Genomic DNA, 121896 nt, shown 5'->3' on the forward strand with positions numbered 1-121896 from the left:
TATCTCTCAGGCTCTCTGTCCCCATCTTTCTATCCCTCAGGCTCGCTGTCCCCATCTTTCTATCTCTCAGGCTCGCTGTCCCCATCTTTCTATCTCTCTGGCTCTCTGTCCCCATCTTTCTATCCCTCAGGCTCGTTGTCCCCATCTTTCTATCCCTCAGGCTCGCTGTCCCCATCTTTTATCTCTCTGGCTCGCTGTCCCCATCTTTTATCCCTCTGGCTCTCTGTCCCCATCTTTCTATCCCTCTGGCTCTCTGTCCCCATCTTTCTATCCCTCTGGCTCTCTGTCCCCATCTTTCTATCCCTCTGGCTCTCTGTCCCCATCTTTCTATCCCTCAGGCTCTCTGTCCCCATCTTTCTATCCCTCTGGCTCTCTGTCCCCATCTTTCTATCCCTCTGGCTCTCTGTCCCCATCTTTCTATCCCTCTGGCTCTCTGTCCCCATCTTTCTATCTCTCTGGCTCTCTGTCCCCATCTTTCTATCCCTCTGGCTCTCTGTCCCCATCTTTCTATCTCTCAGGCTCGCTGTCCCCATCTTTCTATCTCTCAGGCTCGCTGTCCCCATCTTTCTATCTCTCAGGCTCGCTGTCCCCATCTTTCTATCTCTCAGGCTCGCTGTCCCCATCTTTCTATCTCTCTGGCTCTCTGTCCCCATCTTTCTATCCCTCTGGCTCTCTGTCCCCATCTTTCTATCTCTCTGGCTCTCTGTCCCCATCTTTCTATCCCTCTGGCTCTCTGTCCCCATCTTTCTATCCCTCTGGCTCTCTGTCCCCATCTTTCTATCCCTCTGGCTCTCTGTCCCCATCTTTCTATCCCTCAGGCTCTCTGTCCCCATCTTTCTATCTCTCAGGCTCGCTGTCCCCATCTTTCTATCTCTCTGGCTCTCTGTCCCCATCTTTCTATCCCTCAGGCTCTCTGTCCCCATCTTTCTATCCCTCAGGCTCGCTGTCCCCATCTTTTATCTCTCTGGCTCGCTGTCCCCATCTTTTATCCCTCTGGCTCTCTGTCCCCATCTTTCTATCCCTCTGGCTCTCTGTCCCCATCTTTCTATCCCTCAGGCTCTCTGTCCCCATCTTTCTATCCCTCAGGCTCTCTGTCCCCATCTTTCTATCCCTCAGGCTCGCTGTCCCCATCTTTCTATCTCTCAGGCTCGCTGTCCCCATCTTTCTATCCCTCAGGCTCGCTGTCCCCATCTTTCTATCCCTCAGGCTCTCTGTCCCCATCTTTCTATCCCTCAGGCTCTCTGTCCCCATCTTTCTATCCCTCTGGCTCTCTGTCCCCATCTTTCTATCCCTCTGGCTCTCTGTCCCCATCTTTCTATCCCTCAGGCTCTCTGTCCCCATCTTTCTATCCCTCAGGCTCTCTGTCCCCATCTTTCTATCCCTCAGGCTCGCTGTCCCCATCTTTCTATCCCTCAGGCTCGCTGTCCCCATCTTTCTATCTCTCTGGCTCTCTGTCCCCATCTTTCTATCTCTCAGGCTCGCTGTCCCCATCTTTCTATCTCTCTGGCTCTCTGTCCCCATCTTTCTATCTCTCTGGCTCTCTGTCCCCATCTTTCTATCCCTCAGGCTCGCTGTCCCCATCTTTCTATCCCTCAGGCTCGCTGTCCCCATCTTTCTATCTCTCTGGCTCTCTGTCCCCATCTTTCTATCCCTCAGGCTCTCTGTCCCCATCTTTCTATCCCTCAGGCTCGCTGTCCCCATCTTTCTATCCCTCAGGCTCGCTGTCCCCATCTTTCTATCCCTCAGGCTCGCTGTCCCCATCTTTCTATCTCTCAGGCTCTCTGTCCCCATCTTTCTATCCCTCTGGCTCTCTGTCCCCATCTTTCTATCTCTCTGGCTCTCTGTCCCCATCTTTCTATCCCTCTGGCTCTCTGTCCCCATCTTTCTATCTCTCTGGCTCTCTGTCCCCATCTTTCTATCCCTCAGGCTCTCTGTCCCCATCTTTCTATCTCTCAGGCTCGCTGTCCCCATCTTTCTATCTCTCTGGCTCTCTGTCCCCATCTTTCTATCCCTCTGGCTCTCTGTCCCCATCTTTCTATCTCTCTGGCTCTCTGTCCCCATCTTTCTATCCCTCTGGCTCTCTGTCCCCATCTTTCTATCTCTCTGGCTCGCTGTCCCCATCTTTCTATCTCTCTGGCTCTCTGTCCCCATCTTTCTATCCCTCAGGCTCTCTGTCCCCATCTTTCTATCCCTCTGGCTCTCTGTCCCCATCTTTCTATCCCTCTGGCTCTCTGTCCCCATCTTTCTATCCCTCAGGCTCTCTGTCCCCATCTTTCTATCCCTCTGGCTCTCTGTCCCCATCTTTCTATCTCTCTGGCTCTCTGTCCCCATCTTTCTATCCCTCAGGCTCTCTGTCCCCATCTTTCTATCCCTCTGGCTCTCTGTCCCCATCTTTCTATCCCTCTGGCTCTCTGTCCCCATCTTTCTATCTCTCAGGCTCTCTGTCCCCATCTTTCTATCCCTCAGGCTCGCTGTCCCCATCTTTCTATCTCTCAGGCTCGCTGTCCCCATCTTTCTATCTCTCTGGCTCTCTGTCCCCATCTTTCTATCCCTCAGGCTCGTTGTCCCCATCTTTCTATCCCTCTGGCTCTCTGTCCCCATCTTTCTATCCCTCAGGCTCTCTGTCCCCATCTTTCTATCCCTCAGGCTCTCTGTCCCCATCTTTCTATCCCTCAGGCTCTCTGTCCCCATCTTTCTATCCCTCAGGCTCGCTGTCCCCATCTTTCTATCCCTCAGGCTTGTTGTCCCCATCTTTCTATCTCTCAGGCTCTCTGTCCCCATCTTTCTATCTCTCAGGCTCTCTGTCCCCATCTTTCTATCTCTCAGGCTCTCTGTCCCCATCTTTCTATCCCTCAGGCTCTCTGTCCCCATCTTTCTATCCCTCAGGCTCGCTGTCCCCATCTTTCTATCCCTCAGGCTTGTTGTCCCCATCTTTCTATCTCTCAGGCTCTCTGTCCCCATCTTTCTATCTCTCAGGCTCTCTGTCCCCATCTTTCTATCTCTCAGGCTCTCTGTCCCCATCTTTCTATCCCTCAGGCTCTCTGTCCCCATCTTTCTATCTCTCAGGCTCTCTGTCCCCATCTTTCTATCTCTCAGGCTCTCTGTCCCCATCTTTCTATCTCTCAGGCTCTCTGTCCCCATCTTTCTATCCCTCAGGCTCGCTGTCCCCATCTTTCTATCCCTCAGGCTCGCTGTCCCCATCTTTCTATCCCTCAGGCTCGCTGTCCCCATCTTTCTATCTCTCTGGCTCGCTGTCCCCATCTTTTATCTCTCTGGCTCTCTGTCCCCATCTTTCTATCTCTCTGGCTCTCTGTCCCCATCTTTCTATCTCTCTGGCTCTCTGTCCCCATCTTTCTATCTCTCAGGCTCGCTGTCCCCATCTTTCTATCCCTCAGGCTCTCTGTCCCCATCTTTCTATCCCTCAGGCTCTCTGTCCCCATCTTTCTATCCCTCAGGCTCTCTGTCCCCATCTTTCTATCCCTCAGGCTCTCTGTCCCCATCTTTCTATCCCTCAGGCTCTCTGTCCCCATCTTTCTATCCCTCAGGCTCTCTGTCCCCATCTTTCTATCTCTCAGGCTCGCTGTCCCCATCTTTCTATCTCTCTGGCTCTCTGTCCCCATCTTTCTATCTCTCTGGCTCTCTGTCCCCATCTTTCTATCTCTCTGGCTCTCTGTCCCCATCTTTCTATCTCTCAGGCTCGCTGTCCCCATCTTTCTATCCCTCAGGCTCGCTGTCCCCGTCTTTCTATCTCTCTGGCTCGCTGTCCCCATCTTTCTATCCCTCAGGCTCTCTGTCCCCATCTTTCTATCTCTCTGGCTCTCTGTCCCCATCTTTCTATCTCTCTGGCTCTCTGTCCCCATCTTTCTATCCCTCAGGCTCTCTGTCCCCATCTTTCTATCTCTCTGGCTCTCTGTCCCCATCTTTCTATCTCTCAGGCTCTCTGTCCCCATCTTTCTATCCCTCAGGCTCTCTGTCCCCATCTTTCTATCTCTCAGGCTCGCTGTCCCCATCTTTCTATCTCTCTGGCTCTCTGTCCCCATCTTTCTATCTCTCTGGCTCTCTGTCCCCATCTTTCTATCTCTCAGGCTCGCTGTCCCCATCTTTCTATCCCTCAGGCTCGCTGTCCCCATCTTTCTATCCCTCAGGCTCGCTGTCCCCATCTTTCTATCCCTCAGGCTCGCTGTCCCCATCTTTCTATCTCTCTGGCTCGCTGTCCCCATCTTTTATCTCTCTGGCTCTCTGTCCCCATCTTTCTATCTCTCTGGCTCTCTGTCCCCATCTTTCTATCTCTCAGGCTCGCTGTCCCCATCTTTCTATCCCTCAGGCTCTCTGTCCCCATCTTTCTATCCCTCAGGCTCTCTGTCCCCATCTTTCTATCTCTCAGGCTCGCTGTCCCCATCTTTCTATCTCTCTGGCTCTCTGTCCCCATCTTTCTATCTCTCTGGCTCTCTGTCCCCATCTTTCTATCTCTCTGGCTCTCTGTCCCCATCTTTCTATCTCTCAGGCTCGCTGTCCCCATCTTTCTATCCCTCAGGCTCGCTGTCCCCATCTTTCTATCCCTCAGGCTCGCTGTCCCCATCTTTCTATCCCTCAGGCTCGCTGTCCCCATCTTTCTATCTCTCTGGCTCGCTGTCCCCATCTTTTATCTCTCTGGCTCTCTGTCCCCATCTTTCTATCTCTCAGGCTCGCTGTCCCCATCTTTCTATCCCTCAGGCTCTCTGTCCCCATCTTTCTATCCCTCAGGCTCTCTGTCCCCATCTTTCTATCTCTCTGGCTCTCTGTCCCCATCTTTCTATCTCTCTGGCTCTCTGTCCCCATCTTTCTATCCCTCAGGCTCTCTGTCCCCATCTTTCTATCCCTCAGGCTCTCTGTCCCCATCTTTCTATCCCTCAGGCTCGCTGTCCCCATCTTTCTATCCCTCAGGCTCTCTGTCCCCATCTTTCTATCTCTCTGGCTCTCTGTCCCCATCTTTCTATCCCTCAGGCTCGCTGTCCCCATCTTTCTATCTCTCTGGCTCTCTGTCCCCATCTTTCTATCCCTCAGGCTCGCTGTCCCCATCTTTCTATCTCTCAGGCTCTCTGTCCCCATCTTTCTATCTCTCTGGCTCTCTGTCCCCATCTTTCTATCTCTCAGGCTCTCTGTCCCCATCTTTCTATCCCTCAGGCTCGCTGTCCCCATCTTTCTATCCCTCAGGCTCTCTGTCCCCATCTTTCTATCCCTCAGGCTCGCTGTCCCCATCTTTCTATCTCTCTGGCTCTCTGTCCCCATCTTTCTATCCCTCAGGCTCTCTGTCCCCATCTTTCTATCCCTCAGGCTCTCTGTCCCCATCTTTCTATCCCTCAGGCTCTCTGTCCCCATCTTTCTATCCCTCAGGCTCTCTGTCCCCATCTTTCTATCTCTCAGGCTCGCTGTCCCCATCTTTCTATCCCTCAGGCTCGCTGTCCCCATCTTTCTATCCCTCAGGCTCGCTGTCCCCATCTTTCTATCCCTCAGGCTCTCTGTCCCCATCTTTCTATCCCTCAGGCTCTCTGTCCCCATCTTTCTATCCCTCAGGCTCGCTGTCCCCATCTTTCTATCCCTCAGGCTCTCTGTCCCCATCTTTCTATCCCTCAGGCTCGCTGTCCCCATCTTTCTATCCCTCAGGCTCTCTGTCCCCATCTTTCTATCCCTCAGGCTCGCTGTCCCCATCTTTCTATCCCTCAGGCTCTCTGTCCCCATCTTTCTATCCCTCAGGCTCGCTGTCCCCATCTTTCTATCCCTCAGGCTCGCTGTCCCCATCTTTCTATCCCTCAGGCTCTCTGTCCCCATCTTTCTATCCCTCAGGCTCGCTGTCCCCATCTTTCTATCCCTCAGGCTCTCTGTCCCCATCTTTCTATCCCTCAGGCTCGCTGTCCCCATCTTTCTATCCCTCAGGCTCTCTGTCCCCATCTTTCTATCCCTCAGGCTCGTTGTCCCCATCTTTCTATCCCTCAGGCTCGCTGTCCCCATCTTTCTATCTCTCAGGCTCTCTGTCCCCATCTTTCTATCTCTCTGGCTCTCTGTCCCCATCTTTCTATCTCTCTGGCTCTCTGTCCCCATCTTTCTATCTCTCTGGCTCTCTGTCCCCATCTTTCTATCTCTGTGGCTCTCTGTCCCCATCTTTCTATCTCTCTGGCTCTCTGTCCCCATCTTTCTATCTCTCAGGCTCTCTGTCCCCATCTTTCTATCTCTGTGGCTCTCTGTCCCCATCTTTCTATCTCTCTGGCTCTCTGTCCCCATCTTTCTATCTCTCTGGCTCTCTGTCCCCATCTTTCTATCTCTCAGGCTCTCTGTCCCCATCTTTCTATCTCTCTGGCTCTCTGTCCCCATCTTTCTATCCCTCAGGCTCTCTGTCCCCATCTTTCTATCCCTCAGGCTCTCTGTCCCCATCTTTCTATCTCTCTGGCTCGCTGTCCCCATCTTTCTATCTCTCTGGCTCGCTGTCCCCATCTTTCTATCCCTCAGGCTCGCTGTCCCCATCTTTCTATCCCTCTGGCTCTCTGTCCCCATCTTTCTATCCCTCAGGCTCGCTGTCCCCATCTTTCTATCCCTCAGGCTCTCTGTCCCCATCTTTCTATCTCTCTGGCTCTCTGTCCCCATCTTTCTATCTCTCTGGCTCTCTGTCCCCATCTTTCTATCCCTCAGGCTCTCTGTCCCCATCTTTCTATCTCTGTGGCTCTCTGTCCCCATTTTTCTATCCCTCAGGCTCTCTGTCCCCATCTTTCTATCCCTCAGGCTCGCTGTCCCCATCTTTCTATCTCTCTGGCTCGCTGTCCCCATCTTTTATCTCTCTGGCTCTCTGTCCCCATCTTTCTATCTCTCTGGCTCTCTGTCCCCATCTTTCTATCCCTCAGGCTCGCTGTCCCCATCTTTCTATCCCTCAGGCTCGCTGTCCCCATCTTTCTATCCCTCAGGCTCTCTGTCCCCATCTTTCTATCTCTCAGGCTCTCTGTCCCCATCTTTCTATCTCTCTGGCTCTCTGTCCCCATCTTTCTATCCCTCAGGCTCTCTGTCCCCATCTTTCTATCCCTCAGGCTCGCTGTCCCCATCTTTCTATCCCTCAGGCTCTCTGTCCCCATCTTTCTATCTCTCAGGCTCGCTGTCCCCATCTTTCTATCCCTCAGGCTCTCTGTCCCCATCTTTCTATCTCTCAGGCTCGCTGTCCCCATCTTTCTATCTCTCAGGCTCTCTGTCCCCATCTTTCTATCCCTCAGGCTCTCTGTCCCCATCTTTCTATCCCTCAGGCTCTCTGTCCCCATCTTTCTATCCCTCAGGCTCGCTGTCCCCATCTTTCTATCCCTCAGGCTCTCTGTCCCCATCTTTCTATCTCTCAGGCTCTCTGTCCCCATCTTTCTATCTCTCAGGCTCTCTGTCCCCATCTTTCTATCTCTCAGGCTCGCTGTCCCCATCTTTCTATCTCTCAGGCTCGCTGTCCCCATCTTTCTATCCCTCAGGCTCGCTGTCCCCATCTTTCTATCCCTCAGGCTCGCTGTCCCCATCTTTCTATCCCTCAGGCTCTCTGTCCCCATCTTTCTATCCCTCAGGCTCTCTGTCCCCATCTTTCTATCTCTCAGGCTCTCTGTCCCCATCTTTCTATCTCTCTGGCTCTCTGTCCCCATCTTTCTATCTCTCTGGCTCGCTGTCCCCATCTTTCTATCCCTCAGGCTCGCTGTCCCCATCTTTCTATCCCTCAGGCTCTCTGTCCCCATCTTTCTATCTCTCTGGCTCTCTGTCCCCATCTTTCTATCCCTCAGGCTCTCTGTCCCCATCTTTCTATCCCTCAGGCTCTCTGTCCCCATCTTTCTATCCCTCAGGCTCGCTGTCCCCATCTTTCTATCCCTCAGGCTCGCTGTCCCCATCTTTCTATCTCTCTGGCTCGCTGTCCCCATCTTTTATCTCTCTGGCTCTCTGTCCCCATCTTTCTATCTCTCTGGCTCTCTGTCCCCATCTTTCTATCTCTCTGGCTCTCTGTCCCCATCTTTCTATCTCTCTGGCTTGTTGTCCCCATCTTTCTATCTCTCTGGCTCGCTGTCCCCATCTTTTATCTCTCTGGCTCTCTGTCCCCATCTTTCTATCTCTCTGGCTCGCTGTCCCCATCTTTTATCTCTCTGGCTCTCTGTCCCCATCTTTCTATCTCTCAGGCTCTCTGTCCCCATCTTTCTATCTCTCAGGCTCGCTGTCCCCATCTTTCTATCTCTCAGGCTCGCTGTCCCCATCTTTCTATCCCTCAGGCTCGCTGTCCCCATCTTTCTATCCCTCAGGCTCGCTGTCCCCATCTTTCTATCCCTCAGGCTCTCTGTCCCCATCTTTCTATCCCTCAGGCTCTCTGTCCCCATCTTTCTATCTCTCAGGCTCTCTGTCCCCATCTTTCTATCTCTCTGGCTCTCTGTCCCCATCTTTCTATCTCTCTGGCTCGCTGTCCCCATCTTTCTATCCCTCAGGCTCGCTGTCCCCATCTTTCTATCCCTCAGGCTCTCTGTCCCCATCTTTCTATCTCTCTGGCTCTCTGTCCCCATCTTTCTATCCCTCAGGCTCTCTGTCCCCATCTTTCTATCCCTCAGGCTCTCTGTCCCCATCTTTCTATCCCTCAGGCTCGCTGTCCCCATCTTTCTATCCCTCAGGCTCGCTGTCCCCATCTTTCTATCTCTCTGGCTCGCTGTCCCCATCTTTTATCTCTCTGGCTCTCTGTCCCCATCTTTCTATCTCTCTGGCTCTCTGTCCCCATCTTTCTATCTCTCTGGCTCTCTGTCCCCATCTTTCTATCTCTCTGGCTTGTTGTCCCCATCTTTCTATCTCTCTGGCTCGCTGTCCCCATCTTTTATCTCTCTGGCTCTCTGTCCCCATCTTTCTATCTCTCTGGCTTGTTGTCCCCATCTTTCTATCTCTCTGGCTCTCTGTCCCCATCTTTCTATCTCTCTGGCTCTCTGTCCCCATCTTTCTATCTCTCTGGCTCTCTGTCCCCATCGTTCTATCTCTCTGGCTTGTTGTCCCCATCTTTCTATCTCTCTGGCTCGCTGTCCCCATCTTTTATCTCTCTGGCTCACTGTTTCCATCTCACTCTAGCTTACTCTCTCATGTTTGTTACTTGCTTGCCGGTTCTCCTTGGGCCAACCCCAGTATTTTATTGAAATGAAGTTCCATTTCTTTTAGTACAGATTTCAATATGTTTTTTTTTTCTTTTACAATCATTAGGGCAATAAAAAATTAACAGAGTAACAAGGAAATACAAAAAAGTTCTGTAACTTATAACAAAGCGTACAACAAAGATTAATCAAATTTCAAGCAATGGTCAGCATAACCTGATGGTTATTTTTTAAACAATACCTGGGAAAGCTTATTTATAAATTTCCCCAGGCTAAAGCCAATGTGTTTACAAAATTGTCGTAGCAACATAGCTTGAGCTAAATATTCTCTAAAGAAAAAACTTGACCTACTTCCAGTCCCAGACCAACAGGTGTACTACCCCAGCCTAGGCTAACTGCCAAGAGGTCCTCTATTGTGAACTATCTGTGAAGCATGACCTGCCAAGCCCACCTTCTATTGCCCTCAAAGCAGATTCTAAAGAAATTTCTACAGGTAGCAGTATCTAGCCGGGTATTGTTATGTCCAGGTCTTAACTTTCTTTCATTCAGTTTCTGCTTGGGTGCTCACAGTCAGAGCAAAAAACTCTATCATTGTCTCAAGCCTTTGGCTAGATGCATTCTATCAACAGTCTCTGTGGGAAAAAGTTTTCCCTGTATGAATTTTCTTAGGACTGAGAAGTAGAGAAAAAAAATAGTTTTAGGAGACATAGCAGATTTCTAGACAACATTACACCTGGACCATACATAATATTTAAGGGCAGTGGTGATCAGCCAGAGATCTTTGGAACTTTGTCAAGCAAAGCCTCCACAGCTGTTCTGGATGACCAGTGATCATGCTGGACAGTCGGAAGTCTCTGGAACTTTGTCTAGCAAAGCCTCTGCGACTTATCCTCGTGTCTGCAACAATAGGTGGTCTTCAAAAACCTCAGAGTTCTGTGGAATATGGCATTTAAGATGATCTATTAATTTAAGATGTTTCTGACAATTAGACATGTCAGCTCCTAGCAGCACCCCCTTTGGTTTTTCAAGACAGGGTTTCTCTGTGTAGCCCTGGCTCTGCTGGAACTCTCTTTGTAGACCAGGCTGGCCTTGAACTTACAGAGATCTGCCTGTCTCTGCCTTTGGAGTGTTGGCCTTTAAGGCATGTGCCACCGTGCCTACACTTATTTTATCATTTAAAGGAAGGCGCTGGAGTGATGACTCATCAGTGACAAACACATTTTCCAAGAGGATCTAGGTTCAATTCCCAACATAGACACAGTGACTCACAACAATCCAAAACTCCAGTTTTATGGGCTCCAACACTTCTGACCTCCACGGGGCCAGGCACACATGTGAAGCCCAGATACACATACAGGCCAAACACTCATGATCATGAATAGTCCATGATTGTAAATATTTTATTCCCTCAGATGAGGGGATGAGAGGCGTTCTTAAGCTTCTTTCTGAATTTTTTCTTTTATTTTGTTGAGACAGGGTTTCTCTGTGTACCCTTGGCTGTCCTGGAACTCTCTCCTTGAACTCACAAAGATCTGCCCACCTCTGCCTCCCAAGTGTGAGCATTAAAGGAGCATTGGGCTCCACCACCACCCTGTTTCTTCCTGAATTCTTGCTGGCTGGTTCAACTCAGGTATTTTGGCCCAAACTCCTCTGCAAGCTGACTGATTCAAACCGGCTTCTCTTGACTTCTGACTGAATTGATCTGCCTGGCTTCAAACTAATTCTGGTAATATAAATTTTTTTTTAAATCTTCTGGGTTTTTCTCTGGGTTGTTCTGTCTTTACCCGTGTCTACCTTGTTTTTCTATGTAACCTGTCTGTGTAAAAACTGTCCCAATACAAAACTCTCTTCTCTATCCCTGCCCTGCTCTTTGTTTTTTTTTTTTTTTTGTTTTTTTTTTTGTTTTTTGGTTTTTCGAGACAGGGTTTCTCTGTGTAGCCTTGGCCGTCCTGGACTCACTTTGTAGACCAGGCTGGCCTCGAACTCACAGCGATCCGCCTGCCTCTGCCTCCCGAGTGCTGGGATTAAAGGCGTGCGCCACCACCGCCCGGCCCTGCCCTGCTCTTAAGTAGCCTCTCTTTCCTGTCCTGTTCTCAGGCCAGTTTGGGAGTCACCATACCCTATCTCTGACTCATTCTGTCAACTCCGTCTCAGATTTGTCACTTTGTCTGTCCTTCAAGTAGACATCACTTTTAGAACGTGGCTGCTTCCTTCTATAAAGTAACCTGACCTTCATTGTTTGGGATTAAAGGTGTGTGCTAAGCGCCTTTAATCCCAGCACTCGGGAGGCAGAGGCAGGCGAATCGCTGTGAGTTCGAGGCCAGTCTGGTCTACAAAGCGAGTCCAGGACAGCCAAGGCTACACAGAGAAACCCTGTCTCAAAAAAAAAAAAAAAAAGGTGTGTGCTAAGGCCATGTCTGCCTTCCAGATCACATAGACCTAGAAGGTCTTTGGAGATGATCTCTTGCCAGGGCAGGCGTATTGCTGAATTAGAATTCCTCTACACATGATAGTTATTCTGAGAGGTAGAAACACAGCCCAGGCTAAAAAAACAAAAAGATTTAGCTTCAGTCGGAATAGGAGAGTTTGACAGAGAAACCTGAGCTCAGTTTTCCTCCAAGTTCCATAATGAGCTTAGGGAGATGGGACCAGTTCTGGTCTGAAATGCTGTCAAGAAATAGGGCAAGACCAAGGATGCAAGTCAGAGGAGCGTGCTTACGTTACATGTGGCTCTCCAGGCATGGTCACTGCTGTCTTGTGATTACCCACAGGAGGCTCAGGAGGCAGGGCCCAAGGGGCACACAAGCGCTCACAAGTGGTTCAGAGGTGACACATGGATCTGTGTACAAGCTCCATGAAGCCATTCTCCTCCCAGGATAATTGGTCTTAGGTGCATCTGTTTCTTTGAGTTGCTGTGGGTGCCATTTCTGGGTGACTAGACATTTGTTTACTTTTCACCAGGGAAAGTAAACATGACTGTCACCGGTATAGTGTTTAATCTCCAACATAGCAAGGACAAAGGTGACCAGCTCAGAAACTGGCACCTTCATTATCTGGGAGACAGGATTAATAAAAGGGGAAATGGACTTCGGAAAAGAAGTAGCTAAGCAATCACTTGACACTGTTTTTGCCCTGATCTAAACATCGCCATTTAGACAACACTCTGCCTGTCACAGGCATCTGGAAGTCACTCAAAGGGCTTCTCTTCACTTTTTGTTTGGTTTGCTTTTTTTCTTTTTTTCTTTTTAAGCTTTGTTTATTTATTAAAGATACAATGTTCTGCCTGCACATCAGAGGAAGGCACCAGATCCCATTATAAATGGTTGTGAGCCACCATGTGGCTGCTGGGGTACCTCTCGAAGAATGGCCAGAGCTCTCAACCTCTGAGCCATCTCTCCAGCCCTTCTTAATGATTTATTTTATGTGCATTTGTGTTTTACCCACATACATGTCTATGTGAGGGTGTTGGATCCCCTAGAACTGGAGCTACAGATGGGTATGAGCTGCCATGTGAGTGCTGGGAATTGAACTTGGGTCCTCTGGAAGAGCAGCCAGTGCTCTTAACCATGGAGCCTTCTCTCCAGCCCCTTGGTTTGCTTCTTTCTTTTCTTCTCTCTCTTTTATTTTATTTTTTAATTTATTCTTGTTACATCTCAATGGTTATCCCATCCCTTGTATCCTCCCATTGTTCCCTCCCTCCCACTTTCCCCTTACTCCCCTCCCCTATGACTGTGACTGAGGGGGACCTCCTCCCCCTTTATATGCTCATAGGGTATCAAGTCTTTTCTTGGTAGAATTTTTATTTATTTATTTAGTTAGTTAGTTTCTCGAGACAGGGTTTCTCTTTATAGCCTTGGCTGTCCTAGACTCACTTTGTAGGCCAGGCTGGCCTTGAGCTCACAGTGATCCACCTGCCTTTGCCCTCTGCCTCCCTGAATGCTGGGTTTAAAGGCATGTGTCACCAAGTCCAGTTGACTTTCTGCTTTTTTGTTTGTTTTTTATTTTATGTTCATTGGCGTTTGCCTGCATGTATGTTTGTGTGAAGGTGTCAGATCTTGGCGTTACAGAGAGTTGTGAGCTGCCATATGGGTGCTGGGACTTGAACTCAGATCCTTTGGAAGAGCAGTCAGTCGACTCAGCCGCTAAGCCATCTCTCCAGTCCCTGTCTGCTTTTTAAAGATATATTTTATTACATTTTATTTGTCCAATATATCCTCCTGTTAAAGATGTGTGGTGGCCAAAGAACTAATTTCTATTTAGTATGTGGTAATGTAAGGCACTTACTGTTAACCCTGACTTCAATCCTCAGGACTCACACAAAGGGGAGAACCAACTCCCCAAGTGTGGCTCTAACCTTCGTAAAGGTACTGTGGTACACATCTCCACAAGCAAACAAATACATGTAACTAAAAGGACCTCTGGTACAATACCAGGGCTATCGGTCACTTAGCTTTCAAACAAGAAATAGGAACCACCAGGTGTGGTGGCGCACGCCTTTAACCCCAGCACTCGGGAGGTAGAGGCAGCCGGATCTCTGTGAGTTTGAGGCCAGCCTGGTCTACAAAAAACGAGTCCAGGTCAGCCAAGGCTACACAGAGAGACCTCTGCCTCCCGAGTGCACTACCGGTATGTGGTGGCAGGGCACACCTTTAGTCCTAGAACTTGGGAAACGGAGGAGGAAGAGTCCCATGGCAACCAGGGCTACACTGCTTTTCTCTTCTGTTCCCTAGCCTCCTAGATCACCCCGAATTATTGTTTCTTGGCTGATTTAGTGGCACTTTAAATCGGAATTTTTAGTTCCAGACATTTTTGCTGTTTCTCTGCTGAAACAGTGTGTATATGGTGGGGGAAGGAGTAGTGAGGGTGTTCCCTATTAGTGTAAGCGCCCATTGTGACAGCCTCCACTGGCACCACGAATGCTAGGCAGCAGCGCCATGGTAACCGCATCCTGGTCTTGGAGGTTCTCAGGGGATCTGCTGTGTCCTAGGAAAAGGCCACGTTCTCTGGACTCAAGTTTTTTAAAAACGGAAATTATATTCACCGGGAAGCGGTTTACACACGCTCACACACCACCCGTCCTTTTCATCTTCTAGAATCTTTGTTTAGGAGGCTCCGAAGCGACTTCCCCACCCCACCCCACTCCAGAGCGTCTGAGCTACTAGAAAGGAACGCGGCGCAAAATAAATAAATAAATAAATAAAATAAAAATTAAAAATACAAGAGATGTTGTCCCCATCTGAGCCTAGGTAACTTTCCTACACCCCTGCCGCTCTTTTCTTCGTCTGCGATGCCTTCCAGGAGGCTATTCAAGGGAAAGCCAAAAAAAAAAAAAAAAGATGCGGAGCAGCCCCGCAGTACCCTCTCCGCCCGCGGCTGGCGGGGGCTGCCCTGGCAGGTCTCCAAAGCTGCGGACGCCCCTAGCAGGTTAACACTAAGATTCTCCGCCGCGCAAAGGATCCCGCGATTCCGCGCTGCCCAGGGTTCCAGCCGAGACGCGTGCCTGGGGCGGAGCTTGGGGCGTGCCCTCGCGTGATTGGTCAGTCTGGTCAGGAGGCGGGGCTGCCGGACGGACGCTGACAATGAGCCTCCATAAAAGGGAGCGGCGGGGTCGGGGGCCCCGGATCGAACCTTCTCAGCCCGGGGTCGTGACGAGCCGGAGCTCGTTGTTGGCGGGGCGGCCGGGCGGGCGAGCGGGTCAACTGTAGGTGGGCCGCGCGGGCCCGGCGTGGCCCGGGACGGGTGGTGGCGCGCGGAGGCCTGCGAGCCGGTCCTCTGCTTTCCGGTCGCCCTTATCCGCCTCCTCGCCATGGCCCTGAGGGCCGAGGGCGCCGCGGCCCTGGACTGCTTCGAGGTGACGCTCAAGTGTGAGGAAGCAGAGGACGACGAGGAGGCCGTGGTGGTGGCCGTGATCCCGCGGCCGGAGCCGATGCTCCGAGGTGAGGGGGGGGTGGCAACCTCACTTCCGCATGGCGGCCGGGGGCTCGGCCTCGGGTTCCCGGTCCCCAGGCGCGTCCCCCCCCCCCCCCGCCCCCCGCCGGCGTCTGCAGCCCCGGCGGGCCCTTCCCGGTCAGGTCCGCGTCCGGCGCGCGCCCTAGCTCCTCCCCCACCGAGGTTTGGAATCCCAGGCCTCTCAGAGCGCCCCTTCCTCCGTCGCCCCTCCCCCGCTCAGAGTCTAGAGACTTCCATCCATACTGAACAAGCACTTGGGGTCTTCCGGTTCCCTGCGCCCCCCTCGGGCCCAGCGTAGAGGCCGGATTCCCAGGACTGGTTTGTGCGCGGCCACTGTCTCCCTGTTCCGGCCTGACTGTGTCCTAGGCCGAGGGGCGACCAGGCCTCTAGGCCCCAGGCTAGCCGCCGAAGGGATAACAGAGGTGCTGTCGCGTCTGGCGACTTCCAGAGAGAGGAATTTTAAGAGACCAGCAAATAGAACCCGTTCTCCCCTCCTTTCCCCATCCCCAGGCCTTGTCTCTCAGGAGCCACAGGTGTCAGTTCTAGAACCCGGCAATTGAATGGAGCACCAAGCAGCACCCAGTTTAAGAAAAGGGGGACTTGCTTGGGGTGGGTACTAAGCCGTGTACATGGAGATTAGTCACCAAAGGAGGTATTTGAGGGACCACCTGGGAATAACTCGCTCTCCCCTTCCCTTCCCCCTTCTTCCTCTTTCCCAGCTTTTGTCCAAAGGAGAAAACAAAGGGCTACCTTTATGAAAGACAATTAGTCATGAAAATGCAAATATTTCCTTATGGTGGAATAACTGTCTCCCTTAAACGAGACAGAACCCAAAAGAGATTGGACTCGTCGTTGATTGTGTTTCTGGAATTTAAGGATTTCCTTCTCCTTTTTGGAGATGGGAGGAAGGGTTAGAAAATTCGAGATATAAAGGCCACATTCCTCTCGGTGTTTGGTGCATCACACAGGTTCTTTTCTGCTTCTGTAAAGCACTTTATGGAGCGCTTTCTTTGCTGTTGTCAAAGGTTCCCAGTTAATTGTTGTTAACTCAACAACCCTGCCAGGGTGGCCTCATCCCTGTTAGAAAGAAATAGACTTCTACAGAGGTTCATTCCTCAACTGTATTTATTGGCCAGGTATATGCCAAACTGTTTCAGGCGGAGGTAGAGGTGGTAACAGTGCTGAAACCTTGCTCTTGAATGTACATCCCAGTGGCAGCCAACAGGTAAGTTGAACTTAGTGTGTTAGGTGGCAATAAGTTCTTTTTTTATTCTCTCCCTCTTTGTGTGGTGGTGGGGCCCGGGGAGTGCCAGCATGCATGAAGAGGTCAGGCCACCTTTCAGAAGTTAATTCTTCCCACCATGTGGGATAGAATTTGACTCATAAGGCAGCAAGAGCTTTTACTGGCCCAGCAATCAGTTTTTTAGAGAATACAAAAGTAATGAAGAGGAGTGGGGAGTGTTAGGAATGGTAGGATAGAAAGATCCCAGAGCCTCTTGGCCTAGGCACAAGGTTCTAGGAAAATCTGGGCTTTGCCAAATGGATGAGTTCAAAGCTTTGTTCTTTGTGCTCAGTGTGATGGTCCAAGCTAATTCTTTTACTCAGAAGGCAGAGGCAGGTCGACTTCTTAGCTTTAGGTCATCCTGGTGCACACAGTGAGTTGCAGGCCAACATGAGCTATAGTGGGACAGTGTTTTTTAAAATGAAAAATAAAAAAGTTTTTGTTTTTTAATCATAGTTCCCTCCCACACCGCCCTTTTTCCCCCTGGTTTTTGTTTTTTGTTTTTTCTTAGAGATAGGGTTTCTCTATGCTTTGCAGACCAGGCTGGCCACAAACTCAGGGATCTGCCGGGATTACAGGTGTGCTCCACCACACCCAGCTTAGTTTCTTTCCTCTTGTTGTGACAAAACACCATGACCAAGGCAAAGTATAAACAAATGGCATTTGGAGGACCTGTTGGCGTGCACCTTTAAATCCCAGCACCTGGGAGGCAGAGGGCAAGGCTAGCAGATCTGAGTTCAAGGCTAGCCTCAAAAAAATTGTGGGGGTGTGGATGGCGGGGGTTTGCTTAGGGTTAGAAGCCATGATCTGTCATGACTAAACGCATGGCGACAGGCAGGCATGGTGCTGGGGCAGTAGTAGCTGAGAGTTTACACTTGGTCCACAAGCACAAGGCAGAGAGTATAGGAGCTAACTGGGAATAGTGTGGGGCATTTGAAATTTTATTTATTTATTTAATGTATATGAGTGCTTTACCTGAAGAGGGCATCAGATCATATTTATAGATGGTTGTGAGCCACCGCGTGCTTGCTGCGGATTGAACTCAGGACGTCTGGAAGAGCAAGGGGCACTCTTAACCGCTGAGCCATCTCTCCAGCCCGGCCACCATGGGACATTTCGAACCTGACAGCCTTGTTACCCACCACCTCTAATCCTTCCCAAGCTGTTCCAGTGGCAGTTCTAAGCATTGATGAAGATGAGCCTTTGAGGAGCCATTCACATTCAAACCACCACAATTTTGTCTCTGAAAGTGAAAGGATTATCTGCCAGTTTACTGAGAAAGACAGGGCTTTGGTGTAGACCTGTTGGAAGGATTGGAAATAGGCTTTGAACTTGGTTAAATTTGGTGTCTCTTACAGGCAGAGTGATTAGCTAAACAGTTGGACATCTACATTTAGAAATCTCTCTAATGCCTTGTCAGGGTATTAATATGGGTTGCCAGGCTTGTGGTCTGAGTTACTTAGGCTGATTCAGGAGGATCACAAATTCTCAGCCAACCTGGTTAGTAGGTCTTGTCTCAAAAAGTAAAAAAAAATAACTGGAGATAGAGTTCACTGATAGCATACTTGTGAGATAACAAGTAAAAGTATGTGGCCCTTCAGTCAGTCCCACTGCTCCCGAAATAAAATACTGACGTTGTCAGCGGGCAACAGGTGAGATTTACCCAAAGGAGGGGACCAAATGGAGTCAAAGGGCTGATCAGGGTCAGTCGCTTGTCATTGATGTTAGCACTGTTGGTGCTTGAGAGTTAAACACCAAACTGATCTCCTGAGGGCCTGTGCAGTGCTGTGGAGGGAACATGCCACAGGGGAGTGGGGTGGTCAGTGGGGCAGGGTGCAGCTCCTGCAGGGAGTTGAGAAGATAGTGTCAGGGTGATCTTCAGGAGGAGGAACGGGAGCCTATGTGGGTGACAGGAACAGGCAAGTAGTTTCCTGAGTGCTTTTGAGTAGTAAAAGTCAAGATGGAAAAGGGGATGAGTGGGAGACTTGGGTTGGTTGACTGTTGCAAGACCTGGTTTAGGGGAATTGAGGGTAAGAAGGCCAATTAAAACTAGGGGCCCTAGGCCAGATATAGTGGCCCACATCCTAGCACTGGGGAGGCATGTGAATCTTGGTGAGTTCCAGGCCAGCCTGGTGTGCAAAGCAAGTCCAGGACAGCCAGGACTCTTACACAGAGAAACCCTGTCTCAAAATACCCCTCGCAAAAAAAGAAAGAAACTAGGGGTCCTGTTAACGTGGAAAAAGGTTCTAGGACCTATACTGTTCCAGTAGCTACCTCTTCCTAAAGCGCCAGTGTGTGACGCAGTTGCTGCTGTTGGTAGAGAGGGATACAGTACCCAGGCTTGTAGGCACTTGGCAGGAGAGTGCCAGGCTGTGCTGAACTGAGGGTTTGAGAGCTTTTCTCATATAAGCAGAGAACTAGTAACAAACCAAGGAGGGGAGGGCCATCGTTGCAAATATTCAAGAGCACCCTAGAAAAGGAAGGCTGGTTGTGAGAGACAGGTTGACTTCTGGGAGAGGCATTAACCTGTAGAGGAACAAACAGGACAGCCATTCCCTGTGTGCCAGTTCAAATTTAGTATTTTTTACTCTTCTAAGAGTATATACTATTGTGGTTAATCTTGGTTGAGGAGTTGCTTCCATCAGATTAGTCTGTGGGCCTATCTGTGGAGCTTTTTTTGTTTTTTGTTTTTATTGCTAATTGGTTGATTTAAGTGGGCCTGAGCTTTATAAGAATTGTAGCTCAAGGAGCCTGGGAGAAAAGCAGTGAGCCCCTCTCCCTGGTTGCTGCTGTAAGCTCTGCTTTAACATCCCTAGATGACTGACTATAACCTTTAAGTAAACCCTTTCTCCTGCCCCACCTCCCACTTTCTTAGTTAGGGTTACTGTTGCTGTGATGACTGTGACCAAAACCAACTTGGGTAGGGTAGGGTTTATTTCATGCACAGTTCATTGAACAGTTCATTTTCAGAAGCAGTGAGGGCAAGAACTCGTGCAGGAACCTGGAGGCTGGAGCTGACACAGAGGCCATGGAGGGTGCTGCTTCCTGGCTTGCTCTCTTGGCTTGTGCAGCCTGCCTTCTTACTGAACCCAGGACCACTAACCCAGGCATGGCCCCACCCACAGTGGGCAGGGCCTTTCCACATCAATCACTGAATAAGTAAATAATCTGCAGGCTTGGGTACAGCCTGGTTTTTTATGGAAGCATTTTCTCTGTTGAGGCTCTGATAACTCCAGCAGTGTCAAGTTGACATTAACTAGTCAGTATACTCCCCTAGTTGCTTTTGGCTGTGTTTATCACAGCATTAGAAACCAAATTTGGAGAGAAATTAGTACCATGAAGGTGTGGTGCTGCTGTGGTGGACCTGACAATTTTGGTTTGGTGGGAGGATTGTGAAAGCATTTGGAACTTGGCCAGTAAGTGCTCAGAGTTCGATGAGCTATAGTAGGAGCTTAAAAGATAAGAGTGTTAGCAGGGCGTGATGCCGCACACCTGTAATCCCAGTTTGCAGGGAGGGGGAGGCAGGTGAACTCTGAGTTCAGGCCAGCCTTGGTTTACAAAGCGAGTCCAGGACAGGCAGGGCTACCCAGACAGAAAAACTGTCTCACAAAACAAAAAAAGGTGAGAATGTTAAGAGCAGCTAGGTATGGAGGTGCAGGACTTTGGGAGGAAGAGGCAAGAGGATTTCTGAATTCTAGGGCAAGGGCTACACAGGAAAACCCTGTCTCTGTGGGAGAAAGGAGGGAAGTAAAGACTCTTATTAGGGCTGTCTGTGTGATATAGTTACATTTTAAGGATCTGTGAGTGAGCCAGGCATGGTGGGGCATGCCTTTAATTCCAGCCTTGGCTGTCTGTACTCATTTTGTAGACCAGGCTGGCCTCGAACTCACAGCAATCCACCTGCCTTCCCCACCCCCACCCCCGAGTGCTGGGATTATAGGAGAGTGCCAGCACTTCTCGCATGCTTTCAAGCAGCATTCTTCTGTGGCTCCTGTTCAAGCTCCTACCTTGAGTCCTTCCTACTTTGGCTTTGTTGAGTGATAGATTGTACCCTTAACCCCTTTTCTCTCCAAGTTGCTTTGATTTTGATGTTTTATCACAACAACATAAAACAGAAAGCAAACTAGAACAACTAAAAAGCAGAGTCTGGTGGCAGAACCCTATAATCCTGTCTATACAGGAGGCTGAGGCAGTCGAGTTGCATTTTAAGGCCAGCCTGGGTAGCAAAGCATGACCCTGAGTTCGATCCTCAGGACCCTCCATGTAAAGGTGGATGAACAGAGCTTCATCCCACAGCATTGTCACCTGGCCTCCTTGGCACGTGTGCGCCACTCCACCCCACCCCGTTATACACTGCTGTGGGGGGAAAGCTAGGTTTTATCCCTGGGTTGAGTACTTGCCTTGCATACATGAACCCCTAGGTTTGATTCCTGTCACCTCAAATACCAGGCATGGTGGCACTTGCTGCACTCAGAAGGTAGAAGCAAGAGGATTAGGAGTTAAAAATTGTCTTTAGTTGCATAGTAAAGTTGAGGCTAGCCTGGACTGAGACTGAACTATGCATTGTGGCCTACAAGTCAGATAAGGATACAGTTGATTATTAAGTGAGGAAACCTAGAAGCCTCACAGGAATGATACCTGCCAGGTGATCAGAGCAGGCATATGGTGCCTGGTAGCCCTGGAAACATCTATAGAAAGGCATCTGTGACGAGATAAGAGGTCGTATAAGGGTGAAAATGTAATCCTAGGCATCTTGGCTGTGTGCCTTGTGCTGGTCTGTTAGGGAGCTGGAACATCGCACAAGAATCCTCTCACCCACCCCACACAGGTGTGTTCTGAGCATCACCAGCCCTGGCATCTTCACAACACACTCCCCTTTCTTCAGTAACCCAACAGGAAAAGACGCCGCTACTTAGGCCTCACCTTCTGGAAGCAGGTGGCGAAGGCTGTGAGGAGCCGAAGCAGCAAGTGTCATGGGAGCAGGAGTTCCTGGTGGGGAACAGCCCAGGAGGCAGTGGACGGGCGCTGTGCATGGTGTGTGGGGCTGAGATCCGGTCCCCGTCAGCAGACACTGCTCGCACACACATCCTGGAGCAGCATCCCCATACTCTGGACCTGAGCCCCTCTGAGAAGAGCAACATTTTGGAAGCCTGGAGCGAAGGGGTGGCCCTTCTGCAAGACATTCAAGATGACCAGCCATCCCTGCCCAGCCTAGGTAGTGAGGGTGGGGGCTGAGGGAGAAGTGGGGCCTATGGGTGCCCTCGAGCTCAGTGGGCTTTTGCCCCCTCAGAGTCAGGCCAGGATGGCCAGCCAGACCCCATCTCCAATCCGGACCCTGCCAGGATGCCAGCAGAGATTGTGGTCCTCTTGGACTCCGAGGACAACCCATCCCTCCCTAAGAGGCTCCGGCCCAGAGGACTCCGCCCCCTTGAGCTGCCTGGTCAGTGAGTGGGGAGATGAGGCTTAGTGGGAGACCTGTGCATGGGCTGGGGCAGGCAGGTGTCCTCAGGAGCCTGAAGTTAAAGAGCTCAGGCAGAGTGGCCTTAAAGTGCTAAAGTTTTTTCCTTTTGCAGTTGCCCCTGTCACAGAGCCAGGAAATAAAAGGCCTCGTGGTCAGAGATGGAAAGAGTCACCTGAGGAGGAGCCTGCTAGAAAGAAGAGAAGCAAACATATGACCAAAAACCTGGACCCTGACCCAGGTGAGGGGACTTAGGGGTGCTGAGCCTGGCTCTAACACTGGAGCAGGAAGTCCATAAGGAAGTGGACAGGCAGAGGGCACCTGCATGCAGCTTAGCTGAAGCTTAGGGCTTTACATTTGGGTTCTGGCCTCCTCTTCTCACAGTTCTACATGGCCTTCTTCTAGACCCCCCATCTCCTGAGTCACCCACAGAGGCGTTCGCAGCACCAGCTGAAGTCCGACACTTCACAGATGGCAGCTTCCCTCCTGGCTTCGTCCTCCAGCTCTTCTCCCACACTCAGCTCAGGACCACAGACAGTAAAGACTCTTCTAAAGACAGCAAAGCAGCAGCAGAAGGCCTGCCCCTGCCACAAAGTCCCTCTTCAGGTGAGCCCTCCTGGGAGGGGCTGGTGAGGAAAGCTGAGTCCCTGGATCACAGCCAGAGCCCAGGGGGGAGGTGCATGGTGGTTAGGACCCCAAGGAAATGCCAAGGACAAAGGGGTTTGAACGCTGAGGAAGCTGGCCTCTGAGCTGAGCATCTCTGGAGGCGGTCATTGCATTGTGCTAGGCCCCCCAAAGCTTAGTGCCCAACTTCAGACCATGAGGCTGGTTCCACATGGAGCCCTGGAAGAACTTTTCTCACACTAGTGATACAGGGGCCCAAGTGAGGTAGGTACCCAGCCATTTAAACAGTGTGGGGACCAGGACCCCAGGTGATGAGCATCAAAATGATGCTCCATAGTCCAACAGCTCAGTGAACTTCTATTGACAGCTAGTGCTTGTGTTTATAGCCTGTTCCACTAATGGAGAAACTTCTGTATGTAATTCATTTGGTTCTTAGAAAAATACCTTATAAGCCAAGAGTAATACAACACTTGAAAGTCCAAGATTCAGGTGGGCAGTGATGGTGCACACCTTTAATCCCAGCACTTGGGAAGCAAAGGCAGGTGGATCGCTGTGAGTTTGAGGCCAGCCTGGTCTACAAAGCGAGTCTAGGACAGCCAAGGCTTCACAGAGAAACCCTGTCTTGGAAAAAAAAGAAAAAAATGTAAGTCTGAGACTGGAGGTCAGCCTAGGTTATAGGATGAGAACCAATCTTAAAAATCCAAAACCCAAAAAGTACCTTACATGAGCTGGCCCTGGGGCCTCATCAGGTGAAGATACTTGTTGCCAAGGCTGATGACTTGAGTTACGTGCCCAGAGCTCACTTGGTAGAAAGAGAAAACAGGTCTCTGACCTCCACAGGTGGACCGTGGCCCACATGGCTTCCCCTCCCCAAAGTTTAAAAAAAAAAAAACAACTGGGTATGATGCAGGGGGATCACCAAAAAGACAAACTTAAGAAGGGTAAACTCTTATTCCAGGTGGAAAAACCAAGTCTTCCAAGAGATGCCTCCTTTCCCATGGTCTTATTATGAGTTTTCTGTTTGCTGCTGTAACAGATTATACAATTAATTTAGTAGCTTAAAATAGCACACATTTGCATTTTAGTATTGGAGGTTGTCAGTAGTGGGTCTTCCTGGATAAAACTCAAGGTATTAGCTGAACTGTATTCCTTCTCTGGCAATTCTGGGAACAGTCTTGTTTTTTGCCTTTGCTTCTCTAGGGTTTTGTTTTGTTTTCTTGTTTTTTCGAGACAGGGTTTCTCTATGTAGCCCTGCCTGTCCTGGACTCATTTTGTAGACCAGCCTGGCCTCGAACTCACAGAGATCTGCCTGCTTCTGCCTCCCGAGTGCTAGGATAAAAGGCGTGCGTCACCACGCCCAACTCTTGGTTCTATACCGTTCCCTGGTTTGTGATCTCACATTCTCAAAACCAGCAGTGGGTTGTAGAGGTTCTCAAATCTGTCTTTTGGTTCTAACTCACCAACCCCTTTCTCCCACGTATTTCAAACAGAAACTATCTTGAGTGGGGTTGGCTTTAATACTTCAGTGAGAGCCAGGCACGTAATCCCAGCCCTTGAGAAGCAGAGGCAGGCTAATCAATGTGAGGCCAGCGTGGTTTACAAAGTGAGTCCAGGCCAGCCAAGGCTACAACAGAGAAACCCTGTCTTGAAAAAACAAAAAACAAAATTCTGTGAGTTCAAAGCCAGCCTGGTCTACATAGTAAGTTCCAGGATAGCCAGAGAAAATAGTGAGACCCTGTTTCAAAAAAAAAACAGAACACACCTTTAATCCCAGCTCTTGGGAGGCAGAGTCAGGTGGATTGCTGTGAGTTCAAGAACAGCCAAGGCTACACAGAGAAACCCTGTCTCGAAAAAACAAAACAGAACAACAAAAGACCCTTGTGATTTTCTTTCTTTCTTTCTTTCTTTCTTTCTTTCTTTCTTTCTTTCTTTCATTCATTCATTTTTGAGACAGGGTCTCTTCTACATAACACTGGCTGTCCTGGAATTGAATATGTAGGCCAGGCTGGCCTCCAACACACAACCAGGTGTCACTATACCCAGCTATCCTTGTGAATATCTCTATTTTATTATTTATGCAGTGCCAGGGTGGAACCGAGTGTGTCTCCCAAATACTAGCCACAATTCAGTCTGTCTGGGTTTTTTGTTTGTTTTGTTTTGAGAAGGGTTTCTCTGCGTAGCTTTAGCTGTCTTGGACTCCCTTTGTAGATCACTCAAACTCACAGTGATCTGCCCGCCTCTGCCTCCTGAGTGCTGGGATTAAAGATGTGCGCCACCACGCCCAGCCTGTGTTCCCTTTTTGTTGTTATTTTAATTTTTTGGTGTTTTGAGACAGGGTCTCAGTATGTAACTCTGCCTGTCCTGGAACTCACTATGTAGACTAAGCTGGCCTTGATCCACTTGCGATCTTCCTGTCTCTGTTTCCTGAGTGCTGAAATTAAAGGCATTTACTACCATGTCTATCTTTTTAATTAAATTTTGTTTGTGTGTTTGTTTTTTTCTGAAGACAGGGTTTCTCTATCTAGCCTTGGCTTTCCTGTACTTCTTTGTAAACCAGGATGGCCTTGAACTCAGAGATCCTCCTGTCTTTGCCTCCCCAAGTGCTGGGAGTATAGGTGTGCTCCACTACGCCCAGCCTTTAATCCCAACACTTGGGAGGCAGAGGCAGGTGGATCACTGTGAGTTTGAGGCCAGCCTGGTCTACAAAGTGAGTCCAGGACAGCCAAGGCTAACACAGAGAAAACCCTGTCTCAAAAACAAAAAAACAAACGACAAAAAAAGATTTAGTTTATGGCTGAGTGGTGGCAACCACAGCATTCTGTGAGTCCAAGGCTAGCCTGGTCTACAGCGCTAGTTCTGGGACAGTCAAAGCTATACAAAGAAAACTGTCTCAAAATAATTTGTGTTTAGCCGGGCGTGGTGGCGCACGCCTTTAATCCCAGCACTCGGGAGGCAGAGGCAGGGGGATCGCTGTGAGTTCGAGGCCAGCCTGTTCTACAAAGTGAGTCCAGGACAGCCATGGCTAACACAGAGACCCTGTCTCAAAAAACAAACAAACAAATAAATAAATAAATAATAATAATAATTTGTGTTTGTGTGTGGATACGTGCATGAGAGTGCAGGTACCCATGAGGGTGTTGGATTCCTCTGGAGCTAGAATTACCGATGTTTGTGAGCCACCCAATGCGCATACTGAGAATCAAACTCATGTCTTCTAGAGCAGTATGGGCCTTTAAACACTGCGGTGATTGCCATGCCCTCTAGAGAGCAGCGGCTGAGTGAGCCTGCTTCCTCCTCTCCTCCTCTCATCTTGGGATACGGTGCTGCTTGTGAATGAGGGGTTGTATCCCCCAGGAGTGCTTAGGCCCTTGCCCCACTAGATTGGAAATGTGCCATTAATGTGCTTTTGGAGCTGGGGCAAATAAGACAGCTAGTAGGCAGCTGCCAGTCCCTGGCATGGGTCTTGCAAAAAGGAGGTGAGCTTTTAGTGTAGAGGCAAGCAGGTCCCCGGTAGTACCCACTTTTAATAGTTTGGTTCCTCATCAGAGCTCTGTAGAGGAGCACACCATTTGCCTCTGTTTACCAAAATGCTCTCCTTCACTCCTACATTTGGATCAGTTCTAGTGTTCACATGCTGCAGCTTGAGTCACATTCCAGGGCCACTCGCTGGGCTAAAATGCCCTGCTTGGACTTGCAGGGTTCTGGGCCTCCTTGGTCCACCTCAGATCTTCTGCCTTCATGCATGAAAGGCTCCTTCACTTTGAGTCTTGGGGCATCCTGTGCCCAAATTACCTGTCTGTGGTGGTAAGTTGAGAAGCAAAATGGAAGGGAGGGCACCATAGGTGATAGGAAAGAGAGAGAATGGGACAGAGGAGGTGGCGCTGTGATCATGGAGCCCTGCCATGATCCTGGTGGATTCCTGGTTTTGGAACCCAGAGCTTTGACAGTCCTGGGGCTTTCAAGGATCCTGCTGGAGGTTTAATTAAGACTCAGAGACATCTGTATAGTGTAAGGCTGTTGGCCTTCTGCTGGGCAGTGTCTCAGCTAGCATCTAACTGAACTGGTCTCCTGCTTCCCAGCTCTGTCTTGTCTCTGTTCTGCTTTCTTCAGCATCTCTGCCTTCCAACTCTTTATTATGCAAGAAGCCACATTTTTTACTCAACTGATTGGCTTTGGGGGTCTAGTGGGGGAATTCCACAGCAACCTGTCTTTTTAAAGGTGGATGAGCACATGACATTTACATATCCTGCACCCAGGTGCTGCCAGCTGCAGTTAACAATTGAAAACACTTTCATAGCCAGAAAATAGATCTGTGGGTCCTCCCAACAGTACAGCTTCCATTTAAGTAAAGTTCCTACTGTGCTGCAAAGAGGAAAAGAGTAAAAATCATGGATATAGAAACTAGGAAAGCTCACTGTTTGTTGTCAGCTTAGCTGAACTAATGGATATGCCTATGTGGCTATCTGGAAAAACTTTTGGAACTTTCCAAGAGCCTTGCTTGCAGTATAGGGGTAAAGTTTCCAAACCAGTGGAGTGTAAGTTCAGTTTTCTTATCCAATATATTTTATTACGAACTTATTAACCAAGCGTACGTCCCTTATAGCCCTACTAACCGAAACAATAGGAAAAGAGGATTAAAGAAAAACAAAACTGTAAGGATATCAGTTCTGAGGAATGATTCTCCTGGCGTTGTCAGCAGGATTTCTTCTGCTGGAACCTGAAGTAACCAGAACCCGGCTGCTCAGCAGGATCCCGGAGGCCCACAGCTTTCCCTCAAGTGTCTCGAAGTGGACCGATAAACAGCCAAAAATATCCCAAGTCTCCCCAGGCCCCGCCTCCAGTTTTGGGCTCATTTATATATCTCCTCCCAGAGTCTGTTCACGGGATCTTTTCAGCTGGCAACAATCAAGCTCCCACATGAGGTGGTTTGCCTTCTAGTGGATTAACCTCACCTGTTCTCACAAGACTGTTCCGATCCCACAGTTGGGATCATAACAAAAACATGTTTCTCTCTCCTTCAGTAGAGAGCATAAACCGTGAAGATAATCCCATTCACAAGTCACTGGAGGTGGGAGGGCCTGCTTTTAGGGAGAGAGGTTAGAACAGGTTTTACTGTGATAGCTTGGTCTGTTTAGACTTGGTGATGGGTGACTTTTCTGGCCTCAGCCTCCCAAGTGTTAGAGTACAATCATGTGCCACTGTACAATGCCTGGCTTTTGCTTTTTTTTTTTGAAACACGGTCTTCTATAGCCCAGGCTGGCATTGAAGCACTGATCCTCCTGTCTCCACTTTCCAAGTGCTGACCCAAGAAACTAGTCACCACAGCCATGGGCAAGAAGATATTTCCAATAACCATTGAGATGTAACAAGAATAAATTAATAAAGGAGAAAAAAATGGAAAAAAAGAAAAAAGAAAAAGAAAGATCCCGGGGGGGGGGGGGGAGAAGATATTTCCAGACGGAGCTGATCGGGGAATGCAGTGAGAGAAAGTAAAGCACCTACATATACAAATGTGAGCCTCAGAAAGTTCTTGGTTTTGGGTCACTTTTTGTGTCCTTGGCAGCTAGAGCAGTACCTGTGTTATTCCAGTACCCTGCTTCTGGGTTGTCTAGCAATCTCTGACATGTCATCACCTGCTGCAGCCAGTGGGGGCGGGTGTAATAAACCATCTGTCACTCTGCAGTCTCTCTCCCCCTGTCTTCCAGTTTCTCTTCCTCTGTCTGTCTCTGTCTCCCACCCCCCATCTGCACAAAGTTGCTGTCTCTCCTTTCTTGGCCCCTTTATCCTCTGGCTACTGTCTCGTGTATTCCCAAGATGGAATCTTTACTCTGTCAGCTGCCTTTTACCTTTCTCAGGAGTCCATCAGACTCAGACTTTATCCACAGCATTCCACACTAATGGTTCTTCTTTGCCAGTGTCCATTGACATAAAGTTAAAGCCAGTATTCAGGCTTCTGTGTTCTCTCACCCTGTTTCCATCCTCTAGTTATCTTGGAACAGGCTATCTATACCCTTGTAGAGTAGAGCCCTTGTCCTTTCTTCCCAGGTGCTGGGGTTACAGGTGTACACCACCACACCCAGCACTTCCCGTGTCCCTTGTGTAGGCATATTTTTAAAATGTATTTTGATTTTTTATTTCTTCTCTTTCTCCCTTCTCCACCCCAATCCTTTCTAACACCTCAACACCATAGTTTTCCTTAGTTACTTCCTGCTGTTTAGGGGCAAGTCCAGTCCTCATTTGAGGATATCTCTAACTTCTTGTCAAACTATCAACACCAAGAGCAGCAGTGAAGTAAAGCGCCAGCAGCCTTCTTCTTCCTTGGAACCCCCAGTTTCTCTCTGGGTCTGGCTTTTATTCCCACTGGCAAAGACCACAGCCCCACACAAGTTAGTTACCAGTTGACAAACATCACATGCCCTCTTTTTTTTTTTTTAATAAAATATTTAATTTTAATATATGTGCATTGGTGTTAGGATGTCAGATCTTGGAGTTACAGACAGTTGTGAGCTGCCATGTGTTTGCTGGGATGAGGTCTTTTGGAAGAGCATGGCAGTACTCTTTAACCACTGAGCCATCTCTCCAGCCCACCACGTGCCCTCTTATGAGGCAGTACCAGCTGTGGACAAACTGGAGCAGCCCCCGTATCCCACACCTGGGATTAAAACAAAAACATGTTTACATATGATAACCCAAAACTTCCATAATAAAACCCTTGCTTCTTTTTTTCAAGACAGGGTTTCTCTGTGTAGCCTTAGCTGTCCTGGACTAACTTTGTAGACCAGGCTGGCCTCAAACTCACAGAGATCTGCCTGCCTCTGCCTCCCAAGTGCTGGGATTAAAGGCGTGCCCACCACTGGCCGGCTCCCCTGCTTATTTATTTTTATTTTTGGTTCCTACAGTTGATAGCACATCATCTTGTCTGTCATCCCCGTTCTAGACTATAAGCTTATGATTAGCCCTGTGAGAGTCCCAGTGGTCATAACACTTCCAGGTTCAGCATAGACAAGGTTTATGTATATCTAGGAGATGACATCTGGGCCCATAGCTCTAGACTCCATCTGTGGGCTTGTAGCTTGGCCCTCTCTCCCTTTGCTTACAATTTCTTTATTAGTATTCGGGTATCACCTCTATTTGGTTGATTAAAGATGTCAGCAGAGGATAGCAACAACTGGTTTTAATCTCACCACTAGTGGGGCTGAGGCAAAGGGGTAGTAGTTTAAAGCCCTCCTGGGCTATATAATGAGCTCCTGTCTCAAAAAAACAAAAAAACCCTAATATTCTCTACTAATTTTTTTTTTCAAGACAGGGTTTCTCTGTGTAGCCTTGGCTGTCCTGGACTCACTTTATAGACCAGGCTGGCCTCGAACTCACAGCGATCCTCCTGCCTCTGCCTCCCAAGTGCTGGGATTAAAGGCGTGCGCCACACCTAGCTATTCTCTACTGAATCTTATATTTTATCTGGGCTGTGGTGATGCATGCCTTTAATCCCAGCTCTTGAGAGGCAGAGGCAGGTCAATCTATCTCCCTTTGAGGCCAATCTAGTCTATAGAGCAAGTTCAGGACAGCCAGAGCTACACAGAGAAACATTGTCTCAATCAATCAATCAATAAAAATCTAGTGTTCTGCTCTGAGCTACTGCCCCAGCTCCCTTTACTTTTTATTTTAAGACAGGGTTTCATTCAGTTACCCACACAGGCCTCAAACTTTGTGTTATGATCTTCCTACTCTACCTTCCCATGGGAGTGTGTATGTGGTCCACGCCTGGTTCCACGAATTGAACCCAGAGCTTAGACTTGTCTAGGCAAGTTCTCTACCACCGAGTTGCTGTATTCTCAGCTCCTCGTGTATGAGATGGGGTCTTTACATAGACTTGGCTGTCGTGAAACTCACTGTGTAGACAGTGTAGACAGGCTGGCCTCACGCTCAGAGGTCTACCTGTCTCCAGCTTCTAAACGCTGGGACTAGTTCAAGAGCAGCCTGGTCTACAGAGTGAGTCCAGGACAGCCAAGGCTACACAGTATGTAGCACTATTTGATTGCCATTTCCTGCTTGGCTCTACCTCTTTTTTAAAGAAATTATTTCTTAGCCAGGGGGTTGTGGCGCACACCTTTAGTCCCAGTACTTGGGAAGCAGAGGCAGGCAGATCTCCATGAGTTTGAGGCCAGCCTGGTCTACAAAGAAAGTCCAGGATAGTCAAGGCTACATAGAGAAACCCTGTCCTGGAAAAAAGAGAGAGAAAGAAAAAAATTACTTAGTTTTTTATGTGCCTTGGTGTTTTTCCTGCATGCACTGTTTGTGTGAGGGTGTTGTATCCCCTGGAACTGGAGTTGGAGTTACTGACGGTTGTGAGCTGCCGTGTAGGTAATGGAATTGAGCTGTTATCCCCTGGAAGAACAGCCAGTGCTCTTAACTGTTGAGCCATCTCTCTAGCCCTCCCTCCGCCCTTTTGTTTGTATTTCAAGACAGGGTTTCTTCTTATAACCTTGGCTGTCCTGACACACCCTCTGTAAACTAGGCTGGCCTCAAACTCACAGAGATCCACCTGCCTCTGCCTCCTGAGTGCTAGGATTACAGGTGTGCACCACTAGGCCTGGCATTTGACAATCTTATTGCAGTAGTTGGTCTTGAAGCTTTTGGTATTTTATATCAGGCTCTTTTCTATCATTTATTGTTTCTATTTTATATTCATTGGTATTGTCCCTGCATGTATGTCTGTGTGACGCCCTGGAGTTATAGTTTATAGAAAGGTATGGGCTGCCATGTGGGTGCTGGGAATTGAATCATGGTCCTCTGAAAGAGTAGCCAGTGCCCTAAACCACTGAGCCATCTCTAGCCCCCAAGTCCAGACCTGAAAATGACCTTGAACTCCTGGTTGGCCTGCCTCTGACTCCCAAGTGCTATGATTGCTTTGACATAGCATTTGCATGGGCCCAAGTCAAGGACATGTTTGTGTTTCTACCTGCCCTGTTTGGAGTCCTGGCTTTGCCATTCTCAGTACCTTCCCAGTGATGCTAAGACACCAGTCTATGTGGAGCCTGCATGAAGGCTGCAGAGCAAAGCTGGGGCACTAACCCAGGGTGTCTTGTCACTCCCATGCCATGGGGCGAAAGCCATGTGTAGACTTAATGGGTGTTCCCTATCATATCACTTCTAAGTGTAGTCTTTTTTTTTTTCTTTTTTTTCCTCCTTCCAAAACAGGGTTTGTCTGTGTAACTAACCTTGGTTGTCCTAGACTCTCTTTGTAGATCAGGCTGGCTTCCAACTCACAGCGATCTGCCTGCCTCTCCTCCCAAGTGCTGGGATTAAAGGTGTGCGCCACCACACCTGGCTCCTATGTGTAATCTTAAAGGTGGAAGCTGGAGAGCAAGGTCATGGCACTGTGAACCCACATGCTGAGTACACGGGGAGGGAGCTACATTTAATGCTTGGTCTGTGCCTCAGAGCTGTGAGGTCCTCCATTCCTGTTGAATCAGGAGTGGGCTGTTGGCTCTGTTTTTTAACAATTAAACTTTATTATACAACCCAACTAGCTTACACAAGAAGGAAAAAAGGTTAAAGGGACAAAAGAGTGAACCTTCCGGTATCCGTTCCACAGGACGGGTCCTTAGGTGTCTTTCTGGCCCACGTGCTGGTCCGGCCTGATCTCTGCTCCCCATGCGCTCTTGCCTGGGCTGAACTTGTCGTTCTCTCCTCCCCACCTGCCTGAGTCACATGGAAAGGGCGGTCTCCTTCTTCCGTTGAGGGTCAATTAGGAAAACAATAGCCAAGGTGGGGTCCCCAGGTCTGCTTTCTGAATTCCAAGCCCAGGAAGGCTCCACTCAGTCTATCACAAGGTATTCATGGGGTGTCCCAAGGGTAAAGTCCGCCAAGACTGCTTCCACCTGTGACAAAGCTTAATCTTTCCCACAGTGGGCCTTGTGCTTTCCTTGGTCTTCTCCTCGGACAGATGCTGGGCTATGGAAATGGGAAAAGCCCTGGTAGTCTGGTATGGTTTGCAGGTTTGGGGACCCATGGGAACGCCCTGACTGTGCTTTCTGCTCCCATCCCTTCCCAGCTCCCCCTCCGGGGCTCCGTGGGACACTGGATCTCCAGGTTATCCGTGTTCGGATGGAGGAGCCACCAGCCGTCAGCCTCTTACAGGACTGGTCCAAGCACCCCCAGGGCACCAAGGGGGTGGGAACAGGTGACAACCCAGACTGGCCCAAGGTTCTGTCAGAATCCAATGCCACTGTAAAAGGACAACCAGAGGCAGGAAATGGGGTATAAGTTTTCATTTCCCGGGGAGGGGGGTGGGAAGAAGGAAGGGGGGGGAGGTAGTATCCCCCTTTGGCTTAACTCTCAGATCTGCCCAGCTTGGCTACCTGATGAACAGCTTAAAACTAGGTGCCGGGACAGTGTGGAGGAGAAGGACAGCACTGTCTGTTGGGGTACTAAAAAATGCTAGCCCCTGGCCAAGGCTGAGGTAGACCAGGTAGCTTAGGCTGTTGGGTGATAAGGCATTGGGCCTGTGGAGAACACCTTCCCCAATCCTTTGCTGACCCATTCTCTGACCCCACACCTCCTCCTTCCTCTCAGCTCCTACCATTCTCCCCTGGCACAGTGCCTTATGCAGAGGTGGTCATGATGAGGTTCGAACTGAGTCCCACTACCTCGGGGGACACCTCCTCCCCCACTTCTGGCTCCTCCAGCAGGAGGCCTCCATTACCTCTCACCACCTCATCCCTGCTGAGGGCTCCCTTACACCCCTTCACCTTACGTCCTGTTGCATCTGTTGTCCTGTTGTATATATTGCCTTTGTTGACAATAAATTATTTTTTTTTTATTAAAAGATCTGTCTGGGCTGTCATTGGGGAGAGGGAGGATTCTTAGAGCAGCTTGAAGGACAGGAAAGGGAGTGTCCTGGGTGGGAGCCAGAGACCGTCCCCCCCCCCCCCATTAGAGCCTACTTGAACCTCTGGACCTACTTAACTTGGTGTCAGTCAACTGAGAGAAACATATTTATTTGACCTACTGACCCACCTGGTAGGCCTCTGTCCAAGCAAAGCTTCTATGGAGCTGGGACTATTCACACCCAAGGAGCTAAGAGTTATTGGGGCCTGATGGCTGGGCAGCCCACACAAGCACCTCCCCTTTGATGAAAAGATGGCACCCCCCTGCTTTCTTGCAGGTCTGTAGATTCCACTACACAGTTCGTTTTTGTTCCCAAGTCCACCTCAGGTCTGCAGATTTTGGACTTCCTGAGCTAACCCTGCACAGACCTAGTCAGTAGGTTTTGCATTTGGGGTGAAATGACCCTCCCAGGTTGTTTACTATCAAACCCTAGGTTTCTCTAGCGGATCACTGCAAAGTTTGAGGCCAGCCTGGTCTACAAAGCAAGTCTAGGATAGCCAAGGATACACAGAGAAAGCCTGGGGGGAGTGGGCAGCAATCCCCAAGAAGTATGCAGGGGTGGGGCCACCACACACTGCTGGCTGTTTTGCTGTTCCTGGTAGGGTATGAAGACTGAGGGAGAGGTGAAGAAGGCGGCTCATCTCTTAGCAGGAAGAGTCAGGGGTGTGCTGTGTGCTGGCTTAAGCTATATCACACTGGATTACTGGGGATTGGCCCTTGGAAGCCATTTGATGTTCTCAGGAGGAACCCTAGAATGTAGAGGGTCCTTGGCCAAGGGTAGGTGTGGAGTAGAGGCTCGGGGTACCCTTGTCCAGTGTCCCCAGCCTTTGTGTGAAGTAAGGTGGGCCACAGGGCTCCTGGGTCTACACCTGTCTCTGGAGGTCGGCACAGTTTGTACACTCCCTAACCCTGATATGCACTGTCTCTGGAAGTACTGTGTTGGAGTGCGAGGTGGTTTCTGTCCCTGCAATTGCCTGTTTACTGTATGCCAACTTGTTTATAAAACATCCTGTCTATCACAAAGTATTGAGGAAACTTACTGAACCTTGTGTTGTAAAATGGTGACCCAAATGCCCCTCTGTGGTTGTGTGAACCTGGCTTGTCGTAGACTGTGAACTCTGTGGTCCAGGGACCACATTATGTTGACTTGGTGTTTCTGGCACCCTGCGTAGGACGTGGCACGTAAGTGCTCAATAAATGTCTGTCAAATGCCATCTTGGTGTCTAGGTGTTTGTTTTGTGTTAACTTTTTCTCATAAAGCTAACAACTCAAAAATTTGGCTTTTTTTTTTTTTCATTTTGATACATTCTGTGGCCGTTTCAAGCGCATGATCCTCCTCCTAGGTGTTCTCTATGCACAGCCTAAAACAATTCAGATAAAACTGTAAGAAACAACACACACCCCTCAGGGGGAGGGGCTCAGTGTCTCTGAGCTGGTTCTGTACCTATAACCAACTGGCTTCAATTTGAGAGTTCCTACAGCCCCCTCCTGGTTGGTTAATTTGTTATCAGAGGGCTGGTAAGATGGCACATGCCATGTAAATCTGATGACCAGAGTTTCCTTCTCAGAATTTAGATGGTGGAAGAAGTTGCCCTCTGAGCTCTGTGTACCTGGCACTTGGGTACCTGTACTCAGACACCAGTTGTTGTGGCACACACCTTTAATTCCAGCACTCAGGGCAGAGAGACATGCTGATCACTGAGTTCAGAGACCAGTCTGCTCTATGCTCTATGCAGCAAGCCACTGTCTCACCAAAAAAAAAAAAAAAAAAAAAAGACACTGTCTCACAAAACAAAAATTGGGGAAAGGACGCTTAAAGAGAGTGCTTGGCTCATGGGTAAGAGTGCTTGCAGCTGGGCGTGTGGCGCACACCTTTAATCTCAGCATTTGGGAGGCAGAGGATCTCTGAGTTTGAGGCCAGCCTGGTCTACAGAGGGAGTTTCAGGATGTCCAGGGGTACATAAAAAGAGAAACCCTGTCTCGAAGAAATACAAAACAAAAAGAATGCTTGCTGCTCTTTAATCTCAGCATCCACCTGTAATCCCAGCACTGGGGAGGCAGAGGCGGGTAGATCTCTTGAGTTCAAGGCCAACCTGGTCTACAAATCCAGGACAGCCAGGGCTACACAGAGAAACTGTCTCAAAAAAAAAAAAAACAAAAAACCCATCAGCACCCACATCCAGTGATGTCCTATGCCTGTAACTCCAGCTCTTGGGAATCTGACACTCTTGGCCTCTGTACATACACATTAGACACATAAATAAAAGTAATTTTATACTTTTGTTTGTTTTGTTTTTGTTTTTCGAGACAGGGATTCTCTGTGTAGCCCTAACTATCTTGAACTCACTTTATAGACTAGGCTGGCCTCGAACTCAAGTGCTGGGATTTAAGGCTTGAGCCACCACTGCCCAGCTAATTTTTATACATTTTTAATGTGTGTTTATGTTTTGCCTTCATACATGTCTGTGTGATGGTGTCAGATCATTTGGAGTTGGATTACAGACAGTTATGAGCTGCCATGTGAGTGCTGGGAATTGAACTCGGGTCCTCTACAAGTAGGAGTGGAGAGATGGCTCTGGTTTAAAGCATTTGCTGCTCTTCCAGAAGACCCGAGTGTCGTTCCCAGTACCCACATCCGGTGGCTCACAATGGCCTGGGCCTCCAGCTCTAAGGGTACCTCACAACCCCCTGGCCTCTGTGGGCTCCTGCATGCATGGCATACGTACACAAATTTTGGGGATGTCTGTGGTCTCACATAAGGCAAGGAAATTTGTACTTAGTTTGCTGAGTTTATTATGGAATACACTACCAAGACTGAATAGTATGAGGGTGTCTGTCCTATCAGACATCAGGTGTGTTGCACTGCTGAAGTGGGCTTCCAGGGAAAATGGAGAGAGTGGTGCTGAGGGCCTAATCAGCCTCTGGAGCTCCAGCCTGTGTGATTTACAATTCTAGTGCCCTGAGAGCCCCGGCTGCCCTAGCTAAGCTACTTTGAACTCTGCCATTACTCAAACTAGCCTGGCCTGGCCTCAAACTTGTGCCGTCAGTTCTCCTGCCTTCACTGCTGAGATTGCAGTATGAGCCACCACACCTGGCCCTTAAATTCTAAACAGCCACACCTAAAAGATGTTAACTGCTGAATAATCTTGGGTTTTTGTTTTGTTGTTCTGTTCTTCGAGACACAGTTTCTCTGTGTAGCCTGGGCTGACCTGGACTCGCTTTGTAGACCAGGCTGGCCTCTGCTTCCTGAGTGCTGGGATTAAAGGTGTGCGATACCACACGCGGTGTTAACTGCTAAATAATCCTGTTTAATTTTTTTTTTGTAAAGAATTTTTAAGAGTGTTTTGTTTCCATGTATTTTTATTTATTTATTTTGGTTTTTGAGAGGGTTTCTCTGTGTAGCCCTGGCTGTCCTGGTCTTTCTTTGTAGACAACGCTGGCCTTGAACTCAGAGATCTGCCTGCCTCTGCCTCCCTGAGTGCTAGGATTAAAGGCATGCACCACCACACACGGATCTTTGTATGTTTCTGTACCATGTGCATGGTGCCTGAGGAAGCCAGAAGAGGCCATCAGATCTGGAGTTTAAAAAGGGTTGTGAGCTGGGTGTGGTGGCGCACACCTTTAATCCCAGCTCTCAGGAGGCAGAAGCAGGTGGATCTTTGTGAGTTTGAGGCCAGCCTGGTCTACAAAGCAAGTCCAGGACAGCCAGGCCTATAAGAGAAACCCTGTGTCAGAAAAAAAGAAAAGAAAAGGAAAAAAAAGGTTGTGAGCTGACTTGTGGATGCTAAAGAGATTGAACCCGGGAACTCTGGAAGACCCAGTGAGTCCTCTTACCCAGTGAGCTCTCTCTCCAGCTCCTAAACAATATTTCTTTAGCGTCACGGAGCCTGGAGTCTAATGAAAGTGAGTGATGCTCCTCTCTGTGCATCAAGGACACAACTGCATAGAGCAGCTGGGCGGTGGTGGTGCACGCCTTTAATCCCAGCACTCCAGAAGCAGAGGCAGGCGGATCTCTGAGTTCGAGGCCAGCCTGGTCTACAAAGCGAGTCTAGAACAGCCAAGGCTACACAGAGAAACCCTGTCTTGAAAAACCAAACCAAACCAAAAAACAAACAAACCAACAACAACAACAAAAACCAACTACACAGAGTAAATGGCAGAAGGAAGGTTTAGCTTGCAGAAGAATCAGGCTTATAATTAGCACAGGAGGCGATGGAGGGGGAAAGAAGACGCGCAGCTTGAATGGAGAAGATGAAACCACTCAGCAAGAGACTTTGCTGCCCTTTGTCCACTGCAGCCCTGCCTTTCCCTCCCGGCCAACTCCCCAGCGTGGCGTTTGAGGGAGACAGGGTTCACCTGCATCAGTTGGGAGCTCTGCTTCACAGTCTGATGTGACTGGCTAGTAAGTGCAAAGGGAAAGAGGAAGTGCTGGCCTAGTTTTCATAAGGAAACAAAACAAAAGAAAAACAAAAAGGAACAGACACTGCCAGAATCCTTGGATCAAAGGCAGAACACCTACCCTGGTTGTGCCATGAGTCACCCTATATTGTGCCCATTGCACAGGTAAGGCAATCGAGGCATGGGGGGAGGAACATGGTGACCTGTCTTCCAGGGCTAGTAAAAGCATCAGAACCCCAAGCCTAGACCATCTCCATCTCCAGTGTCTGGGCTGTTGTCTACCAGTCCTGGCATTGAATCATATTCTGCCTGGCAGGGCCCCTGGAGGGGCTCACTATAGGTATAAAAAGGTCATCATGCCAGGCTGGAGAGATGCTTAGAGGCTTACAGCACTGGCTGCTCTTCCAAAGGTTCTGAGTTCAATTCCCAGCAACCAACCACATGGTGGCTCATAACCATCTATAATGAGATCTGGTGCTCTCAGCCGGGCGTGGTGGCGCACGCCTTTAATCCCAGCACTCGGGAGGCAGAGGCAGGCGGATCGCTTTGAGTTCGAGGCCAGCCTGGTATACAAAGTGAGTCCGGGACAGCCAAGGCTACACAGAGAAACCCTGTCTCGAAAAACCGAAAAAAAAAAAAAAAAAAAAAAAAAAGAGATCTGGTGCTCTCTTCTGGAGTGCAGGTGTACATGCAGGCAGAGCACTATAAACATAATAAAAAAAGGCTGGGTGTCGTGGCAAAAGAAATTTTAAAAAGTTTTAAAAGAGAGTGATCGCCGGGCGATGGTAGCAGACGCCTTTAACCCCAGCACTTGGGAGGCAGAGGCAGGTAGATCTCTGTGAGTTCGAGGCCAGCCTGGTCTACAAAGTGAGTCCAGGACAGCCAAGGCTACACAGAGATACCCTGTCTCAAAAAAAAAAAGAAAGAAAAGAAAAGAAAAAAAAAGCGATCATCTTGGCTAGGTGACAGTGGCTTGCAGCCAACCCCAGGGCTTTAGCAGAGGGGATCCCATTACCCCATTACCCCATCCCCTTTCTCTAGAAGGTAACTCCTAGGGCCTGGGTGGCCTTGCCCCCCCCAGCTCTGGCCTCCCTCTGCCATCTCTGCCCCTGGTTCAGTCTGGCTTTCTGGAAGGTTCAAAACAATGACTAATTGGTATACTCACATCACACAGGGCAAGACATAGTGGTAGGGTCTCCCATCTCAGACTCTTGACCTGTACCCCTCCATACTTTCTTGCTGCTATTTACCATGACACCCACATTTTCCTGGGTGAACAATTTTGCCTCTGAGAAAAGTACCCACAGACTTGCTCCCAGCACCTCACCAAGGCAGGACAGTTGGTAGGAATAGCTGGTACTCCCAGTTTACACTGAACAGCTTCACTCACTGGGGTCAATCTGAGCTACCTGAAATTTAAGTGCTCTAGGGCCACCGTGGAGTGACTCCTCTATGCCACAGGATTCTAGACATTGAGAGTAGGGGGGGCAAAAATCCATATAGTGGTATGCCCATCCTGAGGGAGACCAGGTAAACAGAAATGCATGCTGGGATGGCGGGGGTGGGGGGTGGGGAGTGGTGCAGGTGGGACCAGCTTGAAGTAACAGCACTTTATCATAGGTCTTGTTTCCTGAGACAAGGTCTGTTATGTAGCTCTGGCTAGCCTAGAACTCACTGTGTAACCCAAGCTGACCTCAGGCTCACAGAGATGCACCTGCCTCTGCTTCCCGATGTTTACTCTTTTTTTTTCTTTTTCTTTTTCTTTTTCTTTTGTTTTTTTGAGACAGGATTTCTCTGTGTAGCCTTGGCTGTCCTGGACTCGATTTGTAGACCAGGCTGGCCTTGAACTCAGCAATCCACCAGCCTCTGCCTCCCAAGTGCTGGGATTAAAGGCATGTGCCACCACTGCCCGGTTCATAAAGATTTTTAATCTAAAGTTTGTGTGTATATGTGCACATGCCACACATATATGTGCAAGTTAGAGGACAACTTGTGGGAGTCAGCTCTCTCTTTCCACCCTCTGGCTTAAATTCAGGTTATCAAGCGTGGCAGGAAGTACCCTAGCTCACTAAGCAATCACAATAGCCCTTTTTTTTTTTTTTTTGTAGCCTTGGCTGTCCTAGACTCACTTTGTAGACCAGGCTGGCCTCGAACTCACATCGATCTGTCTGCCTCTGCCTCCCAAGTGCTGGGATTAAAGGCGTGCGCCACCAAGCCCAGCTCACAATAGCCCTCTTAAAGAAGTATTTTGTAGAGCCAGGTAAGGTGGCACATGCCTTTAATTCGAGCACTCAGGAAGCAGAGGCAGGAGGATCACTGTGAGCCAGTCTGGCCTACAAAGTGAGTCCAGGACAGCCAAGGCTATACAAAGAGACTCTGTCTCAAAAAACAAACAAACAAAAAAAGTATTTTTTTTTGCCAGCACTTGGGAGGCAGAGGCAGAGGCAGGTGGATCCCTGTGAGTTTGAGGCCAGCCTGGTCTACAAAGTGAGTCCAGGATAGCCAAGGCTACACAGAGAAACCCTGTCTCGAAAACAAAACAAAACAAAAATTATGAGATAGGTGATGTATTCATTGGATAAGGCCAACACTTTTTCCTTCTAAAATTATGGTGGAAAAGATCTCCCCGTTTTTGTTTTGTTTTGTTTTGTTTTTAAGATTTATTGGCCAAGTGGTGGTAGCTCCAGGCCTTTAATCCTAGTACTTTGGAGGCAGAGGCAAGTGGATCTCCATGAGTTCAAGGTGAGCCTGGTCTATAGAGGGAGTTCCAGGACAGTCAAAGCGGTTACACAGAGAAACCCTGTCTTGAAAAACCAAAAAAAAAAGATTTATTTTTATTATGTATACAGTGCTTTTCCTGCATGTACACCTGCAGGCCAGGCCAGAAGAGGGCATCAGATCACATCATAGATGGTTTGAGCCACCATGTGGTTGCTGGGAATTTAATTCAAGGTCTCTGGAAGGGCAGTCAGTGCTCTTAACCTCTGAGTCATCTCTCCAGCGCCCCCAGATCTCCTTTTTAATATATATTTTTTAATGGTCCTCTAGAAAAATGTATAAAAGGGATGTGGGGGTCAAAGCCATAACAGAAATGATGTCTTTTTGTTTGTTTGTCTGTTTTTGTTTTTCCAGACAGGGTTTCTCTGTGTAGCCTTGGCTGTCCTAGACTCGCTTTGTAAACCAGGCTGGCCTCAAACTCACAGTGATCTGTTTGTCTCTGCCTCCTGAGTCCTGGGATTACAGGTGTGCGCTACCTCAACTGGCTTGAAAGAGGATCTTAAGTAGCCCAGGATGATATCTGATTCTCTATGTAGACAAAAGTGGCATTGAACTCCTGATCCTCCTGCCTCTACCTCCCAAGTACTGAAAAACAAAAACAAACAAACAACAACAACAACAAAAGAAAACTATAACATCTATAATATGATACCCATAGCATCAGTCCCAGGAGATCTAATACCATCTTTTGAACTCAGAGGGCACCAGGCTTGCACATAGTGATCAGACATATATGCAAACATGCAGGTGAAACATTCATATACAGATTTTATTTTTAAAAAGGAAGGAAGGAAGAAGAAAAGAAGCTGGATGTGTTGGCACACGCCTTTAATCCCAGCACTCAAGGGGCAGAGGCAGACAGATCCCTGAGTTCAAGGTCAGCCTGGTCTACAAAGCAAGTCTAGGACAGCCAAGGCTACACAGAGAAACTCTGTTTCAAAAAACAAACAAACAAACAAAGAAGAAAGAAAGAAAGAAAGAAAAAGAAAAAAGGAAAAACAAGATGGTTGGTTATTCATAGCCTTCAATCCAAGCATCCAAGCACGTATAAGGCAGGCAAATAGTTGTGAGTTCGAGGGCAGCCTGTGATCTATATAGTGAGTTCCATGAGAGCCAGGACTTCATAGTGATATGCTGTCTCAAAACCAGAAAACAAACAAAGAAAGGAACAAAATGAAGTTAGGAAACCAGGGAGATGGTTTAATGGCTAAGGCATTTGCCCCCAGGCCTGAAGACTTGAGTTTCCACTCCAGTGCGAGGGAGAGCCAACTCCCACAGGGTGTCCCTGGTCTCCGCATGCACTCTGTGGGATATGCCCCCATACACACGGACATACACAAGTCAATAAATGTAAACAAAAACAAAAACCAAGACAGGGAGGGACTGAGAAAAGACAATCTATGTTGATCAGTGTGGCATGTGTTCAAGTGTACCCACACACACACGAGCACAGCCACACGAATGTATACATCTAATACACACACTACACAACATAGGAGTCTTCTTTGCTAATTTTTTTTTTTCACAATAATGGCAACTTTACATTAAATCAAACCCAGAGCTCTTCTGAGAGTGGGGTTTCGTGTGACCTCATAGGTCTCTGGCCCACCGGAGAGTTGAGCTAACTTCAGATGGCTCTGGAATTGGATGTGATATTCTGGTGTGTCCAGAGGCTGGACCAGATGGAGTCTGGGTGGGCCAACTGGGAGAGGAGGAGAGGAGCAGAGGGGAGCGACTAAGAGAAAGGTGAGGGTTTGAATGGGGTCTTGAGGAGGCAGATTCATTCAGGGTTGGGGGGGGGACACCTGAAGGTGTCTGCCTTTACCCTTCAACAGCTGCCTCTCTCCTCCCTGCTCTTCAGACTTTGGTCCTAGAAGTGACACCTGGCACAGGATCGGCAGTGTGGCTCTCTTTGGCCACCAGAGGGCAGATCATTCTCATGTTTGAATTTGGGGTGGGGGCGTGGCATGGACTCCATGCCCTTTGCCACAACTCTATAGCTCTGCTCTACCTGGCTTCTTTCCCAGAGGTGGAGCTGGTGTGGGGCACAGGGAGGCTTCCTGCAGTCCTGTGGATGGAGTAGTTCTGTGGACCTGTTACCTTTCAAGATCCCTTACACTTCTCTGCACCTGCCCAGCTCTCACTGTAATTGAGCGGATCGCGTGTGTCACTCAGTCATCGCTCAGAAGTTGGACGAGAACTTTCCCTGTGACTCCAGGAGTTCTCTCAGCTTCTTCACATTCGGGGACCTATGCTTTGTCCAGCCCGTTGAGCCTAGGGCGAGAGTCGGGGAGCAAGTTCTAACTTCTATGGGACGAGGGGCAGAGACAGTCTGAAGCCGAAGTCAAGCTGGGCTGCTTATTGCCTCTGCTTGGTGGGACTCTAACAGGGCATTGTCAGCTACAAAGATCGGGCTTGAAGACTGTAATCAAGTTACAGACAAAAATGAGTACGCATAAGGCTCACGGTGTTTTACGAAGCCTATGGTTTTGTGTTGGGCACAGATTGGTCAGACCTGGGAGACTCCAGAGGGTTGCCACATGGGCTTCCCATTAAAAAGAACCAGGAGCAGCTGGGTGTGGGCACACACCTTTAATCCCAACACTCGGGAGGCCGAACCAGGAGCTCTCCAAAGCTGAAAAGGGCCTCAGAGCTGTCGGTTCAGTAAATCCACTTATCAATAGAGATTGAAGCCCAGGAAAGGAAAGACATCTTCAAGGGGTCTGGTCCACTCATTCCCAGGCTTGGTCATCCCCCCCAACACCCATACCAAGACAGGGTCTTGCTATGTAATCCTGGCTGTCCTGAAACTCACTCTGTGGACCAGGCTGACCTCGAACCCACAGAGATGCACCTGCCTCTGCTTCCCAAGTGCTGGGATTAAAGGCGTGCACCACCACCGCCCAGCTAGGGAATGTTTTTAAAGTTTTAGTTTTACTTTTAGAGTTTTAGCTGCTTGCCTATATACACACTGTGCACATGCAGCATCTGTGGAGGCCAGAAGACGCCTGTGCGCTGCCATGGGACCAAACCCATGTCCTCTGAAAGAGCAGCAAGTGCTTTCATCTCTGAGACACCTAGCCAGCTGCTTGTTTTAATGTTTTTGAGACAGGTTTACTAAGCACTTCCTTGCCTGTTCTGGAACTCATTATGTAGACCAGGCTGGCTTCAAACCATATATCCTTTTTTTTTTTTTTAAGATAGCATCTCTCTGTGTAAGCCTTGGCAGGCCCAGACTCACTCTGTAGACCAGGCTGGCCTGGAACACACAGAGATCTGCCTGCCTCTGCCTCCCGAGTGCGGAGATTAAACCATATGTTCTTTTACCTCTGGTTTTCTCGGGCTAAGATTGCAGGGACGGACCACCATACTCAGTCTGAGGAGTCCTTTTGGTTTGGTTGTCTGTCTTATCTTTTTGGAGGTAGGGATTGACCCCAGGACATGCTATGTGTGTCAGTTAAGTAGCGTTCTCTCACCATCCTACAAGCCCAGGAATCCTTCTTTTCTTTTCTTTCTTTTTTTCTTTTTAAATGTTATTTATTTATTATGTATACAGTATTCTGTGTGCATGTACACCTGCACACCAGAAGAGAGCATCAGATATCATTATAGATGATTGTGAGCCACCATGTGGTTGCTGGGAATTGAACTCAGGACCTTTGGAAGAACAGCTGGTGCTCTTAACCTCTAAGCCATTTCTCTAGCCCCGAATCCTTATTTTCAATGAGTGCCTAGTCTTTTTTTTTTCCCCTCCAAGAGTGCTGGGATTACAGGTATGTGCCACTGTGCCTGGCTACCTTGTAGAATATTTTAAAAGGTAATTTAAGGCCAGGCATGGTAGTATACACTTGCAATCAAGGTACTTAGGAAATGGAGACGGGAGGATCAGGAGTTCAGTTCCACCCTCGGGTACATATCTCTGCCAGCCTGGGCTACTTGATACCCTGTTTCCACAAAGAAAGGAAGGAAGGAAGGAAGGAAGGAAGAAAAAATCAGGCTGGGCATGGTGGTACACACCTTTAATCACAGCACTTGGGAAACAGAAGCAGCTATAGTGAAACCTTGTCACAAAATTCAAAACAAGAGCAAAAAAAAAAATGCTTTGTGTGATTTAAAAGTATTTATTTGGGACCAGGTGGTGGCGCACGCCTTTGATCCCAGCACTTGGGATCAAATGAATTCGAGGCCAGCCTGGACTACAGAGCAAGTTCCCCAGAACTGTTACAGAAAGAAACTCTGTCTAGAAAAACAAACAAACAAACAAACAAACAATTATTTGAATGTGTACATGTTTGTGCTTTTATGGGCTTATTATGTGCATCACTTGCTTGTAGGTGCTGTAGATGCCAGAAGGCATCAGACCCTCTGGACCTGGAGTTACAGGAATGAGCCACCATGTGGGCGCTGGGACTCAAATCAGGTCCTCTGGGAAAACAGTAACTGCTCTTAATCTATGAGCCATCAGTACAGCCCATTTCGTGATATTTCCTTAACTTTTGTGTGTCTGGGTGTTTTGCCTGTAGGTCTGTGCAACTACATGTCTAGTGAAGGCCAGATAAAGGTGCCATCTCTCCTGGAACTGGAACTGGCTGGCAGTTGTTAGCCACCATATGGGTGCTGGGTACTAAAACTAAGTCCTCTGGGAAAGCAACCAGTGCTCCCTCTTGACTCCCGAACCATCTTGCCAACTCGTAAAAACTATTCTAATTACATTTTAATTCAGTGTATAGGGTAGCATGCTCATGGAAGTCAGAGGACAACAGTTTAGATTCGGTTCTTTCCTTTCACTATGGGACCCAGGATCAAAGTGAGCTAATTTGCCTGCCCTTGTTATGTGATCCCACACCTCCAAGATCATACAAGCATTTTCTTAGGACAGAGCTGCATCCTAAAGGTGGGTTGCCTGTCCACTGCCAAGTTTCAAGGACGTTGATTGGTGCCTGTCTCAGGCATGCAGAGCAGTGAGGGGACTCACTCAACATGAGGCTGTCGGATGGACATCTAGAAGACAAGATAGAAGATGGGCGGGTGTGCAAAGCAGGAGACAGGCAACAGGGTGACACCACATTTGGCAGTAGACTCACACGTTGATAGAAAGGTTGAACGATAAGGTGAGTTTTATGAGCCAACGGACAAACATGTTGATAGGAAGTTGGCGTGAGGATCAAAAGATGCCAGTCGCAGGAACAGCTAATAGTTGTATTTTCTAAGAAGTCAAACAACAGGTACAGGTGACCCACGCCTATTCAAGGTTTGAAAATAAACGAAAACTGACGGAAAGAAACGGAGATAGACTCTTAACTTCGGTCGGTCTCGGGTGTTGCCGGAAATGGCTAACTACCGCCCTCCGCTGAGCGACGGAACGGGGGCGTGGCCGGTTAACACGCGGAGCTTCTTCGGGTGTTTCCGGAAACTGCCGAAAGACAGCTTCAAGGGGGCGGAGAAAGGCAAGTGGGCGTAGCTGCTGGTTGGCTCTGGAGGTGCGGGGAGCCTCTTCGTGGATTTCCGTAAACAGAGCCGAAGCTTGGTCTTCGGAATCGAGGAGGTGCGCGCGTCCTCGGGGATTACCTTCTTCGGTAGTTTCCGGAATTCACCCATAGTCTGGGCCGAGAGGAAAAGGCTCTCCCCCCCCCCCTCCCGTTCCTAGTTGTTTCGGATGTTTCCGGCTCTTGCCGGCGGAAAGAGCCGAGGGCTGGCGGTGGCGGCGGCCATGTTGGGAGCAGCAGGTCCGGCGGCGGCTGCCTGTGTGCCGGGCGCGGAGCAGTGCGGCTGAGGGCAGGGGAGGAGCGAGGCAGGCGGCCGGCTGCGGCGGCTGAGAGTAGGCGGAGCGGCGCCGCCGGGCCGAAAGGCGGCACAACCCAGCCGGGGGTCGGGGGGGTGCGGTTCGGAGCCGGCGAGGCCTAGCCCGAGCGGTGCATCCCCGGGCTGGCGTGAGCGGTCGCCCGGCCTCCCCGCACCCCCGGCCGGGGCCCATGCAGCGGGTGCTCCTGCTGTGAGAAGCCCCGCCCGGCCGGGCTCCAAGCCTTCCCTTTCCTCCCTTCCTCCAAGCTTCTCGGTTCCCTCCCCTGAGATACCGGCGCCATGTCCAGCGCTCGGACCCCCCTACCCACGCTGAACGAAAGGGACACGGAGCAGGTAAGGAGCCCACAGGGCTCCCCCAATTCTGTAGCTGGGCCCCTGCACCTTGCAGAGCCTCCTCCCTCTGCTCTCCTCGTGCTCCTGCTGCCTCCTGCAAGCCTCCGCTGTCCTGTCATCTGGCCCCCGGCTCCAGCCCTGCACACCCCTCCTCCGAGTCCTGACCTGGGACCCCACCTTGTCCTGACTGTGCTGCACACTTGTATCTCTGCCAGGCTCCCCTCTCCTCTCTCCGCCCTCCTGCGTTCTTCCGTGCTATCTCCCCAGCTTCCCCTTCTCTTCCCTTTTCTCTCAGGGGCCTTTCTGGTCTTCCTCCACCCACGCTTAAAGCAGCCACCTTCCTGCTCTTCGAATAACACCCCGCGATTTGCCGCGGATTGTTGCCCACCTCTTCCTGCATTTCTCTAGCCTTGTATCCCCACTGCCCGCACCGGCTCTCCCAGCCCTCGGGTTTCTCCCTCTAGGGTCCTTGCCTCATAGTGTGTTCTTGGTCCCTAGCCCCTTTCACTTCCCCAGCTTTTTCTATCCTCCTTTCCTGTTCCAAATTGGGCTCTCCCTGTTGCTTGCAACCCACCAGCTCCACCCTCGTCACCTTTCCAAATCGTTCGCCTACTCTTTGCTCATCACTTTCCCTTCTTTTCGGCAGGAGCTCCCTGGCTCCTGGCACTGGCATGTGTCGCTTCCGTGTTTCCCATACAGCTGTCATGCGCATAGTTTTCCCACAGGTTGCCTTTGGGGTTCCATTCGCCGCTCCCTTCAGAGTCTTTGGATCGCTCCTGCTCTCTTCTCTCTGGGGTTTGATATTTAAGTCCCTGGGCCTTCTGTCTGATACTCTTCCAGATGAGTTTGGCTCTTTCGTGCGAAAGACAGTGTTTCAGCCTGGCTGTATTAACATAACCTGTTGCTCAGTGTTTCGCGGGCTACATCAACGGCATCAGTCCCTGCGATACTGCCTACTTACACCACAGCACAAATTAGGATACTGAATGCCTCTCCAAACCGCTGTCTGTCACTTCTCATAGTATCTTCGTCCTTGTTTGCTACTTCCTATAGCTCAACCTCCACCCCACCCCCATCTTAATCAGTGCTGCCTTTCATGTCCACTTGTGTCTCCTGCCCACTTCACTGTTTATTTACACCCATATGCTCCGTCCATTCCCTTTCTATTGGCTAGGCTTTGCCATTCCCAGGATGTATGCTACCTACTTAGGCTGCCTGTCAGCCGCTGGGCCTTATACTCTGCCTTTCATCCTGGCAATCACTGCAGTTTGTCACCCAAGCCTTTGCCTTCCCTGTGTCATCCTCTCACCTCTGAGCCATGGTGTCCACTTTCCACTTCTCCTCTTTGTTCCACAGTCTCCAGTGTCCCTTGCTGCCTGCTTTTTGGACTGTCTCCTGCCTGTCATATGTTTCTGGGTGAATTTTACTAAACACAAGCTTGTGTTGAAAAAGGAGCATACTTTACACACCAGCACCATGTGTACTTGCCTCTTGTTACCCATTTTCTTTGTAGCCAGGTAAGCTAGAGCTGCTGTTGTATTTGCTTAGCATTAACTTCCTTCTTTGAAAAGCCTTCTTTATCTCTTCCTTTACTGTACATTCCTGCTGTGTTACTCGCTTGCTGTCTGTGACCTGGGCACCTAGGAACCAAAGAGGAATCAGGACAGTCTTCCTCTGTCACGGTGGACCCAAATTACTTATAGACTGTTTGCTCTGGGGACAAAGCCGGGTGGGAGGGGGTTGGGGGGGTGGAGAGGGAGGGATGGTTGATTTATTTCATCACTGGGCCTGGCAGCTGGTCCTGCCTGGGACAGAGGTCTTTGGATATTGAGGAGCTTGCTCTGCATTGCACAGTCCCTTGCTTGCCCGTTGCATCTCTCCTTCTGGGAAACACTTTTTCTAGGCTCTTTAGAGGTTGCTCTGTATATCCCTTTTCCTTACCTTTGTTTTAATAGGTAGACCTTGCCTAACTGGAGAACTTTTCCAGACTGTCAATTATAAGCAGGGAGGAGGCAGCTGAGTGACTGACTGGCACCTTCAGGCATCTGGGGAGTGGTTGGCCTGCGGGTTGCCCAGAGAGGCCATGGGGGCATTGTGTCAGGCGGAGAACGGCCTCTGTGTGGTTCATTGTGTTGTTTACTAAATGTAAACACATTATCAGTCCACTTGAATGTTTTCTTGTTATGTGTGCTCAGGTGAGCTTCTGTGCTGATGGATCTTGTAGTTTGGATTTGGTGCATGTGCACTGATTTCAGAGAGTGGTAATCAGTGACCGGTTTGGCACGTGAGCCACTCTGAGAACTTAGTCCAGAGCAGAGGCTGTGTTGTCATCTTGCTCCGTTCTTCATATACTTAGCTGTATCGAGCTAGTAGTTCCTGACTGTTCACTCAAAGCACTGTCAACTTCATATTCTGCCTCCTCCTGGGGGAAACTTGGACTTGGAAAAGCTGGATGCACGCCTATTACAGGTGCCTAGCTGTTTCTTTTTGTTTCTTGTGCTGCTAGAGATTGGCTCAGCATTGCTCTTGATAGACAAATGCTGTACAGTGAGTGACTCCCCCAGCCCAACTCTTTATTTAGCAAAACAAAACAAAACAAACACAAGGCAGCAGCATCCGTCCACCTTCTTTGGAGTAGACCCTGCCAGGTGAAACTGAGTAGCCTGTCCTCCACCCGATTGCGGATGGTAAAACCATTGTAAAAGCTCAGCCATTGCAGTCACCACAGTGTTAGGAAATAAAAAGCAAAGCATTTGAATAGGCACGTCCCTCTCCACTGTCACCTTATTTAGATTTAAATTATTTAAACTGGTTTTACCAGAGAATAGGTAGATAAACTTCAGCAGATGTTTCCAACCTCTTGTGCCTTTTCCCCCTTTCTTTAAAATTGTGGCTGATAAGCTGTTTCTAGGAGCTCTTTGATCACATCTGAAACACACAGAACATGTTGAAGCATAAAAATAAACCTTATGTTGCAGGAGATTGCCTGTTTGCTGTCAACTCTGCTTCTAACAGTGAAAGTAGATAAAAGAAAGCCACGCTCTGTCTTGAAGATAATTTTGGTGACACCTGATTTTAGATGTGCATTTTTACCATAGATGGCTTCCTTTTGCAAGATTCTGACCTGGGGCTACTAATTTCGGGGTTTCTTAAGTCTGTGAGTTGAGCTTTCTGTGAGCTGCTTTTCCAAATGGCTCTGCTGGCCTGGAGGCTTGGCAGCCTTGAAAGCAATCAGCAAGATGACTGTTTGTCTTCTAGCCAGCAGCAGCCTTCACAGTCAAGTATGGAGAAGGGTACAACTTCCAGAGTTCACCTGCCCCAGGCCAGAGCGGTCCCTAACCCCTGGGGGAGGGGACACGTGGCTTCAGACCCTGGAAACAAAGGGCACCTGGTAGAATACAGGAGTCTTTTGCTACCCATCAGTCAAATGACACTGCTACACCAACTCTTCTAGAGAGTGGGTGGCAGAATATATTCTCAAAAAGGAGGAGTTTGGAAGATTAGTGAAGAGGGCAAATCTAGTTGCAGAATCCTGTAAAAACATACCGCTGAGGGCTGGCAAATGGCTTAGTGGGTAAGGGCACTTGCCACCAGCCTACTGACCTGAGTTGGATCCCCAAGATTGGCATACTTGAAGAGCTGAGCCCACTTAGAAAGATGTCCTCTTACTCCATACACACATATGTGCCCCCCTCTCATGCACATACATACATATACACACACTTAAAAAATGGAATAATAATAAAAATGACAACAAAAAGCCCCTTACCCCAGGCAGTTGTGTGCTTTTGGAACCCTGGGTTCTCGGGAGGTAGAGGCAGGAGAGCCACAAGGTGAAGGTCTGTCCCCACTACGAGATAAATTCAAGGCTAGCAACTTAGTGAAACTATCTCTCAAAATCCAAAGTAAAAAGACTGTAGACATAGTGGTGTAGCATTTCCCCAGCATGGACATGGCTGAGGGTTTGCTCTCCATTGAAGTGGGTGTGAAGATGGTTTGGTTGCAGAATTAAGCCATTCCATATACACATTGTGAGGTCCCAGTTTCCTTTTGGTCAACGCTGCACAGAATACTTCATTTTTGATGATGTGGGATTCTGTGGCTTGACTCTTGATGATGGGGTGGGGCTCCTGCCCTTGGGGAAGGGATGTGGGTGAATGTGGAACCCCACAGTTTCATCTGCTGGGTCTTAAACACTGTGTATGAGGGTTGCTGGAGTAATGTCTCTCTGGACAAGACAGTGACATTACACCCTTTGACCTTAGAAGGAACTCTCTCTAGTGAATTATAGTAATGCTTCTCCATTCTGTGGATTTGGGGAACTAGCTAAACAGATGGTGCAAGTAGTGGTTGAAAGTTGGCCTGCTTCAGATTGCAATCAAGTATGCATAGAGATAGCTGCATCTTTTAGGCTGTGACCATGGCCTGGGCTAGGAGTCTTGAGCATACATGTCTTGGCAGAGTTGGTTTCTATGGGGAGAAAGAGATGGAGAGCCTTGTTTGCCTGAGAGGTTTGCATGGTAAGCTCTCAGGAGTCAGTGTTTCTTTGCTTAGACTGTTTCTCTTTGACCGGAACAACCTGATTCTCAATGGGTGTGTGACTAGGACTAAGCCAGGCCTTTGTGAGCAGCTTTCTTGTGGAGCACTTAGCTACCTAACTAGCGGTTCTCTTTCCCCAGGAGCTTCCGTGAGGTTTCTACATATGTATTACATTGACTTGAATGAATATTTTATGCTTAGAATGCAGTCAGGCCTGAGACTTTGTGGCATGTTATTGACAAGTGGGGTGGGGGCTGGGCAGCACCTTTGGCCCCATGATAGTGTCTGTCTAAATGGACTCTCCCCAGCAGCACTTTGAAGCCCATTAATGGGTTGGGATGTAGTAATGGCAGCAGATGGAAAGGGCCAGGAGGCCACTCTTCCTTCCCCTAGGCTGCCTGGTGAGGGTTCCTGCTGCATCCAGACTCAGCTGCGCCCCTCTGCTTGGTTAAGTTATTGGCCCAGCTGCTTGGCCTCTGTTCTGAGGAGTGTGTGTGGAGGCTTTGGTGTGTTCTCTTCTAGGTTTGAGGGTTTCCTATCAAAGCAAAAACTCAGAGGAATATGGAAAGGGTGGTGTTTCAACCTGGCCCTTCCTTGGAATCTCAGCAAGATGACAAACAGGATAGGTGACCGAGTTCCCTTCCCTGGATGGGAGATTCCAGTATTTGTCGCTTTGCACTTGAAGCTTGGGTTCTCCAGGCTTTCTCCCAGCCTTCCTCAGACACGAGCGTGAGTCACTCAAGTGTTAGCTGTCTGCTTTCCCCTTCTGTTTCAGCACAAGGAAGAATAAGCCTTTACAAACCTCCTGGGGGAGGGACTTACCCTTTCCCCATGCTGGCACTGGAGGCTGCAGGCTATCCCTGCTTAACCCAGCAGAGTGTCACCGCTCCCACCACAGCCTCTTGGGATAAGCCACTGAAAACCATTGTTGTTTTGTTTTTTTTTTTTAATTTAAAAAGTATTTATTTTTCGTTTTTCGAGACAAGGTTTCTCTGTTTGTAGCCCTGGCTGTTTTGGAACTCAATTTGTAGACTAGTCTGGCCTTGAACTCACAGAGATCCATCTGCCTCTGCCTCCGGAGTGCTGGGATTAAAGGTGTATGATACCATGCCTAACCCTTATTATCTGTTTATTTTTAATTTAAAAAAATTGTTATATCCATGCATGGTAGCACATACCTTCAATCCCAGTGGAGGTAGTTGCATCTTTGTGAGTTTGAGGACAGCCAGGACTACATACAGAGACCCTGTAAACAAACAAAACCAAAAATTATTAATATTTTAATAATTTTTTTTTCTAATGAGGACTTTGTATTTTTTAAATTATTTTATGTGTATGTGTGTCTCATGTATACCTGGTACCTCAAACGGTCAGAAAGGGGCATTGGGTCCTCTGGGACTGGAGTTAGAGGTAGTTATAATCCACCATATGAGTGCCATCTTTTCAGCTCCCATCCCCCACTTTTGCTTTTTGTTTTGTTGTTGTTTTTTTTGTTTTTTGTTTTTGTTTTTCGAGACAAGGTTTCTCTGGGTGGCCTTGACTGTCCTGGACTCACTTTATAGACCAGGCTGGCCTTGAATTTACAGAGATCCACCTGCCTCTGCCTCCTGTATGCTGAGATTAAAGGAGTGTGCCATCAGGACCGGGCCCCAGACCCTGTTACTTTTAAATTATGTGTATGTATGTATGTCTCTTCTGTGGGGTTTTGTGCAGGTGCCCTTGGAAGCCAGAGGAGTTAGATACTTGGTCCTGAAGCTACAGGCAGGTTTGTTTTTTTGTTTCTTTGTTTCTGCTTGTTTTTTTATTTTAGAGAAGGTTTCTCTGTGTAGCTCTGGTTGTCCTAGAACTCAGTCTGTAGACCAGGCTGGCCTCAAACTCATAGATCACCTGTCTCTGCCTCTGCCAGGATTAAAGGTGTGCACTACCACCACCACCATGTAGCTACAGGCAGTTGTAATGAGAGTTCGCTCAGGTCCTCTGCTCTCAAAGAGCAGAATGTACTCTTAACCTGTGAGCCATCTCTTCAGCCCCTGCCGTTCTCTTAGACTGGGATGCAACCCCCACTTTTGAAACAGTACCAAGAGAGTCTGGCCTCTTGGTTTCCAGGCCCCTCTCAGGAGGGGCTTCCCTGCTGCTGAGTGCGCAGCTCCTCCTTTTGGGGTGTGTATGAACTGGATCTCTTGATCTGCATGTCTGTTTTGTCTGGCATGTTGTCTGTATGTCTGTAGACTCTTTCCACCAGTAACTGTCTTTGGGTGTCTACTCACTTCTACTTTTAAATAGTCCTTAGGTTTCTCATTAGCAGGATAAAATGAGCAGAAAGGGTTTCCTCTGGCCTAGGCTTGTGAAGCGCAGGGGAAGGCACAGGTTCTGGTAGGAGAGGTGGAGGTGAATGGTCAGACTGGCTTGCGGTCCTTGGGGGCAGATGAGGCAGACACGGAGAAAGAGGTGTATTCAGTGACTGCTTCTAGCCACCCTTTTGGCCTTTTCTTTTCAATGTGAGGGAGGTGGCGCAGGCTCTGGACTGCTCAGTAGAACCAGTCAAGCTGGTTTTGCACAGGGCCAGCCTATTTTCCCTTGTCCTTTCTGGGAAGTTGGCAACACAGAGGTCTGCCTCCTGTAGACTGAGCTGCTGAGGCGTGAGCTTGGACGACCTCTGTAAACAACCTCCCACCCTCTGCAAGTACCCAAATGAGTCTGGGAATTGGATCTCTTCCTCTGAAAGGGGTTTTTCTCTGCACCCCATGCTGATCCTCAAAGCAGCTGGTCTGGTTTATGTACTTTTCCTAGAAGCTCTAAGGTACAATTTCTTTTCTTGGGCCTTCTTCTCACTCATCTGTCAAAAGGTCAGACTGGCCAGAAGGAAGGGTTTCGGGTCTGTGGTTTGTCCTTTTTTTGGAGTGTGGAAGGGAATTGGGAATCCTGAATCTTGGAGTTTAGTGATGTGGACACTAAACTCAGTGACCTTAGACCTTGTGAGTGTGTGCAGTGTAACTGCCCCAGGCTTCCGGAAGGACTAGAGGGGCACAACTTTTAGTCTTTGGCAATGTAAAGGCATCTAGCCATAGTCTTCACCTCTGGGAAGCAGCAGTTGTTCGGATGTCACTGGGAGTCTTTCTCAGGAAGTAGACTAAACTGGTTCTAAGACTCAGAAGCCAGTGCTGGGAGCTGGAGCAGAGTGTTCTCCCAGTCTCCTCAAAAGCATAAAATCCAGTGTGTGGAAGTTTGGTAGTTTGATTTAGGCTACTTGCACACGCTCCAGCCTGGGGGCTGGCTGCGGCTTCTGTTACTGTTGTGGTGACCTGCTTGCACTGTTTGCTCAGAGTTCTTTTGTTACTAATATCCCAGGCGCAGGTGAGCTCCCCTCCTCCCACCTTTTATACCTTTCCTTTGTGCCATTTCTTCCCACCTCTCCTCCACTGTCATTGTATATAGTGTTTGGGGGTCACTTGTGGGTTGTTGGTAGTTTTGAGCTCTCTCACGTTCTCTCTTCTCCCCTCCCTCTCTTCTTTCCTTCCCTTCTTCTCCTTGCTAGGGATTGAACCCAGGGCCTCTTGCATATTAGGCAAGCACTCTGACCTACATTCCAGCCCTCCATGGGAGTTCAAAATGACTGATTCTCTAGTCACAGGAAGTATGCTCCTTTGGCCTGCTTGGTGTAGCATAGCATTGAGGTGAGCTTCTAGCAGAATTAAGAAGAGATCCTAGTGTGTTTTGAGATTCAATAAGTGGTCTCACTGTAATTAGGAGCAGGTTTTGTAGCTAAATTGCCTGGAGTGCTGGTCCTTCTGTACTGTGCCTTTAGCTTCTTTGGTCCTTCTGCCCCAGCCACTCATCTGTAGAGCAATAGGAGTGCAAGTTAAAGGGCAACCTGGCCATATAGCAGATCCTGTCTCAAAAAACAAAGCAACAGCTATCTTCGAGGTATTTTTTAAGTCATAGGTGTAGAAGGGTTTGTGAGATAGTACAGCGATTATCACCACTATTTCAGTTGAGCAGCTCCGTATGTTTCTCTGAGGAGCTCACAGCTCCAGGTGAGCAGAAGGGATGTATACTAGGATTTCTCTGCCATTGGTTGAAGAAATCTTGTTCTTTCCAGCCATCACTGTCCCATAAGTGTTTTTCTTTTCTTTCTTTCCATTCCCCCCCCCTCCCCCCCAGACAGGGTTTCTTTCTTTGTGTATCCCTGGCTGTCCTCGAACTTCTATAGACCAGACTGGCCTCGAATTCAGAGATTCACCTGCCTCTGCCTCTTAAGTGCTGGGATTAAAGGTATGCACCACCAGTGCCTGACATATTTTCTACCAACTCAAACCTTTTATTTTAACTATTAGCTGTCAAAGAAATAGAGCACTGTTGGACAGCTTCATGTACTTAAAAAAAAAAAGTGTATGGGGTGTGGGTACTCAAAGAGGCCAGAAGATGGTGTCTAATCCCCTGGAACTGGGTAGTAGTTGTGAACCACCTGAAGCCAGGAACTGAACTCATTTCCTCAGAAAGAATAGCTAGTACTTATTAAGAATAATTAATTAAGCCGGGCGTGGTGGCACACACCTTTAATTCCAGCCCTTGGGAGGCAGAGGCCGGCCTGGTCTACAAAGTGAGTCCAGGACAGCCAAGGGTACACAGAGAAACCCTGTCTCAAAAAAGCCCCCCCCCCCCCCCCCCGAGAGAGAGAGAGAGAGAGAGAGAGAGAGAGAGAGAGAGAGTGTGTCAGTCCTAGGTATAGTGGCATGTGCTAGTAATTCCTATACCTGGGGAGACAGAGAGATTGCTGAGTTTGAAATCAGCTTGAACTTAATGGATACTTTTTAAATATATGGGGTCTCTCTCTACAGAGAGGTTCAGACTGGCCTTGCTCATGAGATCCTCCAGTGTCAACTTACTAAGTGCTAGGATGTCAGGGGTGATTTCCCTATGCCCTACAGCTCTCTTTTTTCCTCTTCTCCCCCTCTTCCTCTGTGTGTGTGTGTGTGTGTGTGTGTGTGTGTGTGCGCGCGCGCGCGCGCGCGCGCTTGCTTTAAAGCTTCAGTAGTAGGCAGTTTTGATTAAAGGAAGAAGACACTGCTGACTGCCTGCCCATGTTTCTATGTCATGAATGTTGTTGGTGCAGGCTGCAGGCTTATTTATTTATGACTGGAAGGCCAGCTCAAAGTTACAAGACAATAGAAGTGGGATCCCAGTGTTCAAGGGAGTGTAGCCCCTCCCCCTAGGTCTGACTCTCCCTGCAGGGCTTTCCTTGACCACTGTCCCTTTCTCTGAGAGAAAGCTTTCTGTTTCTCTTACAGACCTGTGAGGCATAGCAGGCATTTGAGGGTTCCTCAACAGAGCAACCTTCAAGGGCAGATTCTTGTTACCTCCTCTTTCAAATTCTTGAAGAGGTGCAGCCTCTCTCAGCTGCCCCGGTGAGCTTGTGGACTTTGAGTCTTAGGCTGATGTGGTCTACATTGATTCCTTGTTTATCTTAGTTTCTTAGTGTCTCTGGAGCCTGAAAGCGCTGTCAGAATAGCAAGTGAGTTGCTGCGATTTTTACACTGCAGCCTGGCCAGGAAGGAAGGTACCTGCATGCATCGCTTCTGAGCTCATCCGCAGTTCTTTCCCTATATTTCCTCTTCCTTTTCACCCTTCTACCAACTTAGCATGTTCTTATTTATTTATTTCCTTGTTTGGTGTATTTGGATTCTCTCCTGTATCCTGTTCGTGTTCCTGCCAGCTCAGGTTTTTGATCCTTGTCCCACTCTTGTTTACCTGTTTATCTTTCTGAAGAAAGGAGTTTTTTTTTTGTTGTTGTTGTTGTTGTTGTTTTGTTTTGTTTTTTAAGGCTAGGTCTTGCTGTGTCCCCAGGCTGTCCTTAAACTCAGGATCCTCCAGCTTCAGCCTTTTAATGCTAGAATGCTAGGATTGTAAGTGTGTGCCACCTCTCCTCCTGTTTTATTGAGTTGGGTTTGGTTTGGTTTGGTTTGGTTTTTCGAGACAGGGTTTCTTGGTGGAGCCCTGGCTATCCTGGACTCACTTTGTAGACCAGGCTGGCCTCGAACTCACAGCGATCCACCTGCCTCTGCCTCCCGAGTGCTGTCATTACAAGCATGTGCCACTGCGCCCAGCTCCTCCTGTTTTTGTTGTTGTGGTGGTGTGTGAGTATATATCTGTGTGTAATTTTATTTTATGTGTATGGGAGTTTGTATGCATGGGTGACTCCACCATATGTGTGCCTGGTGTCCTCAGAGGCCACAGAGGCTTTGGATCTCCTAGGACTAGAGTTACAGCTGGCTATAAGCTACTGGGAGTTGAACATGAGACCTCTGGAAGATCAGTCAGTTCTTTTAGCCACCGAGTCATCTCTCTAACCCTAGAGTTACTGTGTTTGAACATGTGTACAATCATGCTGTAGTGTTTGTGGAGACCAGAGGACAACTTTGAAGAGTCAGTTTTCTTCTTTCACCATGGTTCTGGGGATCAAACTCAGGTTATCAGTTTTGGTGGCAAATTCCTCTCCCCATTAAGTCACCTCACTGGCCCAGGAAAGAGCTTTTAATAGAGGATCCCAGACCCACCCACTCCTGTTCTCTGTCTATTGCTTTGCTTTCTGTACAGTTAAAGTTTGCTGCTTTACTGTTCTCAGTGCTGGGGATCACACCCAAGGCCTCAGCATGCTGAAGACACAGTAACAGCCACATGCTCAGCCCTGGATATGCACGCTAAGAAACAAGTCCTTGCTGGGTATCATAGCACACACCTATAGTACCAGCACATCAGAGGCAGGGAGATTAGGGCCTACAAAGGAAGAGCCTGTCTCAAAAGAAAAAAGGGAAGAAAGCCAGGCTTTAGTGGTGTGCATCTGCTGTCCTGATATTTGGGGGGGCTCATGCAGAGGATTGGGAATTCAAGATCAGTTTGGGCTATATATAGGGAGACTATTTCACCGGAGAAAAGTAGTAGTGAAAAAAAAGAAAATCAAGCTCTTCTGTATGTATACCTTTGGAGCTCCCTTGCTTAGTCAAGTCAGGTGTGTAGAGCTGATGGCTTTAGAGATGCATTTTACTTTCCTTGGTGAGCGTCCTAAGCCAGTTCTGAGCTTGTCCCTCTGACCTATCAGAATGCTGTGAGTTTAGATAGACCTGTTCTGGGGTAGTGCTTGTTTTTTGGGTAGTGCAATGTTGAGTTTGGGTTTCATTGTGGTTTGGAAGTCCTAGGTGTTTCCTGTAGCCCTTCAGGTCAAAATTACTTTTATTGTAACATGAACGTAATGTTTACGTTCTGTTTGTTTTGGTTTGTTTTTCCAGATGACATTTCTCTGTATAGCCCTGCTTGTCCTGGAACTCACTTTGTAGACCAGGCTGACCTTGTACTAGGAAATCCACCTGCCTCTACCTCCCAAGTGCTAGGATTAAAGGTGTGTGCCACCACTGCCTGATTTTTTTTTTCTGTTTAATGTGTGGGGGTATTTGTTTGTAGATGTGCCCAAGAACATGGGTGGAGGCCAGTGAACACTAGATGTTTTGCTCTTGGCTGCCTTACTTCCTTGAGACAGGTTCTCTCACCTGAAGCCTGATGTCTTGGTTAGGCTGGCAGGCCAGCAAACTCTTGGATCTGCCTGTCTCTATACCCTGTAACATTAGAGTTATCAGCAAGTATAACCCTGCCTGATTTTTTAGATGGGTGCTGGGAATCTGAACTCAGGTCCTCAGACTTGCATAGCAAGTGGTCTTACCCACGGAGCCATCTCCCCAGCCCCTGAATTCTCCATTCTCATCCCCTCACTTTTGTGCAGTGGTCTCTTCCAAGGGCTGAGTGATACATGATGACTTGCCACTGATGGTTCGCGAGAGGTAAATTTCTGTATTGTGTTTTGAAGAACTTTTAGAGTGGGCTGGAGAGATGGCTCGGAGGTTAAGAGAACTGACTACTCTTTCAAAGGTCCTGAGTTCAATTCCCAGCAACCACATGGTGGCTCACAACCATCTATAATAAGATCTGATGCCGTCTTCTGGCCTGCAGGTGTACATGCAGGCAGAGCACTGTATACATAATAATAAAAAAAATCTTAAAAAAAAAAGAATTGCAATAAAAATGATAATGAAGCGGTCTTTGAAGTTTTGTAGGTGTTACTAGTGTGTTTTATAGAATATTTTAGTATAGTATTACAGCGCCAGGTAAACTGCAGTGTTGTTGCAAGATTAGTCCTTCAGAGTTTAAAGTGAAAGAGATTGAATAGTAAGTTTATAGTCTACAGGCTTTAAAAGCTTTTCAAAAAAGAGATGAAAAAATTCTGGGTGTGGTCATTCACCTCTTTGAATACAGCACTTGGGAAACAGGCAGGTGAATCTTTGAGTTTGAGGCTAGCCTGGTCTACTTTCTGGACAGCCAGGGCTACACAGAGAAACCATGTCCAGAACACCAACCAACCAAACAAAAGTTCCCGAAACCTGTTATGGTATGGAATAAGTGACCATCTTGCTTTGAGTACAGTGGTCCCCTTCATAGCTAAGAAGTTAGTGGCCTGCCTAGAATATTGGGTGAAAAGTCAGTAGAGTTTAGGACAGTGTTGCTCTGATGTTACTATAATTTAGCAAGAGTTAGCTATATACGCTAAGACTAGGTTAATGTCTTATTTACAGAATTTAAAAGATGATCTTATTTTTATTATCTTAAAATTGTGTGTGTGTTTGAATGCTGCACATGCGTGCAGGTGTCCTTGGAGACTACAGGCATCGGACCTCCTGGAATTGGAGTTACAGGTGGTTGTGAGCCACTGTACTTGGGTGCTGGGGACAGAACTTAATTCTTCTAGCTGAGCTCTCCGCGGGTCTGTGCTTGCAGGGTTTTTCTTTCCCTGACATCTGAACAGATGGGCAGAGTGCTCAGGGTGCTTCCTCAGCACTACCAGTTGTCACAGAGTGCTTTCTCCATAGCAGTGCATAGTCAAGGGGGGAAGAACTTTGATTTTTTTTTTTTTTGAGACATGGTCTTGCTGTATAGCCATGTCTAACCTGGGGCTCACAATGTAGACCAGGTTGCCCAGGAACTCAGATCCACCTGCCTCTGCCACTCTTATGCTAGGATTAAAGGCATGTGCCACCACACCCAGCACATGAGTGACTTTTGACTTTATGAATCTCATAAGCTACTCTGGAACAGCTTCCTCTCCATTCACACTGATGGTATAGAAACAATGGCAGAGAAAAGTACTGGGGCCAAGGCAAGGTAGCACCAAACTGCCAGTGCCCAGGGTCCTTTTTGCAGCTACATATTTTCGGCAGGAGAAAAACCATTACCATAAGAGAGTGGCCTGGATGAAGAGCTGACTCTTTCATTCTTTGAGCCTTTAATAAAGGTCCCTTTGCTGGCTGTGGCGGCTCACACCTTTAATCCTAGTACTCTGGAGGCAGAGGCAGTTGAATTTCTTGAGTTCAAGGCCAGCCTGGTCTACAGAGTGAGTTCCATCCAGGACAGCCCCAACTACACAGAGAAACCCTATCCTAAATGGTGGGGGGTGGGGTGGGGGGGCGGCAGAAGCAGAAGCAAGTGGATCTCTGAGTTCCAGGCCAGCCTGGTTTACATAGTAAGTTCTAGGACAGCCAGCTCACAGCTGCATATAGCTCTAGGTCCTAGGGACCCTACGTCTCTGGCTTTCTCTGGCACCTGCACTCATATACACGGACCCCTCTACAGATATACATATAATTAAGCAATTCTAAACATCTTTTAAAATGCATATTTTAATGGATAAATATAAAATATTGAACATAGTTGTGTTTGCATTAGCTAGGTGTGGTAGTGTTTGCCTGCCGTTCTATTAAGTGGGAGCTTCAGGCGAGAGGATGGCCATGGAGGCCAGGCCAGCGAGACCTCGGCTCCAAAATTATATGCATGTTTATAGCATAGAGTGGTTTTGTTTGTTTGGTTGGTTTGGTTTGGTTTGGTTTTTTGAGACAGGGTCTCTCTATGTAGCCTTGGCTGTCCTGGGTTTGCTTTGTAGACCAGGCTGGCCTCGAACTCACAGCGATCCACCTGCCTCTGCTTCCCAAGTGCTGGGATTGAAGGCGTGTGCCACCACGTCCGGCAGGGTAGAGTGTATTTTAGCACATATATATTATATAATCTGCTCAGGATATTTTTGGTAGTTCAACTCAACTGAACAGAGACCTTGTCTTTAAAACAACAACAACAACAATAAGTCTCATAGTCTTAGTGATGAAATACAAAGTATTCATAAGGTATTACTATTATATGCTGGGTTGTGATAGAAAGGCTCATGTGTGACGGAGCTAAACCAGTTACATGGACCATCTTAACTTGAAATAACAACTGATTATCCAGTACAAACTGATTATCCATTCTTGAAATTTCAGTGGGCATTTTCTTACAAATGAACAAATGAGCTAGTCAGGTTTTCAAGCAGAAATTAAAATTTGGGGTGCTGAACTAGTTACCTGACTGTGGTCTCAGTGCCACACTGTATTATCAGTGGGTACAAGCAGGTTCTGGCTTTGTCTGTGGAGGCTGAACACACACACCTTCCTAGTTGCTAAAAAGGTCAAGGCCTTCTTGGCTGATCCATCTACATTTATGCTGCTGCCCCTGCTGCAGCAGCAGCCCAGGCTAGCCCCGCCATGGCTGAATCCAAGAAAGAATCAGAGGAGTCAGATGAGGACATGGGTCTTTGTTGCATTTAACAAATCCCTTCAAAGTAACCACCTCAGCTAGCTTAATTTGGGAACATGGAAATAAAGGCTTACTATTTAAAAAAAGAAATTGAGGTAGGGTGCTGCAGAGAAGGCTTAGCAGTTATGAACACTTCCAGTTGGGTTCCCAGTACCCATAGTGGGCAGCTCACAACCACCTGTGACTCTAGCTCCAGGGAATCCTTGTCCTCTGAGGGTGCCCGCACACTCGTGGCATATAGTCACACAGACACAGACACATAAGCAAAAATAAAGGTAAATCTTTTTGGGGTTTTGAGACAGGGTTTCTCTGTGCTCTGGCTATCCTAGAGACTCTTTGTAGACCAGGCTGTCCTTGAACTCCTCAGTGCTGGGATTAAAGGCATGTGCCACCATTGTCTAGCTAAAGGCAAATCATAGAAAGAAAGAAAGGAAGAAATAGAGAAAGAAAGAAGAGAAAAGAAAGGAGAAAAAAATAATGGAAGATGGGACTTGACGTGGTGACACATGCCTTTAAATCCCAGAACTAGGGAAGCAGAGAAAGGTGGATGTCTCTATAGAGGCTAATCTAGCCTACAAGGCAAATTTCAGGCTAACCAGAGCAACATAGTGAGACCCTACAGAACAAAAAAGAATTTGGAAAATTTGTATTTGTCAGACTGTTTTGGTGAAATTGATGTAAATTTGTTGTTGTTAACTATTAGCATTTGGAAATTCTACACAATTCAGTGTAAGACTATTTTCTAAATTACCAGTGTGTAAACAAAGTGCAGGGTAACATGACTTTACACTTAGATGTGTCTAGAGGCATCATCAGTGCAGTTTTGGATTCTACTTTGTGATGGGTTGGGGACAGGAGAGAGGACAACCTGCAGGGGTTGGTTCTTTCCTTCCCCATCCTCAGAGGCTCCAGCCATTGAGCTCATGTGTCAGGCTCAGTGACAAGCGTTGTAGCTGCTGAGCCATCTTACCTTTGGTCAGTGTCAAAGAAGAAAATGTCAGTGTTTGGAAGGCTTTTGAATTCCGGTTTTCCATCTGGATGTCTACATGAAGTCAGCTTTCTCTGCACATTTCATATAATATTTTGAGATTTATTTATTTATGTTTATGCATGTATGCCTCCATGCCAGAAGAGGGCATCAGATTGATCCCATTATAGATGATTGGAAGCCACCATGTGGGTTTTTTTTGTTTTTTTTTTTGTTTTTTTAGGTTTTTCGAGATAGGGTTTCCTCTGTGTAACAGCCCTGGCTGAGCTAGACTCATTTGTAGACCAGACTGGCCATGAACTCACAGAGTTCATGCCTCTGCCTCCCGAATGCTGGGATTAAAGTCGTACACCACCATGCCTGGCCTCATAGAATATTTTGAAACCCTGAATGTAGAAATTGATATAAAGCTGAGCCCCCTGTTGCACGCCTGTAATCCCAGCACTCGGGGGCAGAGGCAAGCGGATGTCTGTGAGTATGAGGCCAGTCTGGTCTACAAGAGTCCAGGATAGCCAAGGCTACACAGGGAAACCCTGTCTGAAAAAAATAGAAAGGGAGAAAAAAAGAGATAGATATTAAAAAGTCGTCTGTCTGTCTGTCATTAAGACAGATATATTAAGGGCAACACTTTTAATCAAATTTTGGTTGTTTTGGAAAACATGATGTTTCCCTAAAAAGAGTAGGTTGTGTAAACATGTACTGGGTTTATTGTTATTTTAAGCAAATGAGTAATACTTGATAAAATGATCTGTTCTGCCTGCAGAAGTGGCATGGGCCTGTGGTCCCAACACAGGAAGAGGATGAGGTGGGGGATTATTACTTAAACTAGAATTGTGGGGCTTGTTGTTGTTATTGTGGTGGGGATGTGAGCTCAAAGCCTCATACATCGGAAGTAACTGGGGGCTGGAGAATGGCTCAGTGGTTAAGAGCACTGGCTGCTTTTCCAGAGGACCTGGGTTCAAATCCCAGTACCCACATGGCAGCTGACACCTGTCTGTAACTCCCAAGCTCTGACACCCTCACACAGACATAATAATACATGCAGACAAAACACCAATGCACATTAAAAACAAAAACTAACTGCTCACTGGGCGTGCTGGCATACCCCTTTAATCCCAGCACTAGGAGGGAGTTCAAGGCTAACCTGGTCTACAAAGTGAGTCCAGGACAGCCAGGGCTGTTACACACAGGAACCCTGTCTGGAAAGACCAGATATAAAGCTTTATAGATACAAAGCTATCTTTGTATCTATATATAAAGGGGTGTTGGTATTGCTCTATCACTGAGTTATGTCCCTTCACATTTTCTTCTTAGGGAAGAGCCTAGGTGCTAGGGCTTAGTGTATGTTAGGCAAGCACTCCACATCCCCAGCCCTTAAATTTTTATACATCTAGGGGTTGGAGAGATGATGGCTTAGCGGTTAAGAGCTTGTACTGCTGCCGGGCGGTGGTGGCGCATGCCTTTAATCCTAGCACTCCGGAGGCAGAGGCAGGCGGATCGCTGTGAGTTCGAGGCCAGCAGCCTGGTCTACAAAGCGAGTCCAGGACAGCCAGGGCTATACAGAGAAACCCTGTCTCGAGTAACCAAAAAAAAAAAAAAAAAAGAGTTTGTACTGCTTTTGCCAAGGACCCAAGTTCAGCTCCTAGTGCTCAGTTCAGTAGCTCCCAGCTGCATGTAAATAACTCCAGCTCCAGGGGGTCCCACATTTCTAGCCTCCTCTGGCACCTGTACTCATGTGCACATGCTCCCATACAGGCATACATATAAATTAAAGTGTGTGTGTGTGTGTGTGTGTGTGTGTGTGTGTGTGTGTGAAGGTTTCTCTGTGTAGACTGGCTGTCCTGGATTCACTTTGTTGACCAGACTGGCCTAAAACTCACAGCAATCCGCCTGCCTATGCCTCCTTGAGTTTTAGGATTAAAGGCATGCGCTACCATGCCTGGCTTAAAATGTATATTTTAATGGATAAATATAAGGCATCGAATAAAAATATGTGTGTATTGGCTGGGCGTGGTTGCGTGTGCCCTCAATCCTAGCCTGTGGGAGATTAAGGCAAGAGGATTGCTATTGAGGCCAGACTAGGCTATATAGCAAGACCTTGCCTCTAATATGATATGCATATTTATAGGGCGAAGTGTTAGCACATGTATATTATGTAATGATGTGCTTGGGATATTTTTGGTTGTCCAACTCAAGCATTTGTCATTTCTCTGATGGGAACATTCAACCCCTCTTAGCCTTTTGACTTATAGGATTCACTGTTAATTACCCTTCTGTGGAACAGTGTATCAGAACTTTCTGTCTTTTGTATGTTATAATCCGCTCCCACCCACAACCCTTGTCTGCTGTTGCAAAGGTTTTGGGTTGGGGCCTTTTTCGTGCTGGGGATTGAACCCAGGACTTTGCATTTGCCAGAGAAGCACTTACCACTGAGTAGCCTTGTCAGTTCCTCAAGTGCAGTTCATGGAGTACAAACTCATTTGGAGTTTAGAAAAATCTATTTTTATTAAAAAGAAATGGTTTCTGTTTATATGTACTAAGTTATTTCATTTAACCTTTTTCTGTATGTGTACATATATAGTGTTTGGGTGTATGTGTGGGATACATGCGTATGTACATCATGTATGTACATGTGTATGTGGGGGTGGTGTGCATGTGGAGGCCGGAGGTGAGCTTTGTTGTTCCTCAGGAGCTGTATACCTTCTTCTGTGAGACAAAGTCTCTTACTGGGGCATGGGCTCCTGGCTGCAGGCTCTTCTTGACTCTGTCTGCACCATGCTTGGCTTTTATGTCTAGCTGGCCAGCTGCTCCAGGGATCCCCTCTCTGCCTCTCTTTGCACTGAGACTGCAGGTGGGCTGCCACATCCCTGAGGCACCGGTGTGGGCTCTGGGAACCATAGCTGTGCTGTTCATTCTAGAGTAGCAAGGCCTTACTTGGAGCTGCCTCCCTAGCCCCAGTCTTGACTCTTTGATAGAATGCTGGTTGTTTACTTTACAGACTGTTTCTCAGTCCTGCTAGTCTGAAGTTTTTTATGACCTTGTGCTTCAACACCATTTTACTATGGTAAAAACCTTAACTTGTTGCATCTCTAGTCTCTAATTTGGGGGGATGCGGGGGGAGGGTTTGAGACAGGGTTTCTTTGTGTAGCCTTACTTTGTAGACCAGGCTGGCCTCGAACTCAGCGATCCGCCTGCCTCTGCCCCCTAAGTGCTGGCATTAAAGGCATGCACCACACACCTGGTGATAATTAATTTTTAAAAATGTTATAGGTGTTTTGTGTACATAAATGTCAATATACCATGTGTGTGCCTGGTCCCCATGGATTCCAGAAGAGGGTGTCTGATCCTTTGGGACAGTAGTTACAGACAATTTTGAGTCACAGTATAGGTGCTGGGAATTGAACCTGAGTCCTCAGGACTTTGCAGGCAGTATTTTCAACTGCTGAGCCATCTCTTCAGCTCCTATTTTGGTTTGTTTTTTGTTTTTTGTTTGTTTGTTTGTTTTTTGAGACAGGGTTTCTCTGTGTGGCCCTGGCTGTCCTGGGACTCACTCTGTAGAGCAGGCTGGCCTCAGACTCACAGAGATCCACCTGCCTCTGCCTCCTGAGTGCTGGGATTAAAGGTGTGTGCCACCACTGCCTAGCTTGATTTTTTTTTTTTTTTTAAAGCCCTGTGCCATTTAAATAGATCTGAATTGCTAACTTTTTCACCACTCAAAATGGAGAGTGCACTACGTAACTAACAGTAACTCCCCACTCCAACCCCTCCTGCCCTGGCAACCTGCTTCTCTTTTATCCCTATGCATTCTAAATTCCTCGTGTAAATGGAATCATGTATTTGTCCTGTGGCTGGTTTCAGAGTGTAATGTTTCCAAGCTTTGTTCGTGTTGAAGCTTTAACTCTGATTTAGCTGATGGTGCTGGAGAGATGGCGTGGAGCACTTGTTGCTCTTGCAGAGGGCATGGGTTGGATTGCCAGCGCCCACCTGGTGCACACAGCCATCTCTAACTCCAGGCCCAGGGGGTCCCGCTTCCTTCTTTCTTTCTTTCTTTCTTTCTTTCTTTCTTTCTTTCTTTCTTTCGCTTATGGCACCATGCACACATGTACATACATATAAAATAAATAAGTCTTAAAAATAAAAATGCTCACTTAGTTTACCCAGGTTTTGTGGTATGTTGGAAAATACAGTTACTGGCCAGGCATGGCATATCTTTACTCTCAACACTCTGGGAGGCAGAGGCTGCCAAATCTCTTGAGTTGGAGGCCAGCCTGGTTTACATAGTGAGTTCTAGGCACAGCCAGGCCTATGTAGAGAGACCCTGTCTCAAAACAAATAACTCACCCACCCCCCAAAAAACAAAAAAGGAAAATATAGTTACTTTTCATAAGAAATGACATCTGTAAGCCAGGCGGTGGTGGCGCACGCCTTTAATCCTAATACCTAGGAGGCAGAGGCAGGAGGATCGTTGTGAGTTCGAGGCCAGCCTGGTCTACAAAAGCAAGTCCAGGATAGTCAAGTCAAGGTTGCCCAGAGAAACCCTGTCTCAAAGAACCAAAATCAAAACAAAACAAACAAAAAACAAAACCAAAAAACAACAAAAAAATGACAGCTGTAACTGTATTAAGGTTAGTGAACTTACTTTAAGTGAATCCATTTAATGAATCTATTCTGTTTTATTTTCATTTTCTTGTGTTGGTAATCTAACCTAGGGCCTTATGCATGCTAGGCAAGTAGTGTTCTGATACTGATTTATATCCAAGGCCTGCTTTAATTTTAACACTATCAATAGGAGACACAGTAAGCCAGAGAAACAGAAGCTATTTAATGCCATGGGTACTGCAGTGTAAAGGGAAGAGCTGGGGTGGAGGGAGTGCAGAGAGTTACAGGCAGAAGTGTAAGAACCATTTCTGTAGGTAAATAACCAAATACCAGCTTAGTCAGCACTGGCTTTGATTGGTTGGTGAGTTGGTATGACCTCATTGTGAGCCTTTGTTTGTGATTCCCAGAGTCCTGAGACCTGCCCTCAGGAAGGCACTTGCTGCCTTGGTTTGCAGTCATTCTAGCTGAGGAAGTCAGTTCTCAGTGACCTAGGGGACTTTGATCAAAGTTGGCTCATTTCCTGCTTTGAGTACGCAGCATTGGCCTTTTAAAAATTCCATTAAAAAGATCATTTGGCTTACTTGGATTTCATTATAACAGGTTTCTTTTTTTCTTTTTTTTTTTTTTTAAGTTTATATGTTGGCTATTGGTCAGTTCCCAATTTAAAAACTGCAAGGCTTGCATTGCACCCTTTCATCCTTGAAGAGCCTTGTTGCCTAAGATATCTGGAGTCTGGCAGTGTCAGGCTCGGGCCTCATACCAAGCTGTCTATTTCTTCTGCGGCTGCAGATCCTGCACACTTTGTGCCTCTTTCTTTCTTTCTTTGCTCTCTTCAGCCTCCCTCACTTTCCCCTTCTTTTCTTTTCTTTTTTCCTGAGACAGGGTTTCTCTGTGTAGCCTTGGCTGTCCTAGACTCACTTTGTAGACCAGGCTGGCCTTGAACTCACAGCGATCCGCCTGCCTCTGCCTCCCGAGTGTTGGGATTAAAGGCGTGCGCCACCATGCCTTGGCTCTCTTCTTTTCTTGAAGTGCTGGGGGTTGAATCCATGCTTAGCTACACCCCTAGCTAACCTATTTGTTTTCTTCTTTTTGAGACAGGGTCTCTCTGTGCAGCCCCAGCTAGCTTCAAATTCACTGTGTAGACCAGGCTCCCAGGCTAGGACTAACGTTAGCTTGACTAAGCGCTCTCTGTTCCTTTTAGTTTTCTTTGTTTGTTTGTTTTGAGACAAGGTCTCTTTCCATAGCTCTTGCAATCCTGGAACTTATTATGTATATAAACCAGGTTGGCCAAGAATTTTCAGAGACCTGTCAGACTCTGCTTCCCAAGTGCTGGGAATAAAGGTGGCATCACCACCTCTGGCCAAACAAATCCTTTTAAACTAATACCATTTGCTTTGAATCATACCTTGTTGGAATAGTTTTAAATTATATTTATTTTTGGTGTGTACATATGGAATTCAGAGGACAGCTTGCAGGAGGCAGTTCAACTTCTCCTTCCACCATGTGGGATGTGGGATCAAAGTAGGTCTACAAGCTTGACTTCAGACACCTTTAACTGCTCGGCCACCTCACCAGCTCTGCAATAATTTTGAAAACCAAAACTTTAGTCAAGGGTTTAGTATTGATTTCTATCTACAAACAGATTGACAGGACTGTAGTTACAGTTCCCTCATTTAGCAAGTCCCTTAATCCTCAGTTCTTTCTACAAAGTAGTTTTCCCACCTCCTCAGAATTACATATGATTTGTTCTGTGTGTGTGTGGGGGGTGTTGTTGTGAACTGAGCCAGAGCTTTGCACATTCTGAGTATTCTACCATTGTGCTACACTCCCAGTCCATGGCTTTTCTTCAGTTCCAGAACGGAGCTTGACCATTGGTCTGTATAGACGATAGAGACTTTCACTTTCAAAGATTTGTTTACTAGCAAAGACAGTGGTGACTTAATAGTGGCGTCTCCTGCTGGCCCTCCAAATGCAGAACTCTGTTCCAGATTGTTGAGAACCTTGATTTGAAGAGTAGACATTGGCCTACCCATTCTCATTCAGTTGGGTGGTTTGCCTATGAGACTATGGATGTTTACACCTGTAATAACCTCCATTTACTGAGCAGTGACTTTGTCCTTATTATTTATTTAGCTGTTTTATACCCATTAACCCACCTACTCTAAGACATAGTGGGTCTTGCTATTTCCTCCACTTCTCAGATGAAGGACGTAGGCCAAGAGATGTTAGATCACTGGTCTAATGCCATAAACCAGGTGGTCCAGAGTGACTATCATTTTCTGGACTAGCCATTATAGGATGTGGAAAGCTTTTTACACCCGGCTTCAGTTGTGCCCATATAGAAGAATGTGAAAGTTTATAGTTTTTATTTTTTTTGTAAATATTTATTTGTTTATTATTTATATAGTTTCCTGCCAGCATGTGTGCCTGCAGGCCAGAAGAGGGCAACAGGTCTCATTATAGATGGTTGTGAGCCACCATGTGGTTGCTGGGAATTGAACTCAGGACCTTTGGAAGAACAGACAGTGCTCCTAACCTCTGAGCCACCTCTCCAGCCAAGTTTATAGTTTTTAAAATTTACAATCCAAAGTAAGAGGCACACTACATCTGAAATACCAGTCAGTACCTGGGAGCCACAAGCAGGAGGATCATGAGTTCAGAACCAGCCTTAACTAGACAGAGAAAACTTGCCTCAAGAATTAGAAAAGGAAAGACACAAATTTGAAACTTTTTTGTTTTTCGAGATGGTTTCTCTGTATAGCCTTGGCTGTCCTGAACTCACTTTGTAGACCAGGCTGGCCTTGAACTCACAGATCTGCCTGCCTCTGCCTCCTGAGTGCTGGTATTAAAGGCATGAGCCACCACCGACACCCGGCCCCAAATTTGAAACTTTTAAAAAAAGATTTACTTCTTATTTTTGTACGCATACTTGTGGAGGCCAGAAGCAGACAAAAGATTAACCAGAGCTGGAGTTAGAGGGAATGGTGAGCTGCCTGATGTTGGTTCTGAGGTCTGACCTCAGGTCCTTTGCAAAAGCACTGAGGGCTCTTACTTTTTTAGGCACAAAGATAACTTCACAAATGGGAAACTAGAGCTCATACGAAAAGTTGCAATCAAAACTCAGGCACATGGCCAGGTGCAGTGTCGCACACCTGTGCCTGTAATCTCAGCACTTGGGGAGACAGAGGCAGGTTGATTGCTGTGAGTTCAAGGCCAGTCTGGTCTACAAAGTGAGTCTAGGACAGCCAGGGCTACACAAAGAAATCCTGTCTTTTTTTTTTTTTAATTAATTTGTTTTTATTTTATGTGCATTGGTGTTGTGCCTGCATGTGTGTCTGTATGAGATGAGGGTGTCAGATCTTGGAGTTATAGACAGTTGTGAGCTGCCATGTGGGTGCTGGAAATTGAACCCGGTCCTTTGGAAGAGCAGTCAGTGCTCTCAACCGCTGAGCCGTCTCTCCAGCCCCAGAAACCCTGTCTTGAGAAACCAAAACCAACCAAACCAAAAAAACCCCAAAACTAGACACACCAAAAATTTTGTATAAAATTAAAAGCTAGTCACCCATTATTCTAGCACTTGGGAAGTGGAGATGGGAGGATTGAAAATTCAGGGTCACCCTCAACTGCTTTGTGGTTCAAGACCACACTGGATTATTTGAAACCCTGGGAGGCAGAGGCAAGCGAATCTCTGAGTTTGAGGACAGCCAGGGCTACACAGAGAAATCCTGACTCGAAGGGAGGGAGGGAGAGAGGGAGGGAGGGAAGAAAAGAAAAGAACAACCCTTTTTCGATTGTGGTTGTGATGTGTACCTGTTACTCCTGGTACCTGGGAACTGGAGGCGGGCACATATTAGACTGACCATAAAACCAGCACTCAGAAAGTAGAGGCAGGAGACTCAAGTCAAAGTCATCCTAGACTTCATAGTAACTTATCACTGGCCTGGGCTGCATAAGACTCTGGCTAAATAGATAGGCGATAAAAGAAACACGAAGTGTCATATTTAGACTTGAAGTCCCATCTCCAAGCTCACTCTTGCACTCCCCCATCAATTTATTTTTTTATATGTACATTGGTCATTTGACTGCATGTATGTCTGTGTGAAAGTATCAGATCCCCTGGAATAGAAGTTCAGAGAGTTGTGAGCTGTCATGTGGATGCTGGGAATTGAACCTGGGTCCTCTAGAAGAGCAGCCAGTGCTCTTAACTGCTGAGTCATCTCTCCAGCCCCCAAGCTATCTCTTGTATGTACAAACATTCCAAAATCTAAAAAACATCCTAAACAATATGTCCTCAATCATTTCCAATGAGGGCTACTCACCTGTACTTACTTACTTGAGGATTAGTGCCCTTTTATGGGGCAGCTGTGTGTTGCAGGCTCACAGCTGTTTCTGTCTTTGCCCTGTCATGAATGTGTCAGGAGTAAAACAGCACAGCATGGACAATTGTTGGCTCATTTAGAGACAGTGGGCATGTCATAATCCTCTTTTTTTTTTTTTTTTTTTTTTTTTTTTTTTTTTTTTTAAAGACAGGGTTTCTCTCTGTCCTGGCTGTCCTAGAACTAGCTCTGTAGACCAGGCTGGTCTTCAACTCACAGAAATCCACCTTTAAAGGTGTGTGCTACCGTGCCTGGCTTCTGCGGTCTTTACAGCTGAGTGCTATTTGGTCTTGGCCTTCACTGCCAAGAGCACCAAGCAAGTACTACAGCTGGTAGGGCCACTGGCCACTGTGCATTTGGGACTTGCTAGCTCAAGTCCTGGGAGCTGAACCCTGGCTATCCTGCTAGAGCTTTTTAGCCTGACGCCTTTAATATGCCACCACTTCCTGTTTTCATTTGCTCGGTCTCTGGTTCATGCTTGTGTGCTGAAGCTGGTCTCCGTCACAGTGCATGTGGCCTAGCCAACTGTGCTGTGATGGAAAGAACTTGCTGTGTGTATACTGCTACAGAGAGAACATCAGTGTATGGTTCATCTACTTGTAAATCTAACCTTGGCAAATGGGTGCCTTTTCTTTGAAGATGCTAGTGTGGGGTAAATAGGCAAACTGCTGCCTTTGATCAAGCAGAGCTTAACCAGCCACTTGGGTCCCTTTTGCTGAGAATAATTGGTATTAGAAGCTGATAAACTCTGAAAAAGTTGTTTAGAGCTCACCTGTATTTGTTAAGATGAAAAAGCGCAAATTCACACGAACTCTTTTGAGGAGCATTGACTGACTGATCCAGCTGACTTTGTCCTGAGTGGATCTCCCCTCCATACCCATTGCCTGCAGATTTCTCTTATAGAAGTCGCTGCTGCTCACACACAGGTGTCTTCAGGTGCTCCTCAGTGATGCAGCCACTTTTCCATGGAGAGCGCATGGCAATGTTTTCCTTGCTAATGAAAAGGCTGTTGTAATGGGTTAGGTCCATAGGGGCTCTGCCCTTCTGTACTTGTACTCCCAGAGAAAATAAGCGCAGTGCCTTAATTACTGACGGCATGCTGGCAGAGAGGGATGGCTGCTAATTGATTAGGTGACAGTCCTTTGCATGGATATGGAACTATCTGATGTCTGTGTGTGTGTGTGTCTCTCTCTCTCTCTCTCTCCAATAAATAAATGGATTTGGCCAGGTAAGTTGATCTTGAGAAATGAACTTGTGTAGAGGTTTCCTTTACTAATCTCAAATTTCTTTTTTTGTGTGTGTGTGGTTTTCTTTTGTTTTGAGACAGTCTCACTATTTAGCCTTGGCTGATCTGAAGCTTGCTGTGTAGACCAAACTGGACTTGAACTTACGGAGATCTGCCTTCTCTGTGTCCTGAGTGCAGGGAGTAAAGTCATGACCAGCCCTGACTCTTTGATGTGATGCTGTGTCAGACTGGGCCTCACATGGCCTCATTTGACTTCATGCCCAGCCCAGTGTTTCCTGGCTTAGCAGTCAGCAGGCCTGAGCAGCTCTTGGTTCCCATTGTGGTGCACGTGGTGAGCAAGGTCACTTCACACCCTGCTCTCCCTGCAGCGTGCCCCTTTCTGTTTGGCAGCATCAGGCTCCTCTATTTGGTTTGGTTCTCATTCCGTCCTTCTGTCTTGGAATGGACGGTGCTTATTCTGAAATAGATTTTTAAGACAGTGTTTCAGAAGCAAACACTCTGCCTTCTGGAACCCAGACACTGCTGGTGAAGCAGCCGATAGGGCAGGCTGCCAAACCCAGACTGTGGAAGCCAATCCCTTAGTGACAGAGTATCATACTCAGATGAGTCGGCCCTTGATGGGATCATGGTATGAGGGTCTCCCAGGAGCACTTACCTGTTGCCCTCTCCCTCTGCCTTTATAGTCTACCGTGTCGAGCTGTCCTGGTGAGCCATTTCAGAGAAACAGCTCAGCTGCTGAAGGACAAACTTTAGGCGGGACATTCCCACCCACCCTCATCTTCTCCCACCCTGTCCCTGCTTCTTATTCCAGAAGGAATCTTTTGAGGTGATTTAGACCAACCCTCACCAGCCTTTCCGATTTTTTTTTTGTTTTTGCCTAGGCTGGGTTCAAGTGGTCCTGCCTTTGCATCCTACGTAGTTTCAACTGTAGGTGTGTGCCACTGCCCTTGGCACATCCGGCTTTAGGATCAGAGAAGAGGACTGGAAAGATGATTTTGTCAGTGGGCCTGAATTTAAGCCCCAGAAGTCACAAAAACTACTAGATAGGGTTTAGTGTGCTTGTAATCTCAGTCCTGGGGAGACAGAAGGATCCAGGGCTTGCTGACCAGCCAGCCCAGCTTAATTTGTGAGCCCAAGAACTGTGAGAGCCTCTGACTAAATAACCACTCACAGAGTTGATGGTCTTGAGAAACTTGCTGCTGAGGACATGCCCCTCAAGCTTCCAGGCCTGGATATTCCTCCTGCCTTAGCCTCCTGAGCTCTGAGATCACAGGCACTTGCCAACACATTTAACTCCTCCTCTCTCCCACCCCCTGTCCCTCCTCCCTTCTTCCCTCCCCTTTCTTGTTGCTAGGATCAAACGCAGGGCCCAAGTACATATCAGGCTGGTGTTCCTTCAATGAGCTCAGCCCGAGCTCTGACTTTTTTTTTTCCAAAACAAGTTTTTCTGTGTAGTCTTGGCTGTCCTGGACTAACTTTGTAGACCAGGCTGGTCTGGAACTTACAGTGATCCACCTGCCTCCCAAGTGCTGGGATTAAAGGCGTGGGCCACCACCGCCCGGCTTGACTTTTTTTTTTTTTTTTTAATAATTTTGTTTTGTTTATTTTGTGACAGAGCCTTGTGTAGCCCAAGTTAGCCTTGCACTTGCTATGTGATTGAGACTAGCTTTGAACTGTTGTCATTGTTTTCAGCTTGACACCAGCTAGAAGAGATAACCACAATTGAGAAAATGCCTTCATAAGATTAACATGTAGGCAAGCCTCTGGAGCACTTTCTTAATTAGTGATTGATGGGGGGGAAGTGTGACCTGGAAGTGTAAGGTGAAATAAACTCTTTGCTCCACAGGTTGCTTTGGTCATGGTGTTTTTTTGTTTTTTATTATGTTATATAGAGTTTATTAAATGAGCATGGGGAGAGAAGGAAAGGGGGAAGGGGGTACCCCAGAGAGAGAGCAGAGAGAGGAGAGGTAGAGAGTGAGAGCGCCAGCCACGTGGAGGGTGTCTTTTATGTGGCCCAGGGCAGGGCCACGCCCCCGTGGCAGGTAAGCAGTGACATCACAGGTAGGCAGACTGAAGCTGAATTCTAACAACATCATTCACACTTCTATTTTTTTTTTCTGATGAAAGTTAATTTTTATTAATTTCTAAGCACTTTCCTTATGTTCATCTTATTACCATCTCCAGTCCTTCCTTTCACTTTCCCCAGTCTCTTTCTTCTACCCAAATAGTCTTCCTTGTGTCTTTTTTCTTTTTTTTTTTTTCTTTTCTTTTTTTCCCTACACAGGGTTTCTGTTTGTAGCTTTGGATGTCTTGGACTCGCTTTTGTAGACTACGCTGGCCTTGAACTCACTGAGATCCACTTGCCTCTGCCTCACCTTTTTCTCACCTCACCTTTTTCCAAAATGCTCTCCTTCACCACCCAGTTACTTCCGCCATCCAAGTGCATGCCTAACTCCTTTGCGATCACCTCTTTTCATGGTGTTTTATCACAGCAATAATAACCCTAACTAAGACAACCTCCCAAGTGCTGCGATTAGAGACATGCTTCATTATTTGTGGCTTTGGATGGGAGGGGAGAGGTCCTTTCAAACAGGGTCTCACTGTATGGCTCTGGCTATCCTGGAACTCTTTGTAGACCAGGCTGGCCTCAAACTTAGAGACCAGCCTGCCTCTATCGGCTGAGTATTGTAGTTAAAGATGTGTGCCACCACTTTTAGCAGCTACCTTTCTTTGGTGATGTTGAATCTTTTTTTTCTCAGGAATTTTCTTTCTTTTGTTTTGTTTTGGTTTTTTGAGATAGGGTTTTTCTTGTAGTCCTATCCTGGACTCACTTTGTAGACCAGGCTGGCCTCAAACTCACAGAGATCTGCCTGCCTCTGCCACCTGAGTGCTGGGATTAAAGCCACCATGCCTGGCTGAAATTTTTTTCTGTTCATTTCTCCCTGCTCCCTTCCTAAAGAGCTCTGCAGCTGAAGGGGAACCTGCGGAGTAGCGAGCTCATGTGATGAGCTGTAGGCCAGTTGAGCAGGAGCTAAAGAAGGAAACCAGACTTGATAGCTGACCACTGGGAGGTAAAGTGAAAGCCTAAACATGCTCAGTCACAGCTGCTGTGGGCTACGATGGGGATTCTGGTACACAGCCTGGAGTTCAGTCTTCACCAAGACAGGTCACTCACCTCCTGTTTTGTCTTTATTTCCAGGAGTGAATCCTGAGGTGTTGTTTTGTTTTGTTTTGTTTTTAGCACATATTATTTACTGTTAGTTATGTATTGGGGCTGCACACGTGCCTGTGGGTATGGTTGCATTTGTGCTGCAGTGTACATGTAGAGGTAGAGGACAGCCCACAGAGTCGGTTCTCCACTGTGTGGGTTCCAAGAGTTGAACTAACGTCCCCAGGCTCGGTGCCAAGCACCTTTACCACTGAGCCATGTCGCCAGCCCTAGAGCAAATTTTTTTGGCTTTTTAAAAAGGTTTTTCATAACCTTATTATCGGGCCTGACTTTGAAGTTCAGATAGTAATAAAAGACAAGGAAGGCTGCATGATTGTATTCCTGGGTCATTTTCCTCTTGGTTAGTACAGAGTGACTCTTAGCAGAGCCCACTCGGAGCCTGTGTATCCAGAAGCATGAAGCCCCGGGCTTCAAGAAGACCTTGGCAGCATTGATGGTTCTCACTCAAAGTGAGGTCTGCAATTATCTCTGCCCACTGCTCCTCTGAAAAATAAGGTCACAGACCACTAACAAATTGGGTGAAGGCCTAACTATAACTTCAGAATCTGGATTTGGGTTGTAATCTGTTTATCACTCATGTTGGACTGTTAACTCTTTTTGAAGGCTGGCTATATACTGTGTGTGGGGGTGTATGTGTATCTATATCTTGAGAGCCTATAGGATGCTTTTCATACAGTGAGCTCATAATGAATTAGCTGTGAAATGAAAATAAATATTCTTAGCTGTGCCTTGGTGCTTTGGATTTTAGTCCCATCATTGCAAAATATAAAAATTGCAGTATGGTTGGGTATTCTTTATTATAGTGCCCCTCAGGGAAATGTACCCATCTTGCTTTACAAATTAGACACTTTTCCTGTTGAGTTCTTTGGCCATTAGTCACAAGTTTTAATCAGTATGTTAAATATAGTAATTACTGAAAATGACTTTTAATATAATTACATTTATTTTGTTTATTTTGTATGTGTGTATTTTGTTTGAGAGTGTGTGCGAATGCTGTGTGTGTGTGTGTGTGTGTGTGTGTGTGTGTGTGTGTGTGTGGTAATCTCAGAAAACAACTTGAAGGAGTCCTTTGGTTCTTTTACCATGTGGGGTCTAGGGACTGAACTAAAGTCGTGAGGTTTGGCAGTCTCACTGGCCCCACAAGAATATGAAAGGATAGGGAGAAAGGTTTGCACTGTTGCTGGGTGAGACCTTGGGCAGCCGCGACGGCCTGCTAGGGAGCCCTGCCTGCTGCCTGATGGAGAGGCCAGGGCCAGAAAGCCAAGCCCCTGTTCTTGCCACTTGTGTTCCGTTTTCTGTTGATTAAGCAGCTGGTTAATGGCCTCATCCTTCTCTCTGTGATAGGAAGGCAGGTTCAAGAGTGTTGGGAGGTCTGTCCAGAGGACACGTCATGCGCTCCGAGTCAGAAGGCTGCGGTTATTTATAGGGCAGGAAAACTCAGGAGTGTGGCATGGGAAGCCCTGATTTCACACCAGCTCATCGCTGGGGACGGTGAGGACCCAGATTTTTCTTTGAGCTTATCAGAGATCAGTGTCTTTTCTTCCGTCTGAGTACTCACCAGGCCTTGTGTGCTTAGGTTCAGAGATCTGAGGCAACGGCTGTAGTAGCGATGGGTTCGTTTTCTAATTTAAAAAAAGTATTTTGTTTTGTATGAATGGGTGTTTTGCCTACACGCGCACCACTTTGTGCCTTGTGTAATGGAAGCCAGAAGAGGGCATTGAATCTCCTGGGACCAGCGGTTCAGATAGTTGTGGGTACTGGGAATTGAATCTGGGTCCTCTGGAGCAGCAGCAAGTGCTCTTAGCTGCTGAGCTATCTCTCTGGCCCTGAGTTGGTTTTCTAAATGGATCAATAGTTGTGAGGCGGTCAGGATTGTCTGGGACCATCATGGATAGACAGATTGAGAACATGGTGCTTTCTCCTTTCCTTGTAAGTCCCTTTGACTCTGCATCTCCAGGAAGAAGGCTCTGGCTGGGTGGGAGAACTAAGGACCTGTTAGACAGGTCTGCTTGGGGCTGGCTCCCCTCCCCCACTCTGGGCAGGGAAACTGAAACTGCTGCTTGCAGGGCTTTGCCAAATCAGTTTCTCCTCAAGGATTACCTGCTCACTGCAGGCAGGCAGCTCCCCACCCAAGGAGCCAGCCACTGTGGGAATCCTGCGGGTGGGGGCAGGCTCTGCTCAGCTTACTGGGTGTGCTGCTTGCCTGCCAGGCCCTGAGCATGCACAAAGGCTCCCTGCTCACTGAGGGCTGGCTCGCCTGGAGGCCTGAGGGAAGTTGACTGTGTCCCAGTGCCTTGCCCATTACCTCGTGGCCACATGCCTGGCTGGGAGGAGTGGGGAGCTTGTACATGGAGCAGATGAAGTCTTTGGGAAGAGACGAATCATCCTTCTAACACCTTAGGTTTAGAACTGAATGTTTCCTTTCATTTTTTTTTTTCTCCACCCTAGCCAGAAGTTTTTCAGTGTACGGGCCTAGTATCCACAGCATGCTGGGCAAGGCTACTTAAGAGAATCAGGCTCCTTGGCAGGGTCACCTGAGGTTAGCCAGGATCAGGAAGAGGGCTTCATGACAGGCAGCTCCTGCTCACTTCCTGCTTCGGTCTGAGGGACAGGCCTAGAAAGCTCAAGCACACATATGAAGAACTCCATTCACCCTGGACAGTCCTCAGAGCCTTTACAGGTGTGGAAACGGGCCCCAGGAGAGAGAGTGATTTGTTCAGTTACGTAACTTGCTTGGGCAAATTTGGGTTTAGAATAGATCTCCCTTGGGGCCCTTGATACTTGATTGCCCACACAGCCCCCACTTTAATGGCAGTTCTCCTTAGAAAGCCTGTAGACTTCCGTGTCAGGAAGTGATCTGGGAAAGGACAGGTGGAAGGACAGCAGCCCAGCTCTTCATACCAAAGACACTGGGTTCTCGCCAGGGTCCGTGTCCATTCAGGTGCCAGAAAGCCTGAGGGAATGGATTTAAAACAGTCGCAGCAGCATTCCAGCCCTGGCTCAGGTCAAACGGGTCACATGGGTTAAAGGCTGTTGGGTAACAAGGATTCAGGAAGATCTGACCCAATGACACTCCAGTTTGACTTAGGAAAGCATTCTGGAGGGCATGCTAGTGGCCACTGCTGTGCCCAGAGCACCAAGAACACAGAAGTGACTGAGTCCTGGAAACCTCCCTGGGGCTGCTTTCATGTGGTATAGTAGTGAGCAGTTTGGCTGAGAATGCTTAGGGGACACAGTGCAGACGCGGTGAGGTAAGCTAGATGGAAGCGTGGAAAGCTTCCTGATGGAGTGATGTCTGGCCTTAGCTCACCAGATGGAAGGGTGGGAGCTCTGTGGAGACAACGTGACCTAAGCTGTGGGAAGCTACACAACAACCTGGAGGGCTATAAACACTGCCAACCTGGAGATAGGTGGCTGGAGCCCAGCTGCTGCCAGGTAAAGGAAGCCAGTCAGCCCTTGATGCAGTGGTGGAAACAGGTGGGAACCTTAGGAGTCTTATTGGAAGCAACTTTACCTGTATGTGGATATAGACAAAAACATAGGAAGACATATACCCACAAAGATGTATCAGTCCGGGATTATGTGTAGGGAGGGGGAAGACAGACAGAATTTTACTTTTATATGTTTGTCTTTATTTTGTGCATGTGAATGCAATCTAGGTCAGAGGAGAACTTGGAGGAGTTGGTTCTCTTACCATTGAGGTCCTGGGGACCCATCACAGGTCATCAGACTTGGCTTCATACCTATATCTGCTAAGCCATCTCACCAGCCTGAGACAGAATTATATGATTAGGTGTGTTTGGGGTGTGACTTCCTATCCCTGGTGCAGGGTACCCTGTTGGCAGAATGCTCACTTGGTGCTCCCTCTACCACCACAAGCTGGTGGCAGGACAGCTTTGTGTGTATGGACAGTAGGCCCCGCAGGAGACTTTGCTTTACAGCAGGATTAGCTGAAGACACTGGAACAGTTAGGCCAGAGAGCAGGATTGCTTTCCCTTTTCCATAAGGAGTGACTCGTGGGCCTTGGCTGCCACTAGAGGTTCTGGGGGGGGGGGTCTGTGTGATGTAGTAGTTGGTGAGAAAGAGGAAGGATCTAATGACTCTCTGGCCCCGGTCGTGTCTCCCCCCCCCCCCCCCCGAGATTCCTGCTTGTTACCAAACAGCACCTCTCTGTGGCAGTCTTGGGATCTGTGCTGGGGAGGGAGGTACCCTCCTCTCTCTGCAGAAGTCTTGTGTGTAGCTTCTGCTCTACACTTGGCTACAGACAGGGTTCCCAGCCCAGCTAACAGGAGTCCCCTTCTCACTTATCACTCAGTCAGGGTCACAAGTACTCAAGCCTTAGGTGAGATAACCAAGACAGGCTGTTTTGATGATCAAGGTGACCATGCGCCATACTGCAGAGGCAAAGCATGAGAGACTGACCTAAGGTTAAAATGCACCTGCACCTGCCTTGGAGGCTTCATGAGGCAGCACTTACTGCTTACCTGTCTCCCTCCAGGGATGTGCTGTGTACTGTGAAGTCTGCCTTTTACTGTTTCCCTCTCTGCCTTTTCCTGGGGAGCATATACCTGCAGTGTTCTACTTTGGGTAGGAGAACCATTCAAAGTCCTTGGCAGGAGCCCAGCCCACTTCTACCCAGGTTGGTTCCCTCCCTTTTCCAGCCTGTCTGATGTGCTTGTTGCCCAGAGTTTTTAGGCAGCTGATTGGCTCTGTAATGGCTAGAGGCTGGAGATTGTGCAGTGGGAACACAGCCACTTCCTTTTCTGGACTCTTGGGTGGGGCTTGAAAATAGAGACATAATCTCTCCTCCTCCTCCCCCCCTCCTCCTCCCCACTCCCATGCTGCCAGGCAAACAGGAGTGACCAGCTCTGAGTGGGACTCAGCTCCCCGCTTCACTGCACTGCATGACTGCAGTGATCTGGAAGAGATTAATGGACAGTGAGCATGGGAACTCTGCCTTCTTGAGCCAGGAGGCTGATTGTCCTGTGAGTGAGACTGGGGCTCTTTAAGAGGCAGTGGTGACTTCACTGGTATCCCGCAGGTGTGCCTGAGGCTACTGTTCTTTAACAGTTGGGACTTTCTCCCCCAAACTCCTGCTGCCTGAGAAGGCTAAAGCCGCTTTGTTTGTCCTTGGAACTCCTGGCGGTACAGATCCCTAACCAGGCTTTTAAAAGCTGCCTATGTTTCTGTTTGTGTTTTCAAGACATGGCTTTACTATGTACACCAGGCTGGCCTTGAACCCACAGAGATCTGCTTGCCTGTGCCTCCTAAATAGTGAGATTAAAGGTGTGCACCACTGTGCCTGGCTAAACTGGATATTTTCATTCCTAACTTAGTTACATTCAAATGTTTTTTTCTTTTTAAAAATAGTAACTTTATAAAATTTGTTATTACACTTTATGTTTGTGAGGGGATATGGGTGTGCCATGAAGTGTGTATGGAGGGCAGAGGACAGCTTGCTGGAGTAGGTACTCTCCTTCCACCACGTAGGTCTCAAGGATCAAATTTTGGTCATCATGCCTGTCAGCAAGTACCTTTATCCTTTCAGCCATCCTGCCAATACTACGTTGAGTTTCTTTAGCAGCAGCAGGTAGAGGAGGCACAGTCCCTACCTCACAGGACTGTGGGTGGGAGGTCAGGAAAGTGCTGCTCCTGTCCTGGAAAGGGATGTGGTAGAGGTGAAGGGCTGCCAGGGGCTGTATCTGTTCTCTGTTTGGCTGGCCAGAGGCAGCGGCGCCTTAGTCTTTTGCTGACCTCTGTGGTCAGTCAGGAAGCACCACTGGCAACAACTTCCTGCTGGCAGCCGTGAGGACCTTAGAGCAGAGCCCCAGCTTGCTGAGTGGGAGGATTGGTTACTTAGGGTCAATGGGAACTGGAGCTGGGGAGGAGTGTGGTGACAGAGCCAGAGGCCAGCTTCTTCAGCCTGATTGCCCGGAGCAAGGGCCAAGTGCCCAGTGCCTTCCCTTCCTGTGTCTGGCTGGCGACCAGCATCGGCAGGTTGACCTCCAGGCTACAATGGATGATCCTGACTCTGCTGTCTCAATCCTGTGTGTCATGGAGCTGGGCCTCAAGGCCGTTTCTTTCTCTTAGTCTGACATTGGTTAGGGCAAGATGTGATCACTGGAAGGTCTGCTGTGGTGCTTTGCTTCTAGCTAGGAGTTTGGATCTCTGAAAACAGAACTCACTTTAAGTACACACTTGGCATATCTCCTCTTTGGACTGCCTGGGTAGCCCAGTGTAAAACCCTTGGCTGCGTTTGAGCCCCAGCACTCAAAGGGAAGTGTGAAAGTAAAGTGATAACAGTCATCCCTCTGGATGCACACATGCTTCTTGGAGAGTCACGAAGGCTTTGCCTGGGTATTTATTCAAACTAGGACTCCTAACGTGGAGTTTATAATGTAGACCAGGCTGGCCTGAAACTCACAGAGATCCACTTGCCTCTGTCTCCCAAGTGCTGGAACTTGAGACTACAGGTGTGCGCTACCAGGCTTGACCAACTTGAAACTCTTAAGGAGCTTTATGTCGCTCATCTGCATAGCTTTCCACCTCACCCCAAATAAACCCACCTAACAGTTCATGCACAGCTGGGGAAAATGAGGCATGCTCACTTAAGGGTATTTGGCGTAGGCAGCTGGTTTGGCATTTGGTAAGAGATGTCTTCTTTGCATTTGAGCAAAAATGTCTTGGCAAGAAGCCTCTGTACTGTGTTCCCAGTACTTGCCCTGTGTCCCAGGTTTGCCCCTCTGCCCCCCTCCCCTGCTCTCCCCTGCCAGGTTGTTTTAATCCTCTTGCTTATACAAGTGCAGTAGAACGTGTCGGCCCAGCTCACATGACCTTGGTTATCTCTTCATGGGGTAACCAGCATCAGCGTTAGAGGCTACAGTCATTTGACCTGGTGGAGCTGACTAGGTAAGGGAGCAGATTCCAGGAGGAAGGCTGGTTCAGCCAAGGGATGCACTTGGGAACCTGTATGATTCCTTACTGAGGCCCAGGTGGGAAATGTCAGTGTCCACAGAACAGGGTTTCAGCTGTGAGATGTTTCCTTCCCTTCTGCTTTTATTATCCCAGGATTCCTACTTTTAGCATTTCTTTTATTTCTCCTGTTCTCAGATCTTGGCTATAAGGGCCACACATTCAACTGTTTTAGGAAACGGTCTGAGCCAGTCGCCAGCTAGTTCACAGGATAGCCTCCAAACCTTACCTGCCCAAATAGCTATCCTGTAAGTGGTGGACGGGTAATGATGGGAGCCTGGCTGCCACAGAATGCCTCTTGGAAGGGACAGCCAGGAACCAGAAGTGGAGCTAAGCTGAGCATTCACCCTCGCACACGAGTTGTCCTCCGCAAGGCGGAAAGGCAGCCCAAGCTCTAGTAAGTGTGCAGCAGTGTGTGTGCATAGTACATGATTGTGTGCAAGCGCACGTGTGTCTGAAACACTAGTCATATTTCCAGCTATGATTGGTAATTTGCAAAGCTTCCAGACCCATGTGTATAGAAAGTCCTGGCAAGATGGCAACCCTTTGTGCTTGTGGATCTGTGGTGTACTACTCTGGGTTTTTGTAGGGTGGGATATTTTTGTTTAAAGAGCTTTTTATCAGGGGAGCCTGGCATGGCCTTTTATGGAAAGGATAGAACAGTTGAGCTGCTGGAGCCATCTCTGGCTCTATAAGAAACCCAAGTCCTTGTCTGAATTGTGAGCTTGGCCTTTGACTGCATAGCTTTCCTGGACTTGAGAAGAACCATCTCTTCCTGGAGGTGCTCCGCAGCTGTTGTAGTTCCTGGGTAAAGAAGGTTGGGCTGGGTCTCTGGCAAGCTTCAGAGTAAGTTAGAAAGCATGGAGTTATGGTCATGACAGAGGGTGTTTCTTAGTTAGTACAGGCCGGGTTAGTCAGAGAGCTTAGGGTAGAGTTTGGTCATTGGTAATTTCTGATTTTACCGTTTTCAAGACTTCTGTTCAGAAACTTCTTTATTCCTGCCAGGCTCTTTGTCTTTGGTGGATAGCATGGACTGGGTAGAGCAATAGGGTGAGCACAGTAGTATCCTCTGCTCAGCATGATTGCAATTCCAGGTAGGTTGTTCCATGCTTATTGCCAACTAGAATTTCCTTTTAGGATATGTCGGGGGCATTCACATTCCTTTCTTGGTACTCTTTTCTTCCCTGCCCTCTCAAATAATTCAGAGGTGGGTAGTTCCCCCTTGGCTTCCTGTCTCCTTCAAAGTAACCCAGCAATCCTTCATCAGTCTGTGTAACAGTCCATCTGACAAGACCCCACCGTGGCCCCTTCTCCCCAGCACACACAGGAAAATAAAGCACACTAAGTGGTCCTGGAGTTCCTGTCCGAGGCCAGGACACCCAGAGCTGGATTGTTGTCACCAGGCCTGAACTGGCTCTCCTCCGCATCACTCACTGCTCTTGGAATCTGGGATAGTCATCGTCTCTTCCTGGAGCTTTGAAAAGAGGCTGGCGTAGGACTGTGACGACACATGGAGTGGAGAGGACTCTGGTCTGCTTGGCACACGTCGCTCCTGGGGCTGAAAGTGTGTGTAGCTAGGGCCTCTCCAGAAGCAAAATGGCCATTGCTTTCACTAACTGAGCATTTGCCCACTGCTCTGCCAGCTCTGTCCCCTGGCCTAGAGTGGCAAGCTGAGGGCGTGGCTCTCACTGGGAAGCTTGGACTTTCCAGTCTTCACCTTACTCCTGGCAACCAGCCTATCCAAGATGTCTGTTCCAGCCATGGCTGCTTAGTAACTGGATACAGCAATGTCTGCCTTCGGCCCAGGATGCAGATAGGCATAGCCCCTATTTTGTGCTATAGAGAAGGCAGCTCCAAAAAATATTGGCCCCAGATGTGTCAGGACACTGTCAGCAGCTCACTTCCTTCCCTCTAGCTGGAAATTTCTCCCGTCTTACAATAGCTCTTCTCTCCTGTAAGGCAGCAGACCTTCAAAATGCTAGTTTCCATCTGGGTTCCTGTCTCCTCAGAGCCTCTCTCCTATTCCCCTGCAAACTCCAGACGTGCCAAGAGTTTGTGAAGGATCCTTGTTCAAGCCCTCTGTGTCACACTATCACCAAGATTTGGGAGATTAGGGTGTTTCGTGTCTGTGGTGCCTAGAGAACAGAGCTATATTCCCAAACTGGACCAATGTAGTGGGGGTGAGAACATAGCTTCCAATTGTAAGGTTTCTCAGAAGGAAACTTTTTAGCAGTGCTGGACAGGGACCCAGGGTCAGGCTCACAGTAGAGCCAGCACAACACCGCCGAGCTCCCCCAAAACCCCACCTCAGCTCCTCTTGCCTTGTGGCAAGTGGGGGATTTCTGGAGGCACACACTGCAGTTGATTGTGTTTGCCTGAGCATTCTGTTTAGTCAGTAGTCCCAGCAGCTAGCATACAAAGTTGTCCCAGGTGGCCAAACCACAGAAGATGAAAAGATGTTCCCCTCTTCCTCATAGGGTGCTTGCTGGAGGCGGCACTGGACTGTTATGGCCTTTCGTCACAGGTGTGCCCAGGATCTCTAGTGCAGTGGATTTACTCTAGTGGTCAAGTGGACCCCCTTCCGTGGCTCAGGCCCTCTCCCATTCTGATGGGCTATCTGCAGGAGAGCATGGGCATGCTGCACCTCTGCCCATTATGGCAAGGGAGCCTGTCTTCTGGAAAGAGCAGTCAGTTGAGTGCATCCATCTCTTCAAAGGAGTAGCCGCACTATGCAAAGTCTGGTCTGATGGAGGCGGTTATGAGGCTCAGATCAGTGACAGCCTTGGGTGGTTTCTGAAGCCTTTCTCCTTCTCAGGCTGACCTCTGGCCACAGTGACTTCTGGGGTGGTGAACAGCCCTGGTATTTTCCCTCCTCCTTCCTCCTTCAGCTCTCTCTTTGAACTTGCAGGAGTAGGAGGCAGTCGGGGTTATACTTGCAGGAAACAGGGAAATGGGAAAGAGACACAATTCTTGCTTAGCTCATTCCAGCAGCTGCTGGAACTGGGTAAGACCTGGAGGCCTGCGTCCCAGCCTGGGGCTGGCTGTACTCCTAGGCATGAAACCACCACAGCCTGCCTCATCAGACAGGGCAGGACAAAGGGTTAAGTCTGCATCAGGTAGAAAGACTGTTGCATAAATACTGAGGTTTTTTTTTTTTTTTAAAACATCTCACGCTTCTTTGTTGCTTCATTTTGGCAAAGCCCCAGGAGAAGTCAAGGAGATTCTGGGAGGAGATGGTGTGCTAGGTGGTGAGTCACTGAGCTCCCCGCTGCCGCCGTGTTTATTTAGTTCCCGCATGCCTCACTGTAGCAGGAGGCATTTTGGGGAGGGGCAGAGTGGGAATGCTGCTCTGTGTAGTGGGACAGCCCATTTTGGGAGCACCCTAGGGTTGACAGGGCCTTGTAACCAACCAGAGCACTGGTTCACACAGGAAATACTACAGCAGCACTCTCAGTGTAGCAGATACTAATGTCCCCTGCAATTTTTGTACAAGTAGTTGTCACTTCCTGATCAGTCAGTGGCTTTTGAAATGGTTCAAATTGCATTGTATTCTCTCTGCAACACATACTGTTTTCCCCAATAAAACAGGAGGGATTGAGTATGGAGAGGCAGAGAGGAGCTGTCTAAAGTGGGAGGCTTTAATTGCCTTGAGAGGCAAGGATTCCCCCTTTGAGGAAACAGGGAGCCAAGGAGCAGATGGCATGTGTCACCTTGCTGATCCCTGGCTGTCTGCTCTCCAGTTTCTGTAGGTTACTGACTGCCTTCCATCCACTGGTGGGTAAAAGCCCACTTGGTTGTTGTAAGCTGAGAACATTGATCTGAAGACACACTCAACTCCTCCCCTTTTTTGAATCAATAATTTTTTTTTAAGATTTATTTATTGATAATTTATTCAGTATCCTGCCTGCATGTGTTCCTGAATACTAGAAGAGGGCATCAGATCTCATTATAGATGGTTGTGAGCCACCATGTGGTTGCTGGGAATTGAACTCTGGACCTTTGGAAAAATAGCCATTGTGCTTAACCTCTGAGCCATCTCTCCAGCCTCTGAGTCAGGAATTTGAGGTTGATCTTGAACTTGATCTGTAGCCAGGAAATGACCTGGAACTCAGAATCCTTCTGCTTCTACTTTCTGAGGGCTGTGGGTGTCTGCTGTCACACCCAGTTTATACCGTGCTGATGCTGAGCTAGGGGCTTTGTGCATGCTAAACAAGTGCTGTGTGGTGTCTTCTGTGTGGAAGACACCAGGCTAGCCCATAAGCTTCCCTGGCAGTTTTCCTGTCTCTGCCTCACATCTCTCTGTAGGTATGTTGGGAATGCAGATGCGTACCACCATGCCTGTGTCTACATGGGTTCTGGAGCATTGTGCTCAGATAGTCAGGGCCTGCCTGGGTAGCAAGCGCTTGGACCCTCCAAGCCACACCACCACCCTCACTTTGTTGTTGCTGCTTTGTTGTTCTTAGGACAGGGTCTTGTTGGGTAAACCAGGCTATCATAGAATTCACTTTAGCCTAAGCTAGCCTAGAACTCGTGGCAGTTCTCTTGCCTTGGCCTCTGAATGCTGGAACCACAGGGTGTATTACTACACTCAACTCCCCAATACATTTTCTTTCTTTGAGACAGGTCTCATCCAGGCCGGGCTGGTCTTGAGCTTTCTATGCAGTGGCCAATAATCATGAACTTCTGATGCTTCCACCTCTGCCTCCTAAGAGCCAGGGATTACTTACAGTACTGTGCTGGGCGGAACCCAGGGCTTTGTATATTCTGGGCAAGCATTCTAACAGCAGAGCTATGTCCCTGTCCCCTGCCAACACTTTTTTTTTTTTTTAAATTTATTTATTTATTTTGGTTTTTCGAGACAAGGTCTCTCTGTGTTAGCCTTGGCTGTCCTGGACTTACTTTGTAGACCAGGCTGGCCTCGAACTCACAGTGATCCACCTGCCTCTGCCTCCCGAGTGCTGGGATTACAGGCGTGCGCCACCACGCCTGGCTTTAACACTTTTTTTCTTTCCTATTTTTTTTATTTTTATTTATTTATTACATTGTATTATATACAGTGTTTGCTGTGTGTATGCCTGCAGGCCAGAAGAGGGTACCAGATCTCATTATAGATGGTTGTGAGCCACCATGTGGTTGCTGGGAATTGAACTCAGAACTTCTCAAAGAGCAGACAGTGCCCTTAACCTCTGAGCCATCTCTCCAGCCCTTTCCTCCCCCTCCTTTTGGAGACAGGTTCTTACTATGTAGCCCTGGTTGGCGGATTTGAATGCCATGTGTAGCCTAGGGTAGCCTTGAAATCACAAAGATCTATGTGTCTTGAGTTGCCCAAGTGCTAGGATTAAGTGAAGACATATGTGACCACATCTGGCTGGCTTTTTTTTTTTTTAAATATGTGTGTGTCTCTGCATGTCTGTATGTGCACCATATGTGTGCAGGTGCCCAAGAAAGTCAGAAGAGGGCATGAGATCCCCAAAACTATAGTTGTAGGCAGTTGTGGGCAGTCTTACGTGGGTGCTGAGAACGAAGCCTGGGTCCTCTGCAAGAGCAGCAAGTGCTCTTTGGGTGTTTTGTTTGGTTTGGTTTGGTTTTCCCCCTTTCTTCAAGACAGGGTTTCTTTGTGTAACCCTGGCTGTCCTGGAACTCACTCTTAGATGCACTGCACTTGTCTCTGCCTCCTGGGTGGTGGCATCAAAGGCATGAACCACCACCACCTGGCTGGTACTCTTAACTGCCAAGCCATCTTTCCAGCCCCCAACACATTTTTTTCACTTTTCACAGTTGTTTATTACTGTACTGCATACTGTACTAAGTATTCTGGGCCACAAATAATGGCTTTTCTGGTAAGAAATTTGACCTTCCTTCCTCTAGGGATCAGGGGAGGACAACTTCTAAAGGATCAAGAAATTACACCTTCTCTGGCCGGGCGGTGGTGGTGCACGCTTTTAATCCCAGCACTTAGGAGGCAGAGGCAGGTGGATCACTGTGAGTTCGAGACCAGCCTGGTCTACAGTGAGTCCAGGACAGTCAAGGCTACACAGATAGACCCTGTCTCGGGAGAAAAAAAAAAAAAAGAAAAAGAAAGAAAGAGAAAAAAGAAAAAAATTACACCTTCTCTATTCTATAAGGACTTTAGCATAACTGATTAGGTGTAGGCACTATTGGACACAGGGTATGATAGTGAGCAAGACACCATCTGACTCTGCAGAGCTTGAAGGGAGTTACAATGTCGGGGACACAAGAAGAAACAAATCATACAAATCATGTGCTCTAAAGTCCAGAGAAGGAGTGCTTTAAGAAAGGTACTGTCTGCTAGTTGGAACACATCCCTGTAGTATGTGTACATGTGTGTCGTTCTGTCCCGTTTCCCATGAGACAGCCACAGTAGTAGAATCAGTATCCCACTGCAGGTCTGACTGCAGTAGCAACAGCTTCCCGGTACACAGCAGTGGAATTGGCAGTGGAAGCCCAGAGCCCAGAGAATATGCTAGAAACAAACTAGTATTCAGAGAAAAGGAGGTGAGCCTAAGAGGAAGTCCCAGCACCTCAGCTGCACTGGTAGTACCCAGCTACTTCCTTGGTTCCCTGTAAAGTGAGTCAGGCTAGTCAAGCAGTTCTTGTTGCCACTGCCTCCTGCCTCACCCCCACCCCCACCTCCACCCCCATCCTTCAAAGCCTAGGCTGCTTGCAGCCTGACTCTCCTGTGATATGGAGGAACTCACTGGTCTCCATGGTTACAGTAACCCACTGGTACAGGAGGAGCCAAATGAAGTGCAAGGCTGACAATGTGAGCTTCCCCCAGCCCTTGGCACCACGTGGTAGTGGTGTGTTGGCTGTTTCTGGAAGGAAGAAGTTAAGGTACTAGCAAGAAGGGGCGATCCTGGTGGGACCACTTTTATCTTCGTTTGCGCTATACAGTTGGCAGCTATATGGGTGTCCTCTTCGTGCCTCTTGGAAAGAGGCTTCGTGTAAGGAGAGAGTCTTCTGCCTGATACTGTCACTGTAGCAGGGATTTGACTTTTCCTTGTTCTAGAAGGAGCTTTGGGGTAGTGAGAATCAGCTCAGCTACATACTGGTATTTGCAGTCAAGGTCTTAGAGATTATGGGCGAGTGGGAAACAAGTGAAAAAAGGTAACAAAAAACTGAACACCAGGTACTGTGTGGTAAGCATGGATATCCTCTGAGCCTGTGAACTGGGCATCCTTCCTTAGGTTCCAGTTTAGAGGAGTCACATAACCTTCCTCTGGTGTGATCAGCTACTTGGTAGCAGGAATGTGACTTGCTCCTGAGTCCCGCCTGTTCTCATGTCTCCCTTATGTACAGTAGGCAGAGACTGGGTACCTTCTCCACAGTTCACTTTAAGAAGACAGGTGCCTGAGCTCAGTGGACTTTGCAAAGTGGCCCTAGCTACACAGGTTGATGTTTGACAACAGCTTGCTAAGCTCACGAGACAAATGAGCCAATTCAAGGATGAGGCAAGACTAGACACTTGGGGCTGTTCTGGTTGGGGTGCACAGTAGAATCCTCAGCGCTCTGAGAGAAGTCCAGTATCTCTAGTGGCCCTGAAGATCAGAGCTTGAGCACTATTGGTCATTATGGCTCTGCCTCTGCTGTGAGGCCTTGTGGCCTGCAGGCAGCTCTCACTGCTGGGCTGCCCTGCTGTTCTCTCTGCTATGGGATGAGGGCTGTAGCACAGAAACTGTTGGATAGTAAGCAACACTGAGAGCTTCAGTTGCCTGATCTGCTGGTGTTCAGAGCCCAGGAGGCATTTCGCTGGCTAGAGAAAGCAGGCAGCCCTTTGAAGTCTTGTCACAGCAGAATGTTAGGGGAGTGTGGGTATTCTCCAAGCTAATGTATCTCAAGGAGTTTGGAGGGCCTCCCTACTGGTAAGTGCAGAGTACAGTTTTTATGTTCTCTTCTACCCAGAATGCTCCTGGTATATGGACTATTGGCAGTTGAGAATGACAGTTGCTTGGGATCAGAGGATGCCAGGCAGGCTCCTGAATGGCACGAGGGAGAGCTAAAAGCCTGGGGACTTGTTACAGCCCCATAACTTCATCTGACTCCTATTCCATTTCTCCCTAGCTGCTCTCTTATAAGGTCAGTGCTTGGTACTTCTTTGGTTGACAAAACCCCAGTTTCACACACAAATTCTGTCACATTGCAAAGCCCAGGGACTGGGAAAATGAAGCTGTTCGGTATCGCTCTGGCTTATGGTGAAAAGGCAAGCTTTAGTCGAGGATCCATGCCGACCCTCTCTCCTGAGACCAGGGCCAGCTGGGGAGCGTGAGAGAAGACGGGGTGCCTCTCCAGCAGTGCTCACCTCTCACCTCAGTGAAGCTTTGTCCTTCCTCTTCAGGTCCCCAGCTGTCCCTGAGCCTCTTTCCCCCTCCTGCTACCTGTGGAGGAATGTGGGGGTTGGTTCACCTTTTTCCAAGGGTGGGAGTCAGGAATGAGAGGAAATCTCCTTCAAGAAAGGTGGAGGAAGCAAGATTAGGAAAGGGGAGCCAGGCGTCGTGGCGCACGCCGTTCCCGCACACGCTGTTCCCCCTGGACTTAAGAGGCAGATGCAGGTGAATCGCTGTGAGTTCGAGGCCAGCCTGGTCTATCTACAAAGCGAGTCCAGGACAGCCAAGGCTACACAGAGAAACCCTGTCTGGGGTGGGGGGCGGGGTGGGGGAAGACTAGGAAAGAGACCTGTCACGAACAGTGGGTGCTGCTGTGGTAAGAGGGGCAAATGCCCTTGTACTCTACCCCAGTTCTCCACTGAGAGGCTGGGGTATCCTGGGTATGTCTTATAACTTATATCAGTTTCTTGATGGAAGAAGAGGCTTGGTATATGGCAGACATTTCTGCTCTCCCTGAGTGGCATGGCTTCCCAGAGGTCTGTGCTTACGTGCTGGGAGGACACAGAGGAAGCCTTGGATGTTCCTAGAGGGTTGATGGATAACCAACATGAGGTCTTTACAGAACTGCTGATGGGAACGACCCTAGCCTAGAGAGCTGGAGAGAGCAGCAAAGAGGCTGCAAGCATGACATGAGTGGTCTGTCAATAGCCCCAAAGCCACCCCAAGTCTATATCATAGGGACATTGTTTTTTGGCACTTGAGGTGAACAGGGGACCCTAAGGACACATCTGCAGAAGCAGGGCTAGAAAGAAAGGGGACATCTAGTTGGGCAGAAGTTAGGGGAAAGACTTTAATTCTCTGTCATATGAAGGGCTCTGACTTAGAGCTTATCCACCCTCAACGGCTTTCACATGTTCCCCCGCCCTCCTGGGGTTGCATTGAACTGTTTGAGGTCTTAGTGCAGCATTTGCTAAGGCTGTATCTGAGGAAGAAGGCCCAGTTGCCACTGTGGGCTCACTGCACTCACCCTGCTTTGGTGCTGGGAAAGCTTTACTGCTCTCTGAGTTAGCACATCCTGGTCTGCGCCATGTTAGAAGCCTTGTTGATCTGCCTCCACCCAGGCCTCCCCTGCTGTGCAGCAGCCGAGATAAGGGCTTTATGATAGTCCAGGCTGAAGTCTGCTCTTCACTCTCTCCAGCTGTTACAGCAGAGCACCTTGGGGAGGGTGGGGCAATCCACTTCCGGGGACAGAGGGAGGGGGAAGGGAGAAGGAAGTTGTTCTAAACCCGCCTCTTGGTCTCCCTCCCTGTCTGCCCATCTCTTCCTGCCCCTCTCCTCTCACCTAACTTCTGATGTACCATCGTGGACTGTACACTCTTTCTGACCACTCAGCCTGACCAAGCCATAGGCTTTGTCCTTGTAGCTCTCTTGGCCAAACCTAGTCTCTCTTTCTGCTAGTGGTGGTTTCGGTTGCGACACAGTCTGTGTTCCCAGGCAGGAACCGCTTGGCCAGGCTGCTTCGCTTTTCACTGAGGAGGTGGTGGAAGGTGTCGCCTGTGCCGGCTGAGTAAGGGTGGCTGGCTAAGCCCGCAGCCCCCGCCCTGGGCCTGGCTCTTCCCGGCCTCTGTACTTTGCCCTCGCTGCCTGACAGGTTCTGCTGAATGGAAGTTGCTGGTAGTCCTTGTCCCCTTCTCCGGCTGGGTATGTTTTCCCCGTTTTGCCCCTTGGACTAGCCTGTCCTTTTTTCTCCTCTCTACTTCAAACAAAATCTTGCAAGAGTTGTTCAGTGGAGTTGGGTGCTAGCACAGGTAGTCAGCTTCTCAGGGAGGGCATCCAGCTGTCGAAGAGGCATTGGCTATGAAGGAGGAAAGGAAACGGGCAAATACCAAAAGATCTTTTGCCTCACCAGCCAGAGGCAAGAAAGCAGGCTGTGGAAGGAAAGGTATCACAGTGGGTGTCCGGCTGGGACCTAGGGCAGCTGCCCAAGGATGCCTTTCTTTAATCCACCTTACTTGAGCTTACTATGCTTTTGGCCAGGAAGTGCCTGCCTGGCCCCCACCCCCACCCCTGGCCTAAGTCTGACCCTTCCCAGAATGCAGAAGCCATAGTACACTTGAGGGCCAGCCCTGAGTGCTGAGCCCCTAAAACATGGCTTTTCAAGAGGAGAATAGTTGGTGGCAGCCTCCAGTATTGGGGCAGGGGGTCCTGCCCTGCCTGAGTCAGCGCCGGGCCTCTGGGGTGGAGGCTATTTTCAGGCAAGCCTAGCAACATACCAAGGCCAGGTTCTGAGCTCCCAGTCTGAAAGTCTCAGAGAGTCCAGTGGGTGTAAGACTGCCGTGTGCCCATCACTGATCCCAGATCTCTCTTGACTCTCCTAGATTAGGGCTGCCTAGAGTGTAGTATGGGTCAGAGCTCTGGTGTTGTACATCCTGCTGTGAACAGGGAGGCTGGGTGTGGGGAGTGGAGCAGAGCTTAGCCAGATCTTGCTTTGTGGTCCAGAAGAACAGCTAGGTCTCACCCCACTACCTGTTCCAACCAGGATGAATGGGCCTGAAGAGGGGAATTCTCTCTCCATAATGTCCTACCTCAGAACAGCAACAGGAGAGGGTGGGAGTGTTCTCACAGGGGCCTTGGTTCAAGAAGCATTGTCCACAGAAAGTTTTAGTTTCCAATGTCTTTAGATGCTCTTCCCAACAGGTTCTCCTCACCTTGTCCCTGTTTCTCTGCTGTAGAAAGTATCATGAAGAAATAGTGAGGGTCGGAGAAGTACTGGTTTGAGTCCTAAGAGTTGAGTGGCTCAAATCTGAAGAGGGGTTTGGTGACTGGAACAGGAACCAAGGAGCAGACACCAGAGCTGGCTGGCTTCCTTGGGTCCTATACAAGAGCCCTCTTGCAGTGTGCTGGGGACCAGCTTTTCACATCTACCCTACCTGGGTGCCTGGCTCCTCTTTTTTCCTCTTAAGCTACAAAGCCTGTGATAGTTAGCGAACAGCTCAGCTTCCATTTCACCTGTTCTGGAGACTAGCAGGGGCCTTGGTTTGGACCTTGTCACTCCTAAACATCTCAGTGAGACCATAGTTGGCTTAGGAAACTCAGCTTGGATGCACAGGGTTAATGACAGGAGGACTAACAGTAGTATTTGAGACATAAGAGTTGCTTCAAAAAGAAAAAACAAAAATCCCGGTCTCATTATATAACCTAGACTGCCTTACACTTCAGTTAACATTGGACAGAACAGTTGAATATGTTCTCTCATCTGCCAGTGAAAACTAGGCAATGTTTTATTGCCACTTTACAGATAAGGAAACTAAAGTTAGTAGGTGAGGAACTAGGACTCCAACCCTTTTCTGTACGTCAAACAACCCCCAGCATGAATGCCAACATAGGCCATCTTGGAAGGTTCTCTCTCCTTTTCAGGAAGATGTTGATAGCAAGAAAGTTAACCTGAGCTGAGTGGGCAGTTAGGATCTGAACTCTGGCAGTCTGTGCCTAGTATCTACATTGCTAATCCTAACCAATAAGGAAGCGGGCATACAGCAGGCCTCTGTGCTGCACGCAGCAGAGCCCAGGGGAGATGCTGCCCGTCTCACACAGACCAGCCCCAGAAACACCAAGGGGCCAGCAGGGCAGAGCACAGGCTGGCTGCTTGTGAGAGGAGAGCCACACCAAGATGACCGTGCTGCTGTTTATGCTGGGGCTTGTCTGGCACGCAGAGTAAGGTCCTAGCTTGTGCTTCAGAGCTGCAAAGGGCCCAGCACCCCACATCTATTTAGAATAAGAATTTCAGGTCTTTGGGCGTCAGCCCTACGGCACTCCTGCTGTCTTTGGTCCTTACTTCAACCCGGACAGTCATGCTTTTTCTCCATGGCTTTCGAAGGCTTCCCTTCAAAAGTCAGGAGGGGCTCTGAGGGGAAGAAACTGGGCCTGCCATCTCCAGTCCCAGCACCTACATAGTGCTTTATAGCTGCCCAAAACTAAGTTCCAGAGGATTCAATGACCTCTTCTGACTTCAGTGGGCTTATCACATATGTGGTGCACCCACATAGACAGACAGACAGACAGACAGACACACACACACACACACACACACACACACACACACACACAATTTTTTTGTTTTGTGTTTTTGGTTTTTTTATTTTATTGGTTTTGGTTTTGGCTTTTCGAGACAGGGTTTCTCTGTGTTGCCGTGGCTGTCCTTGACTCACTTTGTAGTCCAGGCTGTGTTTGAACTCACAGAGATCTGCCTGCCTCTGCCTCCCAAGTGCTGGGATTAAAGGCGTGCACCACCACGCCTGGCCATGATTTTGTTTTTAAATTATCAAGGAAGGGGTCTGGTGTTAGATTGGTAGAAAGAACACTTGCCCAGTATGTGTGAGATCTCACTTAGCAGGTGAGGCAGAAGGAAGGTTTCCCAGTTATTGGTGCCCTTCGGGCAGGAGGAGCACGGAATGGCAGTTGGTCAGGGATGATGGGACTAAGAAGAGAAAACATTAGATTTTGAGACCTATGAATGGTTTCAGAGTATCATCAGGAGACTGACCCACCAGACATAGCTGGGCATAGAACTGCCTTCTTTGCTTTTTTTGTTTTGTTTGTTTTGTTTTGTTTTTCGAGACAAGGTTTCTCTGTGTAGCCTTGGCTGTCCTGGATTTGCTTTGTAGACCAGGCTGGCCTCGAACTCACAAAGATCCACCTGCCTCTGTCTCCCAAGTGCTGGGATTAAAGGCGTGCACCACCACACCTGGCTGAACTGCCTTCTTTGCAAGTGTGAGGCACAGGGTTCCTTGGAGAAAACATGAAGCAGAAGCACGAGAGAGAGAAAAAAAATCTGTTTGTCCAGCCTCTGCTGTGGAGAGCTACAGATGGGCCACAGTGGGTGAGACTTGAGAACTGGTGAGGAATTATAACGGAGATGACACTCCCTTAGGGGTCAAGGGGCCTTCAGTTGTCCAAGTGCAAGGGCTTCTGAGGTCTGAACTAGCAATTCAGGAAAATGAACACAGAGCTGCTTCCCAAAGGCCCCGGTTGCCCCATTAGAGAAGAGGGAACTCTGTAAAGCCTACACGCTTCATGCCAAGGAACCTCTGTGGCTTTTGAAGACTTCCCTTAGAGCCAGGAGGGGCTGAGGGGAAGAGACTGGGCCTGGCATCTCCAGTCCCAGCACCCACATAGTGGTTTGCCTTAGGTTTCAAAACATTTTCATTCCCCAAAAGAAACCCCACACCCTTTACTTGTCACCCTCAGACTTCCCACCACCTTCTAGACAACCATGAATCTGCATCTGCCTCTCTAGGTTCGTGTGTTCTGGATAGTCAAAGATAGTCAAATAAGATGGCCCTTTGTGGCCGGCTTCTCTATCTCTTTGGAGCAGCGGATATCAGTGCTTTCTTATTACGTCAACTCTTCTTCCACTGTGTTATTGGGCCACGTTCATCAGCTGACAGACGTTGGAGTCGCTTCCCGTCTAGCACTCAGGGTTCTGCTTCTGTGAGCATTGATGCACAGGGAATCCTTCATACCTACTTTCATTCAAAGTGTGCACTTTGTGTTCAGCCCATACACCTGTGGAGAGTCTACGTGCCTGCTGCGTCTTCCCTCCTCGTTTGCATCACTGAGTACAGGAGAGCGGAGCAGGGCAGGCTGCTGAACTACAGAGGCCCAGTTGTTGAATTCATTTGTCGGACAGTGATGCACTGTTAGGTGTTGCGACGTGATGTGTCAGTGAATATTATAGGCCGTCTTCATGGACTTTAATCTCACTGGGCACATCAGTAAACAAATGTAAACAATGAATAGTAAAGGTTGAAGCTAAGAGCTGGGTAATAAGGGGGACACTGAAGTGGTTGGACCATGTGCTCCTGCAGTTGAGAGACAATATTCTCAGAGGGTGAGCAGGGCTTTCCTGGGCGACCTATGATGGGGGCAGAGGTTCCACTAGGTTACTAATGGGCCTTAATGGGGGTTGGTGGTATTGATGAGGCACAGCTCTGGTCCTGAGCTCTGCTGTGTACAGGATCTTAACCCTGAATCTTATGCCTTTGCACTGAAGACTGGCTGTGATGCCCTTCCCCACCCTCTTCCTCGTGCCGTATGAGTCTTTTTATGCCAGTCCTTTGTAGTTTGCCCCTGCACCCCAACCTCTTGCAGTTTTTTCAGAGGTGACAGTAGTGGTAGACAGAACTGGAGGGGGCAGCCTGTAAAGGCATGTCTGTTTCTACCCTGCAGCCCACCCTGGGACACCTTGATTCCAAGCCCAGCAGTAAGTCCAACATGCTGCGGGGCCGCAACTCAGCCACCTCCGCTGATGAGCAGCCCCACATTGGCAACTACCGGCTCCTTAAGACCATTGGCAAGGGTAACTTTGCCAAGGTGAAGTTGGCCCGGCACATCCTGACGGGGAAAGAGGTGAGCACTGGGGTTGGGGCCATGGCATACTCCCAGCAGGCAGTGCTGAGGCTGCTGCCACAGCTGGCCTCTTGTTATATGTAGGCGGGGGCTCTCAGGGGTGTGCTAGGAGCCAAGCATGAGAAGGCGGAGGAAATCCAATGGAGGAAGGAGCATCAAGTCCTACTTGAGTCTGGTCAGGGAAGTGATCTTAGGCTTTTTGTCTCATGTTCAGGTAGCTGTGAAGATCATTGACAAGACTCAGCTGAACTCCTCCAGCCTTCAGAAAGTAAGTGCCCAGTACCTCCCACCCCCTTCTAACCCCCCTTTTATAAGTGATCTGCTGACCTTGCATGACCACTACATCAAAGCTTCTGCCCCTTCGAGCCAGGTTGTGGTAGTGGCTCACGCCTTTAATCCCAGCACTCAGGAGGCAGAGGCAGCCAGGTCTCTGAGTTGGAGGCCAGCCTGGTCTACAAAGCAAGTTCCAGGATAGCCAGGGCTGCACAGAGAAAAGCCTGTCTCAAAAATGAAACAAAAACCAAAAACACTTGTGCTCCTTCCCTATGGCTCTGGCTGGGTTTCCCATGCGATTCCACCCAGTAGGCCTCCTGGCCACAGGCACAGGCTCCTCTGAACTCTCCCAGCCACTTGGCCCTGCCTGTTGGGCCTCCTTCCTGTCGTGCTGTCTTCTGGCCCATGTCCAGCTCTGCAGAAGCACATGTCTGTAGCACTACTAGAAGTACAGGTGGCTGCCCCAAGACGTGAAGTGGTCAGCGGAGAAGGCCTAGCGGTCAGGGTGGGGAAGCAGAGCCTGCCCCGGGCTCGCTGCCAGCTCCACTCCAGAGAGGAGCTGTGGAAGCCCTGGGTTCCAAGTCAGTGACGGGGCACAGGCTAAAGGCACTCTCGCTAGCCCTGCCCTCTAGGCTCTCCTGCTAGATACTCATTTTGTGAGTAAGCAGGTTTTGGTAGATAAAGTTGAACTTTTCTTCCCTTGTTAACTGGGGTCTTCATTAGATTGTAGGAGAGCCCCCAAATAGGAACATAACCCCAGTGCCAAAGAAACTATAAAAGTGTGGTGTGCATAAGAAAAGAAAGGGCGACTTTTGAGTATGGAAGGGAGCAGCTTGCAAGTGACTTGACAGAACTGCAGGTACTCTGTCTCCCGCGCTTTCCTGGGCTAAAGACATAGGAGAAGGGGCTCTAGACTGGCAAAACACACCAGCTCTTACCTGGGTGAGTCAGATTTCCCTTGGCCTTCCCACTGTAGCCAACTCCAGCTCACTTTTTCTAAGGCCTGGTGTCTGTCTGCCAAGGGGATTTTCATGACTGTAATACAGTGGCTGAAGCAGAGGGACAGAACCATGGAACTAGCCACAGAGATGGGAGAAAGGAGCCAGGCATGCTTACATGGAGGAGTTGCTCTAAGAGTTAGCGTGGATAGAGCGACTTGCCCGGCGTGCTAGCAGCTGGATCAAAGTGTTCACAAATGTTGTTAGCCCTGAGGGGCTTCTGTTACAAAACAGAAGCAGTGCGGCCATCACCAGGGCCTCCTGCTCAGAGCTCATGGAGGAAAGGAAGGAGGCCTGTCCCTGCTACACTGGCTCCAGCCCTGCACAGGTGAAGCTCGCATGGGGTGGGCCTTAGGCCTTGGAGCATTGTGGCTTACTCTGTTCATTTCCATTGACAACCAAGCCATCTCTTTTTTTTTTTTTTTTTTTTTCTTCTCTTCTCGCTTCTTTCTGATTGAATGGAAGGTACAAGTGCCAGACAAATAGAGGGGCTTTGTTCTGTTTTTTTTGTTTTTTTGTTTTTGTTTTTGTTTTTGTTTTTTGAAACAGGGTCTTATGTGCCCAGGCTGGCCTTGAACTTACCATGTAGTTGAGGATAGCCTCAAACTCCCATTCCTCCTGCCTCTACCCACCCAGGATGCAGAAAGATAGCCATTTAAAAAGCCTTGTTTTACATGCTCTGTTAGCAAGGCCGATCTCATTCTAGACAGTCCCTCTGCTTCCATTTCTTCTTAGCAGTGCTCCTTAACTTTTGAGCTCTTAAAGGCATTGGCCCTTGAAGGTTCTAGGCTCTCCCAAAGTCAGCCCCTCCAGACCAAATGGATATGTTTGAAAATGGGAAAATGGCAAGTGGCTCTGGGCACCATCTCAGATCTGTGTCGTCGTCGTCATCCCCTTGCCCCAGATGGTCACCCCTGAGTTGGTGGCCAAGAGCCTTTGCTTTTTCACCAGGGTAGATGTTGGATGAGAGAAAGGAGCAAGAAAAGCCTGGGCGCTGACAAAGCGGAAAGGTTGGATAGGGTTCCGTTTGTTTTAGTCCATGAAAGCTCTGGGACACTATTAAAGGGGAAAAGCCATTTTTACTGTGTCCTATAAATGACATCCAGGGTTAGGGTTCCAGACAAACCACCACTCCCCAAACAGACCAACAGACCCAGTCTGTTCCTTGTATAAGTGATGGAGCCTGGGAGGTTGCAGAACCCTTCCTTCAGTTCTCTGGCTCCCGCAGGGGAAGAAGTTCATTTCTGTCATCTTTCTGTATGGAAATGTATGGTTTGGAGCCCTTGATTTTGTTTCACAAAGAGCGTGAGTGTGTGGAGGTGGATTTGATTAAAATTGGCATCAGCTATATATAGGAGTGGCTTCTTCTGTCACTACCTCAGAGGCTCAGGAAAGAAGGGCCTCTCCCCCAGTGCAGGCCCTCTGGCATCTAGACGTGAGAAGATGACACAGTGTCCCCTTGGAGCTTCTCTCTGGTCGCCAGGCCAGTTGAAGGGTTTGTACTCTGAGCTGGCAGAGGAGCTCGGTGCTGAGTGCTCAGACTTGGGTTCCCTGTCCCTGCAGAAGCACCTGACTGCTGTTTTGAGGCGAGGGTTGGATGGGTGTGGAAGAGGGCAAGGTCTGAGTAGTAAGGTAGTGAGCTAGCTCTGCTCCTGCTTCTCTCGCTCCCCTCCTCACCTCTCCTCATGGGTGAGGGTTTTGGTCTCTTTGGGAGGGGGATCCATTTTTAAAAACAACAAGAAAAGATCTCCCCAGGGCTCTGGAGGGGCCTGAAGTAAGTTTATCAGGCAGGCATGAAATGAACCCTTGTGTTTTCTCTTCCAGCTATTCCGAGAAGTAAGAATAATGAAGGTTTTGAATCATCCCAATATCGGTGAGAGACACTGTTCCCCCCCCTCCCCCCAAGCAAGGCTCCACGTGCCCCCATCCACACATGCATCCTCCTCCACAACACACTGCCTTGTGAATTCTGAAGGCTTAGCTCACAGTTCAGCTACACCCTGGTGCTGTGGGCTACCCTAAGTAATTTGGACGGTTCAAGAGGTCCTTAACATGTCTGGACAAAGCAGGTTTGGCGTGTGCCTCCCAAGTCCCAACACAGCCCTTCTCTTGCAGTTAAGTTATTCGAAGTGATCGAGACTGAGAAGACTCTCTACCTTGTCATGGAGTATGCCAGTGGCGGTAAGTCTCATGCTGCTTCTTGCACTATTTCCCACTTGCATGTCCCTTCCCCGCCCACCTCCACCCTTCTCATGGTGCTCTCCTGGCTCATCTCTTGCAGGAGAGGTATTTGATTACCTGGTGGCCCATGGCAGGATGAAAGAAAAAGAAGCTCGAGCCAAATTCCGCCAGGTAGGTGTGTCTCCAGCCTGAGCTATAAGCCTAGTTCACCCTTTTGGGGTCTGGCTCAGGAGAGGAGCTGCCTGACCAGGTGGCCTTAGAAGAGGGTACTTCAAGCTCTGCTTGTCTGCGTGGTAACTTGGAAATAGATCATACGTGACACCTCTGCCAGCCCCTGTGGCTCACTCTCAGACCCCCAGGCTAACCTTTCTTCCTTCCTTTTAGATAGTGTCTGCTGTGCAGTACTGTCATCAGAAGTTTATTGTTCATAGAGATCTGAAGGTAAGGTGTGTCTGTATCTCCTATGCCTTCCTGTGGGTCTGAGTGGTTGCCTTCAGTCAGGTGCTAAATATTCCAGAAACTCCAGCCATTGATTTTATTCATTCATTCATTCGAGATGACCTGGAAATGTTTAAGAGTGGCCTTGTGCTTGTGCTCAGACTTAGGCTCCCCCCATAGCACCAGCAAGCATAGCACCTTTGCTCATGCCAGCTGTCGGGTATGGCAGGAATACCCCAGGCTCTCCTGGTCCTTCAGGCAGCCTGGTGGCTAACCTAGGAAAGAGTGGGAATGTGACTCAGCTATCACGGCTACTCTCTAGACGTGGTAACACATTATCTCTGTTACCAAGGTATTCATATTTGCACCGCCTGCGAGTCTCCTCCTTGCTAAAAGAACTGGCAGGCATGACCACGAAACATAGGCCTACTCTGGAGCTTTGTGCAGCTCCCACTCCATGCCTTCCTCTTGTCCAGCTTGTCTGCCGGCTTTCCCACTGCCCTCCATCCTGCCACGCCGGTGCTTTAGGCTTCTCTACATGGAGCTCTGATGCCTACCTACCATCTTACCTCCCAGGCAGAAAACCTGCTCTTGGATGCTGATATGAACATCAAGATTGCAGACTTTGGCTTTAGCAACGAATTCACCTTTGGGAACAAGCTGGATACTTTCTGTGGCAGTCCTCCTTACGCTGCCCCAGAACTCTTCCAGGGCAAAAAATATGATGGTCCTGAGGTGGATGTGTGGAGCCTGGGAGTCATCCTCTATACACTGGTCAGCGGATCCCTGCCTTTTGATGGACAAAACCTCAAGGTGGAGTGAAGTGGAGGCTTAGATCATGTTTTATTTTTCACTTCCTTTCGGCCTCTGGTCTTATTTCTGCCCTCTCAACTTTCTACTTATCCACATTTTTCTCAAGCCAGTGCTTCAGAGAAAGGCTTTCCAGGAAACAAAGCAGTTAAATGGTCTTCCGTGCTGGACATGGTGGCACGCGCCTAGAATCCCAGCAGTGGAGAGGCCAGGGCCAGAAGATTGAGAGTTTCGTGCCAGCCTGGGTTGGAGAGTGAGAGATCTCAAAAGCAAACAAAAAGGGGCTAGCAAGGTAGCACGGTGGGTAAAGTTTGATCCCTGCAGGGCCCAGACAGGGCAGGGAGAGAACCTGACCTACAGGGAGTCATTTGACGACCACTCACACTCACAACTGTAGCACACACACATCCAGAGTCTTTAGCCAGGCATGGATGGCACACACCTGTAATCCCAGCACGCGGGAGGCAGAGGCAGGCAGATCTCTGAGTTCGAGGCCAGCCTGGTCCACAGAGGGAGTTTCAGGACAGCCAGGGCTACACAGAGAAACCCTGTCTAAAAAAAAAAAAATCCTGTACTCACCCCCTCTGAAGCACTCTAAGAAGGCACAGGGTGTGTAGGGCTTTGTGCCTCACTTGGGAACTGCTGTGACCCATGCTTTCTGCTTCCCTAACCACAGGAGCTACGGGAGCGGGTACTGAGGGGAAAATACCGTATTCCGTTCTACATGTCCACGGACTGTGAAAACCTGCTTAAGAAATTTCTCATACTTAATCCTAGTAAGAGAGGCACTTTAGAGGTGAGCAGCTTAGAATCCAGCTGGCAAAAAATCCTGGGGTTCCCATGGAGACCCCCATGCTGAGTTTCCCCACCTCTACACTTTGCCCTTCCCTCTGTTCCCTAGCAAATTATGAAAGATCGGTGGATGAACGTGGGGCACGAGGACGATGAGCTAAAGCCTTATGTGGAACCACTCCCTGACTACAAGGACCCCCGGCGGACAGGTGAGGCTGTGCTGGCTGGGAGCTGGAGCCTGCTCACAGAAGGAGACCAGCCTTAACTGTCCTCCCCTCCCTCAACCACCAGAGTTGATGGTGTCAATGGGTTACACACGGGAAGAGATCCAGGACTCGCTGGTAGGCCAGAGGTACAACGAAGTGATGGCCACCTATCTGCTCCTGGGCTACAAGAGCTCTGAGGTGCGTGTTTCCCATTGCCCTGCCCTGCCCTGCCCTGCCCTGCCACCCATGCTGTGAGTGGCACCCAGCCGTTAGCCCCTGATGAGCACAGAAGCTCATCTTAGTTAACATGAGGCCTCAGCCATGGTGGATAAGGCCCTCAGTGAATGAGCAGGAGGTATGAGAAAGGCCAGGCCTGGGCTCTGAGGGGTGACTTGAGCTGGCTCGTTGTGTTGATTAGAAAAGGCTGAGGTGGTCTGGCTGGAAGGTCTGTGTTGGGGCCTGGTGGCCTTTTTCTGTCTGTCTGCAAGTGTCCATCTCCAGGTGTCTGTGTGCATCAGTGTCTGATTTACAGGAAGCTCCCAGTGTGTCACCTTTTTCTGTGAATCTGGATGTTTTTCTTGGTGCCATAGGTCTATCTTGGCTATGGAGCTGGTAGATCTACATTTATTCTTCTGCCAGTTTGGGTTCTTTAAGTAGTCGTCTGTACACCTACAACCGCCGCCTTTGGTGGTGGGAGGGTCCCTCTTGGTTAACACTGTAACCTGTTTTAGAGATACCTCTGTGGCAGGTGGTGTGAGCCCTGATTTCTCCATGGGATGGGATGAATCTCTTAGTTCTGAATGTGTGTTCTTGTGGGTATATATGTGTTTGTCTCTGGGTGTGAAGGCATGAGTGGCCGTCTCTGAGGAAATGGTGACTTTTGGGGGTGGTCTGTCTTTGGTGAGTTTGTTCCTGTCCATGTCACAACATGTGTGGTCAAGGGCATCTGTCTATATTAGTTTTGTAAGATGAAGTCACATGTGAGCTTCTATGTTAGGACAGGGTGAGACCTACAGGCATGTCCATCTGGAGGTATCTCCTCAGGACTTACTCTCTCCTTTGAAGCCATGTTTTCTGCTCTTGCAGCTGGAAGGGGACACCATCACATTGAAGCCCCGGCCTTCAGCTGATCTGACCAACAGTAGTGCCCCATCTCCATCCCACAAGGTTCAGCGCAGCGTCTCTGCTAACCCCAAGCAGCGGCGCTCCAGTGACCAGGGTATGTGCTCTTGGGAATCACGGGTGAGGGCATCTTGCTCCTGAACGCTCATAGGTTCTGGTACTTGGGTGACAGCTGCGTTTCAGTTTTGGTTCAGCTCCTTCATAGCAGTGTGCCCATGGGCAGGCTCACTCCATCTCTGTGAAGTGAGGTAGTGATGGCAAGAAAGTGCTAAGCACGCACTGGGTCTTCAGGCAGACTCCTCATCGTATCTTACATTCCGCCCCATAGCCGTCCCTGCCATCCCCACCTCGAATTCCTACTCTAAGAAGACTCAGAGTAACAACACAGAAAATAAGCGGCCCGAGGAAGAGACAGGGCGGAAAGCCAGCAGCACCGCCAAAGTGCCTGCCAGCCCTCTGCCTGGCCTGGAGAGGAAGAAGACCACTCCTACCCCCTCCACAGTAAGCCATGAGCTACCACTCCCCACCCTGGCCTCCTTCCTGTCCTCTGGTTTTTCTGGGTGAGGCCTGGCCCTTGGCTGTACCTGACCTTGCTGTAGAAAGTGGGCTACAGAGTTCCTTGGGACAGTGGCACCCAGTGATCCTGGGGAAGCGTCTGAGTGGACAACATTGGCTCCCATGAGACACCCCGTGCCCTTCATTCCCCACAGAACAGCGTCCTCTCCACCAGCACAAACCGAAGCAGGAATTCCCCACTTTTGGACAGGGCCAGCCTTGGCCAGGCCTCCATCCAGAATGGTAAAGACAGGTGAGTACCGGGTTCCTGTCATGCTCTTGAGGGCCACTTCTCACAGTGGGTAGAGCAGTGTCCCTGGAGTCCTGTCCTGGCTCTGTTCAGTCTAGCCATCCACCTTCCCTCCCTGCTCCATGCCATCCCTCCTGTCCTCTGATCCCTGACATTTGTCAAGCATAGGGTACCAGTGAGCAGCTCCTCAGACTTCCTGCTTCTTGATCACGGCCAAATCTAGAGTCGCCCATCTGTCTAGGTATATATTTGGCTTTGTGTTTGGGGACCCTGCTCAAGATAGCCAAAAGTACCCATCTGAGGGTCTCCCGAGTGAGGGCTTCACTGTGGCCGCAGAAGCAGAGTTCCCCACCTTGCCTGCCAACCTTGCTTGGTGTGTGATAATACTGGTTCCAGGTCTTTTGAGCTTAATGAAAGTTTCTCCTTATCAGCATCCTGTCCTTTGTGTGGAAGGAGGAATCCTTGTTCCCACATCTCCTAGGAGACCAGTGTGGCCTGAACACAGTGGTGGCCTCCTATCAGCTTTCCCTCATTTTGGGTTCTCTCTTCCCAGGCTCTGGCCTACCTGGCTGCTTACTCACCTTGCCCTCTCCTTCCAGTGGCTCATCCTTAGCTCTCGATGGCCTGGAGCTGCTCCCTGGGCCTGACCTGCATCTGCTGAGGCTACAGCTCTGACCCTGGCCCTGCCCTCGCTTCCTAACCCAGGCTCTTCTCTCACCCTTAATCCGGGCCTCTCCGCTGCTTTTGTCTCCTAGCCTAACCATGCCAGGGTCCCGGGCCTCCACGGCTTCTGCTTCTGCCGCAGTCTCTGCGGCCCGGCCCCGCCAGCACCAGAAATCCATGTCTGCCTCCGTACACCCCAACAAGGCCTCTGGGTTGCCCCCCACGGAGAGTAACTGTGAGGTGCCTCGGCCCAGGCAAGTGTGCTGGGGTAGCTGATGCACTTGTCCCCTGGCCTGTCCCAACCCTGCCCTGCAGTCTCTTCCCACCTTGGGTGACCTGCTTCATTTTTGTCATCTTAGACCCAAGAAATAGCTCTGTTCCCTACAACCAGGAAGTAGAGGACACAGATGATAGTGATGCCTTTTCCCTCCAGCTGTCTCAGAGCAGGAGAGCAGGAAGCTGTCCTAAAGCTCAAGATGGAGGGCGTTTTGTTCTGGACCTTCTTTGCTTTCCTTAGGGACAGTCAGCTCTTGAGGGTTCTCATTGTCCCCTTGTAGGTCCAGGGCCAACTCTCTCCACTCTGTACTGCTTGCATACATGGGCCCTCCTTGTCTCCCTCCCTCCTCCCTGGACCATTTCACTATTGTCCTCAATGGTCAGTCCCTTCCGTCTGTGTCCTCTGTGATGGCTGCTTCTGCCCTAGCATTCCCCAACCCAGCACAAGGCCTATGTGTACTCAGCACTGGTGGCTCCCTGTTTCTGACATGTGCCTTTGCCCCTACCTCTTTTCCCACAGCACAGCCCCCCAACGTGTCCCTGTCGCCTCCCCCTCCGCCCACAACATCAGCAGTGGTGGAGCCCCAGACCGAACTAATTTCCCCCGGGGTGTGTCCAGTCGAAGCACCTTCCATGCTGGGCAGCTCCGACAGGTGCGGGACCAGCAGAATCTGCCCTATGGTGTGACCCCAGCCTCTCCCTCTGGTCATAGCCAGGGCCGGCGGGGTGCCTCTGGCAGCATCTTCAGCAAGTTCACCTCCAAGTTTGTCCGCAGGTGAGAGGGGCTGGGGCCAGGCCTGCCCACTTGTGTGGTGGCTGGGGTGGGGACAACAGAGCTGGAACTGGGGCCTTAGCAGAACTAAAATAAATAGGGTTGTTGTCAACATCTTAGGCACCTAGACTCTTAGGCCTTTCCCCAGCTCTTCTCAGGCACCCCTCATTCGATGGCCCCAAGCAGATGGGCGATGCCGCCTCCTCGCTAGGGGAGTGTGAACTCAGATGCTAAAATAAAAGCCCCCTCTTCTCTCCTGGGTTCCCATGGAAACTTATATTTGGTGACGCAGCTGCAAAGTCATGAGGCATGAGCCAGGCTGGGTTGACAAGATTTTCCTAGTCTATTCTTGCCCCCTTTGACCTCCTTCCTCTGTTTGCCCTCCCCCAGCTAGAATATGTCCGGCTCTAACTATGATCTTCTGCACCAGGGTTTCCCAGGGCAGAGCCCATAAATGAAATGGCTGTTGAAGGCTACAGTGGCCTCTCCTGCAGCTACAGGGTTCCAGTGCTTTCCTGGCCTGGACCAGAGGTGGGAACCTCTGAATAGGCGTCTCATGCCGGAGCCCTTGTCACAGAGGCCTAAGGTGGCCGTGCAGTCTCCTAGGGTGTTTTGTCCCCATTCTACCCTAGAGTCTAAACTGCTCAGAACTAGGTGGGACTTTTGAGAGCAGACCTATCCACCCTGCTGCTTGTCCCTTCACCCATCCGAGCCGCCAGACACAGATGAGGCTGCAGGGGCGAACAGACCGGAAGTCCAGGACTCTAGTCTCGCTGAGCGGCTGGCTCTTCTGAAACCGGGCAGATCCTTGAGCCTGGAAGGCTCCCTCCCACCTGCTTATCCACACACCGTCCTGTTGGTTTGGTTTTTTTTGTTTGTTTGTTTGTTTGATTGGTTTTTTTTTTATTTCTTTTTTTATTTTGTCTTTTTTGTTTGTTTTTTTAGAAATCTGTCTTTCAGGTTTGCCAGAAGGTAGGCGTTGAGCCCGCTCTGTGTGTGTGTGTGTGCGTGCGCGCGCACGCGCACGTCTGTTTGTCTGTGTCTTTGTCCTGCCTCCATCACTAACTCCCCCGTTGGCTGATGCTTCCTATCTTTCTGCTGACCTTGTATATATGTGGACCTCCTGTCTGCTATCTTAAAGGGATGAAGACTTCTCTGGTGGGGCTTCAGCCCCTAAGCTGACCTTCCTGCCCCTTCACACTGGCAGGACCCAGAATACATGTTTCCCTGGAGGACATTTTGGGTTCCTCAAAGAAAATGGCCGTGAAAGTGAGGGGCCTCCCTTAGTCTGCAGGTGCATGTCCCCAGAAGAGACCTCAGGGACTCTCCCTTTAAGATTGTCTCCTCATACCCACCCAGGTTTGGGGTCACATTGGGCTCCACTTTCTTTCCCGTGTTGTGTGCATGCGCTACAAGTAAGCTCCATGGGGTTGAGGCGCATCTGGAATGGTGTCTCATTTCGGGGTGCCCTGGGCTTGCTGAACCTCAGAGCTGTGACTTGTTTCCCCTGAACTATGGTATGCCAGGACTTTCAAGGTACTACAGGGGCATTAGGGTCCCTTGTCTAGTCTGACTCCTCCAGGCCCCGGAAGCCTTTGCCTCATAGATGTAGTACAGCGCCCCCTTCTGGTGGATGCTGCAGAACTGACCCAGCCCACCCTGGCGCACAGCATCTGGGCTGCTCTCCTCTGGGCTGTTTCCTCCAGATGTCGCCTGAGCCTGCCAAAGAACCAAGAGCTGGATATTCTCAGGCAAGGGTCGTGCTGCCGCCAGGCCCTGGTGAAACAGCAGGAGGCCCACACCCTTCTCCTGCATCTCCCTTCCCGGGACAGAGCCTGGCTTGTTCTGCCTGGCCATGTCCTCTGCGGGCCTAAGGACGCCAGGCACTAAGCTGCAGCCCGAGGGCCAGATTGGGAGCTCTGGATTTGCCTGGCAGGTGCATTGGCTCCCTGGCAGAGGGAGAAAGAAGCCAGATGGGATCTTGAGGCATCCCACCCCACCCCAGCTCGCTGCATGGCTGGCGGGGCCTGCCCCATAGGGGCCTGGAGAGAGCAGTCGGAGCCCTTCCTTTGCACACCCGGGCCCTGCTCACAGTGCGCTTGTTGGCATCTGTGTCTCGTGTCTTTCTGCTCCTTTTACATGTGCTGCTGCTGCTCTCTCCTTCCTGTCCCTCCTCTCCTCGGCAGCCCCCAGTCTCCCAGCTCTGGGCACACATCTTCCTGGCAGCCCCCAGTCTCCCAGCTCTGGGCACACATCTTCCTGGTAGGAGCTGGAGAAGCCGCTCAGCGGGGCCAGACCTCTTTCTCACCTCCCTAGGGCCCTGCCCAGCCCTTGCCTTGTGAGAGCAGCCAGCAGTAGGGGAGTCAGCAACACAGTGGCCTTGCCCACTGGGCCACAGGCACCAGTCCCAGGTGTCTGCCTAACAACACATTTGACACAGTGAGCCTCTTAGCGGCTCTCCGTCTTCTAAAACAGGCAGTGGGGCCTTTGCCTCCATCTTCATTCGGACACCCCAGCCATCGGCACAAACATTTGCTCCCAGGCCCCATTCCAGTAGCTAGCTTGAGCCTGGCTGTGGGCTGGAAGAAGAGCTACTGGTACTGGGCTGTGTGCTGGGTACATGTGCCTGCACAGACACACCCTCCTCCCCCAGAGCTGGGGCTCCCTTCATTAGCACAGAGCTCTGGGAATGTGGGGAGGGACAGCCCCCTGCTGGGGTTCCTTGTCAGAAAGGGGCAGCCAAGCTGCCAGTGTGAGGCACTGCAGAGCCACGTTGGCCTGCTGGTGACTGGCAGGTAGCTTTTGGGTTTGGGTCTTGCCCACCCACTGGTGGCATGGCCCCAGACCCACTCTCACCTGGGTCTGCAGGGTGGAAGGAGCGAGAGATCCCAGACTAAACTCTCCCTCGCTCTGTTTTTTGAGGAACCTGAATGAACCTGAAAGCAAAGACCGAGTGGACACGCTCAGGTGAGAGGGCGGGAGCCAGCACTCCTGGCCCTGCCCAGGCCACCTGGCTTGCCACAGCCTCCTGCTCTTCTCTTGCTCTTGCCACTGGCTCTGACGATTCTGCCCTGCCTCCTTCCTGGGGGCTTCCCTCCCACACCTATCTGCAGTAGTGCTGGGCCCTGCTCAGGTCCTGGTGCATTATGGAACCAGAGCGCTGGCAGGGTGGGGGCACTCCCGGTCCCACCCCTGCTGGCCTTGCTGCTCAGCCTCATCCTCACTCACGTAGGACAGTCTGCTTGGTGCTGCTCAATGCACTTGTCTCCTGCCTGATCCCCTAAGGAAAAGAACCAGTAACAGCATGGACTGTCACCCTGCCCCAGCTGGCCTCTTCTCACCCCTCCATCCTGAGAGACAAGAGCCAGAGGCCTCGCCCCTGTCCCATGTGCCACTCCAGGACAAGGGGCTAAGTACTCCCCCCTCCAGCCGGTACTGCGCTCTGTCCTGCTTTTCTCTCGGGCCTCAGGGTCTGTCTGCCAGGGTGGTTCCCCCGTGGGTGGGATGTCTCAGCCTCCGTTTTATGCCTACCTCTACCCTCTCCACAGACCTCACGTGGTAGGCAGTGGAGGCAATGACAAGGAAAAGGAAGAGTTCCGGGAGGCCAAGCCTCGGTCCCTGCGCTTCACGTGGAGCATGAAGACCACGAGCTCTATGGAGCCCAATGAGATGATGCGGGAGATCCGCAAGGTGCTGGACGCCAACAGCTGCCAAAGCGAGCTGCACGAGCGGTACATGCTGCTGTGCATGCATGGCACACCAGGCCACGAGAACTTTGTGCAGTGGGAGATGGAGGTGTGCAAACTGCCCCGGCTGTCTCTCAACGGTGTTCGGTTTAAGCGGATATCGGGCACCTCCATGGCCTTCAAAAACATTGCCTCCAAAATAGCCAACGAGCTGAAGCTTTAACAGGCTGTCAGGAGGGGGGCAGCAGAGACCCACCAGTGGACTTGGCTGCTTGGGCCAACCCTGCATCCCCCCCACACACACCTGGGAGAAACTGCAGGATGAATTGGTGTGTTCTCCCCTGCTGGCACTTGTCCCCTTCCAGGCCCTACTCAGTTTTTTTCTTCCATGTTGGTGGGGGATGGGAAACGGTTCTTCCCTCCTCACATCCACCCTTGCCCAGAAGTTCCCCCTTCCCCTCTCCCCCTACAGGAGGCAAAGGAAGGGGAAGGGGTGGGGGGGGCAGGGCTCCCCCTCGGTACTGCGGTTGCACAGAGTATTTCGCCTAAACTAAGAAATTTTTTTATTACCAAAAAGAAAAAAAAAGGAAAAAAAAAAAGAAAAAAAAAATCCCAGCGGCCACCTTTCCTCCCTGCCCCATTGGGACAGTCAAGACTGGATCTGTGGGGTTCCTGGGAGGGTGGCTCAGGGCTGGAACACTCTCAGGCAAGAGTGGTGGAGTTCCCTGGCAGGCCCTCCGCCAGGCCCACTTTGGGCTTCTCCCCTCTCCCCACTTCTTTCCCCTCCAAGAGACCCACCAGAGGTGGCCTTCCCCTGCCCCCAGGCCCCTGGGCTACAGGCCTATACACTGGGGCCCTATGGGGGTACTGCACAGCCCTGGAGAGGGTGGGTGGTGGGGCCCTGGCTCCCTCCATACCCTATCCTCTGCCCTCCTTCCCCAGAGCTGGGCATTTCCTTTCATGAGCTGCTGTGGGGACATTTGTTCCCCTCCTCAGAAGTCTGTGCCATCTTCTCCCACCTCTCCGGTGGAAGGCGGGGCTGACCCCAGTACTGGGAAGAGGGAGGGGATTGGGCCATGGACTCTCAGCCTCCAGGGGGCCGCTTGGGAACAGGGACACGGGCTTCTCCGTTCTGGGTGTCTTTGTCTGAAAGCACAGCCCCTCACCATCCCCCCCCCCTACTGCTTCCCCTTCCTTGGCATTAATCTGGGCACCGTTCTCATCTCTCAGCCTTGCCTTTTCTTCCTGGCGCTGCTGCCCCTCCTCTCAGGAGACTGTCCAGGGCCTCCATGGCTGCCTGGCGGAAGGCTGGATTGGGCGGCTGGGCCAGGAGCCTCTGTCCTACACAGGGTGGGGCCAAGTGACGCCTGCTTGCTAACCTCCAAGGCCAGTGTGTGAATGGGTGACTATAGGCGCTTGGCTGGTGGTGGCCACTGCAACCCTTAATTTATTTCTCTGCTGTTTCAGTTCCTGAGAAATTGGGGGAGTCCTACAGAGGCTGCCCCTGCCCTCACCTGAGTTGTACATTTTTTTTTGTGATGGGTTTTATTTTTTTTTATCTTATTTTATTTTTCTTTTTGATTTATGATGACTCCACCCCTAGCCCCAGTGTCGTCGTCGTGTCACCCCCCACTCCCACCCCCACTCATCACCCTGGCTCCCAGACCAGGCCAGACTCAGCCACATGTTGAGTCCTTGGGTTCCAGGAAGAAACCTTGCCAACCTCAACCCTCCAGCCCCGTGCTCCACTGGCTATGGCTCAGACCAAGGGCTCCTCCTCCTCCTCCTCCTCCCTCTTGCCCTATGGAACAGCCCGGGTGCTCCAAGGGGGCCGGGAGGGCATGGCTTGGCTCCCAACAAATGGGGTGGGGGCTGGGACACCCAGGCAAGGTGGCCCCTCCCTGCCTAGCCCCCTCTCCCCCACCCTGCACTTAGTTTCTCCTCTGGATCAAACACGTAATAAAGAGAATGTTTGGAATCTGAGCTGCTGCCTCCTGTTCCTTCTCCCTGCTGGGCAGGGGCCCAGTACCCACACCCCCTCCCCACACCCCACCCCAGGCAAGATGTGGCCTAGCCTGTCCGCCTTGTAGAAGAGAATTTACTGTCTAGGTCCTGGGGGAAGCCAATGCTGTATGGCCTGTTCCCTCCGCCCTCGGCACAGACATGAAAGACTCATACACTTAAGAGGTTGCATTTATTTCTTTTTTAAAAATGTTGAAAAATAAACCCAAGTCTGTGTAAGTCCCCCAGCCCTCATTTCTCCCAGCTTCTTCAGGGTGGCCAGTGAGGAGCCTCCCAGCTCCTGACAGTCTCCCTCCAGGTCTCTGCCGGCCCCACCCCAGCCCTCCCACTGCACCTGACTTCTTGCTAAGAGGAGGGGAAGGTGAATGAGGCCAGCTGACACCCCAACTGTCCCCTCTCCTTCCCCCATGCTAAAGTCACTACCCCACACAAAGGGGAGGCCCAGAGACCAAGCCCTCAGCAGGCAGGCAAGGAGGCAGCCATTCCAGCCACAGCCCGGAAGCAGAGTCCTGCAGGCCCTGAGCTCTAGCCCCTGGCTGGGGGTTGACAAGCTCAGCTGCCAGGAACACATGCAGAACCCACAGGTCTAATCTGTGCCAACTGGCAGCTCTGGGTATTTGAAAGACCTGGCAAGAGCCCTAGTCCCTTCTGTCCTTAGTGATGCCAGCAATATCCAGCCAAAGGCTTCAGGAGCCTCTGGGCACTGGAGGACCCAGGGCTCAAAGTGAGGGTGCAGGGGGCTCCAAGGGGGCTCCAATCAGGGTGGGTGGAGGCTGAGGACCAGGGCGGGCACTGTGTCGAGAGGCAGCCAGAGCAGGGCGGATGAGAGGTGGTGGGGGCTGGTTGGGGGCCAGTCGGGGCTGCAGGAAGCGGCCCTGCTGCAGGGGAGGTGGCTGGCGGAGCAATGTGGGAGCTGTGGGCAGAGGTGGCCTCAGCAGTGGAGGTGGCTGAGAAAGCGAGGTGGGTGGTGGGGGCGGGGGCGGTGCAGGGGCTACTGATCGGGGCACTGATGTGGAGACAGATGTAATCTGCACCTGAGGGGAGAGAAAAGGGTGAGGAGGCTGCTCCTGCACTCTAGAGACTCACCTCTCCTCCCTGAAGACTAAGCCCCCTGCTTCTCACCTCATCGTCGTCTTCTAGGGCTGGGGCTGGCACAGGAGGCCCTCGCCTGGCCTCTTCCATGGGAACTGGAGCTGCAGGGGCCCCATCCTGCTCAGCCTCCCATTCCTGCAGCACCTCCTCCAGGTTGAAGCGGCGACGGTAGCTCACAAAGAAGGTCTTCACTTGGGTCAGTGTCTTGTTCCCAATCACCTCTGCGATAGCCCCAAAGTCTTTGCCATATCTACGGATAGCTGTAAGGGACAAAACGGGCACCGACTGTAAATGCCCCTCGGGACTACTTACTTCCCCCTCCCCCTTCAGCTCCTGGAAAGGTAAGAGAGGGCTCTAGGGTTCTCAGTACTGGCCATGGCCTGACCCACCTTGTACAGCCAGAAGTTGCTCATCTGTGGTCCAGCGGGAGTTGAACTTGGTATTAGCCTGGAAAGCAAGGAATATAAATAACCATTATATGAAAAATATGGGAAGGGAGGGAGGGCGTAAAGAGATGGCTCAGAAGGTAAGAGCACGGGCAGCTCCAACAGAGAACCTGTGGTCAGTTCCCCACACCAAGTGGAGGCTCACAACCTAGGTATCTGGTGCCCTCTTCTGGCCTCCTTGGGCAGCAGGTAGACACATGGTGGATTTACAAAGATAGAGACAAACACACATGGAAAAAAAAAATCTTCAAAAATATGTATGTGAGCTAGGCATGGTGGCGCACACCTTTAATCCCAGCACTCGGGAGGCAGAGGCAGGTGGATCGCTGTGAATTCGAGGCCAGCCTGGTCTGCAAAGTGAGTCCAGGACAGCCAAGGCTACACAGAGAAACCCAGTCTCAAAAAACCAAAAAATGTATGTAGAGGCCAGTTAAGATATCTCGGCAAGCTGGTGTGGTGGCGCATGCCTTGAATCCCAGCACTCGAGAAGCAGAGATAGGCAGATCTCTGTAAGTTCGAGGCCAGCCTGGACAGCCAAGGCCTCAATTTAAAAAAAAAAAAGGTGTCTTGAGAGGCTTCTGCCACCAAGCCTGAGGACTTGAGTTTGATCCCCAAGACCCACAACAGGGAAGGAGAGAACAACCTTCTGCAAGTTATCCTGACCGCCAGGCGTAGTGGCGCACGCCTGTAATCCCAGCACTCTGGGAGGTGGAGGCAGGTGGATCTCTGTGAGTTTGAGGGCACCCTGGTCTACAAAGTGAGTCCAGGACAGCCAAGGCTACACAGAGAAACCCAGTCTCAAAAAACCAAAAAAAAAAAAAAAAAAAAAAAGTTACCTTCTGACCTCATGTGCACTTATGGTACATGTCACCACCTCACCCCATCTAAGTTAATATATGTGAAAAAGTGTTCTGGAAAAAAGTATGCTTCCTAGGCAGACCTCCCCCTCCCCATTCCTGTTCTGCCTCTGCGGAAAGCCCCCTTTTATATCCAAATAAACAGACCAGCCTTACCTCAGGGGGGCGGAGAGGGTCAATGCCACCCTCCAGTGCTTGGCGGAGGCTGCTATTGGTCTGCTTCATGCTCTGAACCTACAAAGGCCAAGGAGAAAGGCGCATGGCCCTCTGCACCCACCAAGGCCAACACCACCCCACCCAGGAAGCACTGGCCCACTACCACTCAGCTCTTGCAACCTTAGGACGCTGATCCTTCAGCCATGTTGGCAGGCCTTTTTTGTTTGACTTACTGGGTTATTTTGTCTTGTTTTTGTTTTTTGAGGGACCTACTGGCCTCAAACTTTTTATAGAGCTAAGACTGGCCTTGAACTCCTGGGATTACAGGGACTTGCTGCAACACCAAGCTTTCATTTTATTTTTGAGACCAGGTCTTAGGGCTTGTCAGGGGTAGGTAAGAAGACAGTTAGGCAGGTAAAAGTGCTTGCCACAAGCAGGAAGACTTGAGCGTGACCAAGGTAGGAAGAGAGAGCCCCGAGGGCACCTTATACACACACACACACACACACATCTTACACGCCCTTTCCTGCCACCAGGACCTGAGTTTGATACCTAGTGCCAACTCCTGTCCCACCTTCACGCCTGGCAAGTGTGAGCCCTTGCCTCACGCACAAGCCAACGGTAGTACTAAATGAGATAAGGTCTCATGTATCCCCAGATAGCCTCAAACTCACTAGGTAGCCAAGGCTAGCCTTCTGTTTAAGGTCTAGAAGAGCTGGAGGGTAGCTCAGTTGGCAGTGCTTTGGCCAGGACGCGTGACCCCCGAGCCCTTCATAAACAAGTTATGATAGAGCATGCCTGGACTACAGCGCTTGAGGGGGACAGGTAGTAGTCAGAAACTCGGGGTTCTCCTCTATTACAGAGCAAACTTGAGACTAGCCTGGGGTACACGAGACCCTGTTCCCCTTTCCAAAAAGAAGCCAGAGAGCTGACCAGACAATTAGGCAAGTAAAACCGCTTGCCACAAAAGCCCAAAGACCTGAGCTTGACCATCAGAACTCAAAGGTAAAAAGAACCACATGAACACCATGCACACGTGTGAGCGAGCCCAAACACAGAGCAGAAAAGACTGTCAAATTATCCTAAGTTCCTGACAGTGGGAACAGAGCCAGGCTGGGCACCTCAGCTGCCCCCAATAAAAGTCTCAGGAACTGATGATCCCCTGTGCACGGATGGACCCCTTCCCCTGGGCCCCCACCTGGCGCTTAAGAGAGATGAGCTGTGAGTCGAGACCTCGGAGTGTGAGGTTGGCAAGGTCTGGGCTCCCTGATACAGCAGTGAGGCCCTCAGGGCTCAGGTACATGCCCTTGGGTGGACGTCTCCGAGTTCGAAGCGGGTGGTGGCGGTACTGAGACACCTGAACCTCCTTCTTCCCAGAACCAGGCCGTGCATTCAGAGGTCGAGACGGCAAAGGCTGAAGAGAAATCGTGCGCAGTCTGAGAACAAGCTGAGGGGCAGGGCAGGGCAGGGCACGGCAGCCAGGGAACTCACCTCTCGCTTGGGGTCTCCAGTATCCGGTTCTCCCTCACTCACAACTCCTCGTCCCTCTTCAAGTTCATCACTGCTGACACAGGGCCAGGGAGGAAATGAGGGAAGACCCAACCCAGAGTACTGTCAGCCCCTCCCCCCCAGCAGCCCTCTCCCCCACCTGTCTTCTTTGTCCTTGCGGCCACCCAGCCGCCTGGCCTGCCTGTCCATCACACTAGTTCGACTTCGGGTCTTCTTCCAAGAGTAGTAATACTTCACCAGGCTGGGAATCAGCTTGTCAGGTAGCTGAGGAGGCAAGGCCAGAAACAGGAGTCCACCTGAGATGCTGGCCCCAGGTAAGCTGTTTGGGACGGAAGAGCGGCCGAGGGGCACTCGACGGGCCACGGACACAGGCTTACCATCTGCTGGATCCGCTGGAAGCACTTGCCGTGGAACCCAAAGGCCTGTTCAAACAGCACCTTGTCCTCGACTGTCCACTCATCGGGAAAGGGGGTGAAGTTGGCTAGGTCTGCCAGCGATTTCTCCACGTCGTGTTTATGCCACAGAAGCATACCGAGCGCCTGGCCCAGGACAGAAGCAGCTCAGGTTCTGCCACCCCAGCACTGCGCTACCCTGTCCCACGCCCATCCCTCGGGACCCCCAGCCCACCTGCTCAATGTTGTAGCCATGCTTCTCCTTGGCCATGGCAATGTACTTGTCAACTGCAGGGGGAAGGAGTGGGGTCACTGAGGGGGAAGCCCCCCCCCAAAGCAAGGACCACTCAGCAGCCTACAGTCCCCTTCTATATATTCCTCAGGTGAGTCTCAAGCTCCCAGACTACAGCAATGCTCCTACCAGACTTCCATGTAGGTGGGAGTAACAGCCCACTACCTCTAAGGAAGAGCTGGCCCCAGGCGGACAGGAGCTGGAGCCCCGCTCCCAAGACCGAGCCCGAGCGGGGGTCCACCCACCCACTCACGTTTGGCATCGGACACACAGTGGTTGGGTGACCACACCAGCATCCCTTTCAGCTCCTTGTTGCTATAGCGCGCGGGGCTCTCTGAAAGGCAGAAGAGCAGAATTAGCCTGGTGGCGTTCACAGATACCGGAGACCACTGAGCAACACAGTCAAGCTGGGAGCAGAGACCCAGACAGGAGAACAGGAAAAGTAACAGTGCCACAAGGCCACCCACCCTACCCTGCCCACCTCCTGTCCCTCAAGCAGGAGGCAGCCAAGAGTTCGCAGGTGGGGCTGCAGGCCAAGCCATCAGCCTCCACCACTCCCTCCTTGTCTGTCCTGCCACTCACCAGGCTTGCACTCCGGAATTACTGCTTGGTAATTGGTTCCAACGCGGATCATGCTGTCTGTGGAGCCAGGGGAGGCAGTCAAGACTCCGGGGAAGTGGGGGGAGGACATGGTGGGGGATGTGGCTGATCTGGAGTTCTCCCTTCCTGACCACTCGGAGCCCCCACCATCCAGGAGACACACTTTTCCTTGATAGTCGGTGTTGCCCCCCCCCCCCCCCCCGCCCCAAGCTACCCTCTGAGACAGGAGACCTGGAGAGGGAGACCCTGCCTAGTCATGGCAGTGGGGGAGGGGGGAGGTTAAGAGGACACTTTAAAAGCCCAGGCCAGAGCAAAGTGCTTTGTTCTGGCTGGGGGTGAGAGCTTGGAGGGCTGCCCCTAGACCTAGACCACAGCCTTGCAGGGAACCCGGGGGCTCCTCCCCACCACACGAGCTTCACAGCTCGGCATGGAGGTGCCTTCCCAGCCTCTGGTCCAATCAGACCTCAGTCCCCTGCAAGATGGCAAGGTATGAAGGACCCAATCAGTCCAAGTGAGGCACCGTAAGCTGCCTCACTGACTGAGGGCAGAGGGGAGGTGGGTGCTCAGGGGCCCAGCTTTTACATTTCCCGTGCCGGCAGCGCTAAGCATGAGAAGGCAGAGGCTGCAATCCAGGAGCGGCAGAAACCATCTGTGGTTCGCAACTCTCCCCCTCCCCACCTTCCGTGTCCCCTCCCCGGACCAGCGCGCCTTTAACCCTAGGCCAACGAGCTCACCGTGAGAGTGCTCCTCCTCACTGCTGTCATCCTCCGAGTGCGGCTGTCCGCCGTTGGGTGCCGTCTTGGCCCGACTTCGGGACAGGATCCCGGAGCCCGCACTGGGCTTCTCCATCACCGAGGGCATTACCCCGCCCGGCTGCCCCGGGGGGCGCGGGAGCCTTTGGAGAGCTCTGGAGCTTGCCGCGCTTGCCTCGAGTGCCGCGCCCGGCCCGGCCTGGAGGGGTCGCCACTGAGGCTACAAGAGGCGGGAGGTCAGCGTGGCTAGGGTCCGGGAGGTCGAGGGCCCGGAGGGCAGCCCTAACACTCACTGCGACCCCCACGGGCGAGGACGGCAGAAAAGTTTGTGAAGAAGTGGGGGTACGTGGAGGACGGCGCTGCCGTGGGCACGCTCGCTCCGTACGCCCCTCGGGGTTGGGGCTCCCCCGGGAAGAGTCGGGGCGCGCTGCCCTCGGGGAGCCCCGGAGCCGCGCCGCGCGCCTGCCCACGCCGTTCGGCGGGCGAGGGCTGCCGCGCAGTGGCCGCCGCTGCGGACTCCGCGCCCCTCGGTTGTGCCGAGGATGCCCCGGTCCCCAATGAACGGACCCTGCCCGACCAGACCCCACGGCAGCCACGCCAGCCAGAAGGGGCCCCGGCGGCGGGACGACGCGCACGGCGTGCGGCGCTGGAGCAGAGTTGCCGGGAGGCGGGCGGAGCGCAGCCGCGGGCGCCGCCTCGCACCCTCCCCGGCGCGCTCGCTCGCCTCGCCGCGCTCGCGCTACCGCCGCTCGCTCGCCCGCTCTCCGCCGCCGCTCGCTCCTCGCGCACACAATGAAGCTGCTGGCAGGGAAGTAGTGCCGGCTGCGGCCTCAGCACCCCTCCCCCAGCCGATGCCTCCGCCAGCTGAACATCTGGCCCTGGGGTGGGAGGGAGGGCCCGGGGGGCGGGGCCTGGGGCCGGGGCTAGACCTCCAGGGGGTGGGGTCAAGGACCGGGATGGGGCGTGCGTAGCCCCCCCAGGGAGCACCCCCCAGTGTCTCTGAGCTCTCAGACTTAGCCCCTGTGGGTAGACCCCAGTGCCCCCCAGGAGAAGCTGGGGGTCAGCCTCACCCACAAGCACACTGGTTCCACACACTAGTGGGCTCCGGTTACCGTGGCCTGCCCCGGGGGCCCAGAGGCCGCCTGTCTGCCCGGGTGGAGCCCAGCTTTTCCTTCCATTTCCCTTCCTGCCAAGGAACTCCCTGCCCCCCCCTTCCGCTGGGGGACCCCTCCTTCATGCGCCCTTGGGGGCCAAAGCGGATGGGAGGGCGGACAGGGGCGAGATGAAATTCTCCAAGAGCTACTGGGCCAGAACCTGACTTCTGCTGGGTCTGTGGTCCCCAGGGGTCACCCTAGTGTCTCTTAACTGCTGCCGTCTGCGCCCCAAAACAGTGGTACCAAAGACTTAAGGATGGGCTTGGAAGCTATAGGGCAAGATCTGGGCTGAAGGGGGCGAGCTCCCCACTGGGTTCACTGTCACCTCAGCTGGAAGCAGCATCCCCCTCCCCCAGGACAGGCACGGGCAGAGTGACAGACAGAGAAGCGGGTTGGGAGGCACAGACGGAGTTGGGGGAGGGGGTGGGCAGAGACTTTCAAAGCCAGACCCAGCCACCCTGCCAGGCACACAAAGAGCCAGCGCACTCACCGGCAGCAGCTCGAAGCCTGTGAGCTGCGCCTGTGCCCGTCCCCGCCGCCTGGGGCACGTGCTGCAGCTCACACAGGCCGAAGCCCCCGCCCGCCGCCCCTCCCACGGGGAGCCCGGACTCCTGGACACGCCTCTACACGGGCACACCCCGCTATGCCCAGATCGAGCCGAGCCTGCACTCGCACCCTCCTCTCCCTTCCCTTCCTTGGCCACTCTGTAATCAGATTCCTAAATTTAGAAGCAGCCCTGGCCCCAACCGGGGATCCCTGCCCCCACCCACTGGCTGTGGCCGACCGGTCCGGGTCCTGCGGTCAGGCCAAGACCTGGCTGGGGCATCCTGTTCCTGGGGGCTTCTTGCCTGCGGCCCGCAGAGTCAAACACGACCCCACCCGACTTCAGCACTGGCCGGCCACATAGGGCCACCCAGTCAGCGGCCACGTTGCCCGACACACCTCGGGCCAGGGTTATGGGGCCTTTTTTCCTCCCCTTAAATCATGAGCTGGGCACCAAGCCCCAGGGTGGGGATATCTGGGAAAAAAAAAAAAAAGATTGAATGAACCAAAGGTGATCTGAGTTAAAGGGGTCTGTTCAAAGACGCAAAGCAACTTCCGGTGACACCTAGAAAAGAGTGCCAGGAGTCCAAAGCCGGCTGTGCACACCACGGTCTCCTACGATGGCGTCTTTCTGGCTTCCGACAACCATTAGTCAAGGCTTCCACTGAGGCCCCGTCCTTCACTTGCTCCCTTCCATGGTAGAACCGAGAATCCTAGGCCCAGGCCCCTACCCACCCCAGGCCTCAAGCATCAAGCTTAGCTCTCGCTTCCTTCCTCCAGGGCTGCCCCAGGTGCCCTGGCACAAGGCCTAGCAGAGATCCCAAGCCACTCTCTCTCACACACCGGGACCCAATCCTGTCCTCATTTATCCCTGGAGCCAGGCCTGCCGCCGCCCCGCACCCCCAACACACGCCAGAGGAAGAGCCTACCCTGGGGTGGGGGCAGGGCTGGGAGGTTTTAGTCTTCACTCGCTTATTTATTATTTATTATTTATTTAGGTAAGGGGGGCTGTCTGGAGGGCCTGAAATGGTGAGCCTTCTGCCAAGGAAGTGAGACACATTAGGGGCAACTGTGGGG

General features: G+C 49.9%; 3 protein-coding genes and 1 long non-coding RNA gene across 14 annotated transcripts; 2 read left to right on the top strand and 2 right to left on the bottom strand.

Moving 5' to 3' along the window:
• The first annotated feature begins 14258 nt into the window (after positions 1–14258).
• On the top strand, positions 14259–33242 carry SPINDOC (spindlin interactor and repressor of chromatin binding). 2 transcript variants are annotated; one of them, XM_084761417.1, is made up of 6 exons: positions 14259–15037; positions 21218–21547; positions 21623–21772; positions 21906–22031; positions 22196–22396; positions 32507–33242. In XM_084761417.1, the coding sequence occupies exons 1-6, from the start codon at positions 14908–14910 to the stop codon at positions 32599–32601; spliced, it is 1032 nt and encodes a 343-aa protein (XP_084617543.1). In that variant the 5' UTR covers positions 14259–14907; the 3' UTR covers positions 32602–33242. The 2 variants fall into 2 exon arrangements, with proteins under 2 accessions (XP_084617543.1, XP_084617542.1); XM_084761416.1 differs by having other exon boundaries at positions 14265–15037; positions 32469–33242.
• Positions 33243–45924: 12682 nt separating this feature from the next.
• On the top strand, positions 45925–112987 carry MARK2 (microtubule affinity regulating kinase 2). 9 transcript variants are annotated; one of them, XM_084760491.1, is made up of 19 exons: positions 45925–46025; positions 97803–97982; positions 98197–98250; positions 101078–101126; positions 101369–101434; positions 101535–101605; positions 101819–101875; positions 102449–102685; positions 103359–103478; positions 103584–103683; positions 103766–103878; positions 104767–104899; positions 105131–105303; positions 105513–105610; positions 106363–106524; positions 107067–107321; positions 108264–108290; positions 110241–110285; positions 110867–112987. In XM_084760491.1, exons 2-19 carry the CDS (start codon positions 97848–97850, stop codon positions 111225–111227), a joined length of 2256 nt encoding a protein of 751 aa, XP_084616617.1. In that variant the 5' UTR covers positions 45925–46025; positions 97803–97847; the 3' UTR covers positions 111228–112987. The 9 variants fall into 9 exon arrangements, with proteins under 9 accessions (XP_084616617.1, XP_084616620.1, XP_084616612.1 ...); XM_084760494.1 differs by lacking the exons at positions 45925–46025; positions 106363–106524 and adding exons at positions 46077–46615; positions 109025–109186 and having other exon boundaries at positions 110211–110285; XM_084760486.1 differs by lacking the exon at positions 45925–46025 and adding an exon at positions 46080–46615.
• Positions 53971–77732, bottom strand: LOC311586170. The gene is made up of 3 exons (XR_014775466.1): positions 71726–77732; positions 68812–68983; positions 53971–54990 (listed from the first exon to the last, which is right to left on the bottom strand). It is a non-coding gene; the product is annotated as an uncharacterized lncRNA (long non-coding RNA).
• RCOR2 (REST corepressor 2) lies at positions 112531–119650 on the bottom strand. Of its 2 annotated transcripts, XM_084761092.1 has the most exons (12): positions 119105–119647; positions 118353–118409; positions 118024–118104; positions 117714–117766; positions 117464–117625; positions 117226–117350; positions 117069–117138; positions 116776–116991; positions 115578–115655; positions 114508–114565; positions 114149–114378; positions 112531–114060 (listed from the first exon to the last, which is right to left on the bottom strand). In XM_084761092.1, the coding sequence occupies exons 1-12, from the start codon at positions 119229–119231 to the stop codon at positions 113746–113748; spliced, it is 1572 nt and encodes a 523-aa protein (XP_084617218.1). In that variant the 5' UTR covers positions 119232–119647; the 3' UTR covers positions 112531–113745. The 2 variants fall into 2 exon arrangements, with proteins under 2 accessions (XP_084617218.1, XP_084617219.1); XM_084761093.1 differs by lacking the exon at positions 114149–114378 and having other exon boundaries at positions 119105–119650.
• Positions 119651–121896: the final 2246 nt, after the last annotated feature.

Source organism: Acomys minous (assembly GCF_964271855.1).
Source record: "Acomys minous genome assembly, chromosome: 2".
Lineage (NCBI taxonomy): Eukaryota > Metazoa > Chordata > Mammalia > Rodentia > Muridae > Acomys > Acomys minous.

Bases quoted from the DNA above. Each gene is read 5' to 3' on its own strand.
- SPINDOC (XM_084761416.1), top strand. From the start codon at position 14,908: ATGGCCCTGAGGGCCGAGGGCGCCGCGGCCCTGGACTGCTTCGAGGTG. The intron at 21,548-21,622 runs GTAGTGAGGGTG...TTGCCCCCTCAG, and splicing joins GCCATCCCTGCCCAGCCTAG to AGTCAGGCCAGGATGGCCAG. The intron at 21,773-21,905 runs GTCAGTGAGTGG...TTCCTTTTGCAG, and splicing joins CCGCCCCCTTGAGCTGCCTG to TTGCCCCTGTCACAGAGCCA.
- MARK2 (XM_084760494.1), top strand. From the start codon at position 46,562: ATGTCCAGCGCTCGGACCCCCCTACCCACGCTGAACGAAAGGGACACG. The intron at 103,479-103,583 runs GTGAGCAGCTTA...TCTGTTCCCTAG, and splicing joins GTAAGAGAGGCACTTTAGAG to CAAATTATGAAAGATCGGTG. The intron at 103,684-103,765 runs GTGAGGCTGTGC...CTCAACCACCAG, and splicing joins CAAGGACCCCCGGCGGACAG to AGTTGATGGTGTCAATGGGT.
- RCOR2 (XM_084761092.1), bottom strand. From the start codon at position 119,231: ATGCCCTCGGTGATGGAGAAGCCCAGTGCGGGCTCCGGGATCCTGTCC. The intron at 115,656-116,775 runs GTGGGGGCCCAG...TGGCCTTTGTAG, and splicing joins TCATCTCTCTTAAGCGCCAG to GTTCAGAGCATGAAGCAGAC. The intron at 114,379-114,507 runs GTGGGTCAGGCC...TGTCCCTTACAG, and splicing joins GCAACTTCTGGCTGTACAAG to CTATCCGTAGATATGGCAAA.